Source organism: Notamacropus eugenii, chromosome 6 (genome assembly GCF_028372415.1).
Source record: "Notamacropus eugenii isolate mMacEug1 chromosome 6, mMacEug1.pri_v2, whole genome shotgun sequence".
Taxonomy (NCBI): Eukaryota; Metazoa; Chordata; class Mammalia; order Diprotodontia; family Macropodidae; genus Notamacropus; species Notamacropus eugenii.
In genome coordinates this window covers 337,554,610-337,689,008 of record NC_092877.1, presented here as the reverse complement: position 1 = coordinate 337,689,008, position 134,399 = coordinate 337,554,610, and the positions used below count along the sequence as shown (strand labels likewise).

Sequence of the window (134,399 nt, the reverse complement as noted above, 5' to 3'; positions counted from 1 at the left end):
ATTCTACTCAATATACCAGCAAATTTGGAAAACTCAACAGTCACCATTAGATTGGAAAAGATTATTTTATGTTCCCATCCTAAAGAAGGGCAATGCCAAGGGATGTCACATTACTGAACAATTGTGCTCATTTCACACACCAACAAGGTTATGCTTAAGATTTTGAAAGCTAAGCTTCAGCAATATGTGAACCAAGAATTAGAGTACAGGCTGGTTTTCAAAGAGACAGAGGAACTAGAGACCAAATTGCCAGCATTCGCTGGCAGAGAAAGCAAGAGAGTTCCAGAAAAGACTCTGCTTCTGCTTCATTGACTCCACTAAAGCCTTTGATTGTGTAGATCACAATGAAATGTGGTGAGTCCTCAAAGAGAGGAGAGTAACAGATCATCTTACTTGTCTTCATGGCAACTTACATAAGAAGCAGCAGTTAGAACTGAACATGAAACAACTGATTGGTTTAAGATTGGAAAAGGAGTACACAAGACTATATATTGTCACCTTATTTATTTAACTTATATGCAGAGTACATCATATGAAATGCCAGACTGAATGAATCAAAAGCAAGAATTAAGGTTGCTGGCAGAAATATCAGCAATCTCAAGTATGCAGAGGATACCTGTCAGATGGCAGAAGTGAAGAGAAATTAAGAAACCTCTTGATGAGGGTGAAAGATGAGAATTAAAAGCTTTTTTGAAGCTTAATATTAAAAAACACTAAGATCATGGAAATTAGTCTCATCACTTCCTGGCAAATAAAGGCAGAAAAAATAGAAGCAGTTTCAGCTCTTCTTAGGTTCAAAGTTTAATGCAATTGGTGACTATAGCCATGAAATTAAAAGATGCTTCCTCCTTGGAAGGAAAGCTATGGCAAATTTGGACAATATACTAAAATGTAGAGACATGAGCTTATGGATAAAGGTCTGTTGTAGTCAAAACTGTGGTTTTTCTAGTAGTAATGTATGGCTGTGAGAGTAGGACTCTAAGGAAAGTTGAGGACTGCAGAATCAACGCTTTAGCATTGTGGTTCCGAAGAACACTTTTGAGAATCCCTTGTACAACAAGGAGATCAAATCAGTCAACACTTAAATTCTTTCAGGCTGTTGACTGGAAGGTCAAATATTGAAGCTAAAGCTTAAATACTTTGGCCACATAATGAGAAGACAGGACTTATTGGAAAAGATCCTGATGTTGGGAAAGATTGAAGGCAAAAGGAGAAGGGAGTGCCAGAGGATGAGATAGTGTCACAGGAGCAATAAGCATGAACTTGGACAGACTTTAAGAGACAGTGGAGGATAGAAGGACCTCTTACCCATGGAGTCACAAAGAGTTGTTAATGACTGACTGACTAAACAACAACAGCAACACAGAAAATTCATAAGTTTGAACTTGGTTCAAGTAGATTCCTGAATTGTCTTTTTGATCTAACACCCATTTCTGCTCAGACAATTTGGACAGTTCCACAAAAGACTCTCTTGCAATCTGAATACTGCATGTGTAGAAAGAGACATGACTCCTAATTGACCCAAGACTCATATTTTGGAAGAGTTTGAGAAAGATAGGTGGATAAAGGCAAGCTAGGACTTTTTTTTTTGCACATTTAAAATTTTAGTTCCAAATTCTCTCCCTCTCTCCTGCCCCTCCCCCTCCCATTGAGAAGGCAAACAATGGAAAGATATCTTGTTCTAGAGCTGTCTTCGGAGGAAGATTTTTCTAGGTTGAGGCAGTCCACAGCCTTTGAGAAAGTCTGTAACTGTATCTATGCTAGAAGAGAAGACAGTGGCTCAGGATGGTGGACTGGGCCACACAAAGTATGGTGGAAAGCCTACTCTGAAAACTTTTCATCCTGTTGTAGTAGACAGAGTTGATTTAGGAGTCAGGTAGACTTGAGTTTGAGTCCTGCCTATGACGAATAAAAATTCATTGCATGTAGCACAAAGAATCATTCCATTCTGATTTCTAAGACTTTTTTACACCAAGTTCATATCTCTGATTGAATAATCAATCAAGGTGTGATCTCACTGGATAAAAGGTATATGGGGCAAATGGAGATGATTCAATCAACCTCCTACCCTTGAAATTGGACATCGATCTTAGGTCAAGGTGACATCAGACATCATCTACTATATTATGGGTCAAATTCCCTCATTTTATGGATGAGGGAACAAGGGCTTGAAAGGTGTAGTCAAAGTCACACACAGAATAAGAGCAAAGCTGGGATTTGAATTTGGATTCTAAGTTCAATGGGAAATTGCAATGCTTTTCCCACAACACTGCTATGTCAAATTCCTCTTGAAAAATTCTGCCTCCCCTGTGTGAGCTAAGGGAAAACCAAGCTCTTTTACACTAGACAACGAGAGTCAGGGAGAGTAGAGATTCTCTAGAGATCATTCAATGGTGATCAGGGCTGCCAACTCAATAAAGGGGGAACAAGTCATCAGTAAGATTTCAGATCTCTTCCTTTCTGGGTCATTCTCCAGATAGTCAAGAAGAAAATCATTCTTGGGAATGCATTTCTTACCCTGAATGATCAATGGCAATCTTTCAGCCACAGATAATACTTTAAAAATTTAAAAATTATAGGGAGTCACATTAAAGACTCACTTCTTGCATTTACATTATTTAACTTTTCCCCCCTTCTGGTCAACATGATGTTAAACAGCACCAGTTTCAGGAATCAATACCAGAAATGGTGTTGAAACCCACAAATGTGACAGAACTATAGAATGTATGGTTACAGTAACTGCACTTCTCAAACCTCAGTACTTTTCCTATACTTTCCTTTTTTCCCTATTCCCAGCCTCTTAAAATCCAATTTTACCTATTTTTTCTATTGTTATCCTAAGCCTTCATTGAAATCCTCAGCACACAAAATCGTAGATTTTTAGAAGCTGAAAGGACCTCAACATCCATCTAGTCCCACCTCTATCCATGCAGTATCTCTGCAGTTACATACCGGACAATTTGTGAGTCATCAAGCCTCTAGCTAACAATTTAAGCTTTTTGAGGCAGGTTTTTGGGGGGTGGAATGGAACATAGGATATGGGAGGGTGTTCAAGGTAAAGCTTTCTAATAATAAGTTGTATTAGTGCTTTTGTTTGCTGTGAGTACCTTGTGAATCTTTCTGTTATAATTTGTCTCTTTGGTTTGATGAATAAATCATTTGTAAAGCTTATTACTTCAATGGGAGAGGTATCCTTGGTGCACTCTAAGCTCCAATAATGGTTCATTTGGAGCACGTTAACGTGTCAGATGTTCTTAGCGTATTTCAGAAATTGTTTTACATTTTTTTTCTGGCTGAACCTCTCTTGACACCAGTGAACTTAGGGCTTGTGATTGAATGATAAGTGTGCAAAAAAGCAGCTTGAATGATAATGTCTCCATTTTGATGCCTACTTTCTGGACGGAGACCTTTTATGCTAAGTTCATGTGAGAGCACATTTTTATGACAAAATTATCACCTTCAAAAAGCTCACTGACTCAGGCAGGGCTGAGATCTGTCCTGTCGTAATGGATTCTGTGACAGGCAAATGCACAGTAGTTTCCAAAAAACTCCATTGAAGGATATTCTGACAGTCCCCTATACGCTGCTGAAATTTTCAAGACATTATTATGATTCATTATAGAAAAATGGTTAGACATCCTAATCATGAGATATAATACTATTAAAGAGAAGAAGAAAGACCAAAAATGTACTATTCTCTTTGACATACATTACCTAGGTTGTCTAGGTCACATGATGGGAGTTCATTTATCTCATGGTTTTTATACATTAAATCAAATGAGATTTGTAAAAAAAAAGCACTTAGCACAATTTCTGGTACATAGTAGGTGTTATATAAATTCTTATTTCCTTCCTCTTGCCTTGTATGTGAAATCTTTTCCTTTGAGAAAGGCATGTGCATGTCCATTTAGGATCTGAGGGGAGGGACCTCAGGATCCTTAAATGGGGCTCAAAATTTTCAGTGTGTTTGTTTGCTGAAGGAGAAACCATCATACTCCAGTCAGATCCCAGAGGCAGCACAGACCACATTAGCCCTTTCATGCTTCCTTCTAGGTCTTGTAAATCACTTAGGGTCTTTCATGACAAAACATATCAATGACATTCCTCATCTTCCTGTTCAGAGGTAATTTAGCTCCAACTGACCAATTCATGGTAAAGAAGTCCCAAGGGGGAAAAAAAGATGTATTGATAAGAATGCCAATGTATAGTGGAAGCTGTGTGTACTCCATCTTCAGCTGCACTAATGCTAATTTAGAGGAGTCATTTTACTTGATGGACAAGGAACCTTAGTAAAAGGAAAGCTAGGTAGATCAGTGGATAGAGTTCTGTGCTTGGAGTCAGGAAAACTCACCTTTGTGAGTTCAAATCTCAGACACTTACCAGCTATGGGACCCTTGCCCCTATTTGCTTCAGTTTCTTCATCTGTAAAATGAGTTGGAGAAGGAAATGTCAATCACTCCGGTATCTTTGCTAAGAAAAGCTCAAAAGGGGTGACGAAGAGTTGGACAGGATTTAAGCCACTAAACAACAACAAAAAACCCCTAGGAAATAATGTTCGAGAGTATTTTGGGACGCCATGATAAGGTACGATAGAGGCTCCTAATCTAATTACGGGGTGTGAAAGGGATACAAACCATGAATGAAACCCTCCCCATATCGAAAATTCCAGAAGGATATGTGAACTTCTGTCTTACCACCAATCTTATATCTTAGCTCTGCTCTGGTTCTGAGAAATGAAACTCCACAGTTTGGCTGCAGCCCAGGGGATTGATTGGGCTTACTCCTAGGAGCAGACAGTCAGGAGAGATTAGTATTGTTTTTGGGTACCCACGAGATCAAGGGAAGCTGGAGCTATTCCTATGACATTTGGAAGTTGTCCCTGTCTGGATATAATTTCTACTTAATGGGGGGACAGGAGGTCTGTTTGACGACCCTGCGCTCGCTTGATTTTCTTTCCTGTCTGTGTGCTATATCTGGGAGACTGAAAAAGAGAGGAGAAAAAATCCAAACCAAAAGAGGTTTCTGCTTTGGTAGGGACTGTACCATACCTGGGGATTGAATGGAATAGTTCTGTATATAACATGTAGTGAAGCCTTATTCCTCCTAGGCAGGACTCCAACTCAAGTCTTCCTAGCACCCAGGCCAGCTTTCTATTCACTACAACAGGATGAAAATTTTCCATAGCAGGCTGTCAACCCCAGCTCATGTGGCCCAAGCCCGAGACTCTGTCTTCTTTTCCAGCATAGGCACAGCTACACACTCTCTCAAAAGTCCCCACTGAGGTACAGAGAAAATGCTGATGGGTGGGAATTCAGCCCTTTTGTCTCAATCTGGAAAAATCCTCCTCTGAAGGCATCTACTAGAAAAGTTTCTATTTCACATTCCCTTAGCTATGCAGATAAAGAAGAATGAATATAAGCTCTTAGAGGGTACTTTTCTTCTTTGTATAGATGCCTGGAATATAATTTTCACTTAATAAATGCTTACTGAATTGAATGGTATGAACGTAAATGTTGGTACTTAATGAATGAGAGATTCTGGTCCACAGGCATTAAATTCATATATTCATCCATTTCTATGAGTGATCTATCACCTATGGGGAATCCAGATTTAAGAATGTTTGCGATGTTGGTCTGCTGCACATTTCTAAGGTAGCTGGTTCTCCGTAGGCCCTCTGGGAGGAGCTATTGATTCAGGAAAGTAAGGTGGGTGGTGGTGGGGGTGGGAGAGTGAGAGAGAAGGGTGGTTGATGGAGAGGCAAGCTCTGAATCCCCAGTGAACTCCCATACACTATAGAAACCCACAGGGTCTCCCAGACAATCAATATAATAATAGTTAGCACATATATAACATCTACTATGTGCCAGGAATTGTGCTAAGGACTTTAGAGGTGTCCTTTGATAATGACAACAGCTCTGAGAAGCGGGTGTTATCATGATCTTTGTTTTACAGTTGAGGAATCTGAAGCAAACAGATGTTAAGGGACTTGACCAAGGTCATATAGGTAATAAATGTCTGAGTTTGGATTTGAATTCAGGTGTTTTTGACCCCAGGGCCAGTGCACTGCCAAGATCACCAAGCATGTGAAATTGTGGGAAACTTATTTTTCTCTCAAGCTCATGGCTTTATCAGAGTGTCTGGCTTCAAACTTGTATTAAAACATGTATTAAACTTATATCAGACTTGTATTAAAATCTCCTTTGGTTTTAGGCCACGAAAATATATACCGAGGTTAAGAACTGGAAATCAAAGCGATGCTCATCAACTGGGGAGTGACTAAACAAATTGTGGTAAATGATTGCAATGGAATATAACTGTATTATAAGTTGTGATTTCAGAAAAACCTGGAACGACTTACATGAACTGATGCATAGTGAAGTAAACAGGACTAGGAGAATGTTCAACACAGATATTGTTTGATGAAAAACTGTGAACATCTTAGCTATTCTTAGCAATATAATGACCTAAGACAACTCCAAAGGACTAATGATGAAGCACACAATGGCCTCCAGAGATTTACTGAATACAGACTGAAGCGCACTATTTTTCACTTCCTTCCTTCCTTCCTTCCTTCCTTCCTTCCTTCCTTCCTTCCTTCCTTCCTTCCTCCCTCCCTCCCTCCCTCCCTCCCTCCCTCCCTCCCTTCCTTCCTTCCTTCCTTCCTTCCTTCCTTCCTTCCTTCCTTCCTTCCTTCCTTCCTTCCTTCCTTTCTTTCTTTTTTTCTTTTATTTCAGTCTTCTTGCACAAAATGATTAATATGGAAATTTTTTTTATGATTGTACATGTATAACCTATATTTGTTTGCTTAACATTTTGGGGAGAAGGGAAGGTATGGAGGGAGACAGAGACAGAATTTGAAACTTAAAACTTTAAATAAAAGTTTTAAAAATTGGAAAAAAATATACCAATTAAGCCATAACTTGAGAGTGAGAGTAAGGATAAGCTGGTGATGCCACACACTCTTAGATCCTCCTGACTCATCATCCCTGACCACTTCCTCCTAGTATGTGGATGCCTCTTTTGCTACTAGCCCCCTGCCTCTTTCTAAGCTGAGAACTGGCCCCTACCTACTTTCTCACCTCACTTGTGACTCCTCATAGACTCAGTCTTAATTTCTTATGACCCATTGATCTCATCCCATCCTAATTTTTACAACACCAGGCCCCTATTCAATCAACAATAAATAAGCATTTATTAAGTCTCTGCTATGTTCCAGGCAATGCGCTAAGGCTCAGAGATACAAAAAAGATAGTCCTGCCCTCAAAGAGCTCACAATCTAATGGGCAACAAAACATACAAACAGGTATATACAAAGTAAGCTATACACAGGATAAATAGGAAATAGTTACCCAAAGGAAAGTGCAGGAATTAAGAGATTGGGGAAGACTTCCTGTAGAAAGTGGGATTTTAGTTGGGTCTTAAAGGAAGTGAGCAAAGTCAGGAGTCAACCTTCAACTCAATCTCAGCTTAGGCCATGGAAAGATTCCTAGTGGCCTTATTCCTCCTGTCTCATAGGGCCAAGGGGAAGAAGAAATTAGCTTCATATTTATATTAGTGGCATAGAGTCAGATGGCTTGGGTTCAAATCCTGCCTCTGGCATTTATTACCTGTGTGACCTAAGCCCAAATTCCTCATCTGTCAAATGATGGGTTTGGACTAGAGAGACTCAGATTCATTCTGGTTTTAGATCTATGATCTTCTGAAATTATCTGTTAAAAAGAGTCATTTTACTATCGACTGGCAATCTATGTCTTTTGGTAAATAGGCTACTTTCCTAATATGAATTTTCAAAATTTGGAACAATGTCTTGACTAGATGTTTAACAGTGGGAAAATGCAAGTGGGGACAATGCTTTTTAGCAAATATTTATTATGGAATATATCACTATCATCATAATTAGTAATGGCATAGCCCTTTAACTTGAGAAAGTTCTTACGTCCATAAATGAACATTATAATAATGAGATTTATAGTACTGAAGATAACTCAGATTTTTTTTTATTTTGTAATGTTTAAAAATCACTGCCATACAATTGTGATTTTATCCCCCCCACCTACCCCCCACTCCCCCCTCCCTCCCCACGACTGCATACAATTCTGTATAGATTCTACATATACTTTCCTATTGAGTATATTTTCACTATAGTCATGCTATGTAGTCAGACTAAGATAAATGAAAGAAATCGTATAACAAATCAGAACATGATACACAAACACATACACATACACAAACATGATCTGCTACAATATGTGAGTGACTTCCATATTTCTCTCTCTGAGTGTGGCAGGCATTTTGCCTTGAGATCCTCCATTGGGATTTTTTTTTTTTTTTTTTTGGTAAGAAGTTCTTGTGTTATTACAAAAATCTAAGTCTACCAGAAAAAACTCTCACACACTGTGGTTGTTGCTGTGCATAAAGTTCTCCTGGTTCTGCTCCTTTCACTCAGCATCAGGTCATATAAGTCCTTCCAGGCCTCTCTGAAGTCTTCTTGTTCATCATTTCTTATGGCACAATAGTACTCCATCACATTCATATACCATAATTTATTCAGCCATTCCCCAATTGATGGACATCCCCTTGACTTCCAGTTTTTGGCAACTACATAGAGTGCTGCTATAAATATTTTTGTACATGTGGGACCCTTTCCCATTTTTATGATCTCTTGGGGATATAGTCCTAGTAGCGATATTGCTGGGTCAAAGGGTATGCACATTTTTGTAGCCCTTTGGGCATAGTTCCAAATTGCTCTCCAGAATGGTTGGATGCGCTCACAGCTCCACCAACAATGAATTAGTGTTCCAACTTTCCCACATCCTCTCCAGCATTTATCATTTTCTTGTTCTGTCATGTTTGCCAATCTTATAGGTGTGATGTGGTACCTCAGAGTTGTTTTGATTTGCATCTCTCTAACCAATAGTGATTTAGAGCATTTTTTCATATGATTATAAATAGCCTTAACCTCTTCCTCTGAAAATTGCCTGTTCATATCCTTTGACCATTTATCAATTGGGGAATGACTTGTATGATTATACATTTGGATCAGTTCTCTATATATTCTAGAAATGAGGCCTTTATCCCCGAGCTTAGCTGTAAAAATTCTTTCCCAATTTACTACATCCCTCCGGATTTTGGTTGCATTGGGTTTGGTTGTGCAAAAACTTCTCAGTTTAATGTAATCAAAGTTATCCATTTTGCATTTCATAATGCATTCTATCTCTCCTTTAGTAAAGAATTCTTCCCTTCTCCATAGATCTGATAAATACACTATTCCTTGCTTCTCCAGTTTATTCATGGTATCAATCTTTATACCTAAATCATGTACCCATTTGGACTTTATTCTTGTGTACGGTGTCAGGTATGGGTCTATGCCTAATTTCCGCCACACTGGATAACTCAGATTTTTTCATAAATGAAATGAAACCTTTTGACATTCTAATATGATACTTCAGATAATTACATTTAAAAATAAGAGACCAAGAAAACAGAACATCTTATCATGCCTTTTAGGAACAGAAGTCCATTAGGATAAGAAGTATTCTATTTAGTGTTTTTAAACAACCTTTCTAGTGCCCTAAAGTATGTCCATCTGGAAATTATGTTGAGGGCTAAAGACATATTTAATAATCTAAGCCAAATTAGGCGGTGACCTTCTGCTTCCTCCAGTGAATGTAGAAACAAGTGACAATATTCAATAAAGGGGATGAAAAATGAATCTGATTTTCAAAATTAAATAGATACTAAAAGGAGAGATATTTGCATAGATGATGCTTTTTTTTTTTTTTTTTGGTGGCAGGATGCTTTGGTCTTGTTTCCTTATGAAATATCTTTGAAATTTCAATTTGGGTTGTTTAATGGAAGTCAAATTGCATTTCAGAGTCTGGAGCACATGTCGCTAAACATTTAGTGAGTGCATTTTGTAGAAGGAACACAGCAGCCTGACCATTTCTTTGTTTCTCTCTCTCTGCCTTCTCTGTCTCTCTTCCCTTTCTTTCTGTCTCCCTCCCCTTTCTCTTTCTCTCTCTCTGTTTCTCTTTCTGTCCATCTCTATCTCTCTATTCCTCTCCCCCTCCATCTCTCTACCTTTTCCTCCCTTTCTCTGTCTCTGTCCTTCCCGCTTTTCTTTCTCTTCCCCCTCCATTTCTCACCCTATCTTTCTCTGTCTCTACCCCTCTCTTCCTACCTCTTTCTCTTTCTATCATTCTGTCTCTTTACTTCCCTCTCCCTCCCTTTTCTCTCCCCCTCTCTCTTTCTTCCCCATTCTCAGTCCCTCTGTCATTTCCTCTCTAACTTTTTTCTCTATCTCTCCTTCCCTTTCTGTCTGTCTCTCTTCCTCCTATCTCCCTCATGTTTCTCTTTGTCTCTCCTCCCCCTCACTCCTCATCTCTTCATCTGTCTCTCCTTCCCTCTCTGTCTCTCTACCCCTTGTCCTTGTCTGCCTTCTTCTCTTCTGTCTTTGTTTATCTTTTTTCTCTTTCTTTCTCTCTCTTTCATTCTTTCTCTTCTGTTTCTTCTTCCTTTCTCTTTCCCTTCTCTCTGTTTCTTATTCTTTTCCTCCCTCTTTGTTTTTATGTCTCTCTTACTTTCTCTCTCCCATCTCTGTTTCTATCTCTCTATCCCTCTTTCTCTTTGTCTCTCTCTCTTCTCTCTTTCCCTCTCTCTGTTTTGGTCTCTCTCTCTCCCTTTCTCTTTCCCTCTTTCTGTCTCTCTGTCTCTGTGTCAGTTGTCTCTCTGGTTCTCTGTCTCTATCTTTCTTTTCCTCTTCCTCCCTGTGTCTCCCTCTCTTTTCATCTCTGTCATTATATTTTTGTCTTTTCCTTCCTCTCTCTATCTCCCATCTCTCTTCCTCTCCTTTCTGTCTCACTCTCTTTTCTCATTCATCCCTTCCCCAATCTCTCTCACCCCTCTCCTTTCCTTATTTCTCTCCCTTTCATTCTCCTTCTTTCATTCTGTCTCTCTCTCCCTCTCTCCTTCCCTTTCTTTTTCTCCTCTCTCTATATCTTTCTTTCTTTCTGTATCTCTTCATCTCTCTGTCCATCTCTTTCCCTCCCTCTTTCTCTTCCTCATTTCCTCTCTCCTCCTCTCGCTTTATCACCCTCTCTTTCTCTATGACTCTAGCTCTTCCTCTCTCTGTCTGTCTCTTTCTCCTCCTCTTCTTTTTTCTGTCTCTTTCCTTTTCCTCTCTTCTTTTTTCTCTCTTTCTCTCCCTCTGTCTCCATCTCTCTCTGCCTCTCTCCTCTTTCTCTGTCTCTCTTTCTTGTAATTTTGATTTTATCCCTCTACTTTCCCAGTAAAATCTTGCACAGATGATTTCTTCTAGCTTCACATGATCAGAAAACACCCTGATGTAAACAATAACCCCCCTCCCCCTTCTTTTATGAGTTTCTAATTCTTGCAAGAACTACTTGTCCAGCAGGTACAACATACCTAGCAAATGTCTCTCATAATTCAAACCCAACATTCCTCCTCCATCTGCTTCCTTTCCTCTGTCCCCATTTACATGTGCCATCTCATTGAATAAATCCATCTTACCTAGCCAGAGTAGGATATTTTAGTTCTCAAAAGTGATGGATACCAAATGGCCAAACACTGAAGAAACTAATTAAGCTCCTTGCATCATCTCTCTGAAATAAAGTCGAGTCTTCACTTTCCTCCTCAAATAACTATGTGTGTTCATTTTAATCCATTATAAACACTTTGGGGTGATGACCATTTCTCCAGCTCAATTTGTATAGTGCTGACACAGCATCTTGCAAAGACAGAACTAAAGAAATGCTTTGGGCTAATGATACTTGAAGCATGATGTGAAAAAAAATTATTAGGAAAACAAATAGAATAAGTAAGTGAGTTTTTTGTCACATTAAGAAATAGGCAAAGAATTTTGCATTTGTTCACATTTAAGCATGAAAATTCTATACACAAAACTTTATGAACTTGCTATCATAGTCTGAACTACCTTCATGCATAATGCTGATTTGGGGTCAATGGCTCCATCTCCAGAAGGGAAGAATTTTTCCTCCAACTAAATGTTATTTGAGTCAATTTTTTTTTGGGGGGGGAGTGTTGCACAATATTCTATGCTAGATCATTAAATGACCAGAAGGCTTATTCTGAGATGTTTTCCCAATTCCTCCACTGATTCCTCCACTGGCAAGATAGTCAACTGGGGAGGGGGAAAGAAAGATGCAAATTCTTAGAACACACTGCAGGTAGTCTAGGTAGATCTGCTCCCCTTAGGCAGGTTAGGGGGAGCTGCTACCAGACTTAACAGTGACTTTGTGTTTTAGGATCATTTAAAATCCACAAAAATGACTCCCAGAGGGCTTAAAGCTCTAAACTCTGCAGAACACTGAGGGACAGTACCCCTAACCAACCTTTTCATCTCTCAAATCCTGATCAACCTTGGAGTGGTACTTGAGTGGCTGAGAAACTGCGGCATGCTGGAGGAAGATCTACCTGAAAATTCTAGGTTAAACCCATCGCGTAGAGGATTACTCTTATTTAAATTTAAATTTATTTATTTATTTCATTTTTAACATTCATTTTCACAGAATTTTTGGGCTCCAAATTTTCTCCCCCCTTGTCCCCTCCCCCCTCCTCAAAACACCAAGCATTCTAATTGCCCCCATCTTCACTCCGCTCTCTTCTCCATCATTCCTCTCTGCCCTTGTCTCCATCCTCTCCTCTGTTCTGTTGGGCCAAATAACTTTCTATACCCCTTTACCTGTATTTCTTATTTCCTAGCAGCAAGAACAGTACTTGACAGTTATTCCTAAAACTTTGAGTTCCAACTTCTTTTCCTCCCTCCCTCCCCTCCCCCTCCCTTTGGAAGGCAAGCAATTCAATATAGGCCAAATCTGTGTAGTTTTGCAAATGACTTCCATAATAGTCATGTTATATAAGACTAACTATATTTCCCTCCATCCTATCCTGCTTTCAATTACTTCTATTCTCTCTTTTGATCCTGTCCCTCCCTGTGAGTGTCGACCTCAAATTGTACCCTCCTCCCCATGCCCTCCTTTCCATCGTCCCCCCCACCCTATTTGTCCCCTTGTCCCCCACCTTCCTGTATTGTAAGATAGGTTTTCATACCAAAATGAGTGTGCATTTTATTCATTCCTTTAGTGGAATGTGATGAGAGTAAACTTCATGTTTTTCTCTCACCTCCCCTCTTTTTCCCCAAACTAAAAAAATCTTTTGCTTGCCTCTTTTATGAGAGATAATTTGCCCCATTCCATTTCTCCCTTTCTCCTCCCATATATTTCTCTCTCACTGCTTGATTTCATTTTTTTTAAGATATGATCCCATCCTATTCAATTCACTCTGCTCACTCTGTCTCTATGCGTGTGTGCGTGTGCATGTGTGTGTGTGTAATCCCACCAAGAACCCAGATACTGAATAGTTTCAAGAGTTACTAATATTGTCTTTCCATGTAGGGATGTAAACAGTTCAACTTTTATAAGTCCCTTATGACTTCTCTTTGCTGTTTACCTTTTCATGCTTCTCTTCATTCTTGTGTTTGAAAGTCAAATTTTCTTTTTAGCTCTGGTCTTTTCATCAAGAATGCTTGAAAGTCCTCTATTTCATTGAAAGACCAATTTTTCCCCTGAAGTATTGTACTCAGTTTTGCTGGTGATTCTTGGTTTTAGTCCTAATTCCTTTGACTTCTGGAATATCCTATTCCACACCCTTCGATCCCTTAATGTAGAAGCTGCTAGATCTTGTGTTATCCTGATTGTATTTCCACAGTACTTGAATTGTTTCTTTCTAGCTGCTTGCAATATTTTCTCCTTGACCTGGGAATTCTGGAATTTGGCCACAATATTCCTAGGAGTTTCTCTTTTTGGATCTTTTTCAGGTGGTGATCGGTGGATTCTTTCAACATTTATTTTGCCTTCTGGTTCTAGAATCTCAGGGCAGTTTTCCTTGATAATTTCTTGAAAGATGATGTCTAGGCTCTTTTTTTGATCATGGCTTTCAGGTAGGCCCATAAGTTTTAAATTGTCTCTCCTGGATCTATTTTCCAGGTCAGTTGTTTTTCCAATGAGATATTTCACATTCTCTTCCATTTTTTCATTCTTTTGGTTTTGTTTTGTGATTTCTTGGTTTCTCATAAAGTCATTAGCCTCCATCTGTTCCATTCTAATTTTGAAAGAACTATTTTCTTCAGTGAGCTTTTGAATCTCCATTTCCATTTGGCTAATTCTGCTTTTGAAAGCATTCTTCTCCTCCTTGGCTTCTTGAACCTCCTTTGCCAATTGAGTTAGCCTTTTTTTCAGGGTGTTATTTTCTTCAGCATTTTTTTGGGTCTCCTTTAGCAGGGTGCTGATTTGTTGTTCATACTTAGCTTGCAAGTCTTTTATTGCTCTTCCCAGTTTTTCCTCCACCTCTCTAACTTGATTTTGAAAATTTTTTGGGTTCCTTATGACCTTTTCCCAGAACTGATCCCATTGAGTGGGCTGGGATGTAGAAGCACTGACTTCCGTGTCTTCCCCTGATGGTGAGCACCGCTCTTCCTCATCAGAAGGGAGGGGAGGAGAAACCTGCTCACCAAGAAAGTAACCCTCTATAGTCTTGGTTTTTTTCCCTTTTCTGGGCATTTTCCCAGCCAGTGACTTGAGCTCTGAATATTCTCCTCACACCCACCTCGCCTCCTGATCCTCCCAGCCAGCGTTTGGGGTCTGAGACTCAAATGCTGCTCCCCAGCCTCAGGGCTTTGGGTGGGGGCAGGGCTGCTGTTCAGTGTGAGATTATGTTCAGGTGCTCAGGTGGGGGCAGGGCCGCCTCATGGGCTCAGTTCCCTCAGGGGGTTTATGCGGAGACCTTCAACAATGGATCCAGGCTCCTGCCTGCTTGGGGAGCCCTGGTCTGCTCCCGCCTCCGCTGTTGCCTCTGGAGGGGGCCTGAGAATGGGGGCACCCCACTCCCCTCTCGACCCACCAAAGAGACCTTCTCACCTACCCCCGTCACCTGTGGGTGGAGGGACCCGCTTGGCCGTTGGAGATCCCGTCCCTGAAGTCCGCTCGAATCTGTTCCTCTAGGTGCTGGGGCCAGTGCAGGGCTGGGCTGGGCTCCGCGTCCATAGCGCGACGGACCTTTTGCGAGAGGTTTGCAGGTCCCTCTGGAACAGAGATCTTATCCGCTCCACTGTTACGTGGCTTCTCCTGCTCCCGAATTTATTGGCGGCTCTTTGCTACAGATATTTCATGGGCTGTGGGTTCAGAGCTAGCGTATTTGTGTGTTTCTACTCCACCATCTTGGCTCCACCCCCTGAGGATTACTCTTAAAATAAACTTTTCTAGCCAGCTCTCCTCTGAGTCAGAGAAGGACTCATATCATATCCCAGAACTCACTGTATCTTGGCACATGGCAGCTCAGAGTTTTGGCAGGAAATCTTGGCAAAATATGGCAGACAGTAAATTCCATAAATTAATCAAAAATGTGTTGGGGAGAATTGGCTTGAGAATAAGAAAGAAGACTTTTCATCTTTCCATTAAAGATAACTTTATTTCCTTTGTTGCTATATAGAGATCTAAGCCACATTTACTTTGGTTAATTCAGCAAATATACATAGAAAAATTAAACTTATGAATATTTCAGGTAATTTTTAGAAAAAACCTTTTTTTAGTTTTCAACATTAACTTTTATAAGAGTTTTAGTTCCACAAGTAATTCTTAACAACCTGATACAATATGTAGTCAATTCTGAATTATGAATGGAAGCACAAATTAATAAGAAGCTTAAATGGTAGATATATATTTTAAAATTTTAGCATTATTTTTGGTAGGGGGGAAGAAAAGGATGTATGGGTATATTTGACGTTCTGAGAATTTCCAATGCGATAACGAAACTATGATGGGAAAATGTGTTTCTAGGTATTAAGAGCACTGAGAAAGAATGTGAGCTTTGTCACTAATTAGCTACATGACATGGCAATTGGTTTCATTTTTTTGGCTTCCATTTCCTCGTCAGTTATATGAAAAGGTTAGACTAAATGATCTTTAAGGTCATGGAAAACTCAAACAATCTCTGAATCTAAATTTTTTTGTGGAACCCACTCCATGCAGGGAAGAGATAGCAGGCACTCCTAGACTAGCATAAAGCAGTAACATCATCTATCTATCTATCTATCTATCTATCTATCTATCTATCTATCTATCTATCTATCTATCTATTTATCTATTTATCTATCTATCTATTATCTATCTACCTATCTATCTGTATATATGTATGTATATATGAAAATAAACACTATCAGAATCTAAATCATCTTTGCAGAATACTAAGGGACAGCCCTTTCTTTTTGACTACAGCTTTTTCTTTAGCAGGGAAAGGGATCAAAGGACCTTTGTTTTTCTTGATTCATCTCTGTACTATGTACTATGGCAAGCAAAAGCTAACTGGGTTAGTGAGAGAATGCATAAAGGAATTACTTGAATGGAGTTATTAAGACTTGAGGATGAGAATTCTTCAAGCAATGAAGATAATCCATCAGGAGCTAACTGGGAATACTATGGAAGTTACATATATCCATTAGAATGAAAGGGGAATTAATTGGGCTTATTATAGAATGGAAAAAATCTTTACAAAGGATTCTTGAGGATATACTTGGCAATAGATTTGATAGCCAACATGGTCTCTTTACAGGTTGCCTTTATCTGAGACTCTGGGAGGAGGAAACCAAATCTTCCTCTATCTCGGAGCTCGAAAGCAAATGAACGCATGATGCCCATGTCATAAGCCCAGTCTACAGATGAGCCTGAGGTTGGATCTGTAAAATATAAGCATTACATTAGAGGGGATTATTAATATTTTTTCCCAAAGAGGACATTTACTGGAGCAAAGTTAGATATTAAAAATATATATATAATATATTTGTGTGTATACACATATACACACATATGTATATCCATGTTTGTGTATATATATGTTATTCACTACATTAATGATGGAGAATGCTGGTATACCCCACATGTTATCTAAGCAATGTTATTAGTATATGATAACCAAACTCTACCTTACCATCCCCAAATACTGGAGTAATAGTAGCATTGATCAGGCAACTGAAGTGTTGAGGTATAATGGATGGTCTAACTAGATGCTTTGGATAGTCTCTGTAAGGTTATTTTGCCCAGTATCTTGTTTAGGCAGAACCAATTGGTAACAACAGGCAAGATATACTTTTAGTGCCTCAAGTAATACAAATAGGACAACCTTTTAGACATTCTTGATATGTGGCTTTGACTCCTTTCTACACAGTCATGTGTATACACAGACACACACACATGTGTTGACTGACATTGAAGAAACCATAATTTTTAAATATTTAATCTACACCAATATTAAAATAAATGCATATTCCCTGAGCCTATGTTAGACGGATAAGAAAGGGAAGTAGTTTATGAGTGTAGAAGTGAATGGGGATTGATATACACTAGGGGTTAAAAGCTGGTCAGTTTATAGGCAGCTAGGTGATGCCATAGTGCACAGAGTGCTGGACCTGGAGTCAGAAAGACTCATTTTCCTGAGTTCAAATCTGACCTCAGACACTTACTATCTATGTGACCCAGGGCAAGTCACTTAACCTTGTTTTCCTCAGTTTTCTCATCTGTAAAATGATCTGGAGAAGGAAATGGCAAATCACTTCAGTATCTCTCAAGAAAACCCCAAATGGGGTCATGAGGTATTGGACACAACTCAATGACAACAACAAAAACTGATCAAAATTGTTTGCCGGCATAAGGGGGTTAAGAGAAAATATAAAAGGGGAAGCCAGCAAGCATCGTTTGTCAGCTATGTGCCAGGCTCTGTGCTAAGTACATTGTTTTTGTTGTTTTTGAAGCAGTGGGGGTTAAGGGTCTCACCCATGTTCACATAGCTAGTTAAGTATCTGAGGTCATATTTGAACTCAGGTCCTTCTGATTCCAGATCCGATTCTCTATCCAGTGCTAAGTACTTTTTACAAATATTGCTTCATTTGGTCCTTACAACAACGCTAGGAGATAGATATCATTATTATCCCTATTTTATGGTTGAGGAAACTGAGGCAGACAGAAGTTAAGTGACTTGCCCAAGATCACACAGCTAGTAAATGTCTGAGGCTGAATTTGAACTAAGGATAAAACAAAACAAAACAAAACTGGTTAGAGATAATTTGTAGAGACCATTCACTTAGATCACAAAGATTTCATGGGATCATAGATTTTTGTGGATGAAGGATCTTTAAAGGCCATTTGACCCAGCTCCCTCATTTTATAGCTAGTAAAACTGAGGGATGAAGTGATTTGTCTGGGGTCTCCCAACCAGTAATTCAGGAGGAATTTAGACCCAGGTTCTTTGTTTCTGCATTCACCACTGTTGGTACTGGGGCACATTGCCTTCACTGGAGTCATTAAAACACACACACACACAACCCTGGGCATACCTAAGTCATAATATATGATGCTGGGCATTCCTGACTTCAGGTCCAGGACTCTACCCATTGAATCCACTAGCTGCCTGAGCAAGAATCATAGAGGGCTGAGAGGGTCTAGGTAGAGTACGATGTGCATAATGGGAAGCTGATGAGAAAGGATGAGAAGAGGGAGCAAATGAAGCAGTTTTAGAGGACACAGGGAAATATTTATTCAAGAATTATGGGATGTACATCAATGAAGTCATATATACCATTTATTAATGACCCAGAGCAAGTTACTTAACCTCATTTTCCTTGAATATGCACATACATATGGGGAGGGAGGGAGGGAGGCAGAGAGGGAGAGAGGGAGAGAGGGAGAGAGAGAGAGAGAGAGAGAGAGAGAGAGAGAGAGAGAGAGAGAGAATCTACTAAGATTAATTTAAGGTTAAGATCTGAGAGAAAATATCTTTATGGATAAAAGATCAAATGTATAAAATCAGTTAAACCAAGGAAGCATATAACCCCTCATCTCCCTTATGATCAATCCAATAATCTATTTATTTAACTGTGTTCCTTAGGAGCTTGGCTTCCAAAACACAATCCATCAAACTCCACAAATACCCTTTGAAGATAGGAACAGCCTTCAAAGAAAATCATTAAATAAACAAGGCCTGAGGCAAGGAAAAGAAGCTAAAGATTGAACTCCCAATAAATGTTTGGTGTTGAGGAGGATAAAAAAGTAAAGTGTCCGCACATACAAAGTCTGCTGATTTGTAGCCCCTTGATGGATATTATCTGATTTATAACAAGAATCATACGACTGGTGACTGAAAAGTCTTAGTGCTGTTCGACTCTTAAATGGATTAAAAATCCATTATGACTTTTAGGGTACTCTGCACTTCACTCCTTCAGGGAAGCTATGATGTACATTCCATAATTCTTGAATTTATATTTCCCTCTGTCTTTTGAAATTCTTCACTAACTCCCTCTGGCCATTCTTTCTCATCAGCTTTCCCACTTTGCAGATTGTACTCTACCTAGATACTCTTAGCCTCTATAATTCTCATTCAGGCAGCTGGTACATGCAGTAGGTAGAGCAGTGGACCTGGAATCAGAAAGACCTGAGTTCAAATGTAATCTCAGATATTAACTAGCTTTTTGACTCTGGGTAAGTCATTTGACCTTATTTTCCTCAACTATAAAATGAGGATAATAATAGCACCTATGTTGCAAGGCTGTGGTGAAGCTCAAATGAGATAATCTTTGTGAAAACACTTAGCACAGTGCTTAGCACATAGTAGGCTCTACATAATTGATTATTCTTCTCCCTCTTCCTTTCAGGTCCTACAAGTTTGACATAGACTGATAGTAGAGTAGCTGACATCTACATAGAACTTGAGGGTTAACTAAGTGCCTTACATGTTTCATTACATGTAATCACAACAGCCCTATAAAGTAGGGACCACTGATGAAATGATGGTCACAAAGGCTAAGTGACATATGTACAAATGCCTATGACTTCTGTCCTACGTCATTACTCATCCAGGCTATGGATGTTAAGATGGCTTGAGTAGTGGTGTGTGGGTGGGTATCTTTTTTGGAAAACCTTGGCCAGTTTCTTTCATGGTGGTCCCAGTTGGCCTTAACCACTAATTTCTAAAAACTGTTGGGATTTCCAAGGAATATAGAGAGCATCTTTATTCCACAAGGAATAACTTCCATTTTGTGAAATTTTCCATTTGGATTAATAGTACTAGATGGAGAAGATATACATTAATGGTAGGCAGTCATTTGTGGCAATTTTCCCCTAATAATGCAGTGGAGCTGAGAGTAATCTCTCACCTTTTATGATACACAGTGGCAATTGTTACATTTTTCCAAACCTTAATTTGCAAAGAAAAACCATGAAGGCTGAAAACAAGGGCAGACTAGAGAGGCAGCTACAGAAAATATGCATCGTTCCAGATAGAATAGGAGGAATGTAACCTGCAGCTTCTCCTTTATCTACCTATGTGTTTGCCTCCTCATCAACAAAGTCACACATTCTAGTGCTACTAAAGTCCATCAATTGATTGGCCTTTCATGGACGACAGCAGCACAGAAAGGATAGTGGAGGGGTCCTTAGAGGTTATCTGGTCCAACTCCTCATTTCCAGAAGAGGAAAAAAGATTGGTTAATCAATAAACATTTATTAAGCAAGAACTAAATATCAAACAATGGGCTAAAAACTAGGGATAGGGATACGAGAGGAAGAAAAGATAGTCCCTGCCCTCAAGGAACTCACAATTGAATGGGGAAGACAATACAGATACTTATCAATGATCAGTGAAGGACCAGGGAAGTTGTGACTTGCCCAGAGCCAAAAGGGCAAGCAGTGGATATGGAATGTGAACCTGGGTCTTATGATTTCCAAATGTGGCGCTCTTCCTATTACATTTGTAAATTTGTAATGAGAGAGTGCCTGCTTATTCTCAAACATTTGTAGAGAGTAGGACACCATTGATTGGGTACATTTTAAATTTAATGGTGTTCTTATTTAAGGATCTTTTTTTATTAGGAGCTATTACCAAATCAAAAAACTATTTGCCCAGTAATAACTTATTATTGTATTTATGCTTATTTGATTGGAAATCTACTTATTGCTTTTTAGAAACCTCTTTTTTGAGATTCTGAATCATCAGGGAGAGAAGTTAAATAGATAAATATAGGAGCATATTGAGAACAGATCTCCAGAAAAACCTAGTCTATTGATCTGATGGTTTTTAGTGCAATATATTTAAATCCTAGTTCCATCATTAAATAAATGTATAACCTTGGGAAAATCACTTTACTTCCCTGGCTTTTAGTGATTTTATTAATTTAAGTGTTCTTAACCTTTTTCTTTGGGAGGGCATATCATTCTCCTCACCCCAACGCTGACCATGGCATTCTGGTGAAGCTCATGAACTCCTTTTTAAATGCACTGAGTAAAATACATAAGATTACAAAGGAAACCAATTATATGAAGACAATCATAAAATAATTTTAAATTTTTTAAAAATTAAAATACTAAAATAATATTAAAAGAAATAATTTTAAAAATGAAAATAATTTTAAAAGTAACTTTTCCCATTCAGATTTATGGTCCCTCTTGAAATCTGTGGATTCTAGGTTAAGAACCCTTGGAATAGCTGCTCTTCAAGGTTCTTTATAACTCTAAATTTGATGATACCTTAAGTGACAATAAGACTATTAGTGATATATCTTTCATCGGCAAGGCATAAAACTTAGAAGAATGTTGGGCCTTTCATACCTGGCATCGTAGTGTGGTATCCCAGTAAGCCAAGGTTACACATTGAGTAGTGTCAACTTCATGAGCAAGACTTTATCTCTATATGAGATCTTCCTTTGGTCCACTTTACCTGTATCTGTGGGTTTAGTTTCACCCTGGGTCATGAGTCAGTTTGGGAGGGGAAATATAAAGACTCTTGAGTCCCTAACTCATATGGTATAATGCTTAGTAGAATAACTGGCACATGGTATGATCTTAATATGCTACTTGTCTGATTTATCAGGGTGTTATAATGGTTAGACTACTGGATTAGAGTTGGGGAGATCTGGGAGAAAACACAACTTCAGTTGTTGTTGTTCAACCTTCATTCACAAAGGAGTTCATAACATCAGGAAGGTGATGCCATGATAGCAAGTGAATTGGATTTAAGTGAGGGAAAGCTGTGTGAAGTCAATGGCCTCACCATCTCCCCCAGAGTCATCTGGATCCAGTGGCTAGACATAGATCAGGACAACTGGAGATGGCCCTCGGGATTGAGACCTGTTAAAGACCTTCACTACTTCCATTACTATCTATCTGAATAGCCCAGAGCATGTTATATAACCTTATGTTTTGCATCATCTCTAAGTCTCCTTCTCAAAATCTGGACCCTATGATACAAACCAGTGTATTTCCCAGTAGGGTCCCTGGGTCATTACCCTAGGTGGTTCTCTGGTTCCTCTAAGACTAAGGTTTCTTTTCATTCTCACTTATCTTCTCCTTGTACCCCACATATGTCTTTGTATTTGTAAAAATTAATTTTTTATGGCACTTTAAGGCTTGCAGATTGGTTTCCCTATGCTATATCATTTGATCTTCAAAAAACCCCTGTGAAGTAGGTGTTATTATTTCCACTCTACAAATGAGGAGACTGAAGCTGTGACAGGAAAAAATACTTAGGTTCACACAGCTAGCAAGTGTCTGAGGTAGGATCTGAATTTAGATCTTTCTGTCTTCCACTATTGACTTCCACTTCTGGGCATCCACTGTACCTCCTATCTACCAAGAATTTGCATTTCCAGGCAATAGTGTTCATAATGGAATCATGTTTTCTATGTTGACTCTCCTATAGAATGTAGGTTCCTTAAGGGCAGTGACTATTTAATTTTTGCTTTTGTATCCCCATATCCTAACAGTGCCTGGCATATAATAGGCACTTAATAGTGCTTAGTTAGAAAATAGGCACATAAGGCTTTGAACTTGGAGTCAGAAAAAATCTAACTTTATTGCCCTCTTTAAACACTTACTACAATATGACTCTGGGCAAGTCACTTTAATACTTTGTGCCTCAGTTTCCTCATCTGTAAAATGAAGGAATTGGACTAGGTGGCCTCTAAGGTCAACTTCTGGTTCTAAAAATCTGTATTCCTGTGGTTTCTGTTCTTCTTGGAGTTAATCTTGGATTATCAACTAGAGACAGAATTTCCTGTTTACATAGATACTGTAACACAAACATTGAAATACAACGATTTATGTCCACAGATGGGTAGAGACCGGACCTGTGATTTCATTGTTATAGGAAACTCCAACATGAGGAAACTATCTCTACCAATGTAGGTTGGCACCTAAGGCATGGAGAAGATAAGTGACTTGTCTAGGGTCACACAGTATGACAGGACTTGAATCCAGGCATTTCCGACCAAAAGACCAACTCTCTACCCACTATGCCATGCTACCTCTCACATGCCCACTTATTAACAAAACAAAATGACTCACAAATTGTTGTTGCAATGGGTCCATAGACATATTGTGTTTCATATCGAGTTGCTAAAGCTTCTGTGGCAATTCTGGAAATTTTATGCTGGAGGAAAAAGAAAAGAGAAAATGGAAGATTAAGTCTGTTTTTACTTAGCATCCAAACAGCTGATCAATTCAGTGAAAAAAACTCTTAACAGGTGATTTGACACAGTGGAGATTCACCTAGAATATTTTCCAATAGCACAATGCTAACACAACCAAAGTATCAAATGATTTCTATTTATTAATTTCACCCACATTAACTTCTCTCTTCTCCACCTCTCAGTCATGTCAGGAGGCAATGCAGAGAAGTATCTTATTTCATTTCTTCTTTTCAATAGTAATTTATAATGGGAGTAGAATGTTTCTTTTCTCCTCCTTTCTTTGTTGCAGCAAGTCATAATAGAGAGGAGAATATCGTCATCCTTCTTAGCAGCGGATGGCAATAAAGAATATTCCAGCTTCTTATTGGCCAACCAGTCTTCATAGAAACAAATGACAGGAAAGAGAGAAAGAGAGAATTGGGGTCTTCAGCATGCCTCTGAGATCTGTCCTTTCCCTTCTAACACTTTATTGTTACAAATCAAATTCTTATCTTCTGTCTATAATTGGATAAATTACATTTGTCCTGTAATCATAGGACAGAATCGTAGAACAGTTCTGGTGTTCCTATTTCCTAAGTTATTCACTGAAAAGTTGTACAATTCTTAGATTTTTCATATGCAAATCACTGAAATAAACTGTGTTCTCCAATATTCTCTAGTTTGTCTTACACACATAGCAGATGCTATTTCAGAATGCTGAATGAGACTTAACTCAGTAACTTAGAAGCTCTGAGCAGAATTATGCCCCACACAAGTGAGCTATCAGGGCAGACTTAACAACTACTTTTCTCAGAAGCAGACACGCCCTAGTCAAGGGAATAGTCAAGGGTCAGCTCCTTACATACAAATGTGAAGAATGAATACAAGGTAGTTTTAGGAGAGAGGGCATTAACAGTCCCCCCCTTAACCCCGTCCCTCCCTAGTCATTGAACCTTTCCTTGAACAAAGAACATTTAAGCAAAGCCAACTGACACAGCGTGACAATGTTTAACAATGTGCGCCATATTTCACATCTGTTGTTCCTTACCTCTCCAGAGAGCACTCAGACTGTGATTATTCACTACAGTTCATCAGAGTTCAACTCCTTTTTGTGTAGTTATCAATTATATTATTGTGACATTGTGAACATTGTTCTCTTGACCCCAATACCCTTTCTATTGTGCCATACTGCCTTAATCACATATGTTGGAGTTCCCAAATAGAGAAGATCAAGAAAGATTTCAAGAAGATGATTTGAGCTGAGTCTTGGAGGAAACCAAGTATGCCAAGAGGCAGAGGTGGGGAGGGAGTGCAATCCAAGGACGGGGGTACACCCAACGTAAAGGTGTTCCTTGTTCTCACCCAGTGCAGTCTTCCTTGCTTAATCTTTCTTACATCTTCAGAGCCTTCTGAACCCCAGAGATGCTGCTTTTCTCTAACTATGGGCCCAAAGTAGGTGGGATGAAGGAATTCTTTCTTCCTACCTTTTTGTCCCTCTTGTTTTCTTGTCAATCCTTCAACATCTGCTACTTTTTGCCATCTATCAAAGTGTCCTGTAGTTATGGAACTGATGTCATGGGTGCTTCTTTCACATTACTATTATGAACTAACACTACCACTGCTTCTCCCTCAGAGGAATGAGTTTCATCCTATTTGTAAATGCTTCAAGAGAGCAGCATCTGTGAGATGTGACTCATTACTGGAAAGGAGCAGTGCAGAATACTGTTACTCTCACCTTCAGGAGCTTTCTTAGGTTTTTTATGTATGACAGTATGTTTGTACATAGTCAACAGGACAAGTTACTGTATTTTCCCCCAGTCAATTACTGTACAAAGATCTCTGTAAGTGCTTTGATTTTGCCAAGAGTATTTTGGGTATGTGTATATGCACATCTTTTTTCCCACCAGTAGTCTCCTTTTGAATGAAGTTCCAGCTCTATTAGTTGGATAAATCTTTTTCATAATCATGGATTTAGAGCTGGAAGGAGTTTCAGTGACCATCAAAGACAATGTCCTTATTCTACAGATGAGGAAACTGAGGCCTAGAAAAGCTAAATGACTTTCTGAAGGTCACACAGCTAATAAGAATCAGAGGTAAGAATTGTATACAGGTCCTCTGACAGAGAAAAGGGTCTTTTCACATATGTTGCTATGAATTTAATATTGCCAATTTCCTTGACCAGAAGTGGTCTAGTGCATATAATAATGATAGCATTAATTGTAGACTGTACAATTTTAGCACCTACTGAACACCTAGCAACATGTGAGCTAGAACTGGTGGCTGGGGCTAGAATTATGCATCACTGTATTTTCACAATCTAACATGATAAATTGCCATACTATAAATTATGTGCCAGTCATGTCTGACTCTTCCTGACCCCATTTGGGGTTTATTTGGCAAAGATATTGGAGTGATTTGCCATTTCCTTCTCCAGCTCATTTTACAGATGAGGAAACTGAGGCAAACAGGGTGAAGTAACTTGCCCAGGGTCACAAAGCTAGCAAGTGTCTGAGGCCAGATTTGAACTCAGAAAAATGAGTCTTCCTGACTCCAGACCCAGAAATCTATCCACTGCACCACTTTTTGTTTTCAATCATGTCCAACTTTTTGTGGCCTCTTTTCAGGCTTTCTTAGCACAGATATTTCCTTCTTAATACAGTCATTTTCTTCTCCAGCTCATTTTATAGATAAAGAACTGAAGCAAACAGGGTTAAGTGACTTGTCCAGGGTCACACAGCTAGTAAGTATCTGAGGCCAAATTTGAACTCAGGTCCAGGCTCAGCACTCTATCTACCTGGCTGCCCAATACTACAAATACACACCTCAAAATATACCCAACAGTTCAACTAAATTGGGGATTTTCACATACTGAGTCATTGCCCACAACCAGCGATTTTGTCTATGCAAGGAGCTGTCAGCGTCTTAGAACTCCCTGTGCCCACATAGGTTAGCACCTTCTCCAAATCTTACATTCTTAGAGTTTCCCAGAGCTCAGGGTGGGGAAAGTCCTGGCCAAGGGTTACATAACTAGGACAGCTAGGAGGTAACATTGAACTCAGGACCTTCTGACTTTGTAGCTGGCTCTTTATCTACGATGCTCCACTGCCTTTTGTAAGAGCAGCGATTTTAATAGATGCTCATAACAAGTACTCATGTCTCCAAGCTGTGAGGAAGCAGAAGCTTTTAAAACACAGACACTGTGTAGAGGAGGCCAGAGAAGAGGGGGAAGAGAATGAGGTGATAGCATCCCAGATGTCCTGTCTACTCCAAGAATTGGAGGATGCTTGCAGGGAGTCTTCAAAGCATGAGCTTATGCCCTAATACTTTCATTTAACTGCAAAAAAGCAGCAGTCTTCTCCATTTATTTGCTATAGTCCTTGGAACATTAAATATAAAAGAATAATAGCCGGATAGTGAGTTATGTCAGGAATTTTTTAAAATGTCATTGAAAAATACGAGTTGAGTAAGATAATAATGAAAGAGAATGAGGGAACAACGGTGAGACAGTGTGTGATGTTGGGCAGAGGTATGAGACTCGAGGCCAGCAAACCTCCCGATGCTGCCTGAGTCTGATTGAGACGTAACTGGGAAATAGCTAACAAAATAAATAAACATAGGATAAAACACAGATAACTTTACTCATACTCTCATGTTTACAGATGTATTTACATTTGAAAACTAAGTTGATATATGGCTATTGGGGATCCTTTCATAGGGAATCCACTGGTGAAGTGCCCAGAGGGCTGGTCTTCAAGTTGGCTAGACCTGAATTTTGCTCTCAAGGGTGCCATTACTGTTTTTTTGCTGATGATTCTCAAATCTGCTTATCCAGCCCCAACCTTTCTGCTGACCTCTGATCTTGCATCTCCAGCTGCCTTTTAGACATCTTGAATTGGATGTCTTATTGACATCTGAAATTTACCATGTCCAAAACAGAATTCATTATCTTTTCTCCCAAATCCTTCCTCCTATATAGATGACTTAATGTACTCCTTGAAATCTTCCTGTCCACTTAGACTGATGTGCCAAGGAGACACTAACATCCCCTTAGAGTAGGCATGATTGGTTTAATCTCTCCTTTTTACGTGTGGGCAGAATTTGACCCCAGTTGTGATAGGATGGGACACATTAAGGGTTCACAAGGAGATTAGGTATACAGAACCCTGTGGACTTTATTTCTTATCCTAGAAAAGTATATATAAATTTATATGTATGTTCATGTATATTTTTCTTATATGGGTATATGTGTTTTTCTCTAGCACCTGTGAGTATTTCAATTTACTAAATGAGTTATTTTTCAAAAGTTTACTTTAATGGTATGTATATTTACATGTGGTATATATACATGTTTGCATATATGGTTATACATGTATGTATATGTGCAAATATGTACATGCACAGTTCATTTTTATAGGTTTGAGAACACACATTTATATGATACACACAGACACGTTTATGCACACACAATGCACAGTGTAACACAATATATGTGTGCACACATATATATGCTTGCATACTCATATCATCAAAGTAAACAAAAAATATCTCATTTAATAAATTCTTGAACTTTCATGTACAAGAATCACAGGTGTTAGAGAAAAACATTATACTAATATGATATCACATAATATATACAAATACAAATGTATATGTATATACATGTCACACAGATATGTGTATATGTTTCTCATATACACATGAGAAAATATATGTGTGTAAATTCTCACATTCACATATACAAGAATCAGGCTATTGAGAAACATATATACATGCATATGCATGTATATATACCTCTAGATATATATATATATATACACATGTTTCTCTAGAACCTGTTATTCTTATATATGTTAACATTAGAATGATCAAGTCAGCTATTTTTTAAAAAGTTGTCTACTATCATGTTATCTGTTTAAATAGAATGAAAAACCACCACCAATAGTATTTAGTTCAGGGAAGGTAATCCATCTTTAGCTAGGCATCTGAATAAAGATTTTCAGGGCTTTTTCTTTGAGAAGAGGTTATATATCATTTCAAGTTGACTGCAAGAATACAAAAGGACATTACTGATATTTGTGTATCACTTTGAAGTTTACAAAGTCCTTTCCTCAGAACACCCTTTGAAGGAGATAGTGTAGGAAATTTACTTCCAGTTTTCAGATCTGGGATTGAACTTTAACTCTGTGACTCTAGGTAAGTGTGAGGCAGCTATATAGCACAGTGGATGGAATCTGATGGGTCTGGAGTCAGGTGAAGGAAACCCTAGTTCAAATCTGGTCTCAGATACTTCCAAGCCATGTGACTCTGGACGAGTCACTTAAGCCTGTTTGCCTCAATTTCCTCATCTGTAAAATGAACCAGAGAAGGAAATAGCAAACCATTCCAGTATCTTTGCCAAGAAAACCCCAAATAGGGTCCTAAAGAATCAGACATGACTGAAATGATTGAATAACAGACACAACTGGTAAGTCTCCCCTTAGAGTCTCGTTTTGTTCATCTGTAGAATAAGGATGATATCACTCCTGATATTTACCTCGGTGTTGTGAATGTATGTGAAATGCTTTGTAAACTTTAATGTGCTCCATTAGGATTCATTACTATAAATCTAATTAAGTGTCAGCTTGGTTGCATTGGCTTCTACTCCATTCCACCTCAGAGAATGCTTGAATCTTTCTGTGTTATTTTATAGTAAGTATCTCTCTAGGTCACTTCACATTTAAATAAACCTTTGTCAGGTGGAAAATTAAAATAAGGTTCCTTCTTTTGTCATAAACATTAACTTCACTGTTGCTTTGTTTATGAAGCTTTGTTAATAAAGACTGGGTCAGAGGACATTGGTGTTAGAAGTGTGCATATTGGAGATATCATTTAAAAAAAAATAACCTACCAGTTCTTTATCATTCGGTACTGGGACTTTGGTGTAGCCATAGGGAAACATGAGCATCTGGGAGTAGGCATGGACAGACACATAGGCTTCAATTGAATAAATGTGTCTTTGAATGAAGTCAACCACAGCTTTAGTCTCTTTTTCAGACTCCGGTGCCGTTCCCTTATAGATTTCACTGCAAGGGTTGTTTGATCCAAGCAAAGCTGTAAAAAAAAGAAATAAAAAGGCTCAAAGGATGGGGGTCATTTGTAGTCTGTCCTCTATCAGCACAGTTTTCTTTCTATCATTCTGATCCTCTTACACCTTATTGCCCTCCATTTACTCTGTGATCCAGTGACTGCAGGTTTTGCTGGGCCTCACACACAACACACCATCTGACTGAACGTTTTCACCAGCTGTCCTCTCATTGCCTGGAATGCTCTTCCTCCTAGTTTCCCTGTTTCTCTGGCTTCTTTCAAGTCTCATTCAAAGTCCTGCCTTCTGTATGACATCTTTCCCAGTCTTCCTTAATTTTAGTGCTTTCCCTCTGAGACTTCCCCTATCCCCCTATCTATATCTTGTTTGTACACAGTTATTTTTCTGTTGTCTCTCTGGTAGACTGTGAGTTTCTAGAGAGCAGGAATGTTTTTTGTTTGTTTGTTTTGAGTTTGGCCTTTGTATCCTCAGTGACTGGGACATGATAGATGAATGCTATCTGACTGACTGACTACTAAATGCTTTTAACATTCGGTCTATCTAGGTCCTAACCTCTGCTCTCAGTTATCACTGGAGTCTAATTTTGTATAAATTAGAAGTCATCTAAATACATCAGATTGCAATCATCCTTCTTAGTGCAAAAAAAATCTTTTCTACATTTCAAATATCCTGGGAATTGTGTCCAGAAAAGGTACAAACTTCAGATATGATAGCCTTTCCTAATTAAAATTAACTCATATTAACTTCTTAACATGTCACTTACTTCCTTGTTTCCTTCAGAACATAACTCAAGGGTTACTTAATGCATGAAACCTTTCCAGACAACTCAAACTGCTTTCCTCTCAATATATCTTGCATATATTTTGTATGAGTTTCATATATGCTTTTATCTGCATATACTGCTGCTTCTGATGGAATGTAAACTTTTAGAAAATAAGATTGACTTATGTTTTTGTATATCCAGTGTCTGGCACATAGCATGTGCTTAATAAATGCCTCTTGACCAATGATTGAATTCTAGGTGTGCTAACTTTAATGCTTTTCTGATCAGCCAAACTTAAAAAAGATCTGTCAGTTATTCAAGCAGCTCTGGCTTACCATCATGGAGAATGGATGAGGTTAATTTCAGATGAAAAGAATTTAGCCAGGGTGATCAAGAAAAAAAAGTACTTGGAAATATTTATTTGAAATATATCATTTTGTGACTGGAAATGAGTAAGAAGCACACCAGGTGTATTTGGTTGGAGCCAATCTGAATTTCTAGTATATTGTGTTATTCAGTAAGAGTACTTATCTCTTTGGGGATGTTAGCAAGCTGGAGAGGGGCTGGTACATCACCTTTCCCAAGAGGGATGCTTGCAGGATCCATTAGACCTCTCCAACTTCTCTCCCGGAAAGGAAAAGGGAGCTGAGATCTCATACCAGATTACTGATATTCTGGAACATTCAGACAACTATTTATGCTCAATCTGGACACACATGAGATTTTTGTTTTATTTCTAAGAAATAAAAGGTAGACCACAAGAATACTTGATGTTTTATGTCACCCTTTAAGGTTTGCAAAACACTTCATAAACATTGCCTCATTTGATCCTCATGACAAGCCTCTTAAGGAAGTGCTATTATCATTTTACAGATAAGAAAATTGAGGCTCAGTGAGGTAACCTGATTTGCTCATGGTTATAAAGTTACTAAATGCTAAAAGATGAATTAGAACCAAGATCTCTCTTTGCTCTAAGCCCAGTGTTATCCAAAACACTATGGTACCAGTCCTAAATCAACTAAATAATCTTCACAATACTCCTCTAGAATAGAACTGATTTTCCTTTGTTTTATATAAAAGAATACAATAGTAAAACTGCTTTATTCTTTGTACCCTCATCACCAAATGGTCCTATGTTTTCTTCATTCTTGTGCCTCTGTCCTCCATATATGGAATAGCCTTCTCTAGTTGAGTCTGTTGATTTCCTTACCATTGCTTAAAGTCCAATTCATTGTCATTTCCTTCCTGGATTTTTAATTTCCAAATGCCCCTTGCCCAACCTCCAGTATCGGTGATGAGATTTTCTCTGGGTTTTGTCTTTGATACATCTAATACACTTATTATGTATATGTTTAATACAATTATCTGAGCTTGTGTCTCATTCCTCTCTTACACTGTAGACAGTAGACAAGGACAAAAAGTTCGTATTTCTGAACTCAGTACCTTTCCTCCTCTTCCCTGTTTACCTTTTTTGCCTCTCTTACCCCCTCTCCCATCCAATACTTAGCACAATGCTCTGTCATCAGGAAAGACAATACATTTTGACTTGAAAATAAGAATAGCGGCAGAACTAATTTCACTCTCTGCTCCTCAACATTGTCCTACAGTTTGTCTTGAAATTGTCTACTACTTACAATGCCATGAGGCGTTAAAATTCCTGTTGAGGTCGATTCCTATGCACCTGGGGTTGGAAGTCTTTGCTCTATTTTTCCTCCACATTCGGTCCTGTGGAATGAAACAATGGATGAACTTAAGTGATCAACCTGCAGTAGTGATTGGATGGTTCTGCCTTCTCTATGAAAGGATCAACAGGACGAATTGAAATCTGTCTGGTTACCAGGTGTTGTGTGGTTATCACAAAGAAAAAAACCCAACCTGATATGGCCTTAGAGGCAATCTATTACATGTGGGAGTATCTTATTAAGTGGATGCTTCATACTTAATTCTGAGTTTCTTTACAATTATTTCTCATTGCTTTACATGGCGATTGCCTTCCAGTTAATTTTTTAAAATACATTCTCCACTGTTACTTTTCATAGGGATGGATACAAATAATTCAGCTAGTTTGGAACTAATAAATATAATACATGACATTTTTTTTAAACTTTGACCATTAGCTTACAGTCATAATTTCATGGGCTCATGGGATCATGGGCTTAGATCTGACAGGGGCCTTTAGAGACCATTTAGTCTTAACCTCCTCATTTTGCAGACAAGAAAGTGAAAATCCAGAGAAATTCAGTAATTTACTCAAGGCCATACAGATTAAGATCTAGGATCTGAGCCCAACTCCTCAGATTCCAAATCCAACAGTTTCCATTCTATTCTACTGCCATGCTTTCTTCTTGCTCTGCTTCTGTAACATGTCTAAATGCCTAAATTATAACCTCTCCTCCCTTTTATTACTCCAAACCCTAGTCTCTGTCTAGGAAATGTAAATGTTTTCCACCTGGGCTATTTTATCTGATTCAAAGTCTTCTCTCTCATGTTCTGTTGGCTTCTTTACATGGAAAATTTCTTGAGCCAAATAATACCAAAGGATATGTTGATTGTTGGCCAGTGTCAGACCAAAAAGCACTCCCAGTGGTAGCCCAATACACACTCTGTGATCAAGTGACTGCCTTGTTGTTCCTCAAATAAGAAATCCTGTTTCTAGACTCTAGGAATTTTCCCTGACTGTCCACCATGCCTGAGACTCTGTCCTCATCTCTACTTTCTGGCTTCCTTCAAGTTCCAGTTAAAATCTCATCTTCTAAGAGAAGTTTTTTCCAATCCCCCTCAATTCTAACACCTTTCCTCTGTTGCTTATTTACGATTTATCCTGTGGGTCATTTGTTTGTTCAGAGTTGTTTGCATGTTGTCTCCCCCATTAGACTGTGCATGCCTTAGGATCAGGAACTGTATTTTAACTTTTTTTGTATCCCCAGTGGTTAGTACAGTGCTTGAGAGCACATAGTAGGTGCTTAATAAATGTTTATTGATTTTTTGTCTCATCTTTACATTTGTTACCCTCCAGTAGGCAGTTAACAAAAGCTTGCTGGTTGGTTGGAAAAATGCCATCATTTGTAGTATTTCATCATTAATAATAACCAAACTCTTTCCCCAATTGTGCATAATAATATATAGTCTAACTGTGTAATGGCACCTCTCTTAGTGGTATTTCAAATTTGTGTCTTTCCTCTCAAAAGAGAAAATTTGTTTCTAGCAAAGATATTGACTATTTGACTGTACAACAACTTGGCACCCCACTTTCCTTTCTACCTACTTTTCCCCTAAGTTGTTTCTCTATTATAATTAGGATAGCTAATATTTCTATGACACCTAGGTTTGCAAAGTGTTTAGTCTTCACAACAATGCTTTTAGGGAGGTGATACAGTTATTCCCATTTTACAGGTAAAGGAACCGAGTCTTAGGAAGATTTGTTGACTTGCTGAGGGTTGCCTAGTTAGTAAATTTCTCACATGGTATTTGAACCCAGGAGTGCCTTATTCGAGGTCCACATTTGGTGCTCCATCCACTATCCCATACTGCCTCTGAACCTTCCTCACTGAAATCTGAAGAACGTTTTTAGAAATGTATTCTGAATCAATTAACTTTAAAAATCTCAAATAATCATGACCTCAGTAACCTAGTATTTGACAAATCCAAAGACCCCAACCTCTTGTCTTAGAACTCATTATTTGACATAAACTTTTGGGAAAACTTGAAAACAACAAGGCACAAACGAGGTGTAGACAAACATCTCATGCCATATCCCAAGATGTAGTCAAAGTGGGTACATAATTTAGACAAAAGAGTGACACCATAAGCAAATTAGAAGAGCAAGAAATGGTCTACTTGTTAGGTCTATGGAGAAGGAAAAAATTCATGACCAAAGAAGAGAAAGGGAGCATTATGAAATGCAAAATATGTAATTTTGTTTATATTAAAAAGCTTTTGCACAAACAAAACCAAGCAGCCAAGATTAGAAGAAAAGCGAAGAACTGGGAAACAATTTTGACAGCAAGTATCTCTGATAAAGGCCTCATTTCTCAAATATATAGGAAACTGAGTCAAATTTATAAGATACAAGCTATTTTCCAATTGATAAATGGTAAAAAAGATATGAACAGGCTGTTTCCAGGTGAAGAGATAAAAGCTATCTATAGTCACATGAAGAAGTACTCTAAATAATTTTGATTAAAGAAATGCAAATCAAAACAATTCTGAGGTACCACCTCACATCTATCATATTGGTTAATATGACATAAAAAGAAAATGATAAATGTTGGAGAGAATGTGGGAAAATTAAGACACCAATGCACTGTTAGTGGAGTTGTGAACTGATCCAACCATTCTGAAGAGTAACTTTTAACTATTCCCAAAGGACAAACAAACTGTGCATCATCCTTTAATCCAGCAATACTACCACTAGGTCTGTATCCCAAAGAGATCATAAAAAAAGGAAAAGGACCTATATGTACAACAATATTTATAACATGCCTTTTTGTGGTGGCAAAATATTGGAAATTTAGGGCATGTCCAATTGGGGAATGACTGAACAAGTATATGGATGTAATGGATTGCTTTTGCATAAGAAATGATGAGCAGGCAGATTTCAGAAAAACCTGGAAAGACTCATATGAGCTAATGCAAAGTGAAATGAGTAGAACCAGGAAAACATTGTACATAGTATCAGCAACATTGTATCATGATCCACTATGAATGATTCAGCTCTTCTTAGCAACACAATCTTCCAAGACAAGTACAAAGGATACCTGATGGAAATACTATCCACATCCAGATAAAAAACTGCTACAGATCAAAGCACACTTTTTCCACTTTATTTTTTTCATGTTTTTTCTTTTGATCTGTTTTATCTTCACAATTGTAACTAATATGGAAATAGGTGTTACATAATTGCACATATATAACCAGTATCAAATTGCCTATCATTTTAGGAAGAGGGGAGGGGATGGAGGGGGAGAGAAGAATCTGAAATTCAAAAGCTTATACAAATGACATAAAATTGGGGGAGAATACTATTTAAAAACTGCCTAAGCATTTTTTGTTAACTCTTAACATGAGAAAATGATAGTACTAATTTTCTACATTTTCTATAGACAGTAGTCTATGTAGTTTTCTCTAGGTAGGCTACCATTATATTTTATCTGCATATTATATTAATCATTATGACAGCTCATTATTACAAATTCTGATCCACAGATCTCAGCTCATATTAGGGCTCTTAAAATGTAATAACTTCATTCAGAAAAACAAGCATAACTGATGTTAGTCTTGTTCCCTAATAATGATGATAGAAAGGTGTCCCATTTCGCAGTGCAACACAGACTCAATTAAAAATAATCACTAATATTTTCAATTCCCTTCCATGGGTACATCAATAAATGATACCTCCTGAGTTCCTACCTTGCATTGTCTCTCAAGGGTTTGTAATATATGGGATACATTGCCTGTGGTTTTTAAAAATATCTCTCTAAAGTACAATGTTTTTAAATTGAGGGTTTTAAATGTTTTTAAGCTCTTTGATCACTTACTCCCATGTTTGTTTTAGAATTGTTTTCCCATTGTTTGGCATTACTAGAATCAGGCAGTATGCATCCAGCCAGAAACATGCTTGCCCCTCAACCCGTAACTGACATTCCTCATGTACCATTCTTACTCCAGAGAGTGAGTTATGTTAACATAAAACCTAAATGAACTTAACAACTTGCTTTACTTAGTATATTCTTACTTATACTTAGTATGCTCGCATTGAATTGGAAACTTCCAAATAGATAGCTATCATACCTTTGTCCAACTCCAGATGTAGCCATCAACGTTGAACACAGGAAGGACATAAAAATTCAGCCTGTCCAAGAGCTTTGTCATAATTTTGTCTTTCCCGTAGGCTCTGGCTGCCTGTAGAGGAGGAAGAAAAAAAGAAATGTAGCACATCCTGACTAACCCAATTTTTAGCAGTTTTCAAATATATAAACTCTTTGAGGACAAACATAGTTTTTTATTTATTATATCCCCTAGCACCTGACATATAATAAGGTATTCAATAAATTCTCATTGAAAGAATGAGTTTCATTGAAGCTAAAATTTGGATTATTTTCATCTGAAATTCCACCCTGGACACAAACAAACATGCTGCAAAGATATCATAACATTCAGAACATTTTTTTACAAAGGTTGTTACATAGTCCTGTCTTGTAAAGTCTCATCGTCAGCAATATGAGATGTTATGAAATATCTGATGACCCAGGAAGAATGGAGATTGCGTAGGAGATTAACAAGTGTTATTAATGCTAAAATGGACTCCCATTTTATAAAATAATAAATTAAAAAAAATAACAGCAACAAATACCAATCCATATTTGTGAATGTAACAATGGGGAGAAATTGGATAGGGTCCCTAGCAGAACTACGGAGAATCATCCAAGGGACAGAAAATGGGGACCATCTGTGGAAAGGTTCAAGGATTTGGAGAGGGGTCAAGAAATTCTTCCATCCAACTGAAATTTTTCCAGTTCTCTGGAGTCAGCTCCAGCCCTCTGCTTCTATGTAGAATGGGAAGTTTGTTCTCACTCCTCTGACTTCCCACACAGGGACACATGCAAACGTGGCCATGGGCTTTGGTACTCTTTGATTTATGCTCTGTTATGGCCTGAAGCAGTGCATCTCACACTGGAAACAGTTCTTCTTGACCTCACATCACCCCAGGGACAAATATTTGTCCTGCACCCAGTGAATTTGCCCCTAAGCACCGTGGAGTTTGCATGCATATGGGATCAATGTGTAGTCAGAGTAATAGCTGGTAGAAATAGATGATGAAGAGATGATAATAGTCAGTGATACAATGGAAACAGCAGTGGGTAGAATAATAGGGGGTTCTATTAGTGATGAGGATTTACTGTGAAAAGATTCTTTAGAATTAGAATGAAAACTCAAGGGAGTATGGAAATTTCTGGGTCGAGGTACGTGAAATGTCTAAAGAGATCAGAGCTTTGTGCTCTCAGCTCTTTGGAAGGAAAGTGACATTTTTGTGGACAATGGTTTGCAAATTGGCAGTGTGTTCTATAGGGCACCATGTTATTATGGCACAAAGTTTCCTTCAGTTTTGTAAACTTCGAGTGTAAGAGAGAGAAGTTTAAAGTATTGTGTCAGTTTTTTCAAATTGAAAATGATGTCGGGTGAGTCTGATTATGTATCTCCTGTCAGTATCAAATCCAAACTGATCTGTTCAGGTGGCATTGCACTTATTTAAAAGGGGCAGATTGACTCAAAAAATGCTAGCAGAATGATGTTCAGAAGTGAGTTTTCAAGAGGTGCAATTTCACCAACCTGATAGACAAACCACTGGCAGAAGGCTGGAGAAATCCACTCCCGCGCATGAGCTCCGCAGTCCATGAAAATGACTCTTCTCTGTCCACTCTTTTTCCCAACCTGTTTTCAGATAAACTTGAGGCCTTATTTTGCATAAAGTTACATATTTAAATATATTTTCTACTTTTTAATTTAGGGATCTGTAACTTGCCCACTGCAGACCTCTCTTTGGTCTGGGTACAATCTTTCTTACTGTACATTTTTTAAAAAATTTAGAAATCTAGGTAATTAGAGAAACAACCCTTTTGACAAGAAAGACAAAAATTGATGAGTGATATAAGCTTTAAACAAACCATTGCCCTCACTGATACCCACTTAATAGTAGGGCCAAAGATTTAATAGGCTTAAGGGATAATTGTGGGGATGTACTGCTATGATTTTGTAGAGAATCATACAATACAGGTGAATGGCCATTAGTATGTATGCAGAATCCATCATTCACTCTTTATTTAAGGCATTCAGCTGGTGCAGTGAATAGAACACTGAATTAGAAATCAAGAAGACCTGAGTTTAAATCTTTCCTCAAACACTTACTAGCTGTGTGACCCTGAGCAAGTCACTTCAGTTTTAGTTTTCTATCAGCGAAATGGGAAAAACAGTAGCATAACAAAAATGGGAAAAATAATAGTGGGGATGTTGCGAGTGCCAGAAATCTTGTTTGTAAAGTACTTTTCCAACCATGGAACGTAGGCTACATACATGCATGCTATTATTATTAATTTGCATTCTTCATCTGCTATTCACTTTAGCTTTCAAAATATTTTTTCTACTATCAGAATTGCCAATGAGATCTCTGGTTGCTTCCTATAGTAATTCTTATTTTAGAATTTTTGTCAGAGAAATGATCATTGATTCTGCTATTTGCTTCTATTTTCCTCCCACCTACTTACCATATTTCTCTTTCCTATCTGCTATTTGTTAGTTGCCCAGTGTCCCTCCTTTCTCTACTGACATAATCTTGTCTGGAAAAGCTATGATAATAAACAATTCAAGATCTTGCTTTGGTTTGTATAATATCAAGCCTTCAATATAACACTTAATCAGACTCTGCCTCAGTTTCCATATCTGGAATGCAGGGTGAAGTAACAATCACCATTTCTTATCTCAAAATATATTAGTGGGTTAAAAATGCAAATGTGGAGGAATTAATATGAACTCTCAAAAAAGCATTTTTTTATTATCTTCCAATTAGCACATACTTTGTAACAAAACAGACACATTTATTTATCTAGAACTGTGATTTCCTCTATGTGGAAAGCTTAAGGTCAAGAAGCTATCACTGATGCACGTCAGCCATTCCTCTGCAATTTATAGTCTAAGAGAGTTAATAAGGAAGTTGAGTGAGCTAGCCAGTCTCACACTTTGTATGCATCAGAGCAGAACTTGAACCCATATCTGCCTGATTCCAAGGCTAGTCCTATGTCCACTGTACCAGTGGTTCTTAAATTTCATTGCCTCAGCACCTTTTTACACTCTTCAAACTTATTGAGGTAGGTCTCCAACGACCTTTTATTTCTATGGGTTATCTCTACTGATATATACTGTATTAGGAATTAAAACTGGTGATTAAAATTTTATTTATTAATTCATCTTGAAATAATAATAATAAATCCATTGCTAGTTAACATGTGATGTATTTTCAATGAAAAATAACTATTTTCCAAAATAAAAAAAAATTAGTGAGAAGAACAGTATTGTTTTACATATTTTTGAAGGTCATTTTAATTGTCTTATTTATCTGGCTTAATAGAGAAGACAGCTGGATTCTTCTAGGTGCTTCTTCATTTGGTGTTTTGGATGAAATAGCTGAAGAAAATCCACCCTTACACAGATATGTCATTGGAACAAGAAAGTTTCAGTAGGCAAACAATGTCGTAACTTTATTATGAAAATAGACTTGACCTCATGCTATCTTTGAAAGGGTCTTGGGCACCCAAAAGGGGGTTCAGACTACACTTTGAGAACCTTTTCTCTAACACTACAATACCTCTCTTAATTGTTGCTTCTCACATCACCTCCATTACCTCCGTCACCACCACCATCATCACCACCATCACCTCCATCACCACCACCACCACCATCACCTCCATCACCACCACCACCACCACCATCCACCTTCACCTTAAGAACAGTTTTTTTACCTTGAGAACATACATTGGATTATTTTCTCCAGTTTTTCCAATTTCAACACAAGAGATCAGCTCAGGAAACTTTTCTGTCATTAGATGAGCCCAAGCAGCAATCTAGAGAGCAGAACTCATTTGAGGTTATTGAAGTACTTTGAGGAAATTCAAAACTATGTAACAAAACAATGTGTATGTTTGTGTATGTGTAATGGTGTACTGAAAAGTTTGGTGATTTTCTTTACACATAGTAACTCTCTCCTGTACCTTGCTCCAGTCATTGTATTTTGAATAGCTGTGTCTGCCAGGAAAATCATCTTTCACATCAAACTGTTTTTCAATTTCTTCTTGCAGATCATAAATCAGGACTCTGTTTGACAGAAGGATGACAAAATACATACTTACTAGAGAAAGGAAAACAGTTATCTTTTATTTGCAGCAATTTTCTCTTCCTTTCCTTCTTACATCAGAATCTGACCACCTTTGCTCCCTTCTTAATATCTTCCCATTCTGTTTTTTAAGCCCCTGCTAACTCTTCTACTCTCACTACCTACGTAGATAATCATAGTCTCCCTCATGGGAGAGAACCTACAAATATTATCAGAACAGTACTCTCAAGTCCTCAGGGTAGAGGTCTGAAGCCAGGTCAGAGTCATCTGAACCAAATGGAGATGCTGCTTCTGAGTTTGCAAATGTAGCCCAGGATGGTACATTGGGGAATCCTGCTGGTGTCACAGAGAGGGATAATAAGTTCACTACTAGCTTTTCAAGACTGGTTTGCTCAAGATATTCAGGTCTAATGTTGACCTTTATCTACACCTTCTTATCCCATAGTATAGTTTCTAGGAATGCCCCACCAAAGGACAGCTACTGCATGGTCAGATTTAAATCCCTTTAGTCTCATTATTCTCTCTGGATTTTGTGGTCCCGCCAAATCTCAGTTCTTTTCCTATCTTTATCCTAATCTTTAATTTCCTATCTTTAATTTAAAGGTTTCTTATCTTTAATTCCATCAACATCCTCTTTCACCAATCCCAATTTCTCAGTCAACCTGTTGTCAAATTTCTTGGAGGAGCCAATTTATTTCTGTATTTGATTCTATTGCAGATTTATTGTGTTACAGTGGAAAGGGTGCTGGATTTCACACTGGAGGATCTGGGTTTAAATTCTAGTTCTGCTATTTCTGCATGATGTTGGCCAAGTAACTTAGCTTCTTTGAGTCTCAGTTTTCTCATCTGTGTAATGAGGGAGTTGGATTAAATGATCTTTAAGATCCCTGTCAACTCTAAAGTTTATGAGCCTATGAACTTGTGTAATTTCAGTATTTACAGACTTTCACTGGCTCCCTATTACTTCTAGCATCAAACACAAAATCTTCCACCTGATCTTTGTGGCCCACCATAATCTAGTTCTAAAGTATTTTTCCCACGTTTTTATCTTCCAGCCAAACTAAATTATTTGTTCCCCAAATAATTGGATATTCAGTATCTTGTATCTGAATTCTGTGTGTTTGTCTAAATCACAGTATGTAAGACATTATACCAGGAAAAACAGTCCATCCCAAACTGCTCACATCCTATATGGAGGTTCTTAATATGGACTCTTGGGACCCTTTGCATTTTGGGTGATTTGTAAATTTGGATCTTTATTTCACTAGATTGTAGATGAAATGTAGCATTTTCTTCCATGATGACTATGGGCAAAAAAGCATTGTTGTGAGAAGGGGTCCAGAGGCTGCCTGGGGAGCCACAGTGCAAAAAATTGTTTCTGGACCAGAGGGTGAAGCCAAGATGGCAGAGTGGAGGCAACCCAGTTTAACTCTCTCAACATTTCCCTCCAAAGAATTTTAAAATAACACTCAAATCATATTTTGGAGTGTCAGAGCCAACAAAAAGTCAGAGTGAAACATTTTTTCGGCCCAAGAAAACTTTGGAGGTCAGCAGGAGAAGTTCATGACAAAGGGTGGAAACCTGGCTAGAGTCCAGCAAGAGCAGCACAGCAGCAACAGCTGCAGGAGGTCTCAGCCCAGAGATTATAAAGGGGTCAGATAACTGGTCAGAAAGAGATTCCGGGTGACCATTTGCTGGCACTGGTCACAACTGACACTGATTTTCAACTGTATTGCCCATGTGAAGTTTTGGTTTGCAGTTCCACAGATGAGAGGAGCATTGAGGGTCTGTTACAAGAAAACAGGGGCCCTGGTAACAATTCTAAGACAAAAAGAGAATTAGGAAATCATTCTAAGGCAAAGAAGGCCTGTGACTGAAGGGGATTAAGGGCCCTTTCCGGTTAAAGATCAGAGCACATAGTAGGAAAGCACAGACCCCAGAAAACTCATAGACCCCAGAACTAGCTCTGAAAACAGCAACATGAAAATCCTGAAGCTTGGATTAGTATCTCTTTACTCCCAGGTAAACAGAAATCAATTTTAATGTAAAGTTCGGAGTCCAGAAATGGGATGGGAAAATAAATGAACAAACAACAACAAAATAACCTGACCATAAAAAGCTATTATGGTGTCAGGGAAGGCCAAGATTAAACTCAGAAGAAGACAGCAATGTAAAAACAGCTACAAGGAAAGCCTCAAAAAAATGTGAATTGGACCCAAGTCCAACAAGAATTCCTAGAGGAGTTAAAGAAAGACATGAGTGACGGAGGGGAAAAAACTAGGAAAAGAAATGAGATTGGATAGTAAGTGAGGGATAGAGCTGAGATGGCAGAGTAAAGGTAGGAACTCACCTGAACTCTCAAGTTCCCCTCCAAATACTTTGAAATAATGCCTCAAAACAATTTTCTAGTGACAGAAACAATAAAAGGGTGGGTTGACACAATGTCCTAGGTAAGAAAACTTAAAAGGTCAGCAAGGAAAGTTTGTCTGACTGGGGTGAGAGTGAAGTGCAGTCCAGAGCTGTCCATGCCCTGGAAATCCAACAGCAGGCCATGGGGATGACTTAATCAGCAGTGACGACTTCTGGAGCTTTTAGTCCACCGATAGTAAAGGAGTCAGACGATAGTTCAGAAGGACAATGCAGGAGACCCTTTACTGACAGTAGGTGCAGGACTGTTGCATTGCCCATTAGTAGTTCCAGTTCATGGTCCCAGTGAGGAGGAGGAGGGTGAGGAGGAACACTAGCAGGTACAGTGACCCTGGTCATAGTTCCAGGGTGGAGAAGAGTTCTTGTGGTCACTTGCAGACCGGAATGCAGAGCAGGAGAGCAGTTACCACACATGGAAGAACTGAAAATGTACAGTCCACCAGAACTATCTCTGAAAATAGCAGCATGAAAAAAACCTGAAGCTTAGGACATTGTCCCTTCCACCCTGGGAGAAGAACCCAACTTTAACATAAAGTTCAAAGTAGAAAAATGGAAAAAAATGAACAAACATAAAAACAAAATAGCTTGATCATAGAAAATTACAATTGTGATAGCAAAGGTCAAAACACAAACTCAAAAGAAGATAGCAATGTCGAAACAGCTGCAACTAAAACCTCAAAGAAAAATATGAATTGGTCTCTGCCCTCCCTCTCCAGATATTCCTGGATGAGCTCAAAAAGGAATTTAAAAATCAAATAAAAGAAGTAGAGGAAAAACTAGAAAAATAAAGTTATAAAAATAAGAGCCATTCCATACTTGGTAAATGTCAAAGGATATAAACAAAGTTTTCAGAAGAAGAAATCAAAGCAATCCATTGTCATATGAAAATATCCTCTAAATCACCATTTATTACAGAAAAGCTAATTAAAACAACTCTTAGGTTCCACCCCACATCTATCAGAATGAGAAATGCTAGAGGGTATGAGGGAAAGGTAGGTATATGAATGAACTGCTCATGGAGCAGTGCATTGGTACATTCTGGAGAACAATTTGGGATTAGGCCCAAAGGGCTATCAATTGTGAATATCTTTTGACCCAACAATATCCCAACTGAGTGTGTACCCCAAGAAAATCAAAGAACATGGGAAAGGACCTGTCTATTAATAATATATAGCAGTTCTTTCTGTGGTGGCAAAGAATTGGAAATTGAGGGAATGTTGAGTAATTGAGGGGATCAACTGAACAAGTTGTGGCATATGATTGTGATGGAACACTATTGTCCTATAAGAAAAGATGAAGGGGATGGCTACAGAAAAATCTGCAAAGAATTACATGAATTTCTGTAAAGTGAAGTGAGCAGAAGCAGAAGATTGTATACAGTAACGACAATATTGTACTATAATCCACTGTGAAAGAATTGGCTACTCTGATCAAGTCAAGTGAATGATCCAAATCAATTCCAAAGGATTCATGATGAAAAAATAATATTCACCTCCAGAGAGAGAACTGCTGAACTCTGAGCACAAATGAAAATATAGTTTTTTCATTTTATTTTCCTTTCTTTCTTTGAAATGCGGCTAATATGGAAATATGTTTTGCATGACTTCACATGCATATTTGATATACCATGTTGTTTGACTTCGTGGTGGGCAGGTTTTTTTCACTCAAAAAGAAATGTTAAAGATAAATAATAAAAATCAAAAATATAAAAAAAGCTTTTGGACCATTGGCAGCCTCTCTCTCATCTGTCTGTCTGTCTGTCTCTGTCTCTCTCTCTGTCTCTCTCTGTCTCTCTCTGTCTCTCTGTCTCTCTGTCTCTCTCTCCCTCTCTCTCCCTCTCTCTCTCTCCCTCTCTCTCTCTCTCTCTCTCTCTCTCTCTCTCTCTCTCTCTCTCTCTCTCTCTCTCTCTCCCTCTCTCCCTCCCCCCCCTCTCACTCACTCTCTCTTTCTCTCTGTGTCTCTCTCTCTCTCTCTCTGTCTCTCTCTCTCTCTGTCTGTCTCTCTGTCTCTCTCTGTCTCTCTCTCTGTCTCTCTATCTCTTTCTGTCTGTCTCTCTGTCTCTGTCTCTGTCTCTCTCTGTCTCTCTCTCGGACACCTTGATAGAGTGGGTAGGGAATATTACACCTGGTTCCAAAAAGACCTAGATTATACGTGCCTCTCACACTTACTAGTGGAACCTCTGTGAGCATCAGGCAACTCCCTAAGACTTATCTACTAACTCACAGAAGGGTTGTAATCTGTACATGTGAAGGGAACTCCCATATTGATAAGAAAAATCCATCTCTTGAGGTATGTACCCATCTTTCTGCATATGGGAAGGCAATAAGCATTTATTAAGCACCAACTGTGTGCCAGTCATCTTGCTAAGCACTTTACAAATATTATCTCATTTGATTCTCTCAGCTGCCCTCTGAGGTAGTACTATGGGTATATATTTGTGATGGGTTAAAGTGTCTAGAAATTGAAATGAAATTATAAAGTAATTTTTCATTGAATTCAAGGTATCTAATCTAGTTAATTTAAGTTAAAAACTAATAGATTTTTTTGAGGGGTAAGGCAAGGAGGTAAGGGTGGGCATATGAATTCTCCAGGATGTTGCTTCTATTCCACATTTCACTCTGCCAGGCAGGGTGGAAACCTGCATACCTGACTCGTTCTTTATAAAAAAAAAGACCTGCACTCTTAGCTGATGTCTAATGTGTGTGTGTTCATCCTTCGTTGCTGAAGAAGACACTGCCGTCAGAGAAATGATGACATGACTTGCACTTGACTTTGTTTTGAGTTAGGGAGGGCTGTGCAGGTCACCAGCCTCACTTCTCCTCCAGAGCCATCTAAATCCAGTGACCAGATATTCATCAGGATGACTGGAGATGACCCAGGATGAGGCAATTGGGGTTAAGTGACTTGCCCAAGGTCACATAGCTAGTGAGTGTCAGGTGTCTGAGGTGAGATTTGAACTCAGGTCCTCCTGACTCCTGCACTGATGCTCTATCTACTGCACCACCTAGCTGCCCTTGATGTCTGATGAGTTATCACAAGATCACTAATCTGGAAAGATACCCAGGCTATATAGTTCAGCTTCTTCACATAAACTGAGATCCAGAGGTTAAGTGACTTGTGCAAGGTCACACTGGGAGTAAATTGAAGAGCTAGGATTCAAACTCAGGTCCCCCGACTCAAAGCTCTGTCCTCTTGGCACCACACGAGCTGAGGACCAGACGATAACTAGAATAACATCTCAGGACGATGGTCTTCTGATGGCAATGATATTCTTCCTTCTGTAGTACTGTGGAAATTCTGAGCAGTATTGTGGCACTGTAAGTTTGTGTGTAACTGGGAAGGACCTCAAAGGATGTATTTCAACCCTTTCATTTTGCAAATAAGAAACTAGAACTCCCTCCCCTGTCCATTTGAGACTTGACCATTTCACAGGAGTAGTGAGTTTCACTGTCTGATTCCAGATCCAGTGTTCAGGAATCATCAGCATGGTCAACATTTATATAGCACTTACTATGTGCCAGGCACTTACTAAGGCTGCAAATATTATCTCATTTTATCCTCACAACAACCCTGGGAGGTAGATGCTATTATTGTCCCCTTTTACAGATAAGGAAACTGAGGCAGACACATTAAGTGATTTGCTCAGGGTTACACAGTTAATAAGTGTTTAAGATCATATTTGAACTCAGATCTTCCAGATTTCAGGTCTGAAATTCTAATCATAGTGCCATCTTATTGACCATGGGTCATGCATATGGTTGGAAAAAAATTGAATTTGTCTCTCTGTCATAAGGTCAATATTAATATTTTTATGATATTTTGGTTCTTACTATGATAGGTAGGTGTATGTAGGAAGCTAGATAGCATTGTGGATGGAGAGTTGGACCTGGAGTCAGAAAAGCCTCAGCACAAACCTGCTGGGACAGTACCTTGTGACCCTGGGCAAGTCACTTCACCTCAGTTTCCTCATCTGCAAAATAAGGATAATAAATGCCTACTACTCTACAAGGTTCCTGGAAAGATCAATTTAGATACCTTAATATTATCTATTATTGACCTTTCCCACATAGGCTCATCAGTCAATTCAATGGACATTTATTAAGCACCTACTGAGTACAAGGCTCCATGTTAGAAGATGGTTCTCCTCAAAGCTCTTAATAAGGTTTCCCTGAATTGTCCTCTTTTTGTTTTATTACTATTAAGGATAGCTATTTTCTCATTACCTTTCATTAATGAATCCCTAATCTATTTACTAATTTTAGCTGATGCTCCAAGGAAAGAGAGGTTAAGTGGATATTCAGAAATCCAAAGAAAGTAAGAAAAGAAATTAAAGAAAAGTATTAAACTCCTGCCCCTAAACTCAGTTTTCTGGTTCTTTCTCATGGGAGTAAATGTCCACTTCCTGCCTCAGGTTTTTAATGAGGAAGGGGGTGAAATTCACGTGTGCCCACTTACTTGTGTTTTCTGGTCCTTGTTTTTAACTTTGTAACAATGTCATCGGAAGAAGAACATATTCCATTTTAAAAAAGAGAAAGCTCTCTTTGTAATTTAATTTTCAGGAAATGGAGAAATAGAACAGGATAAGCAGATGCTTTGTAACTAAATCGTGCGTTTGCCCTAATGAGGGATGTCCAATTAAATAATTGTGTAGAATATGTCCTTTAATATGTTTCTATAGAGCCAGGTGCTCATGTCCACCCAGATGTTTCTGTTCTCATTTAGGCACAGAATCCTAAGTTACATCTACTTAACAGGAGTTTTCAATATGCAAATGTAGTTATGCATACAGTAAAGCACATAGGGACAAGATTTCAGAATCATCCTTTCAAGCAAGAGCTATCATTTTGCACATTTACATTTCAGGAAAAAGAAAAAAACAGGATCACAAATTCAGAACTGTGAGGGACCCTCAGAGTTCATCCAATCCAGTGCCCTCATTTTTCAGATGAAGAAATTGAGATCCAGGGAAGTCATCCCTTGTTTAAGATTGAAGAGGTAATAAGTATCAGGGGTGGGATTTGAATCCTGTTCCTCTGCCTCCAAAAGCCAATGTTCTTTCCACTTTACCAGTCTGCCTCATCTAAAAAACATGCACCACCAAATTTTGGTCATTTTAAAGAAAACTTGCCCCAAGGTGTCTCATTAAGTGAGCTGTTATTTTTTGTAAGACCTGAGCATCCTGTGTCTAAATTTGCAGGAAGGCATGGACAGGAAGGGTCAACGTGGACAGGTATCAGGTTGAGCTGGTGAAGCGAGTCATGCACTGGATCTTTATTCAGGAAAACCTGAGTTCAAATCCAGCCTTACACATTTACTGGTTGTGTGACTCTGGGCAAATCACTTAGCTTTTGTCTGTCTTATCTGTAAAATGGGGATAATAATACTAGTACCTACCTCCCAGAGCTATTACAAGGAAAGATATATATATATATCTTTAAGTGCTTTGCAAACTTCATGGAATGACATAAGAATACTATTACTATTATTTTTGTTAATATGTATCATTGTGTAGACTACCACTATTAATGAGATTGAAGACCCATTGGACTTAATGGAATATTTAATACTTAGATTCTGAGTGGAGATAGCAAAGAAAGATAGTTCAGTATGAATTAAAATAAAAAGCTTTACCCAAGTTTCCTGCTTGTACATTTGAATAACTATTGTGCTTAAAAACCTAGCCAAGTCCTCAGAAAGAAAAGGAAGCCCTGAGATGAATTTCCCAGTGAAACTGTCAGGGTTGACAATCTGACTAACCAAGACTCCAAGGCCCACCATGTTGTTCATCATTGATAATTCAGGACAGAAGCCCTTTTCCTTGACCAGTCTAATCCGTCTAAGTAACTTTGTTTCACTTGAATTGGATGAATTTTTAGTAGGCAACATTGCATTGAACAACTCTAGGTAGTGGTAAGATAATGACAAAGCAAAACTGAGCCACACAGGTAAAATTTACCCCAATGTCACATAGATAATAATAGATAATAAATCAGTGGGCAAAAGCTTTGAACCAGGTTCTCTGATGCTAAATCCAGCATTCTTTCCACTGCGCCAACCTCTCCAGTATGTACTTGCTTCTTTTTGTTACCTACTAGTCATTGGTCCATATATTAGAGATCTTGGGTCATTCTTCCTTAATATCATTTAAAATTCATTTGTTATTGTTGCAATACAGTTAATTCAATCAGCTTATTAGAAGATGAGAGCTATCCCTTAGGAACTAAGGGAAAATAGTATGTTAGTTTGGCAGTTTATTATCAAGCTTTGGCTTAACAAAAAAGATTTCTCTTAAGATGGCTAATTGGCCAATGTATGCTCTTATATAGTTTTAGACTATCTGATCAATCCAAGAAGTTAAGTAAAACTTACTCATGTTGCAATTTATTTTTCTCCAAAACAGACTGGATATGTTGGAACTGATCTTCTCCAACACGGAAGTCCACCTCCATTTTAGGTACTACATCATGAGCAGAACTAGGATGCCAGAAGTCGAGCTGCAGAAAAGGAAAACCCACTTTGTCATAATATACTATTAAAAATGGGAGTTTTAACCTTTGGGGAAGAAACACTTCATTATGACCACTTGAGGGCCTTGAGTCAACGAGTGGAGGACAAGGGAATGTGTTGATTTTAGCCATCATTCAGATCAGTATGGATGGATTGCCGTACCGTTAGTTTGGCAATTGATATGAATTACAAAAATAGATGAAACATATGACTTAGCCTTTTCTGTTTTGGGAAACTTCCAGGGGAGGAGCCATTTGAAATTCCAAATAGGTCTGTATTACCTACCTCTTAGGGTTTCTGTAAGATTCCAGTGAGACAGTGCATGTAGGGGGTTTTCAGGATTTTAAAGTGCTTTATAAATTTGGAGTAGACCTCTAATTTTGCTAATGTAGAAGTTTCCTTCATCTGTCGGAGATGAGCAGTGACTCTGTAATGTGTAATCTTCAGGGTATATGTGAGGCGCTGAGAGGGTGACTGAGTTGTCTGTTGTCACACAGCTAGTACATGTCTTTCTGACTCCAAAGCTCCACTACCCTATGCTGCTATTCTGTTACATAAATGTCACTTATGATGGTGATAATGTGGCTGCTTTTGTTGTCATTATTATCATTTACTGGTTTTCTACAGGAAAATAAGGGGACTGGAGGTCATGCCACATGAAATTTACTCAAAGGAACGGATGTGGATGAAATGAAAAACAGACACTTACTAGCTGTGACCATTTTTAGGAAGATGGTTAGGCCAGCCATGTCTTCATTCCTCTCTAGGCTACCTTCCTGACTCTCTTGGACTTTCTCTACAATGTCCCAGCCCACTGGGTACCTCCTTTCTCCATATTCCCTCTTTAGCTTCCTTTAATGCATTGTTTTCCCCCATTAGAATGTAAGGTCCTTGAGGACAGGGACTATCTTTCTTTCTGTTCATATTTGTGTTTCCAGTGCTTAGCCTAGTGCCTGGATCATAATAAACACTTAATAGATGCTTTCTTGATTTGACTCGATCCTGAGCAAGTCACAGTAGCTGTTTGCCTCAGTTTCCCTATCTATAAAATGGGGATAATAATAGAACTTACATCTCTGTAGGATAAAATGAAGCATTTGTAAAAGTGCTTTGCCAACCTTAGAGTGTTATATAAATGTTTGTTGTTGTTGTTGTTGTACAAGTCTTGGAGGAGTGGGAGCAGGTGTGGTTAAGGAAATCTCTGAAAAGCAGTCCTATTGCCTGTAATTGTCATTCCAGAACGGACGCTCATAAAATATAGATTGTACCATGTCACCCTCAGAGCAAAAATTCGTTAATGGACTCTTATTTTCTCTTGCAATGCAGAATCCTTAGGACTTCATAATCTAGCATCCATCTAGCTTTCCAGTTTTATTTCACATTTTCCTCAGTCCAGTTCAGTCCAGTCAAACAGGCTGATTAGTCATTCTCAGTACAGGTGATTCCATCTTCTCCCACCCTCAATCTGCCCAGGTGGTCCTTCCTGAGTGGAATGTGTTCTTTTCTAACTTCCCTCTGATATTCTCCATCCGCTCCTTCAAAACATGACTCATAGAGCATGGTGAACAGCTAGGTGGTACAGTGGATAGAGCACCAGTGCAGGAGTCAGGAGGACCTCAGTTCAAATCTCACCTCAGACACTTGTAACTCACTTGCTGTGTGACTGTGGGCAAGTCACTTAACCCCAATTGCCTCATCCTGGGTCATCTCCAGTCATCCTGATGAATATCTGATCACCGGATTCAGATAGCTCTGGAGAAGTGAGGCTGGTGACCTGCACAGTTTTCCCTCACTCAAAACAAAGTTAAGTGCAAGTCATGTCATTATTTCTCTGATGGTATGGTCTTCTTTGGCAAGGAAGGACGAATACACATAGAGCATGACTCCTGCAAAGACTTTTCTTGATCCATCTCCCACCCTAGGTACTAACCCTTTCTCTCATTTGAAATGTAAATAATGTCGGTATTGATTTATTCATATCCGTGAAGACAACAGTGTGCAAAGGTAAAAGTACTGAGTCATAGGATCTGAGTCGAAATCTCAACTCTAGGGCTTACTGCCTGTGTCACCCTGGGCTAGTCGTTTTCCTCCTCTTGAGCTCAGTTCCCTCACCAGGAAAGTGAAAGGATGGGATGCAGAAGACCACTAATGTTCCTTTCAGTTCCATAGCTATACTTCAGTGTTGTATTCCATCCAGGAGATTGTCAGCTTCCTTAGGGCCAGGACTGGACTGACTCTTTTGGTTTCTGAGTTTATAACCCCAGTGTCTGCCACAATCACCCCTAATAACTGAATTCCTCCGGGTTCTAAAAGTGAGACTGTCTCAGAATCTCTTTTTAAAATGCAGATGCCCTTTGGGGGAGGTTTATCACATCTTAAATTCCCAGCAATCCAGTCATGACTTAATCATTAGTTAACTCTTTATCTGGGATTGACAGCTAGGCTGGAGAAAGAATGGGTCAGAGACTGGGAAGAGTGGGGAGATAAAACAGCCAGGGAGGATCCAGAAAGGAGGAAAGGATGCTGACAAAGGAAGAGGGAGATCACGGAAAGTGACTTTTGTCTATTTCATAATTCTACCTCCTATCTGACTGAGGTAATAACTGTTTAGATAAATGAATAACCATGATAATATTGGACAGAGAGCTAGCACTTGATTTCATTAGCATAGGGAATTTTCTGTATCAATGCAGACTTAACCTGGAATACTCTGAAAGGTTAATTGACTTGTTCAGGATCACACAGCCAGTATGTGTCAAACTGGCTTGAGTTGCAATATTCCATGCTTGAAGACCAGCTCCCTTAAGGCCACCAAGCCATGCAGTCTCTGACTTGTCAGGGAGCTTTAAAATTGACTCTGATTCAATCCCCATCACAACCCTGGTGGGGGGGCAGTACTGCAGGTATTATTATCCCCATTTTACACATGAGTAAACTGAGGCTTAGGGGATGTTAAATGACTCCCCAGATGGTCATACAGTTAATAAAATAGATGTATTTGCCTGAATCATCCTGTTTATTCCTTTCCTATGACTGTGGGAAACCATCCCCAGCTATACTAAAACAACAGTTTGACTCCTGGAAAAAGAAAACATTTAGAGCAAAGAAATTAAAGTTTAAAAAAAGAGTCTCTATAAAAAGTCTTACCAGATTAGTGTCAGCCAAGTCCTTTAGGATGCTCACTTGTTTTTCATCCTGGGGCCTCACCCTCAATACCTTCTCCCTTTTAAGAACATAAAGGTAAGTGATGAGCCCCCATCGAGTCATTGCTTGTCATATTGAGCAGGGGATGATGAGCCCAGGGCCTGGAAAATTTACCTGTCAAAACGGCGTACGGTTGGGATGGCAAGAGCCGAGACAATCAACACCAGAGGTAGCATGAACTTCATGGTTCTTCTTTGCCCTTTGGAAATGCCATCTGGGACTTTTATGTCTCTTCTAATCTCAGAGCAGCAACTGACTTCCTCTTCTCTGAAATCCTAGGGGTCGCTGACATTTTGCGCCTTGCTAATCATTTATTTAATCTTACTGAGAACTGTGAGGGCAACAAAAGATGGGGACTGAGAAGGAGAATTTAACTCTCCTATGGGATGTCTGTTCATTAATAATTCTAAGGCCTTTGAGTATGAGCAGCAGAAAGTGGAATGGATGGAGGAATTGTGTAATTTAGGGACTGACATGGCTTTGAGAGCCTCCTTGAAGAGTGCTTGCTAATATCCTTCATTTTTTTTCAGATCAGAGATATGCTGGTAAACATTTAACAACTGGCTCTGTGGAAAACACCAAAAAACCCCCCTGACCTTCTTTTAAGTTAAATCTGCTTTACTAACATTTTCTCCATCACTTTTTCAAACACTGACCATCGACAACAACAATAGCAAATCAAGTCCTGATTTGTAGCATTTCTGATTTCTGAGGTATAAGGGCTCACATTGAGAATTTAACATCCAGCTCTTTGTCAGAACCAGCTCCAGCTCACCATTGCCATGCTCTAGTTTTGCAACTAGATTGCGAATTCTTACAATTCCTTATTATCATTTGTGTCCCTATATGATAATAGTGACAGTACTGAGGTAGCGCACTTTGAGGTTTACAGAGCACTTTACATATATTACCTCATTTGATCCTCACAACAACCCTGTATGGCAGATGCTACTATTACCCCATTTTTGTAGGAGAGGAAACTGAGGCTGATAAAAGTCTCTCTCTTATGTACATATATACATATATGTATATAGTGTGCATACGTAAATATGTCTATATCTATATCTTTTTGCCAAGATATCTCTATATATCTATATATACACATACATACATAATTTAACAGACCGACTTAATGGACTATCCATGTTGTTGCATGCCACTGTCTGACAATAGAAAATAGATAATAGCTCTTCCTGCCCTCACTATATATGTTTTGAGTGTAGTATGCCCTTTGGGGCTACCATTTCCGATTCTCTCTCATTGGTTGAGTGGGAATGGGGGCACAATTATTCTAGGTACAAGTACACTGTGTGGGCTCACAACCCCCCACATTTGTATTTACTTTTAGTAGTCAGCCAGTAGATGCAATAGCTTTAAAGGGGGAAAAGGGAGGGAGACAAGCATTTGTTAAATGCATACTATGTGCAGGTTGCTTTACAAAGATTTCATTTGATCCTGACAGCAACTTTGTGAGGTAGGTACTATTATTATCTCTATTTCATATATGAGGAAACTGAGGCAGACAGAAGTTAAATAACTTGTCCAGGGTTGTACAGATAGTGCTTGAAGCAGGATTTGAACTCTAGTAGTCCTGACTCCCAGCTCAACATGCTATACACTACAGCACCTATCTACCTCTAAAAAACAAAAAACAATCTATTTCCTCCATAAACCTAGGTTTTGTTCTATCATAACTACATACAGCATCATTGAGAACCACAGGCACATACTTAGGACACTCATGGAGCCAAGGCAATTCACACTTATAGCCCTGATATCCATTTCTTTCTTGTGCTGTCTTCATGTAAGACCCCTTGTGTAGATCACTACTCCCTTGGGCCCTTTTCTCTCCACAGATCAGCTCTGGCCAGCCAGGGATGGCTCTTTTCTGGGCCCACCAAAGTTGTGCTCCCCCGAGTCATCTTCTGGACCTGTTCTTTGCTGGGTGTGCTGTGACTCTTGTTGGGTGAGGAGCTCTGCTACAAGACAACATGGCCAGTGGGAGAGGATGGGAAATTAATATTTCCCTTTGCCCACTTCCCATCCCTCAAACAAGAAATGATTCACCCTCAAGGGCTGAGTTCTTATCTATAATTGGCTCTCCTCTCTGTTGTCAGATACCCAGTCCTTAGTGCTCTTGCCTCAGCTTACTTCCTAGAGAGTGTCTCACTTTTTTTAAGGTTATCCAGGTTAAGTGACTTGCTCAGAGTCACACATTTAGTATGTTTCTGGGGCTGGATTTGAACTCACATCCTCCTGACTCCAAGGCTGGTGCTTTATCCATTATGCAACCTAGCTGCATCTGTGTCTCACTTTTTAAATGCCACCAGGAATGTAACTGATCCTTGGTCAACCAATGGTCCAAAACCCTCTATTCATATCAATTTTGCTAAGACAGCTTCTTCCAAGTTGGCAGACTAGATGTGTTTTGGCACTCCATTTAAGACCAAAGCACCTTTTTGTGCCTATTATCTTCTATGAGTTCATCTCCTAGACTGAGAGGAAATCAGTTGATCAAAACTGTCCCCTCAAACTCCTCCCTTTCTCCCCATTGAATTTTAGTGGGCCTATAGTATTCTGGAGTTTAATGCAATCAGCATTCAATAACTAACAAAATCATTCAGAAACAGGATCTTCCCAGGTATAAGGAATTTCTCTTTTATTTGGACTCTGCATAAAGCATTTTCTATGATACAGATCCACAGATTTGGAGAACAAACAGTTCCTTTCTGTCTCTGTCTCTGTCTCTCTGTTTCTGTCTGTCTGTCTGTCAGTTTTATTTGCTGTTGTAAGTCAGAGGATCAATCAGTACAATCTTTTTGGAAATCAATTGGGAATGATGCAAAGAAATATCCTTTGATCCAGAAACCCCATTACTGCACTTATGTTTTATGGAGGTCGTGGGTAAGAAGAAAGTCTCCACATGCACCAATATGGCTATAGCAGTACTTTTTGTGAGTGCAAAGACTGGAAGCCAAGTAGATGAATATCCACTGGGGAGTCACTAAACAAACTGTGCCTGAATGTAATGGAATATTGATATACTGGAAGAGATAATGTGCATGATGAATACAGAGAAGCATGGAAGATTGACATGAACCAATTCAGAGTGAAGTGCGCAGAACCAAGAAAACCTAACATACACGATGTCTACAACAACGTAGATGGAAAGAACACTGCTTCCCCTACACTACATTATGGAGTTATAAAGAACAAATAAGACTTGAAAGGAGAGATGTGAGAAGGCTCTCAGACTCTGCTGTTTGTAGAGCCAGGGTCCACAAGTGTTGAATACTGCCCATGTTTTCAGAATTTTTTGGTGTATTGATTGATTATGCTGATTTTTTCCTTTTAAAAATCTTTACAAAAATGCTATGTGTTCCATGAAGTGACTCTCTAAGAGGGGGAGAACAAAAATGTTAATAAAAACTTATTTCAAAAGAGAAGTCAGAAGATGGTTGAGCCAAGTTATCTGTGGTTGAATCTATCAAGGAATCTTAGATAATCCTAACACGTTCTTGAGAGATCTTTTGTTGGAGAGTTTATGATGTTGTATGTCACTTTACTGAATTAAATATTTTTATAAAAACATTGATCTATATACAATTGATATAGTTTTAAATGCACATGTTGACATGTATCTGTGTGAAGCTGCTTGGAAATTGAGAATTATAGAGAACACATTTAAAAAAAATTATTGAGTTTATGTAGTGTTCTTTTTTATCCCATAGAAATTACCTGACACTTACCCTTCCACCCTCATTGAGCTGACCCCTGTAACAAGAAAAAAATAGAGAAAAATTGCTGATAAAATGAACATGCGTGACAGCCTGTGCAACACGGTACATGCAGAGGAAGGAGATGTGCTTCCTAGTTTCTTCTCTGGGCTCTGTTGTTGACTCTTGGGACTTCTTTTCTCAGAAGTCTCCTCATTCTGGAAGATTTCTCTCACTCCAGTGGCTTCTCTGGCTTCAGCTGAGGAAGTGGCCAGCCCAGTCTCATGTTTCCTCCACTTCTCTTCCAGCTCAGCTGCTGACTCTCTGGACTTCTTCTTCCTGACCTCTCTCCTTCTCATCTCCCTTTTACAATGTGAACTCCTTGAGGTCAGGGTCTGGCTTTCTTTCTGTTTATATCTGCATTCGCTGTTTCCGCACTGGGAACAAGATTGGTTATTGTAATTGATAAGTGAGAGCACCTTTTAAAGCTTTTTCTGCTTACATTATTTTAGTCATAGTTAGATAGTTCTCTTGGAATTGCTTTTTTAAAAAAATTATTATTAATGTAACAGTAATAACACAAATATTTCAATTTATAAAGAATATAAATGGGATTGTATAGGAAACTGCGAACTTCTGTTATGTATAGCTTTCTTTTTAAAAGGGCACATATTACATTTAGGAAGGTAGCCGAAAATTACTGTTTCCCTTTCTGAACCTTTTATTTTTAATCTTTTATTACTTCCTTCCTTTCTCTTTTTCTCCTTCCTTTCTTTCCTCCTTACTTTTCTTCATTCTTAACTTCCTTTCTTCTCTCTTTCCCTCCTTCTTTCCATCTCTATTTCCTAACTCACCCATTTCACAAATAAAAAAGTCTTCTTTTGTAAAAATAAAAAAAAAAAGCATGGCCAAATAAAGGGGGCAGCTAGGTGGTGAAGTGGATAGAGTTCTGTTCTTGAGGTCAGGAGACTCATCTTCCTGAGTTCAAATCTGGCTTCAGGTACCCAGTGCATTCTGGGTCATCTTCAGTCATCCTGATGAATATCTGGTCACTGGATTCAGATGGCTCTGGAGGGGAAGTGAGGCTGGTGACCTGCACAGCTCTCCCTCACTCAAAACAAAGTCAAGTGCAAGTCACGTCATCATTTCTCTGATGTCATGGTCTTCTTTGGCAATGAGGGATGGACACAGATGTGTGATCCTTTGCAAGTCACTTAATTCTGTTTGCCTCAGTTTCTTCATCTGTAAAATAAGCTGAAGAAGGAAATGGCAAACCACTCCAGTATCTTTGCCAAGAGAACCCCAAATGGGTCACACTATTGAAAAGACTGAACAAGAAATCAAGTAAATCAAATAAGTACAATGGCCATTTCTAAAAATGGATGCCTCATTTTCTATCTCTGGTCTATTGCCTCTCTGCCAAGAAGAAAGCAAGTTTTATTGACAGTCTTTGGAAGTCATGATTGGCAACCACACTGATTAGCATTTTGAAGTCTTTCAGAGTTGTTTTCCTTTACATTATTGTCGACATTATGCAAAATGTTTTTCTGGTTATATTCATTGCACTCTGCATAAGTCATTAGAAGTCAACCTAAATTTCTCTGAATTTTCCATATTTCTTATTTTTATAGTTTAATAATATTCCATTACAGTCACATACAACAGTAAGCCACTGCCCAACTGGTGGTCAGTCATTTTGCTTCCTTTTTTCTACAAGATTTTAAATATTTTTGCTCATATAGGTCCTTCTGTCTTTGACCTCTTTGATGTATACGCCTAGTAGTGTTATCACTGGTTCAAAAGATATGTATAATTTAGTGACTTTTGGTGTATAGCTTCAAATTGCTTTTCACAATGGTTGGAGCAATTCTCATTTCTACCAACAGTGTATTAGTTTGCTTATCCTTTCATGGTTCTTTCGACAATTATCATTTTTATCTTCTCTCATCTCTGCTAAAGATAAGTTGTGAAATTTGCACGTAAAATCTGAAACCTTAGAGTTAAAATTTTAAAAATCTCACATTATTAGTGATTTGCAGTATTCTTTCACCTAGTTATTTGCTTTCAATTCTTCTTTTGGAAATTGCCAATTCTACTTAGCTATTGGGGAATTGCTTTTTTTTTTTTTGGTATCAGTTCATCTTATAGCCTGAATAGCAGACCTTTAGCAGAGATAATTGCTGCAAATATCTTCTGTTAACTTCTTTTCCAACTTTAATTGCTTTGGTTTTGCTTGTGCAAATGAAAAATTTCCATTCCATTTTCCATGATCACCTCTATCATTTCCCTAGCCATAGTTGGTTTAAACTTTTTATGGATATCTTTTGTTTTTATATCACTCCATTTCCTTTTTCTAAAAAAAGATCAATTTTTTAATTAAAAGAAATCTATTTTCTCTCCCACTTCTCATTCCATTGGGAAAAAGAAAAGAGAAAGCAAATTCCTTGCAACAAATAAGCACAATTAAGCAAAATAAGTTCCCTTATTGACCACACTCAGAAATATGTCTCATCCTGTATCCCCTCTCTATCAGTAGGTGAAGAGCTAGCCTCCATATTAGTCCTCTGAAATCACCAATGGTCATTGCATTGATCTTAATTCTGACAGATTTCAAAGTCGTTTGTCTTTTCAGTGTCATTATGATAAAAATTGTTCATCTTTCTTTCTTCATCAGTTCAGATGTCTTTGGAATTATTCATTTTTATAATATTATTGTTATAGTATAAATTGTTCTTGCATTTCTACTCACTTCTTTTTGCATCAGATTATATGTCTTTTCATGTCCCTTTGAGATAAATTATAACTATATTTCTTACAGCAATATATTTTCCATCATATTCATATACCACAATTCTTTGCAACCATTCCTCAATTGATGGACATTTAGGGTATTTTTTTGCCACCACATAAAGAGCTGCTATCACTATTTTTGTATGTATAGGACATTTCTTTTGTCTCTTGGGTATAGACTGAATAGTTCTATGTTGAGATCCAAGAGTATGCACTGCTAGTAACTCTTTTGTCTATAATTCCAAATGATTTCCAGAATAGTTCTATCCTTTGAGTTCCACCAACAATCCTGTTTTCCCACAAATCCTCCGATATTTATCAGTTTTAGCTTTGATCGTCTTTACCAATTTAATGGTTATCATATGAAAGCTTTGAGTTTACTTTAATTTGTATCTCTCTAATTATTAGTAATTTGGAGAATTTTTTCATATGGCTATAAATAGCTTGAGTTTCTTCTCTTGAGAACTGTCTCCTCATATCCTTAAAATGTTTATTAGTTAGGGAATGACTCTTATTCTTATAAACTTGAATCAGTACCACATATTTTAGAAATGAGATCTTTGTCAGAGAAAATTATTGCAAAATTTTCCCCAGTAAAACGTTTTCTTTTGAATCTTGTCTTTATTGAATTTCTTTGTACAAAACATTTTAAATTTTAAATAATAACATATGTATACAATAATTTTATATGATCAAACCTTGTTTAGTCATGAACTTTTCTTCTATTCATACATCTGATAGGTTAATTTTGCCCAAGTTTCTTAAAGTTGTAAATCTTCTTTCCTTGTCTTATAAGTTTTGTGATGTGACCTTATATATTTAATTCAAATATCATTGGCTTACTTTTCTCTTTATCAATTCCTATGAGTCTTCTCACATTACCCTGGATTCCTCATATTTGTCTTTTCTTATGGAACAATAATTTGTAGTTTCTTCAACCCTTCCACTATTGATTGTCATTTACATTGTTTCCAGGTTTTTGCTACCACAAATAGCATTTGTGTTGACATCTATGGGATCTTTTTTCTGTCTTTGTCCTCTTTGGTCAGGCAATCTGTCAACAATCATTTATTAAGTGCTACTGTATACGAAGGGGTGTGCTGAGAGCTGGGGATAGAAAGAAAGACAAAAACATGGTCACTCCCTCTGGAGCTCACATTGCCATGGGGCAGACATTGTGCAAAATATTGTACTTACAAGGTAGATACACAATAGATGGGACATAGGAAAACATTAGCGGTAGATGGAGAGGAGGGGTTGGGACCAGGAAAGGCTTCCTGTAGAAAGTGTTATTTGATTTCAGTCAAAGGAAGACAAGGAAGCAGGCAGTATAAGTAAGGAGGAAGAACATTCCAGCATGGTTAGATACTCAGTAATAGGATAACTTGGCCACCGACTTTAGAGACTTTTCTCAATTCTAGCAACAGCATATAAGCTGCATGTCCTTCTATAGTTCCTTTAGCATGATACATCTACATACATGTATTGCACCTGTAAACATACCCTAACTGAAAGGGTGGGTCACCCAGAGAAGGCTCTTTCAGGTTTAAAGTCCTCTGTATCTGTTAAGATTATAATTTATGAACCCCTGTTGAGTATTTCCCTTTAATAGTTAGAGAATATAATTAGTTCAAAACAAAATGCTACAGTATAAAAAATGGCAAAATATCGTTTATCTCACAAACCTGAGGCATGCTCTCACACAGACGTGTCTGCAATCAGTGGGAAGAGTGGACACACATGATGAACACATATGAGGGACAGACAGACACAAAAGGAACAAGTATGATCATGGTGAACGCATATGGAGCAAATCATGCATCCATCATAGCCCTGATGTTTTCTAGTGATTTCATCAGGTAGTTTCTGGGAAGAGGGGCAGGTGGAGAGAATTCTTCCTACTTATTTTTCTCTGATATGTAATGTCCACTGAGCTATACTTCTTGGACATGGTTCTACTGAAAACCGCAAAGCATTCCCCATTGGGAATCTTGTCTCTCCTTCTAGCAGCTATGGCTTTAACTGAAATTCTTGGTCATTACTTCCTCACGGAAAGATTTGGATTTGCCATGCTTTGAGAGTTCAGTGTCAGAAACTTTTGTAATTTTCTTTTAGAAATGCAACTGGACCATCCTGCAAAACCCTTCTTTAGGGAAAAAACAAATGAAATGAAAACAACTTTCTTGACTTTTTCCCTTATGGAGTGACCTGTCATATCATTTTCAGAGTTATGGCTTAGAAGCATCCCATCTCTGACAAGAAATTCTTTGCCCTGGACACTAAGCTTTTAAGAACTAATAGCCAAAATGCTCTTATCTAAGCCCAAGGGGCCAGGTAATATGTGGTTTTTTCCATCAACCTGTTCTCATTCCTGGCCTCTTCTATATAGATACGGTCAGCCAAAACTGAAAGGGGATTTGAGCTCACCCGTAAATGTACATTGTTAGAATAAATTTATTAAGCCAGATTTTTCTGTAATGCTTGTAGGGATATGCTCTTTCCTGTCTGTAAGAGCTTAGAATAATGCCTCAAATTGCTCTTCTGTACCTTCGAGATAGGGCTCTTACTGTGGAGGGAAAGATTTGCTTTCAGCAAACCTCCTTATAAGCATTAAATACAACCAATTGTGCCAGAGGGTGTCTTAATACAGGTTAAGTAAGACTTGTGATCCCAAGGTACAGGGTAGGGAAGCCTGGAGTACAAGAAGAGATTTTAGACACCATTTTAGGATCTAATCTGTAAAAATATGTGGAATTTCATAAAAGAAATAAACCAATTTTTGCTTACTGATTAAAAAAGCAATATTGTTATGTAAAATCTTTGAATGCTTTATATAATCATAATATTCCATGTCTTTGAGGCTAGTTTAGTGTCAAGTGCATGCGGAAAGAGAGTTGACCCTTAATACCTGTGTGACCCTGGGTAAGTCACATTTAAACTACTTGGGGCCTTTGTCACTCTGCAAGGCTAGATGACTACGGAGTGCCCTGTTCCACCTCAATAAACCTGTGACTCTAGTATAGATGTGTGAGATCTATGACTGCTCTGACTTTAATCAGACATCACTGAGATCTGTGATTGCTACTGTGAATTTGGACCACTCCTTCCTCCTGGACCATCTCTTCTGCTGAAGTTTTCCTGACATAGCTAAAAGGGCCAAGGTTTTCCAGTGCATCCTGGGCTATCTCCAGTCATCCTGATGAATATCTAGTCACTGCATTCAGATGGCTCTGGAGGAGAAGTGAGGCTGGTGACCTGCACAGCCCTCCCTCACTCAAAACAAAGTCAAGTGCAGGTCATGTCATCATTTCTCTGATGGCATGGTCTTCTTCGGCAATGAAGGATGAACACAATCCTGACACAGCTACTTCCTGATTCTCCTTCCACCTGTCCAGCCATTCCTCGACAGTCTCCTCCATTGGATCATCCTCCATGGCTCACATGCTTCTCTACCCAACACAATTTAGTAGTTTTCTATTGCCTTTAGGGTAAAATATAAGCTCTTCTGTTTGGCTTGTAAAGAACTTCACTATTTGCAGCTTGGTGGCAACAGTGGATAGAGGAGCTGAGTCTGGAGTAGAAAATCTGAGTTTAAATTTTGTCTCAGGCACTTATAATCCATGTGACCCTGAGCACATTTAACCTTTCTCTGCCTCAGCTCCTCATCTATAAATGGAAATAATAATAATAGTACCTACTGCTCAGGGTTGTTGTTAGGATCAAATGAGTTAACATCGGTAAAGTTCTTAATATAGTACCTGGCACATAGGAGGTGCTTAACAAAAGCTTATTTACTTCTCTTCTCCCCTTTCCATAATCAATGGTCCAGAAATCTGGATTTCTCACATATGGAATTTTAATTCCCTCTCTATGCCTTTGCAGTGACCAACCCCCACACTTGGAATGCACTTCTTTCTCAATTCTGCCTCTGAGAATCCACAATTTTCTTCAAAATACGGGTCAAGCACTGCTTTCTATGTGAAACCTTTCCTGGCTCCCCAAATGCTGCCTGTGCTCTCTCCCCTGATTTCCTCCTAAGTGTTTAGCTGAGCCAGAGAAAGAAATGGCAAACCATTCTGTATCTTTGCCAAGAAAACACCAAATGGGGTCATGAAAAGTCAGCCATGATTGGAATGACTGAACAAAAACAACACAGCTTTTATTTATTTTGTATTTCCTCATATGTGAGCATGCTGTCTTTCTTAAGAGTGTGTAAGTTAGTAAGTTCCAGAAGCTGGATTTGCATCTATGTCCTGATTCCAACTCCCCCTGCTTATGTGGTCTATTTCATATTTATTTAAATATGCAGAATATGCTCATGTAGGATAGCAGGCTCCATTCTCTTCTGAGGAAATTTTTACTGGCATTAACCTTTCCTTCCATGTCCATTGAATACAAAAACTAGTCTTGGGGGTGTATCCCAAACTTCATAAACACATCTTTTGTTCACAGTTCTCCTTGTTTCTTAGGGAATATACACTGTATTTTATGCTATAATGATCCCCTCAGCTGGCAGTGCTCTCTCCCTGTCATTACTTCATATTTACTTTGTATGTATTTCACATTTATTTTTCTCTTGCCATGTTGGATCCCTCTAGTTGAATGGAAATCCCTTGATGCAAGGACAATCCCTTCTTGTCTATGTTTTCAAATATCCAGCACAGTTAATTGTCCATAGGAGGAATTAACAAATGCTTGTTGAATGAAGGAATGAAGAAACAAATACACCAGAATATGGAGACTACTTTCTGCCCAACACTGGCTGCTTCAGACACTCCAAAGTTTGTAAATTCTCCATAGCGGCAAACCCCAAAGTGAAAACATGATTTTCTCATTTGTCCATTCAAATTGCCAGAGAAGCAGACAAACAATTGGTTTTAAAATTAGGAATGATTTTTATTTTCATTGACATTAAGACATGACTGAACTTATGATGTGGTTTAAAGCTAAGGTCAAGATTCCAAAAGCATTCATTCAAGATATTAAAAATAGAAGTTCATGAGAGTAAGAAATGAGAATTGGCATCTAAGAGTAAGGTTTTCTTGGATCTGTGGAGACTGCTAAATTAGTATAGATGCTCCAGGACATAGTTGGAGAGATACTTGATGGCCAGCAAAGTCTCTTCACAGGTTGCTTTAATCTGAGATTCAGGGAGCAGGAAGCCATATCTTCCTGTGTCTCGGAGTTCGAAGGTGAAAGAGTATTTGATACCCTGGTCATAGGCCCAGTCATCAGAGCCTCCAGCTGCAAGATCTGAAACATGAGAAGAAATAGATCCAGAATGATTGAATGAATCAACCAATAAACACTTATTAAGCTTGCTAAGTACTGCATTAGATGCTGGGTATACAAAGAAGGAAGCAACCCCTTCTTAAAAAAGCTTATATTCTGGGGAAGGTGAAAACAAGTTGATATGTAAATAGAAACAAAAATATTAAGTGAATGAATGGAAAAATACATAAAGTAATTAAATCTGATTGAATCCTGAAGAATATGTTGCTTAGGTTGCATCTTAAGAGAAGAAAGGAGCTCAGTGCAGGGTAGATAAAGGAGTGCTTTTCAGCCCGTGCAAGGACACAGAGATGGATGATGGCGTGTCGTTTCTGAGGAACAGAGAGGAGGCCAGTTTGGTTGCAGAACAGTCTGGGAGAGAGAATATCAGCCTAAAAGCTGATGGGGCCAGATCCTGAAGGGCTCTAAAAGTTAAACGGAGGAGGGAATATTTTATCCTACAAGTAGCAGGAAGCCACTCGAATAGTTTGAATACGGAGTCACCTGGTTAAATTTGGCCTTAAGGAAAATTATGTTGGCAGTAGTATAGAGGTTTGGTTGGAATAAGGAGAGGAATGAGGTGAAGAGATCGTTTAGGCAAGAGGTGATGGGAATGTGAACTAAGGTGGCCCCTGTGAGCACAGAGAACGTGTCAGAGAAGACAGATATTGTGGAGGTGATAACAGCAACATTTGGCAACAGACTGGCCATGCGGGGTGAAGGAGAGTCGAGGATGACAATGTTGAGATTATGAATTTGGGAGACTAGAAGAATAGTGGTGCCTTTGATAAAAATAGAGAAGTGTGAAAGAATGGTATGCTTGGGGTGGGGTGTGTGTGGGGGGAAGATAATACATTTTCTTATAGATATGGTGAGTTTGAGATATCGCTCAGATTTCTAGTTGAAAATATCTTATAAACAAATGGACTGAATTCTCTCTCTCTCTCTCTCTCTCTCTCTCTCTCTCTCTCTCTCTCTCTCTCTCCCCCTCTCCCCCTCCCCTCTCTCTTTCCCTCTCTTTCTCCCCCCCTCTCCCCCCTCTCTTTCTCTCTCTCTCTCCCTCCCTCTCTCTCCCTCCTCTGTCTCTCTCTTCCTCCTTCTCTCTCCCCCCTCTCTTTCTTTCTCTCTCTTTCTTTCTTTCTCTCTCTCTCCCTCCCTCTCTCCCTCCCTCTCTCTCTCCCTCTCCCTCTCTGTCTCTCTCTCTCTCTTTCTCTCTCCCTCCCTCTCTCTCTTCCTCCCCTTCTCTGTCTCTCTCTCTGTCTCTGTCTCTCTTTCTCTCTCCCTCTCTCCCTCTCTGCCTCTCTCTCTTCCTCTCTCTGTCTCTGTCTCTCCCTCTCCCCCCCTCTCCGTCTCTCTCTGTCTCTCTTCCTCTCTCTCTTTCTCTCTCCCTCTCTCCCTCTCCCCCCTTTCTTTCTCTCTCTCTCCCCCTCCCCCATCTGTCTCTCTCTGTCTCTGTATCTGTCTTTCTTTCTCTCCCCCCCCTCTTTCTCTCTCCCTCCCCCTCTCTGTCTCTCTCTGTCTATCCCTCTATACTATCTTTCTTGGTAATTTCATCAGCTGCTATGGGTTTAATGATCATCCTGGTGCAGATTGCTCCCAAATTATACACATGCACACACACAGTATGTCTCTACATATATCTGTGTATATACGTACATTTATATGCAGATAACTCAAGAGATTTTATACATATATACATGTGTGTTATATATATTTATATACACATGTATAGATCCATACATATCTATGTGTGTGTATATATATATCTATATCTATCTATAAACCATATATATGTGCATATATATATATTTATAGGGGGAGAGAGAGAGAGAGAGAGGGAGAGAGAGAGACACGGCATCCTAAAAATGCTTGTGCAGGTTAAACTTTAATGATTCAAAACTGTGTTAACAGTTCTGGAGCATGATGTCTTGTGTGCGTGTAATCTGCATAGAAATGATAGTTAAACCCATGGCAGCTGAGGTTACCAAGAGACACTTGAACAGAGGGATAAATGAGAAAAAGTTAGGACAGAACTTTGGTGAATACTCAGTCAAGGGTGAGATTGGGATGGTGAGCTGACAAAGGAGACTGAGAAGGAGCAGTCATGAAGGTAGGAAGAGGAGAATAAGGCTGAGGAATGCAATAGATAGGTAAGGAAGGTTGAGGGCTGAGAAAAGAAGAGATCCCTGGTAACATTAGAGAGCAGTTTCTGTTGAGTGATGAAATCAGATACCAGATTGTGAAGGGTTAAGGAGAAAACAGGAAAAGAGAACCTGAAAGCAACATATCTAGAAAGGAATTATTCTAAAAAGAGAAGGAGAAATATATGAAGACAGCTAGAGGGAATAGGAGGGCCTGGTGAAGGCTTTTCAAGGACAGAGGAGACTTGGTCATATCTGAAGGCAGTAGGGAAGGAACCAGTACAGGTTTAATATTTGAGTGAGGGGGGACAAATGAGTAAGTGGAAGATAAAAATTCATCTTTAACCAATAGATTTTCACTTGCTATATTAAATTCACAAGAGATATCATTCTCTTTTGGAGACCCAGCTTCCAGACTTGCCTCCGATACAACCTAGATGTATGACCATGGATGAGCCATGTAAACTCTTGGTGTCCCAGGTAATATTCTAAGACTGTAATTACAAATGAGTTCCATATTATGACTGAGCTCTACACTGTGAAATCACAGGTTAAAACAAAGAAGCAAACAAACCAAAAACCGAATATTAAATCCACCAGGATTTACCTTGCTAATTATAAGAGATCAAATGCATAAAACAACATGGGACAGAGATGCCAGTTTTTCTAGTTCTCTGTATTCCTGTGATAGTGTTGGTAACATTAAAAAAATGGGGAGTATGGGTATGGGCATTTTGAGGGTTTATGGGGTCAAAGATATAGAGTTAGAGGGATTTTTAAGGTTATCTTTTTCAACCCCCTCCTTTTACAGAGGCCCATGTTGTTATGTGACTTACCCAAGGCCATACAGACCATGCGTGCAAACATATATGGTCTATACATACAGATACATAGACTACATTTAAAATCTTTCTACATAAAAACAGTATATTAATATACACTCTATATTTTGTATAGAAGATGTTATAATCATTTACAAGCATTTAAAAAAACATTTTCTGGGGTTTTCTTCTTTAGGAAGCACAGAATTTTAAACAATAATTGTGGTGTACAAATTGTCACCAAATTCTAGAGGAACTCAGAGGAGTAATTGCTTCATGGTAAAAGCCAATTCTTTTAGGGGTTCCCTGGATGGGGGGATTAAACTTGTCTCTTAGTAGTTAAAATTATGTGTATAGAAAATTAAAGCCATTGTTAAAAAAAGAATCAGAATATGTACACACTAACTATGTATTTCATGTAAGCTCACTGGTCCTATGATTAAAAGAAATCTAAAGTAAATCAGGCAGCAAGCAGTTCAGAATATAAATGGAAATTGAAAATATGATATGCAGATCATGTCTGTGTTCACATTCAGAAGATATCTAATCTCCATTGTGTTCATTTTTGTCTGAGAGAAGAGTAAGTAAATTATCTAGCCCTAGCATATGGCTCTGTGGTTTGAAAGGGGCTGCCACCCCCCTGCACCACCCACATCCTTTTTGAAACAGAAATCTGATTACAATTCCATATTTTAGAAAAAAAAACATTCACAGTTGAGCTAAAGTCACATGCTACACATTTTGGAAGAGAGGGTTAAGTTGTCAGCCAGAAAGAGCTGTGAGCATGCTTCATTTACTCTGACTAGCATTTGCTGGTGGGTACAGGGGTAAACTAGGCACTCACAGATGGTTGTGGCTCCTGGACCGTAGGTATACTGTGTTTTGTGCAATGTTGCCAGTTCTTTGACCATCGCCTTGGCCAGGGTATTCTGTGAGGAGAATCAAAATGAAAGAAAATTCAGATGCTGAAATGGTACCATTCATATTTCTGATTCCCAAGTTTTTCAGGTAGTCTTTAAGTATCCCAGGGACCTGATACGATTCCATCCCATTGAGGGAGGTAGATGGAAGGAATGATATCACCTTCATCTTAAAGATAGTAAAACTGAGGCTCAGAATTTTGGTGACTGGTTTAAGTTAATCCTAAATTGATTTGGGTGCTTGGTGAGGATCTATCTTATTAATTATTAGTATTCTTTCCCTTTGTGGATACTTGGGCAAGTCTTGCTTATATAAGCCCTAGAATTATTTGGATTTTTAAAAATTTTTATTAGGCTTGAAAATATGAGGCTGTAGAAATCAACATTCCCTAAAGATTTTGCTTATTGATGATCAAAGTTCAATATATTAAGAAATTGTTTATGCCCTTAGGCTTAATTTGGCATGCTTTACTGTCCTGTAGAATTGGTCAGAGGGGAGAGCCAGTGGCTTCTCCATGGCTATGAGTTTTCCACATTCAAGATGCTCCATCTATCAGCTCTGTACATTTTCTCTGGCCATCTCCCCTCCTCAGAACATTCTCCTTCCTCAACTTCACCTACTGACTTCTTTGGCTTCCTTAAAGTCCCAATAAAAACCCCATCTTTTGCAGAAATCCTTTCCCAATGCCTCTTAATTCTAATACCTTCTGCCTTGCAATTATTTCCTCTTTACCCTGTAGAGCCTGCTTTGTTTAATGCTGCTTCCCTTATTGGATTGTATGCTCCTTGAGGTCAAGAACTGTGTTTCACCTCTTTTTGCGTCCCAGCGCTTAGCACAGAACAGGCATTTAATACATGTTTATTGAATAATTCAACTCCAGAAAAAGAATAACAGCTACAACTGGGCATGGCTCTTAAAGACTTTCTCAATGCAGTCTAGCTACCTTAGAACCTCATTATACATCATTCCCCTTCCTGCACCCTACAGTCCAGTCAAACCAGCCTTCTTACCGTTTCTCATGCATCATACACCATTTCCCATCTCTGTGCCTTTGAACTGGCTGTCCCTCATGCCTGGAATGCCCTTATCTCTCACTTCCACCCCTTAGAATCCCTTATTTCTTTCAAAACTCAGTTTTAGTGCCACCTTCTAAATGACATCTTTCCTGATTTCTTCCTGCTCGCCTCTAGCCCCCAGAATGCTTCCAATGAAATGAGTTTGCATGTATTTAATATATTCCTATACATGTCCATGTCAATCTGTCCCCTTCCCCTCCTTAGAATGTAAACTCTTTGAGCAAGGTGCTATTTCCCTTGGATCTCTAATCTTTGTATTACCAGCTCCTCAAATGGTGTCTGGCACCTAGTTAGGGCTTAATAAATACTTGTTGATATATTGAATGGGAGGAAAAATGAAGCTGAGGTTTAGCACCTGAAGTTATATGAAACTTAGTGAGGTGGTGTGGAAACTTTAATTGGAAAAGACTTGGTAGCCAAGGTGATCTTCAGGACCAGCCTAGAAATACTGGATCCTAGTTGGAGGTCTACGTACAGCTCAGTGGGTCAATTCCTTCATTTTACAGATAAGGAAACTTAGAATGCCAGAAAGGGCAATCAACCTGACCAATGTCACACAGGTTGTGAGTTGCACAACTAAAATGGCACTCAGGTCTTTGACTCCCAGGCCAATGCTCTCTTAACCAGATCATGTGACCAATAGCACCATTATCCAGGGGCTCTAGGATATAGCTCAGAAAATCTTGAGTCTGGAAGACTAGAGACTGACTATACACTCTAATTCTAAATGTAGGTCATTTGAAGTTAGGTATAAAATGTTAAGAATTTAATTGTATTTTGTTGTTTTAGAAGCAGCATTATACTTTAATAAGACCCAGAACTCTTTGGATTTCTAGTTTCAATCCCAAAGATGATTTCCCCAAGAGAAGCAATACATTAAAATGTTCTCTTACTGCCACTGACACACTGCATATTTGAATGAATCATTCAAGCAGTAGAGCCTGAATGGGTCTTCTGGGAAATACAGATTGGAAAAACTGATTGTTTACTGCTGTGGAATTAACTACAATTCATTCTGCTTATAAAACCAGCAACATTTCCTAGTGCAGGAACATCATTGCTACTTTTACATATGCTGGGGATAGGCAGGGGAAGTTAGAGATAGTAAAAAAAAAAAAAAGAAATAATATAATTTAGAAAAGAGTAGTAATTTCTCTGATTCTGTATTCTGAACTCAAAACCAGCTGAATGAGATGAAGGTCTGTGCAAAGCCAGTAAACGGTTTTGGCAGTTCTAGTAAGGAAAGATTTACTGTTTTACTAAACAAGCTACAAATTTGAGGGCTTGAAAAGAATTGGGAAATCAGACACATGACTCTTAGACAAAGCTCTTGAAGTGACTCATCCCAAGCTCTAGAGTGAACTCACTGGTCACTTAAACTTTTTATACTTTGGTTTCTCTAATTCCCAGCTGGAGAAAGGTACTTTCTCCAGTCTTATAGGGTTAATGGAATCAATTGTGATTATTTTCTCCAAAATAGGGTTCATAAGAGGGGGAAGGGGAATGAGCATTTATACAGTAATCACTATGCCCAGACACTTTTCCAAATATAAACTCATTGGATCTTCACAACAATTCTTGGATGTAGATTCTATTATTATCTCCCCTTTTTAGATAAGGAAACTGAGGCAAACAGAGGTGAAGCAAATTGTCCAGAGGTTGGTTGTTGTTTAGTCGTTTTTCAGTCATGTCCAACTCTTCATGATTTCATTTGGCAAAGATACTGGAGTGACTTACCATTTCCTTCTCCAGCTCATTTGACAGATGCGGAAACTTAGGCAAATAGGGTTAAGTGATTTGCTCAGGGTTACATAGCTATTGAGTGTTGGGGGCTGGATTTGAACTCAGGTCTTCCTGACTCCAGACCCAGTGCCAACATCTGCTTCATGAAATGTTAACTATGTAAGTAATATTTATTATTATGAATTAATACTTTTAGGAGGAAAAGGAGGAGGAAGGAGAGAAATAGAAGTTACATTAGCAGAAATATCCTGGACAGATTATATAGTGTAGTGGAAAGAAACCATGATTTGAAATGTGGAAGATCTATATTTCTGACACCCCTTGATTTGGTGGTCCCAGACAGCTGTTTTTGTCTCTTCCTCCACACCCTAGGCAACTCTCAGAAACTATATGTTTCAGAGTAATTGCTGATCTGCACTGATAGAAAGTGCCCCTCTCTAGGAGTTGCCCCCCAAAATCATTATTATTTTATCTAAATTCAACCAGACCACTGGACTTTTGGTTTTCTCATCATTCATTATTTTATATTCCAGGCACTTAATGAAATTAGGATACTCTACAACTACTAACTAATCCTCAAAATACTTTAGAAAAATAACTTCTTAGATGGAGGGACAGTGTGGAATAGTGGAAAGGATTGTAGATTTGGAGTGAAGAGTCTTTGGATTCAAATCCTAGCTCTGGAACCTCCGAGACAGCTAGATCACACAGTGGTAGGGTGCTAGACTTGGAGTCAGGAAGAGCTGAGTTCAAATCTGGTCTCAGACATTTATTATCCATGTTACCTTGGGCAAGTCACTTCACCATTGTTTATCTCAGTTTCCCCAGTTGTAAAATGGGGATAACAACAGTTCCTATCTTGCAAGGTTGTTGTGAGGATCAAAGGATATAATATTTGTAAAGCTCTTAGCATAGTGCCTGGTATCTAGTAGGTGTTAGATAAATGTTTGTCCCCTCTACTCACTAAGTATGTGATCTTTGGTCAGTCACTCTTTAGGCCTCAGTTTCCTTATCTGTAATTTGAAGGGGATTGGATTATCTGACTTTTGATGTCTCTTCTACCTCTGAATCTATAATCCTATGTGTGAAACACTGGTGAGGTAGGAAGGATTCTTTGTTTGGTAATTGATGGTCTAAATCCCACTGGTCTATGGTTTTCTCCTACTTGTCATTCATCAAAAGAAGGTCTCACTTATTTTTCTGTGAAGTTAAGCCTCTGATCCTACACATGAACTTCCAATCCTTTCCAGCCACTTTTCCTGAGTCTTTTCTTCTGTTCTTTTCTTTCTTTTAAGCTCCTAAACCTTGAATTATATTTTTGGTTTGTTCTTAGGAATACCTTTCTTTTCTGAGCTGCTTCTGAAACTACTAAAAATTGTGCATTCTCAGATTTGATTTAAGATCATTGCACTCTTTACTTGGCCACACATATGGAAGGCTTAGTTGTTAACAGAGCAGTTTTTAATTTGATCTCATCTATAGATATTTTACTTATCAGATATATCCACTCCAAAGAGTTGCTTATGATCTTTTATTTCCCTTTATCATTTTCAATCATAATTACAGTTACAGTCATAAGAAATCAGCTATCTTTTCTCAGTTGGGCACTTCTTAAACTATGTCTGAGGTCACAAAATGGTAACCAATTGTTTCCTAGGTATCTTTTCTTATGTATATTTTATCTCTAGGTATCTTTTTGAAATAGCTTCTTCTTTTGATGACAACTAAACTGAGACAGACATTGACTGGATTTGGATTTGGATTTGGACTGGCCAATGTGTTACTGACAGTACCACTGCTACCATTGGACTTACAAAGGAAACCTCATGACTTTAGCTTAAGCATCTCGTTTTTAAAAAAATCATGTCATCCCTCGTTGCAATGCCTCGGTTTAGAAGAAAGCTGTCAAAGCAGTTCGAGTGTGTGGGTAGGGCCAAATTGGAGAAGGAAATGACAAACAACTCCAGTATCTTTGCCAGGAAAACCTCAATAAGGTATCAAGAAAAGTCAGATGTGACTGAAAATGAAAAACAACAAAAAGGCCAAATTGGTTTTAAAAAGACTACAGGATGCTCTGATGTCTAAATGGAGATGGGGACCACCTTGAGTTTAGTATAGTGGATGAAGTAGTGGGGTCTTTGGTGGATGGTTTGCATGGTGGCTGAGATGCCCCATTATGATTCAGGATCATAAAAGAAGACTGCTGGGAATGGAATCAGGTGCCCTGTGTTTGAATTCTGCCCTTGCTATTAATTACCCACGTAACATTGCTCGAATCATTTAAGCTTTCAACCTCAGCATTTTAATCTTTAAAATGATGGTAGTAGATTAGATGATCATGAAGGTCCCTTCCAGCTATAAATCTATGCTCTTAAGATCTTATGATTTAGAGTTGGAACTGAACCCCTGAGACTAACTAGTCCATCTGATACCCTCATTTTATAGATGAGGAAACTGAGGCCTGAAGAGTTTACATACCTAAGGCAAGGGTACTCATGTGTAACAGGGCCAGGATCTGAATCCTACACCTTTGATTAGACATTCAGTGCCCTTTCCACATCATCACCTGCTTTCCATGTTGGTTTCTGGTCTGTGCTTTCCTATCTGCAAGATCAAGCAAACGGGCCTCCAAGACAGGTCCTTTAGGAATGGTGTGTGTCACAATTAGCCAAACTGTGACACTTCAATCTTTATGCAGCTGATACATCTTGGTTTGTCCTTTGGAGGAGATCAAAGCACTTCATCAATATTAGCTTCTTCGTAGACGCAACTTGTCTAAGGGTCTCTGTTTCAGGGACCTAGTGTGTGAGGGGTACATACCCAACAGAGGATCTAACTTTCTGCCAATTACAATAATAAGAGCTGTCTCACACTAACAGTATTCAAGTGGAGTCTGGACATTGCTTAGTAGGAGTGTTATATCTGTAATTTCCCTTCCTTCTGAATCTATTCCATGAGGATGGATGGCTAAATGAGTTGCAGGAAAGCCTCACACAGCTACTGATGGTGTAGGGAGTAGGATGCATTTTTGACAGTGCCTAGCCTCATATTCCCTTCTCCTTTCACAAAGCTATGATGCCATTTGTGGAAAGTTTCCTATTCTTGGCTTAAGAGATTTACCAGAGCAAGTTTTATCCTGTAGTGAAGGATTAAAGCAAATAAAATGTAAATCAGGCCAGAGGCAAGCTACATACAGGTCAGGGACACTATGGGTGTTGCTCTAAAACACACTATACTTATTCTTACCTCTCAACTTTTGCTCACGTTGTGCTACCTTCTTGGCTTGCCCTCCTCAGTTCTTTCTTCATATATAAATAAGTGCCTCTTGAGTCTCTATATTTCCCCATTCAAACCTCATTCCTTTTTTTAATAATCTGGTTCTAAAAAGATATATTGGGAGCTGAAAGATTTGCAAATGTCACATGCTTGTTCACAACTCAGAATTTTATGTTTCTGTTGTCCATTGAAAAGCAATTATTAAGCACCTTCCATGTGCCAAGCACTATACTAGGTGATGGGTGTTGCCCATCATCAGAAGAAAAAATAATTTGGCCTATATTCCTCCTCATCCTCAGAATGCCTAGGTGATAGGGTATAGGATTATAAATTTAGAGCTGGAAGGAGCTAGTAGCTTCATTTTAAGGATCATTGAAGACCAGATAGGTTAAACTCTTTGTCCATAATGATATATAAAATGGCAGATCCTTTGACTTCCAGTCAATTACGCTTTCTATTCCAATGTGCTACTGCTGCCCCTGGCTTACAAACTGTAATGCTCCTCACCTCTATCATTTAAGACTTATGATGATGGGGCCTTTTACTTGCATCTACATCTGAGGCCTCAGCTTTCATGCTCTCTGATCAGTCACTATGGCAGAGACTGGCTCTTATAAAATTCTCCAAATGCACAGAAGGGTTTGTTATGAATTTGGAAAAGGAGAATCCCTTGAAACCAATAGCACATAGCTAAAATAAGCCAAAGCCTAGTCAAAGTGAAAGCTTTGATGTCAAATGAACCTGATATATTTAACTTAAGAAGGCATCAAGCTCTGAAAATTCATTTGTTTGATACTATTTTAAATCAGTCAATAAACTTATATTAAACATCTACTACGTGCTAATCACTGGGCTAAGTAGGTGCTGGACTGGCAGGGGATTTGTTAAACAGTGGGTGTAGGTTATCCTTTTCTCCCCCAGTAGTTTTAGTGTCCTGGACACAGATAAACTATAGATCCAAATGGCAAACTTTACCACGTGGTGGGATGTAATTGATTGGTATTTACAGAGACATGACTCTTCTCTCAGAGACCTTGTAAAGGAATCAGATACTTTGGGTCATTCAGAAGGCACAGCTAAGTAGACCCTAATGGTAAATGGGGATTTTTCTTCTTTCTTTATATCCCCAGTGCCTAGTATAGTTTCAGACACAGTGGAAACTTGGTAAATGCAGGTTGATTCATTGACTGAGTGCCTAATGGCATCTATTTGCTTGATATGGCTCCAGAGGGCAAATAGAGACAACAATAGCTATGGCTAATGGGCTTGGGGCTGTGAGGTCAAGGACACTGGAAAACCCTATTTCATCAGCTGGCCTGCCATTATGCCTGAAATTCCACCATTAGAGCAAAAGCATATGGAAGTTAGAACTAGTTATAGGTTCATTCATTAAGTCCAGTAGTTTCAGAATCACACTATCATAGATTTAGAACTTGAAGGCACTTTAGAGACCATCTAGTCTAACCTAATTTTACAGATCAGGAAAATAGAGTCTAGGACTGGTGTTAGTCTTTTTTGTGATATAAAACTCTTTGGCATTATGATGAAGCTTATGAACCCACTTCCTGTAATGATGTTTTTAAATACAAAAATTAAAATACAAAAGAGTAAACTGACAAAAAAATAAAAGAATCCAACTCAGCCTTCAGAATGGAGTGCTAATGGTTAGCCATCATTATGGGTGTTTACATAAAATAATGCAAAATGAAAGATTATCGCTAACTGCAGCTTCCTTTTCTCTCTCCAGGAACCTTCTTCATGTGATAAGAAATGACTAATTCAGAGAGAAAATAAAGAAAATTTGACTTCTGCAGTTCTGGTTGGAAAAAAGAAGCGCCTAAGACCTTATGAAACCAAGCCAAGGTCTGAACACAAGAAACTCGAGAAAACAAACATGTTTCTGAGAAAAAAGGGCAGTCAAAGGGTTCAAGCTTTTATTAGGAAGCTAGAGAGTAAATGAGGGAAAAGAATGAGGGAAGAACTTGGCTCTAGAGAGCAGAAACTGCCAGTCTTTAAAGGCCCTGTGTGAGAATGCTTCCCCCGATTTAAAACAACTTTTCCTTCTTGGCTGATGGGCATACATTTTTTTGAAGCTATGTAAAACTCAGGACGGGGGGAGGGGGTAGAAGAAGGGTGTCAGCTGCAGCTATGTACATACAATGCATTTACTCTGGTGAACAGCCAGGTTCCTTCCAAAAAAAACCATTTAAAAGTGCTGGGTAATCGAGATGAGCTAGTCCTCCTGTATTTGAGGATTGTAGAATGTCTCTGGCTATTTATAAACAAAAATACTCTGGATTCTGTGAAAGCCCCAAATACCTTTCACCAAGAATATTTTGGAGTATTCTTATCCTTATTTTAAGTAAAACAGATAAAAAGCACAAGCATATAACTGTAGTTCGTTTCAGGAAAAATCAAATGAAAATGAATGGAAGAATACATTGCATTTCATTCTTCTGTTAGATAATGTTGAATCCTTCATACCTCTGCCTAATTAATCTTCTGAAACATCACTTTCATTGTATCACCCCCCTGGTTAAGAATTTCTAATAGGCTCAAAACATTCATCGAATTGTCTAGCTCACCTTTCCAATGGGACCTTATCTCTTACTAATCCCCAAAATGAACTTTTGAGTCTGGCTGGCAACTTTTGTTCCCCTATGATCTTTTCTCACTCTTTTCTTTCTTTCTTTTAACCTGGACTCCTCCAACATAGACGTCTTCTTTTCTATTCTAAGACTCCTTTCCATCATGTACTCTGCATTTACTTAGTATGCATTTTATGTCTATCTATCATCTATCTGTCTGTCTATCTATCTATCCATCTATCATCTATCTATCTATCTGTCTATCTATCTATCTATCTATCTATCTATCTATCTATCTATCTATAGTCTATCTATCTATCCATCTATCCATCTCTCTCTCTATCTATCCATCCATCCACCCATCTACCCATCCATCCATCCATCCACCCATCCATCCATCCATCCATCTATCTTCTATCTCTCTCTCTCTCTCTCTATCTATACATCCATCCATCCGTCTGTCCGTCCGTCCATCCATCCATCCATCCATCCATCCATCCATCCATCCATCCATCCATCTATCTGTCTATCCATCCATCCATCCATCCATCCATCCATCCATCCATCCATCCATCCATCCATCCATCCATCCATCTATCTGTCTATCCATCCATCCATCCATCCATCCATCCATCCATCCATCCATCCATCCATCCATCCATCTATCTATCTATCTATCTATCTATCTATCTATCTATCTATCTATCTATCTGTTAGTCTATAGATAGATAGCCTCTCCACTGGAGTATTAACTCTTTAATGGTAATACTTTTTCCTCCTTCCTTTGTTATCTCTATCTACAGTGCTTGGCACATAGAAATGTCTAAATCAATGCTTGTTTATAAATGCATTTTTACCTCTGCATTCTTATTCATGCTGTCCTCCCTGCCAGAAATGCCCTTCCCCTGACTTTCTGTTTGTCTAAATGCTATCCATCCTTTAGGTCCATTTCCCCTATGAAATCTTCTCTGATTACTTTAGCCCATATTATCTATCTCTTTTCTAAATTGTTGGCTCATAGTCTGAATCTGTTTATGTATTGTTTTCCATTAGTAGAAAAGAAGGGCAGGGGCTATTGGTCAGTTTATCCTCCTGTCTCTAGTCTCTTATACATAGTTGGCACTTAATAACTGAATTGATTTATGATGGCCTCATACAAATACTTTCCTCTCCCTCGTCCTCCAAAGCCAATCAATTGCTAAATATTATCTCTTCTACCTCCACAAGATCTCTGGCATCCAAATTCTGAGGCTCCCTTAGGCCTCTAGGATAAAATACAAACTCATCTTTTTGGCATTTAAGGCCCTTAAGAAATTTGCTCTGACCCAAATAAGTCTTCAGACCTATTTCACATTAATCTCCCTGATGTACTCTATGTTCCAGCCAAACTGGCTGCTCCCCAAACATAACAGTCTATCTCTGACCTCAGTACCTTTGAATAGGCTCTTCTGTGACTAGAGGGCTCTTTCTCTTCACTTACACTTTTCAGAATCCCTACCACCTTTTGATGCTCAGCTTAAGTATCAACTCTTCTACATGAGAGTTTTCTTGTTCTCCCCTTTTGTTATGAATTCCTGCTTTCCAAAATAAATTTGTATTTACTTTGTTTCTATTTTGTGCTTACTTACATATTTTACTTATTCTATTTTGTGTCCACTTGTCTATTTATTGTATGTTTCTCCTGGGTAGAGGAGAACGTAAGCTCCCTGAGGGTAGGAACTTTTTTTTATTCATTTATTTATCTAGCTATCTATTAATTCATGTGTTTATCATGTATGTATCTATATCTATCTATCTATCCATCCATCCATCCATCTATCTATCTATCTATCTATCTATCTATCTATCTATCTATCTATCTATCTATCTATCTATCTATGTATCTATGTGTGTCTTTTTATCCTCCAGGACCTAGTATAATGCTTGGCACATAGCCATAAATACTTAATTGAATTATACATCTTTAGAAAATACTCATTGAAGATAGATCCAAGATTGCGGAGTATAGGTAACAACCCAGATGAACTCTCCTAATAGTCTCCTCTAAATAACTTTAAAATAACTCCTAAAATAAAATTTTGGAGTGGCAGAGCCAACAAAAGGTTAGAGTGAGACTTTTTGTAGCCTAAGTTATCTTAGAAGGGAGGTTGGCAGGAGATCCAAAACAAACTCAGGAGAGCAAAGGGTCTGGTCACAATTCCAGGTCAAAAGGAGTGCTAGCACTTGTGGCTGCAGTGGACTAGGGGCCCTCCTGGGTAAAGATGAGAGCACAGACCAGGAGACAAGTGACCATACCTCTTCCTATATCACACTATCTTGAAGCACCAAATACTTGCAGACCTCCAGAACTAACTCTGAAAACAGTAGCATGAAAAAGCTTGAAACTTGAGACAGTGCCTCCTCACTCCCACTTGAGCAGAGTCCAACTATAACATAAAATTCAAAGTCAAGAAATAGAATGGAAAAATGAGCAAATAAAAACAAAAAAAGAACTTGACCATAAAAAGTTATCACACTGGCAAGGAAGACCAATACATAAATTCAGAAAAAGACAACAATGTATAAAAAAAGCTATAAACAAAGCCTCAAAGAAAAGTGCAAATTGGTTCTAAGTCTACCAAGAATTCCTGGAGGAACTAACAAAGGAGTTGAGTGGTAGTGGAAAAAATTGGGAAAAAAATGAGACTGATCTAAGAAAATTATGAAAAGAGAACTAACAACCTGGTAAAAAGAAACAAAATAAACCTAAAGGAAATAGCACCTTAAAAGCCAAAATTTTCCTAATGGAAAAAGAAGCACAAAAATTCACTGAAGAAAATAATTCCTTAAAAATTAGAACTGGGTAAGTGGAGTCTCATGACTCTCTGAGACATCAAGAAATAATAAAACGAAGTCAAAATAATGAAAAAATAGAAGAAAATGTGAAGGACCTCATCAGAAAAAACAACTGACCTGGAAAATAGATTGAAGAGTGATCATTTAGAATTATTGGACTACCTAAATTTTGTTATTCCTCTTTTTGTTGTTGTTGCAGCTAGGTGGCACAGTATATAGAGTGGCAGGCCAGGAGTCAGTAAGATGTATCTTCATGAGTTGAAATGTGACCTCACACATATATTAGCTGTATGACCCTGGTCAAGTCACTTAATCCTGGTTGCCTCAGTAATTTGTTTATAAAATGAGTTGGAGAAGGAAATGGCAAACCACTCCAGTATCTTTCCCAAGAGAACCCCATAAAGGGTCATAAAGAGTTGAACATGACTGAAATTACTGAACAACAACAGGTATCATATTTTAAGAAATTATAAAGGAAAACTGCCCTAATACTTTAGATACAGAAGGTAAAATAGAAATTGAAAGAATCCACCAATCACCTCCTGAAAGAAATCCCCAAGTGAAAAATTCTCAGGAATATTATAACCAAATTCCAGACCTCTCAGATCAAGGAGAAAATATTGCAAATAACCAGAAAGAAACAAATAAGATATAATGGAGCCACAGTCTGGATCATGCAAGATTTGGCAACCTCAACATTAAAGGAGCACAGGGTTTGGCATATGATATTCCAGAAGGCAAAGGAGCTAGTATTGCAACTAAGAATAACCTAGCCATCAAAACTGAGTAGAATCCTTTGAGGGGGATGGATATTTAGAAAAACAGAGGACTTTCAAGAATTCCTGGTGAAAGGATTGGAATTGAATAGAAAATTTGACATTCAAACACAAGACTCAAGTAAAGCACAGAAAGGTAAACATCAAAGAATAATCACAATAGATTTAAACTGTTTATATCACTGCATGGGAAGATGATATATTTAACTCCTAAGAACTTTATCATAACTAGGGCAGTTAGAAAGAGTCTCTATAGAATGAAGGCATGATTGTGAATTGATGGGATGATCCCCTCTCCCCCAAATGAGGGGGTTAGAAAGGATGCAGTGGGAGAAAGGGGAAAGGAAAAATAGAATGAGGCAAATTTGCTCACATAAAAGAGAATCACAAGGAAGAATTTTATAGTTGAGGAAGAAATGAAGTGTGGCAGGCAATGCTTGAACTTCACTTTCATCTGAATGGGTTCAAAGAGGGAAGCATATGTTTATACACTCTACTGAGTATAGAAATTTACCTTATCCAACAGAGAAATAAGAAGGGAAAGTGATAAGAGATATGGGGGTGGGGATTATAAAAAGGAAAGAGGATTAAGTTCAGTGCAAAATAGTGGTCAGAAGCAAAACCAACTTTTAAAGAGAGGCAGGATATAGAGAGAGGAAAAACAGAACAAAATAGGATAGAGGGAAATACATACTTAGTAATCATAACTGTGAATGTGAATGGGATGAGCTCACCCATAAAACGTAATTGGATAGCAGAATGATTTAGAAACCAGACTCCAACAATATGTTGTTTATAAGACATACTCTTGAAACAGAAAGACACATACAAAGTTAAAATAAATGTCTGGAGTAGAATTCAATATGCTTCAGCTGAAATAAAAAAAAGGCAAGAGTAGCAAACATGATCTCTGACAAAGTAAAAGCAAAAATAGATCTAATTAAAAGAGACAATATGGAAATCACATTTTGCTAAAAGATGCCATAAACGATGAAGTGACATCAAAAAAATTTATAGCAAGCTTCTCTGATAAAGGCCTCTCATAAAGGGAACTGAGTCAAATTTATAAAAATAAAAGCTATTTTCCTATTGATAGCCAAAGGATATGAACAGGCAGTTTTCAGAAGAAGAAATCAAAGATATTTATAGTCATATGAAAGAATTTTCTAAATCATTATTGATTAGAGAAATGAAAATTAAGCAACTCTGAAGCATCACCTCATACCTATGAGAAATGACAAATGCTGGAGAGGATGAAGAAAAATAGGTACACTAATAAATTGTTGGTGGGGTTATGAATTTGTCCAACCATTCTGAAGAACAATTTGGAACTATGCCCAAAGAGATATAAAACTGTGCATACCTTTTGACTCAGCAATATCACTACTAGGTCTGAACCCCAAAAATATCAAAGAAAAAGAAAAAAAGGACCTACAAGTTAAAAACAATTTTTAGCAACTCTTTGGCAAAGAATTGGAAAATGAAGAGATGCTCATCAGTTAGGGAATGGCTGAACAAGTTGTGGAATATAACTGTGATGGAATACTATTGTGCTATAACAAATAACTGGGGATGATTTTAGGAAAAAAATTATGGCAAGACCTATATGAACTGATGCAAAGAGAAATGAGAAGAACCCGGAAATCATTGTACACAGAAACAGCCATGTTGTAATGAAGATCAAATGTCAAATAACTTGATTACTCTGATCAATACGATGACCTAAGACAATTCCAAATGACTCAAGATAAAAACCTTTCCACATCTGGAGAATGAACTGATGAACTCTGAGTGCAAATTGAAGTATATTTTTCTTGCTTTCGTTATTATTTTTGTGAATATGGCTAATGTGGAAAAATGCTTTGCATGATTCCACATGTATAATCAATTGATATCATTTTGCTTTCCTTCTCAGTTGGTGGGTGAGGGATGGGCAAGAGGAAAAAAATTTAGAACTCAAAATTTAAAAAGAAATGAATGTTAAAAATAAATAATACATTTAAAAAAAGAAAATTCTTGTTGGATTGAATTAAATTATTGTTCTCCAATATTTCCTTATGTACAAATGCTGTCCCCCTAACAAGATTTTAAGCTCTTCTCAAGGATAAGGATTATATCTTATTTTATATACTCCATAGTGTCTAGCATCATTCTAGACACATGAGATCTAATCAGTAAATATTTGCTAGTTCCTTGTTAACTTATTGAACTCTGACAGTTGGAGAATTTCAGTGGGGCTGGAATAATGGCCCTTGGAATTGAAAAGTGTCTTCAAATGTCACAGAAGTGAAGGACCATTTCTTTGCCCTGCCCCAGGCATTCCGTACTGGTCATTTTCAAGATTTTTTGAGATCAGAGCTCTGAGAGAGTTCCTGAAGTTCTAACAGATTCCCTGGACCTGACTTACAAACACTGTTTTGTTAGGTGTAGTGGACCAGGCAAAGGAATTGAGAAGGCAGCTGTAGGAAGGAAACAGTATGGAGCAAGGTCCACCCACTTGTGTCTTATTCCCATCCATGAGTACAGAGAGGAAGCATGGAATGAACCAAAAGTTCACTTGGAAAAGGTGAAGACCTAGCTAAGACAAAGCTAGGTGAAGACCTAGCTGTGAGCCCTACTTCTTACACTGCTGGATACACGACCCCAACAAATTCATGGAACCTCTCTAATCCCCAGACTTTTCTACTAAGCTACAAATGCATGTTGCCTTGATTGGAATGATGATGATGATGATGATGATGATGATGATGATGATGATGATGATGATGATGATGATGGTACCTCTTATTTATAGGGCATTTAAAGTTTACAAAGTGCTTTAACCCAACTTGACATCAAGTGTGGTACCATATAAACTAGAATTTTAATCCAGAGGATTAAATATAATGAAGTAACAGAAGCTTAGCTTCCAAGCTCAGATGAGCCATTAATTAGTAGTGACCTTGAACAAGTCATTTAGCATTTTGATTTGTCATGAACAAAATGTAAATATAAAATGAGGGATCAAATTAGGTGACTTCCAAGGTCCTTTCCAGCTCTAATATTCTCTAATCCTAATAGTGAGATAATGAGATGAAGCCGAGTATATTTTGGTGTAAGCCAGTGGTATCACACTCAAATAAAAACTGAGGTCACTAATCATAATTATCCCTGCAGGTCATAAATTGATTAATTTAGAAAACCACGTAATAACATTATGTATGCTCTATTGTATTTTACATATTTTGTTAAATATTTCTTAATTATGTTTTAATGTGTCTTGGCAGCCTTCAGGAACATTGTGCCCCATAGGGTGCCCACTGGACACTTCTTGTGTAAGCCGATTGAGTATAGGGGCTTTGACTTTCTTTCACACAAAACTCCCAAATACCTGCAATGTTCTTTTTTGAAAGTACTGAACTCTTGTCTTCTGCTTCAACAAGTTGTATTTTTCTCCCCACCTCTATTTCCATCTATTCTGGTAATTTCATCATCTCTTTTCTACTTTGGTTAGGCTCAAGATGACAGAATTGAACTCTAAAGCTGTGAACTTAGTGGTCAGCTCTTTTATCTTAAAACATAGAGCAGATTGATTAAAAAAAACCCAGGAAAAATAGTTACAACACAACAAAAATGACAAATACTCAGAATACTAGAAACATAGTCAGTGTTCTGTCATTGCTTTAGGATTGGTGATTGGTTGATTAGTTTTTCATCTAATCGTAGGTTATCTTCTGTCTCTTGTACATCACTGTCATAGCCAGGTACACCCATCAGAAGAATGTTTTTGCCTAACTTGTACACAAAGGGAATGTGGTAATGGAAACCTGGTTTCACAGTTTAGAAAAGGGATGTGTCCAGGATTGGGAATGGGGCCAGAAATCACATGATCAAGCTCTCTTCTGGGCTAGATTCTTCTAGTTTGGCTTCCCTTGTACTATTTAAATGGTTGAGAACAATTATGTGCAACAGCTGCAGGAGCCCTGACTCTTGGGAGAAGGAAAGACTATATTTACTTCTCATCACTCAAGGGTTTGCTTGAACCTTCCAGGTTTGAAAGAAATGTTTCCCATTATGTTTACTTAGTCCACTTGCATTAAAGAGGTTTTAAAATCTCCCCAATATTCCTTCTTTCTTTTATCCTCTCTCAGTATTTTGGATTAGATTCTCCATCTCTACCTCGAACTACCTTTGGAGGAAGTGACTACTCTATCTGGGGATGGTTGCTGCTCATTATTTTGATTTTATTGATTTTAAGTGAAAAAGCCATCTGTAAAAGAAGGTATTTATAGCCCATGTGCTCCTATAATGTATTCACATTACTTTAGGTACAAAAGGATTATTTGACTAAAACCATCTGACCTCTAAATCTTGGGTCTTTTCTTGGACCAAATTCCTGCAGGAAATAGGGAATATAATGCATGAGATGCTGAAGATGGAATCTATTTTCAGGATTCTTTTTTACTGAGAACACTTTTGAGACTTTAGAGTAGTCCAGGATACTAGGTGGTCAGTGTACAGAGCCATTTGGCTGATAATATAACCTCAGTTCTGAAAGGTCTTAAATGTATACTGCCAGAAGTAATAAAGCCTATTGGATCTTCAGGAGACAATAGAATATGTTGGCAGGAAGGAATGGAAGAAATCTCAGAGGAATGTTTTGAGATAAGGCTTCCCTCATTAGTATTAATATTAGTTTGTGTACATAGTAAGTTGTCCCTTAAAAAACTAGATGTGTTAATTAGTTTTGAAAAGTAGTTTTTCATTTTGGTATCTTACTCATTGACACCTTTAGGTATATAATTGGTTTAACTTTATATTTTTCTTTAAAAAATAAAATAGCTTGAGATCTATGCTATTTCATGGCTTAAATAGATTTATGTTTTATAAAACTAGCCAACTCATCCCAATCTTTTTTCTTTTTTTTCTATAGTATGCAACCCAACTCAATACCACTCAATCCAAACTCAGCCAGATCAAATCAAATCAAATGAAGCCAAACCAACAAACATGTCTAAGTGCCTACTGTGTGCAAGGAATTGGGAAAATGAAGACAAAACTAAATTTAAATAAAACAGTTCCTGCTACCACAGAGCTCACATATTCCTGGGGAGAAGATACAATATGTCAATGGATGAACAGTGTGAAAATGGGCTCCCTTGATACAGCAGAATTTGAAACTCTTCACTTGGTACCATGATAGTTGAGATAACGAGAAAGTTAAAATATCGATGAATTCCTAAGAACATTCCACTGAGAATCAGGGCAACTAGGTTTTAGCCTCGTCTAGTCTAGTCTGGATATGTTCCTAACTGTGATGTAATCTGGGAAAAATCAATTTCCCCTCTTCTAGCCTTATTTTGGTCACCTTTGTAATGAGAGGATCAGTTATTGAGGTCTCTTTCAGCTCTAATTTTTGTGAACTATGTAGATCTTTATGGGATGCAGTCTAAAAACTCTAGGATCATGGGATTTAGATGAGGAAGGAACATTAGTGATTACTTGGCCCAACACTTTCATTTTGAAATTCAGGAAACTGAGGCCCAGAGAATTGTGTGACTGTCCCACAACAGTATAAATAATAAGTTGCAGAGCTAGGATTCTGACTCAGATTCATTGCCTCCAAATCCAGGGTTCTTTCCATTCTACTACATGGTTTCTTTTCTATGAGAAGCTTAAAAATGCATTAAAAAAATCCATGTAAATTTTGATATATAGGTGGAAAAACAATTATAGATTAGGAAAAACAATTCCAAGGAAGAATTAGACTTTTTCTTTTTGGTCTCAGAGGGCAGAACTAAGGGCATTGAGTGGAAGTTGAAAGAAGCAAATTGAGGTTGGATGAAAAATAGAACTTCCAAACAATTAAAGCTAGTTAAATATGGTTTGGTTAGCCTTTAGTGCTGCTGGTTTTCCCCTCGTTGGGGACCTTTAGGCAAAGGCAGGATAACAACTGGCACTGAGGATATTGTAGAAAGCATGCTTGGTCAGGTATGGGATTGGACTATCGAGCCTACCAAATCTGAGATTCTGTGATCCTATGTCTTCCCCTAATCTAGAAAAATTGCATATCTCTATTATTTTTCTTTTCAAACAATATTCGCAGTGTTACATGATTTATTTAGTAAAAACATAAAACAAATTGCCCCAATACAAAAGAAATTACTCCATCTTTTACAGTGGCTAGGTTTAAGTACTGACTATTCCTAAGTATTAGTCATATGAGTAAGTCAGGATATATATGTCATCCTTTAAATGATATAATATTTTGTCTTGGATAAATGAATGGAAACCTCACGCTGTTACTCTGTGGAACAAGAGTTTCTATGATTGCAAGCCAAATGTTTCCTTAATTTCTAATTTTTTCATTCTTCCTGAATTGGAACTATTTTATCTTTATCTGTTATTTGTGTACTGCCTTGGGGTATTTCTTATATTAATGCATTAAATTGTTATTTATCTCTTGTAGTGATTTCATTGGTATTGGGAACTCCCAGATGAGGAAATTCCCTCTACTAATGTGAGTTGGCAGTCTTTTCTCTATAACTCACAGTCTTAGAGAATTGCTTAGAACATTGAGAAGTTAAATGACTTGCCCACGGTCATATAGACATTATAGTACCCAGGGTCCTACAGCTAGTATAATAGCTACCATTTAGAGTTATAGAATGTTTATATATAGAATTTATAGAATGCTTAAGTATCTGAGGTGACATTAGAACTTAGTTCTTTCTGACTTTAGGTCCATCACTCTTTCCCATACCATCGAACTGTCTGGTTGAATTAGAACTTCATGGCTCCAAAGCCTGATATGTCTACTATCATGTATTCATTTTCAGTCATATCTGACCCCACCATCACCCCATCAGGGGTTTTCTGGTCAAACATACTGGAGTGGTTTGTTTTTTTCTTCTCCAGCTCATTTTTCACAGATAAGGAAATGGAGGCAAACAGGGTTAAGTGATCTGCTCAGGGTCACACAGCTAGTAAGTGTCTGAGGTTGGACTTGAACTCATGCAGGTGAGTCTTCCTGACTCCATGAACTATGGCACTACTTAGCTGCCAAATCTGAGCTGACCTCTATTAAACTCTACCTTTGTCTACTTTAGTTCCTTTGAAAGGTTAGGTTCCATCATACAATAGATTCATGATAAAATTATGAATGTGAGTGTGATGAAAGAGCTTTGTTGTTTATCCCTAAAGCCTCCATAATTGAATCATGTGAGTCAACTCTTCATTGAAGCAAAAGGTAGTACAGCCACTGGCATTCTGAAATTTAATTAATAAACCACATGACATTCTGACCTATGCAACAAATTCACATCTCCCTTTGCCAGTTTTTTTAGGTCACTCAAAGTTCCTTGAAAGTAGGTAACAACTTTCAGAAATTATTCCTTTAGATACTTTTCTTTTAAGCACTGAACAAAAGACCCGATAATGAATTGATAGATTTGATGGACATGACATATTTCTTCTCTTTGGCATTTAAAAATGAGCAACAGTTGTCTACTTACCAACTCAACATGGTTCTTTGTGAGGGAATAACTTTTGGAGTAAGGGAACAGCAACATCTGGGAATAGGAGTGAATTGTCACATAAGCCTTGATAGAACCAAGGTTTTGGCGGATGAATTTCACCAGGGCTTTGGTTTCTTTTTCAGACTCGACAGTAGATCCACAGTATGTTTCTGAACAGGGACTGGTAGAGGCTCCAGTTTCTGTAAAAGCATGCATGATAATTAATGGCTGATAGCTCATGATTGAAGTACCCAATGGAGTATATTATGTCTTCAAGCTAGAAAGTCAAAAGCTAGAGTTAAAAGGGAGTATTAAAAATTTTCCTCCAGCAAGTAAAGCGTGGCAGCCATGGAGTCATGGAGACCTGGATCCAAACCTTGCCTTTCACTCAAATGGGCTGTATCACTCTGGGAGGATCACTTAATCACTCAGTGCCACAAATAACTCCCTAAAACGATAAAGTTCCGAATGGATGTCAATCTTCAATGATAGAAGGAGTTTCCCCACTGATGAACTCATAAATCTTCACTCCTCTCCCCCAAACTAAAACAGTGTGTAAAGCAGCAGTATCAAATTCAAATAGTAAACTACACGTGAGGGTTCTTGTGGGTCACCTATTGATTTAGAAAAACACTTGTTAACATTAACTATGTTCTATTGTACTTTATTAAACTTCTCAATTAAATTTTTATCTGGTTCAACAGCATGAAGGAATACTGTGGGCTGCATGTGGGCTATATATTTGATATCTCTGGTGTAAGGGATTTATAAAAGCCTATATAGGACTTCTCACAATGCGATTGGAGAAGGGTTGGTATGTTAATGGTACAATGCCAAAAATCACAATTCTTCACTCTTCTCCCTCCCTTTCAGAATGTGTAAGGTATGCATAAATCCTACAGAGTTTTTTTTTACTGAGATTTGGGGTGGCATATTTTCCAGTTAACATGGCAATGCATAGACCATTAGATCCAATGCTCTTTTGCCTATGATATTCTTCTCGACAAAATTAGTATCTGTTAATCAAAATTTTGGTAATAAGACTCTCTAAACTTAGCTAGACTGGTCCTTGGATGACAAAAAAAGACAACTAAAAAACAAAAAAAACAGTTTATGGCCTTAACCATACAATAAGTAGCAGGTTTATGGGTTGATATTCTCATATTAAACCTATGTCAGTGAACACTAAGAGCAACCCACCACCTTTCTGCCTGCTATTTGACTCATTACATTATTAATTCTTGTCTTATATCCTAACGCAATTGAGGGGTAAATTCTGCTTTTTCCTTATAATTACTAAAATAACTCCAATTAGCTCTGAGCCCCCACCTAGTTTGTTAAGTATTTTTTATGAAGTAAATCACAAAAAAACCCTCTTTTCCCATCGGGTTCTGCTTATCTCTTACTCTCTCATGATATTTGAAACAGACTCAATAATGACAGTGAAACTGCCAGTTGCTTTAGTCTTCTTGACAGTTAAACTGTAACTCTGCAAAATTCATTTCTTTTTAAATATAGAGTAACAGTATTCATAGTCCCTGTGGGAGAGGCAATTAAAGCTGGTGTTATACATACTTGAAGTCTTTTGACTTTGGTAGGATAGAGTTAGAATATAGCCTTTGAAAAGCCAGAGTAACCTTCACACTGTGGTAAAGTAGCACATAGGACTTGGAAGAGGGGTAATATAAGAAAATTTTTATATGTTGGCATCCTGCTAACATCACTATGTTATCTTTTTCTTTTTTGCAGAAGTACTGACTATTAGTTATTGTCAGTATTCCACCAAAATTAAAAAGCTGAAAGTTAAGTATTTATAATCTCCCATAATAGCATGTAAAATTTCTTTTTCTTTAACGATAACTTAAAGCATTTTGAATGCTATGCTTTTGGGTAGAAAAATACAATTGTCAAAAAGATATTTACCACACCATGCAGCATCAAAATTTCTGTTGGGATCAGTACCAACGCAACTAGTGCCTGAATTGGTGGACCGGGTCTTCCTCCACATTCGACTCTGAAAGAAGGACACAGTAATGTCATTTTTTTTTTTTAAAAAAAGGGTCTTATTTCACTTTCATCAAATGAATCTCTAGGCAAGAAGTGGGTATATGTACCTTGGTCCATGTGTAGACATATCCATCAATGTTGAAAACAGGTAGGATATAAAAGTCCAATTTATCAAGAATATTAGTCATCTTGGTCTCGGTTCCATAGGTACGAACAGCCTGAAGAATAATTGCAGTGCATCACTTGGATGGAAATCATTGTGCATAAAACTCATACAATATGTTTTAAATGAACAGAATATCTTTGCCTTTGGTTAACCCAAAGGCATTATAGCACTGACATTTAAGAGATTAAAAAATTATCTAATCATCATTAAAAATGACAATTTCTGTGTCACCTGAGTTTCAAAGTTATTCCTGCTTATCTCATAGAAATTTCATATTTTTTTATCTTAGTCTTTTTTTTCTCTTAGAGGAAGCGATTAGATTTGTACTACTTGGCCCTAGAGGGTAGAACTGGGAGCAGTGGATGAAGTGGAAGAGAAATAGATTTCTACTTGACCTAAAGGAAAGCTTCCAAATAATTTAAGCTCTCTCAACATTGAATTTGGCAGGCTTGGGAGGTGGAGGATTTCTTTAATTAGAGATCTTTAGTGATGGATGGCCACTTGGGTTTGTTGTAGAGAGGATTCTTATTTAGTTATGGGCTGGATATCATGATGTCCAATGCTCCTTCAATTCTGAAGTTTTGTGTTTCTATTTTAAAGGTGAGTCAAAATCTGTCAAAATATGAGAGATTTTGGAAAAAAAGGTATGTTGTCACCTTCACCAGTAAAGTCATTTTCTCCCAGAATAAGGCATATTCCTTTACCAACCTAATCAAAGAAAATATTGATTAAGGAATGAATTCCTTATTGAGGGGTGCTAGCTATTCTTTATTATATATCCCATAGCTTCATTTAGCTTTTATGGCAAATAGACCTACAGAGTTCATATTCCTATAGACTATGCCTGGAAAATGGATATCTAGACACATAGTAGGGATGGGCTATTCTCCACCACCTCAAGTAAGTTCTCACTGGTTGTCAGTGAAGAGGGAAATATCATGGTACCATGGACAGAATGCTGAATGTAGAGTCAGATGACCCGAGTTTGAATCTCATCTCAATTGGCCAATGTGCATTAAGTGCTTACCATGTGGCAGCTACTGTCCTGAACTCTGAGATTAGAAAGGGCAACTAGATAGAGTTGCTGCCTTGAAGGAGCTTACATTCAAATAGGGGTGGGGAGATAAAATATACCCAAATCAATACTATACAAGTAGATACAAGGGAACTTTAGAAGGGAATGAGCTAATATGTAGAAGGAACAAGAAAGGTGTCCTTTAGTAGGTGGCATTTAGGGATTCTAAGAAGCAAAGGTAAAAAGGGAGAGATTTCTATACATGGAGATAGTCAGTCTAAAGGTATTGAGATAGAATATGTGAGAAACAGGAAGTAGACTTACTGGTGAAAGGGGGTAATGTGTGAGACATTTGAAAAGGTCAGTTGTGAAAGGATTTAAATGCCAGAGATCATAGAGGAAAAAGGAAGCCATTGGAGTTTAATAAGTAAGGGGTTGGGAGTGACCCAGCCAGATCTGCGCTTTAGGAAAAAATGACTTTGGCAGCTGTTTATAGAATGTTTTGGAGTAGGGAGAGTCTTAAGGTAGGGAGACAAATTATGAGTCTATTATGCTAGTTCGGAGAAGTTTTAGAATATTACGAAATTAGGACAATAGTAATGTGAGAAGCTAATATGGGATGTGTCTCAGAGATGTATAGAGAAAGGAGTTACAAGATTTGATCACTATTAAGGAGAGTGAAGGAGAGAGAGGATTCAAGTGTGACCTTCAGGTTTCATGGATGAGTGGAAGAATGGTGGTGCCCTTGGTAGCAACAGCGAAATTTAGAAGAGGAACCGGTTTAAGGGGAAATATAAGTTCTGTTTTAGACATGTTGAATTTGAGATAATTACAGGACATCTAATTCCAAAGGTTCAATAGGTAGTTGTGGTGTGGCACTGGAGCTCAGAGGAGAGAGAAGGTATGGAGATAGAGATCTGGGAATTATCTATGTTCAATGGGAGTTGATGAGATGCAACTCACAAGTCATCTAACCCATAACGACTGATGAACTAACCAAGTGAGTGAATACATAGAGAAAAAATGACTAAAATCTTTGAGAGCCTAATTAGTGGGTGTGACACAGATGAAGAGACTGAAAAGGAGTGATCAGGCCAGTAAAAGCAGAACTAAGAGAGAGCGAAGCCATGAAAACCAAGAAGCGAGAAGAGCTGTGTGACCTTGAACAAGCATTTTTTTTTTTTACTTTCAGAGCCTCGGTTTCCTCATCTATAACATGAAAAGATTGAACCCGATGACCTCTAAGAAACCTTATAGTTCTAGATCTATGATTCAATGATCCTAAGAGAATTCATGAGGGTGTGGGGGAGATTTTCTTAATTCCAATCACCATTATAGCGAATACCTCTTTGTTTACTCTATTTTTTCTACTATTAAAAAAGTAACTATATGCCCTGGATCATAAGTTCTTAGTGGTCCTACCATACTGGAATGGCTTTGAGTACAGTTTCTGTGGTAGACTGTACATTTGTTGCCCAAGGACCAGGATAACTAAGATCAGAGAGGCTCATTCCTATGTTGGCTTCAGAGTGATAGATTTTTAGTTATAGCAACTCTTAAAAGACCATCTAACTATAGACAGGTCCTAATATTCTTTAGATAAGAGAGTACCCACTCCCACAAAATCATAATCCCTAGAAGTACTAAACTGACAAAGTGTTAAGATCAATGAAATAATTCCTTATATTTATATATGTTTGTAGTTTTCAAAGTGGTTTTACATATACTCTTTCATTATTAAGGGTGACAGTTAGAATCATTTGAAAATCATTATGAAACCTGGCCTATTCCAAAACCCATGTTAACTATTTTCCAGGGGGCTAGTCTCTTCCTACAATTTTCCTGTTCATTTTCCCATTTTTTCATCTTCCATCAGAATTTTGGGAAGGAAGTCAGAATAAAGAGAGTGGAAATCAGCACTGTTCAATATTTGCTGTAAGACCTTACCTTGTGAAGGTCTGATGGGGGCAGGTTTAAATCACTTACTAACATGAGATATTGGGATTATTAAAATGATCATTCTTTCTCATTACTGAGAGAAAATCACAAATTGAACTGAACATATAAGAATTTTAAAAAAATAGCATTTCCTTTTTTCCACATCAACAGTTAACTCTACTGACTTACCTCTCTCACAAACCACTGGCAAAATGCAGGGGAAATCCATTCTCTAGCATGGAAACCGCAGTCCATAAAGATGGCAGGCTTGTTTGAGCCTGCTTTTCCAACCTATTGCAAACAGAAAAAGAAGGAAATAATAACTCATCTGCCATACAGTGGCAAGCATTCTATCACCAGACTGAGCTTGAGAACTCAACAGGTGAAACTTGACAGCAGCAAGAGATATATTCCATGATTAAATTAAAACACGACATGAGCACAGAATGTTCTTGCCTCTAGACAATCACAATTCTGAAACTGAAGGTTTACATGGCTGTTTATTATTTTTATTAAGGTTGTCAAGCTCATATTTTCAGAGGACACTTGATTACCCTTGTTTCGTTCACTTGATGGCTATTTTCAGATATTATTAAATGATTTGATTGAGATAACTGTAAAAGCAATTGTGATTGCTTTGACCTTTGCCACAAAGGCATTTTTCTGCACCCTGTGCTCCTTGATCCTAGTAAATTTATTTGTTTTTCAGATTTAAATGATAAGAATGGATTTGCAGAAGACACAAACAAATTGTTGGCACATTTTGTAATGTTGTCTGATAGACTGAAGTTTATGGATCTCTTCAGCAAATGGGGTTTGCAGACAACAGATGGGAGAGAACAATTTCATCAAGGTAGCTGATCATTTACATTGCTTACAGGAATGTGGTTAAATTTATAGGTCAGAATTTCCCCTGTTTTATTGCATTTTTCCTTTTGAGTAAATCAAAATAATGATTTAAAAAAATCCACAAATGATAAAAGTAGCCAAGGAATCTGTTTGATTCCCCAGGGGGTAGTAAAGAAGGATGGTGTAGAAGGTGGGAACAGGAAGAGTTATGACATAATTCTTGGGATAAGCGAGGCAATGAACCAGATGTTAATAGATTAGAATTCAATGCTTTCCAACACTTCAGGAAGTCTGGGTCATTGTTAAAAATTATTACCTTGAGAAGGTACATAGAACGCCCTTCAAATGTGGTTCCAATCACACTTCGAGACACAAGGTTTGGATTCTCTGCAGCAATTTGTTCAGTCCAAGCCTCGATCTGAAAAGCAGGACCATGGAGGACAATGACAGAGTTGATCCACTTCCAGAATAATTCACAAATTTGGCATGAGCAGTTGTTACAATTCATACCTTTTCCCAGCTGTTGTACTTTTCATAACTGTGTCCACTGGCACGAACGAGGCTATCAAACTGACCCGTAACTAATTTGTTCAGGTCAGAAATTAAGACCCTGCAACAAAGAAGTGTGGAATCTAACATGAAAATGGGTGTATTCCTTCCCATTGACAAGCATAGTGGCTCACACGAAGTTAAAGGTCATTGTCATCCCTTTATAAGACTACAATAGGTCTGTGTCCTTGGGCCACTGTTCTTCTGCCATTTATTCATTCTGATTCCATATCTGATTCCTTTCTTTTTGACATAGTCAAAGAGTAAATTCTGACCATAAAGAAAGTACACAGTATGGGCTCACCTTAGACTCAGGCCTCATAGACCTGGATCTCCTAATCCCATGTATTCAGGGATTGGTTTTTTAGGGTGGACTTTAAATTCCTTTTCACCTGAGCTTGCTTCTATAACCTATGCCCTATGTACTATAAAAAAACACCATCAGCTACCATTATTGACACAGAAACATGTCAATCAAACATGTGTTTATGCTCTGAGTCTGATATCTTAAAGATTAAAAAAAGGACATTTTACTAGTCTATAGGTTCATCTTTTTAAAAAAAATTCTAGCCTTGTAATTTTTTAAATATATGAAATCTAAAATCTCTATATCATAGCTTATTTTTTTAAAGGCATAGGACCAACAACACAGTAGTTTCAAATCTACTCAGCTCATTTTTATCTCCTGAAATTTCTTTGTTCTCTTTTATATGTTAAAAAAATTTTAAAAATTGATGCTCTTTTCTTTCCTTTTTTGGCATTAATGTCACTAGTTTCTCTCTTTGCCCCAGTTATTTTCCCCATACACAAAAAACCCTATTTATTTAAAAAAAGCATAATTAAGCAAAAATAAATCCATACATTGGCCATACCAGACCCATGATTCCTTCATTTTAGAAGGAGTTCCCGTATAAGGACAGTCCTTTACCAATGTAGATGGGCTGCTGTTTTGCCCATCTCTAGCTGCTTTAAAGTATTGAGAGCACATTTAAGGTTAGAATTGAACCTGGGTCTCACAGGCAGTATCAATCAGAGATGGTCCTTAAACCTGACTCCTGCTCTGAGGCAAAACCTAGCCCCTTACAGTCTTTGTTCTACAATCTGGCTACAATACATTCCGTCTCCGAATCTCATGCCTTTGCAATGGCCTGGCCTCATGCCTGGAAGATTCTTTCTCTTTACTCCTGCCTCCTGTCTTCCTTTAATGCTCACCTTCTGCAGGAGGCTTTTCTCAGTTACCCTTTCCTTTCTCTTCAAGCGCGTTTCCTCTGAGGTTATCTCCCATTTACACTGTATTTATCTTGCACATTCATAGTTATTTGCATATTGCCTGTACCATTAGAGTATGAGCTCCTTGAGGGCAAAAATTATATATATTTTTTTGCCTTTGTTAGTATTCTCAGAACATAGCCCAGTGTGTAGCTCACAGTATGCACATAATTATTGATTGGCTGATGAATGAACTGTTTTATATTAGGTGCTCAATGAATGTGTGTTCTTTCCGTTCCCACCTCCACTAATTTGGTTTTTTTTCTCTGTGTGTGTGTGTGTGTGTGTGTGTGTGTGTGTGCGTGTGTGTCCCTAGCACATACCATAGTGCCTGGCACATTATGAATACTTAATCCATGTTTGTTGACTCAGTTTTGATAATAATAACAGAGGTCTCAGGATCACAGGATTTGGAATGAAAAGGGACCATAGACACGGTCCCTTTCTTGTAGACACATTGTAGGTTAAAGAATCGTTCAGACGAGTTTTCCAGTTCACAGGCACCTGACTGGAGGAGAAACATTGTTTCCTCTGGTTACTTGTATGAGAAGATATTTAACAAAGGGACAGGTCCATGTGAGGGCTTTGTCCTTGATCAGCACAATGTGCAGACTACAGAGAGAGACCAGTTTGAAGAGCATGGCCAGGACATATTGTTAACCCTGGAAATGGTTTCATCTGACATGGCAGAAATTATGGCAACACATCAAATGCCAGGATCTGATCTGTATGTCCCAAGGACGTGTTGATGAAGTATGTCAGGGGTATCCTCTGAACCTGGAGGCCCCCACTTTCCGTCTGTGAACTTTTAGCTCTGAAGGTTGGAAAACAGCTAATAGTAGAAAGCTCAGAGAAGTAGCTATGTAGAGCATGTGAGTACTATAAATAATGTCCCATTTCAAGCAACATACAAATTGGAATGGTTGGACGTGAAGTCAGAACAGAGGAAGAACTAGTAGAAAAGAACACAGGACAGAGAATAAGGAAATGTAGATTTTTTTATCCTGTTCTGTCATTAAATGCCTTTGTGACCTTGGGCAACTTAGTGATTTCTCTAGGCCTCTGTTTCCTCACCTGTAAAAATTAATGAGATCGAAGGGCCCATCTAGCTTTAACATTCCACAATTCTGTTCAGATATCTAGTCTCCCCAATGACTTAAGTAAATAGATCCCAGGTGGCAAAAAAATTGATCAGAGTCAAGGCAACTCTTAGCTTTGCAAATTTTGGAAAGCTGAGGAAGTGACTAAAAATTAGGAAAAACTCTGGTCCGTGTGGTGAAATGTATTTTAGACTAGGGGCATCCATGTTTAGCTTTGATTTTGGAAAAAAAATTCTATAAAAAGTGTCACCTCAAAATTAATATGCAAACCACATACACACATATGCATATATGAAAGTGGGAGAGAGACAAGAGAAAGAGAGGCAGAGAGAAAAGAGAGGAGAGAGAGAAAGAGGAGAGAGACAGAGAGAAGAAAGAGGGAAAGAGGAGAGAGAGGAGAAGAGAAGAGAAGGTAAGAGAAATGTGGGGAATGAAAGAGAAGGGGGAAAGAGAGGGAGAAGAAGAGAAAGAAGAAAAGGAAGAGGAAGAGACAGAGGGAGGAGAATTAGGAGAGGGAGAGGGAGAAAATGAAAGGAGAGGTTTGGGGTATCAGCCACTATGTTTTTATAAAGAGCAATCCTTGCCCAAATTTGCAAGCTCCTTTATTCTAGTGACATGCCTGGTAGATTGAAAGGAACAGATGTACAAGTGGCAATAGACCATAGACGTTAGTGTGATGGGCTTGACAACAGAAAGACTTGTGTTTAACATTTAATCTTTAACACGAACACCTTTAACATTCACTGTTTTGTCACTTTATGATCCTGGACATGTCACTTTTGAATTTCAGTTTTCTCATCTGTAGAACTGCAAGTGGCTATAGGTCATACCCAAAGAAGGATAATGGCCTTGCAAAGGTTTCCTGCTCCCACAATATCTGCTCCATTGTGCCATCCAGTTTTTTGTTCATTGTAGAAAACTTAGGAGGTCAAAATAATGACCATTTCTTCTGGATGATGAAACAGAGGGTATGCTAATTAAGTACAGGATACTGCCCGGTGGTAAGAGACTCACTAGACGTTTGGAATGTGTTTTAAACGTCAAGCCCACTTTTGCTTCCTCCTAGTTGGAAATAACCTTCTCAGCCTTGCAGAGTATATTCTTTTAGGTCTTTAGACACTCGAGCCTCATTCTTTGGCATTGTAGTGTCTTGTGACATTTCTCTCTGTTAGACTGTAAGGACTTGGAGGGCATCTAAATGCCGTATAACCCCCAGCATGTAGCACCCTGACCTATTTACAGTAGTTATAAAATTGACATTGTCTGAGGACCAAGGAGTGACCTCAGAAGAGCTTTCTTAGCTTAAATGATTATTTGATGTTATTAGGTTTACTGTAGAGCATTAGTTCTTCTCTATTATAAAATACTGCTGAGTAACAAGCCTTTATCTTAGTAGATTAAAACAGTGTCTCAGAATAAGAACCTCCTTCCAGGTCCAGTGTAAAGGAGCTTGTGTTCTCTGTTTTCTTCTTTTTATATGCTCTTTTTGTAGTGGCCACCAAGCTGTTGTTTATTACTTTTTTCTTTTTTCAAGGTAAGCCAGTTAGAATGGGAAACCCAATGAGCTGGGGGATGTAACCTTGAGGTTGAAGGAGAGGTGACTCTTTCATTTCTTTTACTGGAGTCTGTTATTTGGTCCGGTTCAAAGGACAGTTTGTACATAGGCAATCTTAGTAGACTAATAGCTCACATTCATATAGCATTTTGAGCAGGGGTTCTTAAGCTAGGTGTCCATGAACTTGTTTTAAAATAAATTTGGATAACCATGTTTCAATATATTTGGTAGCATGCATAATTCTATGTATTTTATTTTCTGAATTTAATGACATTATTCCGAGGAGTTCATAGGTTTCACCAGACTGCCCAAGTGGTCCAAGATACACACAAAAAGATTAAGGATCACTTTTTTAAGTTTTCAAATGGTGCACTACCTTTATTTGAGCCTCCCAACTCTCAGAGGTAGATCTTGTTATTATTCCCATTTTACTGAGGAAAAAACCCGAGCCTGATATGCACATCACACAGCAAGTAAATTTTTTTCTCTTCAGAGAAGAGAAAAATCCAAGTCCAAATCCAGGACTCTGTCTACCATGTTGCCCCTCAGAACCTTGGGGTTCGAATACCTTCCTGTGTGAATAGAGATCGTCATAAAAAGAGTTTGCTCCTCCCTTGAGATCACTACCTAACAAGTGAGGAAGGCTCTCATTCATGTCTGGGAGAAAAAAAAAAACAGGATTATTTCAGAGGAAAACGTGAATAACCAACTCTTTTACTCCATTGTAAGGTGGTAATGAAGTCTCCTTCCCTATGCAAAAGTGAAGCAGTTTAGGAGAAGTTGGTTTAGTGGAGGCTCAACCTCTCACATTCCTAATTTATCCAACGTATTTCCATGCAACTCTTGAGTGTCTGCTACGTGTCAGGTGCTACACTGGACACTAGAGACACAAAGACAAAAATGAAAGCCCCAACTCTGAAGAAACTTACACTTGTGTTATTATTATTTACATGTTAACATATGAATATATATTATTTATTCTTATTTTATCTTCACCTAAGCAATGAAAAGAATGTAAAAATATGCTTTCAAAAAAGATAAGTAGCAATTGTGCTAGAGATTTAAGAATCTGGCCCACAGGCTTTAGGGTAATCTGGTACTTTTAAAGGAAGCAGATATGCACATATCAGCAATATCAAACTCAGTCTCTCAGAGGTTGCTTTCCATCAGCTCTGCATATATCTTTTGCCTATGGTATCCTCCATTAGCATGTGAGTTCCTTGAAGCAAGGACAGGACTTTTGCCTTTCTTTTAACCTCCAATTCTTGACACAGTTTCTGATATACTGTAAGCACTTAATAAATGCTTCTTGAACGATGCCATTAAAAAATTGGTCACTCTGTCATAAAACCTAAGGTGGTGAGTTGTAGTCTGAGAATGTAGGACAGATCTGGCTTTGAATTTGGCCTCTAATAGTTAGTGATTATTTGGCCACAGACACTTAGGCCATCTAAACCTGTTTCTCATCTGTAATAATAAGCTAGCATCCATATAATGCTCTAAGGTTTCGAAACACTTTATAAATCGTATCATCCTGGAAGATAGGTGCTATTATTATTTCATTTTAAGAGAGAAAGAGAAATGAGTTGCCTAGGATTATATCACTAGTAAATGTATGAGATTGGATCTGAACTTGGGTCTTCCTGACTCCAGGTCCAGCACTCTATCCACAGCACCACGTAACTGCCTCTCCAAAATGGGTTTCATAGCTTCACCAGCTTCATAGGATTATTGTGGGACTCAAAAAAAATATTGCTTATAAAAGCACTTTGTAAGCCTTACCATCTGGTCTAAAATGGTCGGTTATTATTACTTGCATGAATTGGCTGCTAGTATGTAGGCACACAAACATAAATTCTTGGGGACAAAGAATCGTCAAGGTGCTAATTTAGTATTGCCATGTGGGGCTATCATGGAATGCACAGGGGCTCCTTAGAATACTTGCAGACATATTGCAGGCCTGCTTCTTGGGGATTTTCAAGGGACTTAATTATTATTTAATACTTAGAATGCCATGTACAGAAAATCTGCTAAGCATGAGCACATGGAAATTGAACTTAGCAAGGTCTTCCCTCTTGGGGATCTCACTGAGTTGGAGGAGAGATAACACACTGACAACCTCCCATGAAAGGTTGCCACTAAAAGATGGTGATGTGCCTAGCTCATAAAGGGAGATTGATGTGAGAATACAGCCACTTGGTCCTCTTACTATCTGAGTAATAAAAATAGAACTAGGCCATGAGCCAGGCTGCTGAAATTATCCTGTGGTCATTAATTTTCTTCTGTTTTCCTTAAACAATTAAACAATTCACCAACAGAACTGTTAGATTTTAAATGAGGGCATCAAGGCCCAAAAGTTTAGCTTCATGGTCCATAAGTGTGGATCAGGGGTTCTTGACTTGGGTGCAAGGGATCCAGGGAAAAACATTAGGTGGTCTGTGAACTTGAGTGGAAAAAAAAAGATTACTTCTTCACTTTCCTTAACCTCTAACTAGAATTTAGCATTTCCTTCAATTATTTAAAAGTCATATTCTGAGATGGGGCCTATGACCCTCCCCAAATAGCCAGGGGGTGACTGAGGTCAAGGCTAAGGTTAAGGTTAATAACTCTCAATGCAGATGGTCAACATCAGATTATATGACATTTTCAACACAGTCAAATTTTTTGGTTTTAAAAAAGACTTAAAATGTCCTTTTAAATACTTTCCTCAGGCAGAAGCAGAAACCTAAGCTGTGAGAGACATAGCACTAGAGTTAAACTATTATAGTTTCAATTGTATCCCTTAAAATATGTGTTTGGAATAATTGTTCTATAATCAAATATATCTGCAGAATACTTTACAATATAGTTATAATATCATTAAAGAGATGTGAAAAGGGAGCAATTCTAATATTTCACAGAAGCAGAAATACTATTAGACTTAATTTCCATTGGTCACATCTAGGTAGGAGTGTACTGTTAAATGTTTAGCAACTGTCTTTTCACACAAAAAATGGATGCATGACACACTTTTAAGTTTAATGTGCCTAATTTTTCTCCTCTTTCCTAAGTCTAGACAATGAACAAAACAGTAAATTAAGCCACAATTTGTAGCACTGTTGATTTCCAAGGCATAAAGTGCTCACACTGAAAATTGAACAGTTGACTCTTCTGAGCTGACACAAGCTGCCTCCAGCACACCCCTGTGTCCAGGAAAGCAACCTTATGGAAATGGGACCTGGCAAGCACTTCTGCAGGTGCTGTGTCCAGTGCCTCCTCAACTGCCCCACCACTAAGAGATCTAGAAAAGGAAGTTCTTACCACTAGAATCCTTGGAATTGTTAAATAGTGGATATGGTTTTAATTATTGAAATGACCCTAAAGAAGATACAGTACCATTTGATTTGTTGTTGTAGCCTAAGACTCAGTGGTCTTTAGGGTATTTGCACCTGAAATTTCCTATATGTGTTGCCTTCCTTCATTAGAATGTGAGTTCTGTGAGAGATGGGATTGTATTCAATTTTGTATTTGTGTCCCAAATACTTAGTACAATGATTGGCACATAGTATGTGCTTAATAAATACTTTTCAATTGACTAATTACTATAAATCAATGAATAAGAGAGAAAATAATATCTCTTCCTAATTTATGTCTGACCATATTACTCCCTCAGTCAATAATCTTCCATGACTCCTTATTCCTTTAAAATGAAGTACCAATCCTCAATCTGTTTTTTAAAACTCTCTGGGATATAACTCCAACCTTCCTTTCCAGTTGTATTTCACATTCCTGTCTTTCATGCATTCTATATTCAAGACAAACTGGATGACCAGCCCTTCTCAGGTCTTCCCCTTTGTTACCTCCCTTCTCAGTCTCCATGTATTTGTGAATTCCTTTAGGACAAAAGGCTAGATCATTTCCCAATTTGCACCCCCAGTGCCTTGAACAAAGTAGGTAAATTATAAAAGTCTGACAAATTGAAATGAAATTTCTTCATGAGATATTGGTGTATGGTGAAGTTTTTTCAATATATTATAAAGACAGACATCAATAGTATTTTTGCTTCAGGATGATGGGGATGCTTGTCACAGTCTGAAGGCAGAAAAGAATGCTTGTGGTGGCTCATAGACCACAGCACAGATCAGGAGAATAGTAAATACCTCTCCTTACATCATACCACCTTGGAAGAGCTAAAAACTTACAGTTCCCTAGAAATATCTCTGAAAATAGCTGCACAAAATCCCTGAAGCTTGGAACAATGTGCCCTCCAGCCTGGAAGCAGAGTAAAAATGAGAAAACAACAGAAAAAAACTGAACATAGAAAATTACTATGGTAACAAGGAAGATCAAAACTCACATACTTAATAGATAACAACAAGGTCAAAGCTCCAACATTGAAAGTCTCCTAAAAAATATGAATTGATCTCAGGTCATGGAAGAGCTCAAAAAAGATTTTGAAAATCAAGTACGAGAGATAGAATGAAAATTGGGGAGATAAATGAGAATAATGCAAGAAAATCATGAAAAAAGAGCTAACAGTTTGGTAAAGGGGACACAAAAGATACTGAAGGAAATAATACCTTAAAAAACAGACTTGGCCAAATGGTAAAAGAGGTACAAAAAAGCCAGTGAAGAGAAGAATGCCTTGAAAAACAGAATTGGCAAATTGGAAAAAGAGGTAGAAAAATTCACTGAAGAAAAAGACTCCTTAAAAAGTAGACTTGGACAAATGGAAAAGGAGGTCCAAAAGCTCACTGAATAAAATAATTCCTTAACAATTAAAATTTTGCAGATAGAAGCTAATGAATTCATGAGGAATCAAGAAACAATAAAACTAAACTAAAAGAATAAAAAAATAGAAGACAATGATAACTCACTCATTGGAAAAACAACTGACCTAGAGAATAGATCGAGGAGAGATAATTAAAAATTACTGGACTACCTGAAATACATGGTAAAAAAAGATTCTAGACACTATCTTTCAAGAAATTATCATGGAAAACTACCATGATATTCTAGAATCAGAGGATAAAATAGAAATTGAAATAATCCACTGATCACCTCCTGAGAGAAATCCCAAAATGAAAACATCAGAGATGTTCCCAGGTCAAGAAGAGAACATTGTAAGCAGCTAGAAAGAAACAATGCAAGTATCATGGAGCCACAGTCAGGATAACACAAGATTTAGCAGTTTCTACATTAAAGGATTGGATGGCTTGGAATATGATATTTCAGAGGACAAACGAGTTAGAATTACAACCAAGAATCACCTACCCAGAAAAACTGAGTATTATCTTTCAGAAGAAAAATGGATGTTCAATGAAATAGAAGACTATGATGAAAAGATGAGAGCTGAATAGAAAATCTGACTTTCAAATACAAGACTCAAGAGAAGCATGAAAAGGTAAACAGGAAAGAGTAATCATAAGGGACTTAATAAGGTTAAACTGTTTATATTCCTACATGGGAAGATGCTACTTGTAACTCATAAAAACTTTCTCATTTTTAGGGCAGTTATGAGTATATATAGACAGAGGGCATAAATGTGAATTGACTATGAAGGGATGATATATCTTAAAAAATTAAGAGGAGAGAAAGATGAATACACTGGAAGAAAGGGATAGGGAGGAGTAGACTGGGGGAAACTATCTCATATAAAAGAGGCAACAAAAAAACTTTAATAGTGGAGAAGATAATGGTGGAGGTGGGGGGAGTGAGTGAACCTTATTCTCAGAGTTGGCTCAAAGAAGGGATAACATACACACTAGATTGGGTATATAAATCTATCTTACCCTACAGGAAAGTAGGAGAGGGAGGGGATGAGAGAAGGAGAGGAGGTGTTAGAAGGGAGGACAGATTGGGGGAAGGGTAGTCAGAAGCAAAACACTTTTGAGGAGAGAGGGTGAAAGGAGAAAGAGAGCAGAATAAACAAGGGAATAACATGGAAGGAAATACATTTAGCTATCATAGCTGTGAAAAAAAAATTATGCAAGTTTCTTTTATAAAGGTATAATTTCTCAAATACATAGAGAACTGACTCAAATTTATAAAAAAAATAGGAACCATTCCCCAATTGATGAATGATCAAGACATATGACAGTTTTCAGATGAAGTCATCAAAGCTATCTATAGCCATATGAGAAAATTATGTAAATCACTATTCATTGGAAAAATGCAGTTTGAAACAACTCTGAGGTACTACCTCATACTTATTAGATTGGCTGATAGGAAAGAAAGAGAAAATGACAAAAGTTGGAGGAAACATGGAAAAAATGAGACATTAATGCACTAATGATGGAGTTGTGAACTGATTCAACCATTCTTTAGAGCAATTTGGAACTTTGTTCAAAAGGCTAAAAACCCAGCATTCCCTTTGACCTGGCAGTGCTACTACTGGTTCTGTATCCTAAAAGAGATAAAAAACAAAAAGGAAAAAGACATGTATGTACAAAATATTTATAGCAACTCTTTTCTTGGGTCATCGAACAGGAAGTTGAGGGAATGCCCATTAATTAGGGGATGGTTGAATAAATTGTTATATGTGATTGTGAAGGAATACTACTGTGCTATAAGAAATGATGAGTAGGATGCTCTCAGAAAAATCTGGAAACTCATAAGCTGACGCTAAGTGAAATGTACTGTGTACAAAGTAACAGCAATATTGTTAAGATGATCAGCTGTGAATGACAACTATTTTCAAAACTATTACGACTTAAGACAACTCTGAAGGACTTACGATGAAAAATCCTATCCATCCCCAGAGAAGGAACTGATGGTGTCTGCATACAGATTGAAGTATACTTTTTTACTTGCTTTATTTTTCTTGAAGTTTTTTTGGGGTCTGTGTTTTCTTTCACGATATAACTAATATGGAAATATTTTGCATGACTGCACATACACAACCTATATTGAATTGCTTGCTTTCTCATTTGGGGAACCGAAGAGGGGGGAAGGGAGAGAATTTGCAACTCAAAGTTTTAAAAATGAATGTTAAAAATTGTTTTTACAAGTAATTGGAGAAAAATACTAATTTTTTTTTCAAAAAGAATAATCAGATAGAAATTGGCAACTGTGCAGTAAAATGGACTGCACACTGACCCTACAAGAGAGGACCTGGGTTCAATTTCCATTTCTGTCATTGGTTAGTTGTATGACCATGGGCAAGTCAGTTAAAATTCCTGGACCTTGGTTTCTTTGTTTGCAGAATGAGGAAGGGTGTGTGAGCAAGGCACTAGCAGCTAGAGAGGGTGGTCAGGGGCTTCCTAAAGAGGGTGGCTCTTAAGCACATATAAAGGTGAATAAAGCAAAGAGTCTGCCTTTATGGAATTGATAGTTAAGTACCAAGACTATGTATGTGAACCCATTTAAATATATATATGTATACATATATATATTGTGTGTGTATATACATGTATATACACATATATATATGACTTTAGAATATAATTAAAAATTTATTCATTTTGAAAAATGAACTCACTCATGAGTTAGTCCATTCTCTTCCAGGAAATGTTCAACCTCGGCAACTTGGTCAGCTTTAACACGGAAGTCAGTCTTGCTTTCTGGTCTTATTTGTGAGACTGAATCTGGTTTCCAGAAATCAACCTGAAAAAAGGGTCAAAATATAGAAAATGTATTGAAGATGCCAAATATGTGGCTAGAATCATTCTAATCTGTGATGATCAATCCTATGATTGGTGATACAATAGTTGTCCTTCATTCTCAGAAAGGACTAAGATGACATCACTATGCTAAAGTCAAGTTTCAGTGTGTCTAAGTGGGGCTGATCAGACCAATATGAACTTGCAATGCTCTATCACAGATCAAGCAAAAATAGTCTGTGTGAACATTTGGGTGGTGATACAGTGAACAGTGTCCCAAGGCTACCGAATAAAAGTAAATACAATTGAAATCCCATTTCTAAAATGAAGGAACTAATAGTCTTCCCATTTTCTGCATTCATTGGACACTGTTAAGTTCTGGGTACCTTAGGATTTTCTAGGTAGGAAATTGAAGCTGGAGCCTTCCAGACATGTTATCTCTCTCATTCAAATATGATCTCTTTGATAGAAGAGACTGTCTTACTTTTCTTTGGAATGCCTGGTGCTTAGTGCAGTAAGCATATAGTGAATGCTTAATAAATGTTTCATTCATTCATTCATTCATTCATACATTCATTCATTCATTCATATGAATTCATTCATGCTTTTAAAGGGACATTGAAAAATTGGAGCACATACAAAGAAAGGACAGAGAACAGAAGGAAGATTTTTGGGAACCAGGTCATGAGGAACTGTCTATTAGACAGTTAAATGGATATCATGAAGATACCTAAAATGCATTATGTCCAAAATTGAACTCATTTTCCCAAGTCCACCCCCTTCTAGTTTTTCCTCTTACTACTAAGGGCACCACCGTCTTTCCAGTCTCCCAGGCTGGCAAACCTAGACGTCATGCTTGATCCCTCCCTGTTGATTACCCCCCAATATGTTGCTGAGACCTGTTGATATCACTTTTGCCACATTTCTTGAGTATGCCCCCTCTTTCCTTTGATACTGCCATCATCTTGGTGCAGGCCTTTATGTCTTCATGCCTGAACTACTGTAATAATCTACTACTTGGATCTTCTCTCCCCAAGTCTCTCCCTACTCCCGTACATCTTCCATTCAGCTGCCAAAGTAAATTCTCCTAAAGCTCAAGTATGACAATGTCATCCCTTTCCTTCCCATCTCTGTCCCTATTCAATAAATACTAGTGGCTCCCTATTAACTCCAGGATCCGGTACAAACTCCTCTGTTTGGTACTTGAAGTCCTTCATAACTTAGCCCTCTCCACACTCCACCTTTCCAGTCTTCTTACACCTTGCATGCCATCATGGACTTTCTAATCCAGGAAGACTGGCCTCCTTACCAGTTCCTCGATCAAAGCACTCCAGGCATTTTCACCGCTGGTTCCCTTTGTCTTGGAATATGCTTCTTTCTCATCCCTTCTTTGGCTTCTCTAGCATCCTTCAAGTTCCAGCTACAATCCCACCTTCTATAGGAAGCTTTCCTCAATCCCTCTTAATTCTAATACCTTTCTTCTGCTATTTGTTTCTTGTTTGTGTTGTACACAGCTTGTTTGAATATAGTTGTTGGCTAGTTTTCTTTCCAATTAGATTGTGACCTACCAGAGAGCAGGAATTGTCTGCCATTTTTGGTATTCCTAGTGTTTAGCACAGTGTCTGGAACATACTAGGTGCTAAATTTAGCTGGCTGACTAACGTTTAATCTTCAGAAGAAAAGACTGAAGGGAGATGAACATAAGATTATAGATTTAGTACTAGAAAGTAACACAAAGAAACTTTAATCCAGCCCCCTCATTTTACAGATGAGGAAACTGAGACCCAGAGAAGTTAAGTTACTTCCCCAGGATGAGACCGGGCTCTGAATATTTGGAAGAACTATCACATGAAAGGAATATTCAATTTATTCTATATAGTTGGACAGGGCAGAGCTACGACTAATGGATGGAAAGAAAAGGAAGACAATTTTAGTTCTTTGTAAGGAAGGACTCTCCTATAATTAGAGTTTTTCAAAAATATATTTGGTTCTATTGAATAGTGAAGTCCTTATTTTTGGAAGCGTGCAAGCAGAGGTTGGGTGACCATTGGTCAGGAATCTTGCAGAGAAGATCCAAGCTTAAATGAGACATGAGAATTAATGAGTTCTAGGGTCCCTTCCAAATCTAGGTTTCCATCATTTTAATGTAACCATTACTTTACTCTAACTTGTATTGAGTCAGATTAATCAATCAATGGATCAATCAAAAACCATTTATAAGGTACTTATCATGTGCTTGGCATTGTGGTGGGCACCAGCGATACAAATGCAAAAGACACATTTATTGCCCCAGATGAATTTGTATTCCATGGGAGATTAATTCTGTAATGTAACAGAAGATGATGCATATGTCAGCAAGTAGACAAAGCCCTTGAATTGGTAGCAGGACAACTTGAATTAAAATCCTGCTTCAGGCATTAGTTGTGTGACCCTGGGAAAGTCATTTAATCTTATTTAACCTCAGTTTCCTGATCTGTAAAATGGAGACAATAGCAGAATGTACCTCACAAGATTAGTGTGGGAACTGAATGAGATAATGTCTGTAAAGTCATTTGTAAATCTTAAAAGACTGTATAAACCTTAGCTATCACTATTTTAAGGCTGTATCAAGCCCCCATGACCCAGGCATGATGTGCACATATCAGGAGCAAAGTTCTAGTATTAAATTACCTCAAAGGTAGAAAAGAAACATTTTTTTTCACTCTTAAACCACATTGAAATATTGCTGGAATATTTTGATTTGAGTACTCATCAGAAAGGGGCACAGCGCCAGCCCTTTGGGGGCTTGTATTGTACCACCTTCTGTTCTCTGATGGCCCCATGATACCATCAATATAATTAAAAATGTCAGTTTCCATTCTATGGAAGATGCTTTCAAAAAAAACTAGCACAGAAATTTGGGCAAGAGCAAAGCCAAAGGCAAGTATTGAAAACATCCTCCCTGACGTTGTTGCTTTGTCTCCTTTTCTGTCTTTCAGAGCGGGCCCAGACCAAGGCCACAAAATTTCATATAGTTTGCTTTGGGATGAAAGAAACTCAGAGACAAGTGATGACACGTGGCACATGAAGCTCAAGATGAAGCTGGCCAAAAGCCCAGGTTGCTTTCCAGGTTACTTTGAAACAGATCATTTTACTCCTTTGAGAGGAAAGTCGGTTATTTTGCATTAAAAATCTCCCATGATTGTCACCAATTCTGAAGCAGGTGGACAGCCTCTGTCAACTGTTTTAAAGTTTACTGAAAATCTGTTTTATTCTGGCAACTAATGAGAGACTTCATGGATTAGTAGAGAAAGGGCTGGCCTTTGGAGTCAAGAAAACCCAGACTGCCTCTGCTGCACAGGCTGTCTGATCATAGGCAGCCATATGATCTCTCCAGGTCCCAGGCTTATCTCTAAGACTCCAAGTTAAAGACAGTTCTTGGTCTGCAACAGGTGAAGGGAATGTCCATTTGAAGGATGAAATCACAGGTCAGGACCAGATCCTTTCCTAATTTAATAATGGTAACTGATGAAGTGACTATGTCACCAGGAAAATCATGTAAGTCTTGTAAACAAGTCTGAAGACAGACTATTTCTAAAGTCTTCATTACCCGTTCCAAAGCATGTGACCAATAATGTTTCATTTTCATTTTTTTCTAGGTAGGACTCACAGGGTAAATTTAAAATGTGAAAGTAAGAATGACAAAACCCCAACAGTTGCACCTTTTTTTGTCCATTTACCTCCACTTTGTCAGTCAAAACATGCATCAGGTGGACCTGCTTCTCATCCTGGATGCTTACTCGGAACACCTTCTCCCTGGGAGGTGAGATAGAGAAGGAAATAGAAACAGAAAGGAGAGAATTTCAAATGGGAAACGCCTGTAAATTGGACAAAGAAAGGAAGAAGGATCTATTCGTGGCAGATATTCCAGGCTTACCCCTCAAAGTGTTCACCAGAATGGTGAGCTGAGGCCAGGGCCACGCTAAGGAGAACCAGAAAGGCCAACATGATGTTCCAACCAACACTGATGAATGGGTCTCACCTGCTTTTATATCCAGTCCATTGCTTCCTTCCTTACCTTGGCAGGAGATTGGCACACTGGAATCATGATTAATGGACTTGCTGGCCTTGCTGCAGCAGGAAACTGTGCAGTCCGGCTGGATATCTCTCTCAACACCTGTGGTCATAGAACAAATAGTCTCAGGTTCAACTCAGATATTTTATTAGGGGCCCAGGACTTAAATGTTTTAGAGTTAAAAATCAATAAATTTAAAAACAAGTTTCAGTCCTGCCAATATCCTTAAACCTTATTTAAAATACAAAATAAATTGGGATCCCAGACCAGCAGAGAACTCTCCAAATTCTGCTGTCTTTTCATGAGGATAGTGCTATCCCATGTAAAACAAAATGAACTATAGTGGAACGAGATGTAATTTTTCAGAAATGAATTAATAAGGTACAATAAGGTTTTCTGTTATGATCTCCATGGATAAAATCTAGAGTTGAGTGCATTTTTCAGTTTTATCATTTAATATAGCTTTTGATTCCTGTCATTATGAATTTCCCACTGCTATCCTCATTGAACGTTTCACTGTGACAAGGAGATGGCCCAAAGTTTTCTATGGCTGTGCCAGCATGATGGACCTCTGGAGTAGAACCTACAAGGCTGGAAAAGTTTCAGGTAAGAGCTCTGTGGCGGACCAGATGTCTATAGACCAAGGTCCATCCTGTCTAAGATCAGAGAAACTCATCAGGTGTTGGATGCTGGCAAATGATTTGTTTTTTGTCAACTGCAGCAACTCTTAAAGACCAATGACTGTTTCAGATGACTGAGATTTGAAGCATTGGAGGGACTATTGATAAAATCAGAGATCCTTGAAGTACTCAAATGAATTATCATCAAGGATGCTGCTTTATAGGATTGCATTTGAAATGCAGAGATGGAAAGATCTTGAGTTGCAAGGGACAGTACTTTATGAACATGTTTTTCTGAAACTTATAATTCATCAAGTGGAAAGAAAAAGACAATTCTCCCCCTTGTGCCTAGGAGGACAACAGCAATGCATCTTTTTTGATGCAAATCTACCTAATTCCTCCTTTGCCCTCCCCAGAGTCGCTCTTTGAGTCTTCCCTAAAGAAGAATGCCTTTCTACAGCATTGGTCATCCTCACTCCTCCAAGTTCATCCTCAACACTTAGCTTCCTAGTAAGGGACTGTCTTCTGTCTAATTTATCCACTAATAAGTGGATAAAATACAGTCGATATATTGATGCCCAAAGAGCTGTTCACTTAGCAGCCTTACTTAGCAATCTCTCTGAGATTCAGTAGAGTGATATCTGGATTCCTGCTCAGGTGGGAGGTTTAGGTACTACAGAAGCCAGCATAGAATTAAGCAGACTTGTTCTCTTTGTTTCAGACTAAGACTACTAAGACTTGCACAGACAGTAGAGATTTATCAGGATAAAATGTACTGGAGTTATAATATATATATTACATTTCAATTATGTTTGATTTCTGGGAGCTAGTTTTATTATGGTAGAAGTACTACTTGGTAGAATTGGTGCTAAGTATTGGCTTCATTTCTTTTTTTGATGGGAGACCTTCAATAATTCTATCTTGTATGTTTGCTTTCTAGTCCATGGAAACAGGGGTCAAATAGCTATTTATCAGGAAATATTATACACTTTGTTAATGAAGTCAAAGTTCAGGATTTCATTTTTGATGGCTAACCTTAGCCAGCCATTTTCCAATATTCTGATTGTTCAAGGAGATCCAGTGAGAAAATATGAATAGTAACTAACATTTATAAAGTACTTTGATATTTACAAAATGCTTTAGCTGTTATCTCGTTTTTTTCCTCTCACAATAACCTTTTGGTAATGTTATTCCCATTCTATAGATGAGAAAGGAAAGGCAAGCAGAGGTTAAGTGACTTGCTCAAGGTCCCACAATTAGTTTCTGAGGTATGATTTCTAAGTGGCTAGGCATATATTATATGGGCTTCTAGGTGTTGCAGTGGATAGAGCACTGGGCCTCTAGTCAGCAAGACCTTAATCTGAATCCAACCTCAGACACCATCTATGTAACCCTGGGCAAGTCATTGTAATGCCAATGCAATACTCACAGCATCCTCTATGAATATATATGTGTATTTACAGGGTAAATCCACAAAATATAAACTCTCTTCCTCAAAGATGAAATCAAAATATTTATTCAGATACCAGAAAGTCAATTCTATCATAGTGATAACAAAGTTTGTCCACATTACCAGTAAAGGGAACACAGCTATCTCCATGCCTTCCCTGTGTCAGGCCTCCCCATAAATAAGCTCCCTTAGGCAAAATCACTCCCTCTCTCACTCATACTAGCTGCTGTGCTCTACTCTTCCTGCTCTCTCTCTCTCTCAGCTCCACCTCACTCTTTCTTCCTGCTCCACCCATTTGGCAAGCTCCTCCCACCACTGGCTCCTTGTGACTCAAGCTGTGGACTGGACCAGAGCTCAAAGCAGGTCATATGGTCCAATTAAGAGGCAGGGAAGATCTTCAAATTCCCTTACCATTACAGTTACTGAACCCTATTTGCCTCAGTTTCCTCACCTGTGAAATGAGCTGGAGAAAGAAATGGCAAACAACTCCACTGTCTTTGCCAGGAAAACCCCAGATGGGGCCAGAGATGACTGAAAGGATTGAATAACAGCAAATGCTACATTCCTAGAAGAATAGGAAGGATCCCTCCGTGACTTGCTATCCTTTTCTGCTTTGCCACGAGAGTGGATCTATTATCAAAATAGGCTGCTGGCCATAGTAGGGTAATTCTTTCAATCTGAGTATTCTGTATCTAGACCAGACCTCATTTTACATAACACCTAGATACATGTCCTTCCCCATCATGTTGCTATGCTATGCGCTCTACTCTTCCATATGTGTAGTCCTTCCTCCTTTTTTGACTTGGGCACACTAATTAAATCAGCAGTGCTATTATTTCTTAAAGGGGTGTATCTGTTGAGTGTCTTATCAATCAGCTCATCATCTCTTTGCCTCCTCCAACCAAATCCCTTTTGACTGATCATTCCTCCTATGTATTTTCTGTCTCCCATTATTAGATTGCATCATTAGTAAGCTGCTTCAGGGCTGCCTCATTTTCATATTTGGAAAACTATTCCCATGTCTGATGTATGTAGTCAGTACTTAAGAAATGCTTTTTCATTCATTCATTCATTTAGTCTTTGACCCTCTTAAGACATATAACTAGTCATACAATTGCTAGGTCCAAGGGTATGAACTGTTTAGTGGTTTTTCTTGCATAACTGAATTGTTTTTCATAATGGTTGAATCATTTCACAAACTGCACCAACCATGTTCCTATCCATCTATAGCTTCCATAATATAAACTACTTCTAACTTGAAGCATCTTTACCAGTCTAAGGTGTAAAGATGTGAACCATCAGATTTTAATTTGCATTCTTTTTTATTATTAGTGATTTGGAATATTTTTCATTTAGTTATTGATAGTTTCAATTTCTTCCCTTAAAAGCTATTTGTCCATATTTTATACACTTATTTATTGGAAAATGACTCAGTCATATTTTTGAGTCCATTTCCTATAGATATTGGATATCAGCTTTTTGTTTTCCTTTTCAGGATGAAAATGTTCTATTCAGTTCAGTTGAAGAGATGTGTTTCTAAGTGGTGAGCCATCTTTCAGAGTAATTTGACTTTGGTCATGTTTATACCATGACACCTAAACTGGGCATTCTGTCTGCTCAATTAAATCATCAGTGGTAGAGCTGCAAGAAACCTTAGCAGGAATTTAGCTGGCACTCCCCTTTCTTCCCCCCTCCCCATTTATTTTACTTTATTGAACCAGTTTCTTGACTGAAGCAGAATAAGCTAGATACTTTTGAATGATTGCCCAGCACTCCGACATTCCTCTTCAGCAAAACAAGTCTGGTAAATTTCATCAAGATGCACCTACATTGTGTTACGGTGAACATCTCTAACAGATTTGGATGCTCTTTCCTTCTTTTTATGGGCGCAAGAAGGGAGGGTATGAAACATATTCCTGGCTGGCAACTTCTTTTCACATTTAAGGATTTCAGTATGCTTCTTAACATCTTCATCTTCATTAGCGGTGATAGCCTACATATCTCCGGGAATGGTAAGAATGCTGCTCGTTACTGGATTGAGAGATATTATTTCTGATAGCCAAGAGATAAACATGACTACTCTTTCTCATAAATCTTAACTTCTGACTCAACAATTTTAGGTCCTTTATTGAAACCAGAAAAGCATCTTTAATCATGCAAATATTTGGAAACTGCAAGTGTATATCTACTTGGAACTTGCAAGATAATTATAACAAGCAAGGTATGATTGATTAACTTGAGAAGGATGGGTTAGCTAAAAGGCATTTGGTTCTTTTTCTGTCCTTATAGTAACAGTCCTCAACAGGCATGAAGGAAACATCGATAGTCCCATAAAACAGGACAAAAAAGAATGAAGACAATGTTGGAATCATGCCAAGTAAATCTAAATGCACATTCCAAGTTTGTTTCAGTTATTTTTTGTAGATTGGTTTTTATCTTTTCCTTCTTCCTTCCTTCTTCTTTCCTTCCTTCCATTCTTCCTTCCTTTCCTCCCTCCCTTCCCTCCTTCATTACCTTTTCTTTCTTCCTTCCCCTTCCTTCCCTCCTTCTTTTCCCTCGCTACTTTCTATCCTTTATTCCTTCTTTCTCTTCTTCTTTCCCCTCACTTTCCTTCCTTCTTTCCATTTTTGATATTTATTTTTATATTCCCTAAATTTCTCACTGTATTTTCCCAACTGCAGTTACTACACATAACAAAGGATATTTTTAAAAGAGAAAGAGGAAGAAGAAAAACAAGCAAAGCTGATAAATGCATCAAAAAAACTGAAAACATATGCAATGTTCCCAATTCACAGACTTCCCACCTCTGCCAAAGGAGTTGGGAAAGGGGTCCTCTCCTATCTCTTCTTTGGGGCCATGCTTGATCTTTGTACCATGTTCTTCTAATCTTTCATTGTTCAGTTATTTTTTTCAAATTGTGTCCAACTCTCCATGACTCTATTTGGAGTTTTCTTGGCAAAGACACTGAAGTGGTTTGCCATTTCCTTCTCTAGCTCATTTTGCAGATGAGGAAGCTGAGGCAAACATGGTGAAGTGACTTGCCCAGGGTCACACAGCTAGATTTGAACTCTCAAAAATGAGTCTTCCTGACTCCAGACCCTGACACCTATACACTGCACTTCCAATTTAAGAATTTTTTTTAAAATCCCTTTTGAAATGAGATACATTAGGGGTAGTAGAAAAAGTGCTGGGCTCAGAGCCATGAAGACCAGGGTCCAGTTACCTGCTTTTGCGATTTTCTTGCTCTCTGAGGGAAGGTTTCTCCAGCTACTGTACCTTAGGTAACTCCTTGGGTTACTAGTTACTACTAGTTACTAGCTACTACTAGTCATAGATGGGTTACTTTGTTCCTAGAAAGAATTTCCACAGTGGAACTTCCCTAAATGATGAAATTCTTGTGCATATTTTGAAGTGTTAAATAAATAAATCAGTATTTATATCAGTATAAATCCACATAATTGTTATACTTATAGCAAACATCTAGGTCACAAAGAAGTATCAGCCTCAGCTATAAGTTTGCTGGTGTTTGGAGAAGTGTATGGATAGCAAAGTGAAGCTTGTCCTCATTATTTGGACTGCTTCTGCTCTGGTCAGAAGAGAGGTGATGCTTGTGATGGAGACCATCTGGCACATGTGTCCTCCTGTCTCTCTTCCAGGGAGCCTTAACTGCTTTGGCTTGAGGCAGAGAGTGCAATAAGGGGGCTAGTGCCTCTAAAAATGACAGTTTAGGTGAAAGGGATGAGGGCCTGACTCAGGGTGGTAACTATGTGAGTAGTGAGGAAAAAGTAGATGTGAATGATGTGATAGTAGAAGACAAGATGCGATCATTGATTAGATATTCCAGGTGTGGCATAGGAGGATAAGGGATTCAGGACAATGCTGAGGTTGTCAACTTGGGAGGATGGAAGAATATTGAGGACATCAGAAACTACCTTGCCAACCTTTGCTCGACAACTTCTGGGAAAATGGAACCACTACTTCCCATGGCAGCTCATCCAACTTCCAAGTAGATATCATTTTCAGAAAAATTCCCCTTTCATATAACCTCAACTTATCATTTGTCAGATTCTGCTATTTTCTCTCTTTTTCCTCTTTGGAGTCAAGCAGAACAAATATAAATTTCTCCACATGAACGATCCTTTAGATTATTGAAGATGGCTGCCATATTTACTCCAAGTCTTTGCTTCTCCAGGCTAGATAACTCCAGCTCCTTTAATAAATTCTTATACAGAATGGATGCTTTTGTCAACCTGGTTCCCCTCTTCTGGACACTGTACAGTTTATCAGTAAATTTGAACTCAGAACCAAACCCAGTACTCAAGGCTACAATGGACTTATCATCTCCTTCCTCCTGGATGCTATGCTTAAGGCTGATTTAGCCTTATGGGCTATCAGGTGACCTTGTTAATTTCTTCTGAACTTGTAGTCTACTAAAGCCTCCAGATGAACTGCTGTCTGGTTTCATTTCTGTCATTTATTGTTATAAATCTGAATTTTGGAACCCACATGTAAGATTTTGCATGCACTCCTATTAAATTCCGTGTTCTATCTGGGCAAGTTCTTTGTGTGCCCCAATTCTGTCATTCAGTGTGCTAGTTGTCTTTACTAACTTTGATTCCTTTGGCAAATTTGAAAAGTATGCCATCCTCATGCCTAGATCCAAGAATTCCAGTCTGTTGCTAATTATGCAGCACCTTAGAAGGCCACTTATTATAAACACCATATGTCTTAATGATTAGATCTTTGCAGATAATGCCTTTGAGAAGTAGATATGAAGTCTAACAGGGTAGAATGAAAACAACACTGAATTTGGAGTCACAGGAACTGGGTTGAGACCTCAGATTGGTTACTGATGTGACCTTTGAGAAATGATTTCACTTTTTTCAGCCTCAGTTTTCTCACCTGTAAAATAAAACAGTTTCAACTAGATGATCTCTAAGGTCTCTTCCACTCTAAATCCTAGGATCTTCAACTGCACTGAGTCAGATTCCAGAGTTCTCAAATGTTTATTCCCCATTTACCTCGATGTTTTGTTTTCCCCCAGTGCAAGGAGGTTCAAACTTCTCTTGCAATTAATGACCTAATTTAGCAGCGCTGCATGTTGCTACCCCACACTAATCTGGCTTGGAGGCAAGTCGGCTATGCAGGATGACAGCAGGAATTATTCCGACAGCTGCCAGGAACATGAATGCAGGACTTTAGAAGTTTCCATGTTCCAAGTACGAGATCTACATGACTAGCCCGTTACATGGACTAATGCACCAGCAAAGATATTAGCATGGGATGATGAAGTTCAGGCCCCACTATGAATAAATCATCACAAGAAATAATTAAACAAAAGACAGATGTCATCATTTTCCCATGAAACACCAGAAAACAAATCAGGAATAGAGAATGCTAGTTTTGAACCTTGAGAATTCTTGAAAGAAATTTCGTTTGTGTTTTTTTAAATACCATGACAAACACCTACTCCCAGTCTCTCTCCAGTCCTCACTCATGCCCACCTCAAACCCAATCCTCACAGACTTGCATCTATTAAATCCTTAGTCCCAAACTTCATGCCAACACTGGGGCACAATGGTCCTGGTCATTGATGGCTCAGATTCTATGGAAAGCAAGTGCCTGCCATGTAATCTGGGGATGAGCTGCCTTTTGCATGGGAGGATTGATGGCCAGGTGTCCAATGTGCTGATGAAGTGCTCCAAGCCTGGTTTTGTGTTTTCAAACAGCAGTACGCAAACATTCTGCAGATCTGCATTCCAAAGTGGCAACACAAGGATAAATCAAATAGCAAATTAAATTTAGGTGGGCCATCTGCTGTCTTGATTTTATGAATATCAGCCCAGAGGACATCGACTGGGCATGAATGTGTGCACCATTGACTTTTATCGTAGACATCTACTACCGGAGCTGGACAAATGACTCCTCCATGCTGTCTGTCTTCTTGGGAAGGGTAGAATTTAGTGAAGGAGAATTCGTTGTTGTTGTTTGTTAGTTCTTTTAAAAAAATAAAAATAAAATGCAACAGAAGAAAAACCAGCATGTACTTATTTCTCCAATGGCAGCAGCCCAGCATGGTTTAGTTGCTCATCAACAAGGGGTAAATTGTTTAATGCATAATTGTAAGTAGAACTGTAAAAAGCCATATAGGCCTCCCCAATTTTATTTTCTTCTTCTGGCAAAAGATCATTACCTCTCCCAGGGCCCCTAATGGTGAAGCCTATTAAAGCTTTACCATTTGCGAGAAAGTGCTTGGCTTCATTTGGCAGTATGACTCCTGTACAAAGTCTTGTCTTGGAAGTAGAGCCTTTAAGGAATCATGCTTCACCCCAATTTTGGATCTTTTTGGGTCTTTAAGACACAAAACAAACCTCTTGGGGTCCTTTTCTTCCAGTAAGTTGAGACGTCTCATGAGCTCACTGAAATGATACTATATTTTGGTGCTACCGTTTGGAGATGCCTTTTTCTCCTTCTCCTCCTTTTCCTCCTCCTCCTCTTCCTCCTCTTACCCTGTAGCTGCATAGTAAACCTCTTTACTGAGTTGATGTTGCTCAGTATCAGTGGTTGCCAAGGTCAGTGATAACTGCTTTTTACTGACTAGAGCTTTTTAGCTAGCACCATAAAATGAGTTCCCCATTTCTGAGGATAATAAAAGTCTGAATGTTATGTGCAGTCAACAGATGGGACATAGGGTCATTTTGGCAGTGGACAGTTGAAATCTGCTCTTCAGTTGTTTGCAGAAGGTACCCACAAAAGTCAACAAAAAGTAATTTTCACACACAATTTAGTTCAGAGAGAAGTGTGAGGAGAATGATTGGTCTAAGTCCAAAGCATGTAAGGTTAACAGCAGTTGGGAAGTTCTGTTGGATGGTAAATTGGGAGGGAGTATCAAATTGATTAAAAAAAGTTTGGGACTTGAGGAGAGTTCAATTACAGGGATTGGTTTGGTCTCAGAGGCAAAGTGAAGTGAATAACTGAGGCAGGGGCTATAATGTATTCTGGCAAAAGTCCTGTTTTTTAAAGGAAAAAAAACTATTATTGTGACCAGAATTCTCTTGGAAACATCTTGATAATTCTCCGGGTTTCTAGCTTGCTTTGGTTATGTAGACAACACATTCAGCTCATTGTTAGACTTGTGCTATTGAACCATCATGATGGAGATTGGCCATTTGGAACCCTAGATTACTCCTGATTTGGTTTGGGACTAATATAGTTTGCAATACCTACAGACTCTGACTTTCAGTATTAATTGAAAAATGCAAACCATATGGAAAGACCTTTGAATTTGTAGTCAAAATTAATACCATTTAACACTTGTGTGACCATGGTCAAGTCATTTCTTCTTTGGGACTTGGATTCTTAGTGCATAAAGTGTGGACCTTGGTCTTGATGACTGCTGAGGTTCCTTCCAGCTACGATACCATGTGGGTGGTTGTGGTGGACAGCATATCTACCCTTTGTCTATAGCAGAGGTGGGGGAGGAGAGTAATTATCTTTGTGCTGAATCACCCCCAGTAATTATAAACTCCTTGAGCTCCGGTTGGGTTACTATCTTAAGGGCCTAGCATAGTTACTGCTCAAACATACTGGTATTTATTAAGTGTTTGTGGAATCAGACTTTGGATTACATAATAACAATGGTATATATATATGCATATAAATACATATAGTAATTAAAGAGTTTTGAGGCATTTTATTTACATGACCAATTCTTATTATTGTAAGAGCCCTGTAAGGTAGATTTTACTGTTGGTGGTGATGGTGGTGGTGGTGGCAGCTAGTTAGGGAAGTAGAACATTGGGCCTGGAATCAGGAAGACCTAAGCTCAAATCTGGACTCAGACACTTACTAATTCTATGACCCTGGGCAAGTCACTTATCTTGTTTGTGTTTTTGTCTCAGTTTTTCCATCCATGAAATGGGGATAATAATAGCACCTACCTCCCAGGACTGTTATGAAGATCGAATGAGATAATATCTGTAAAGCTCTTATGATAGCACCTGGTGTGTAGTAGATATTATATAAATTTTTATTCCTTCCCTCCATATTCTTTGTTTTTCACCTGGGTCCATTATTTCTTTGGATTAATGAACTTTTAAGAAAAGAATTTCCTCTTCTAATGCAAACCAGTAATTTCTCTGCCACAGTTTTCCAGAGCGTTAGAGGAAGTTACTGATGTTTCCAGGATCCCACAGTTAATATGTGGCAGAGGTGGGACTCCTGATAATTCTGAAATCAGCTCTCCACCCACCGTGCTACACTGTAATGAGAAAGACAACATCTGTCTTGTGGAAAGAGTTCTGAACCTACCTTGCCCTCTGCCAGTTAATAGCTGTTTGATCTTAGGCAAGTAACTTAATCTCTCCAGGCAACAGGTTTCTCAGATGTAAACTGGAGATGATTTTGTCTGCCCTGCCCAAGTTTAGTGAGTTATTATGACTCTTAAATTAAGTGATACATGTAAAAGTAATGGGGCCACTGTAAGGTACTTGCGTCTTTAACATACTATGAAAAATGTAAAATATCATTATGAACATTCTGAAACATCAGGAGAAAGACATACAGAAGTGTGTGTAGAAACCATTTGAAATGTGGTCGTTTTACATGCTTAGGATGAGAAGCAGTGTGGGTAGGGCACAGAGGACCAACTTTGAAGGCAGGTTGACTCAGGGTCAAGTCTTGGAACATACTGTGTGACCCTGTGCAGACCAAATGATGTCTCTGTGCCTGAGGAAAATTGCTGTCTATCAATTACAGATCATTTACCAATCTTCTTTATTGGAGGGACTTTCAGTGCTGGGCATTCCCTACTCCACTGAAATGACAGGTTCAGGTTAAGAACAAGTAAACGAACAAAGAGAATACTTGTATAATGAATTGTTACAGGGCGCATTTTATTGCATAAATATTGGTTGCTGTCATTTTTCTTTGGATGTATCTGGCTTCTCTAGATGAAGTCAGAGAGGGCAGAAACTATAACTTTCAGTACATTCTGGATGTATGATGAGTACCAGATCATATCACATTAGTGGAGTTGTTATATGTTGTGGGAGAGCACACTCTTTATCCAAGAAGAGGTGAGAGTTTATTTAATTGAACAGGCTTCTGATTGGACTATGGATGTGTCTGGTGTGGAGGCTGCGGTCATAGGGTTTAGGTTAACAGTCTTGGACTTGGAGTCAGGAAGACTTGAATTCTGACCTGGCTCCAGATACTTCCTAGTTGTGGTCACTTAACTTCCTTCTGCCTCACTTTTGTCATCTGTAAAATGGGGATAATAACAGCCCTTAACTCCCAGGGTTGTTGTGAGGATCAGATGAGCTGTGATATATGTTTGCCAACCTCAAAATGCTATATAAATGCTACATTCTATTGAGGGATTCATCTTGAAAACAGTTAAGTAGATACAAGATAATCTGAGGAAGGAGAAAACACTAGAAGCTAGCAAGATTAGGGAAAATGTCTCAGAGGTGCAATACCTGATTAAGCGACTTGCCCACAGTCACACAGCTCAGGGTCGTACAGTGTTTGAGACTGGATTTGAACTGAGGCAAACAGGATTAAGTGACTTGCCCAGGGTCACATAGCGAGTAAGCACCTGAGGCTGTATTTGAACTCAGGTCTTCTTGATTCTAGGCCTGGCACTCTATCCACTGTGCCATGTAGGTACCCTGCAGGGTGCATATTGACTTAGAAAGCCACATATTTCTATTCGCTCTATTTATTGTAGTTTACCTCTTTTGTTAACTGTTTCCCAAATACATTTTAATTTGGTTCATGTCACACTTGGGAGCATTGCTGGTGGCCTGAGACCAGTGTATTTGGAGCCTCTGTCTTAAACAGCAGTTGAAGACTATACACTTCAGAGAAGGCACAGATACACATTGTTAGATGCAGTTTATTTATCTCCAGGTTTCTAATCCCAGTCAAACCTCAGGTTCAGTCTCTAATCTCAATCCCTAATATGAATACAAAGCAGATGTGAATGTATGGGAAAGACTGGGAGTTGGGAGTATAGTCTCCTATACCAATGAGCTCACAGGCCTAGTCTCTTTATATTTGTCCTGAAATTACAGTAGGGGAAGTGAAGGGAAGAAGCATTTCTATGGCTCTATGCTAAGCACTTTGCAAATGTCATTTCATTTGATTTTCACAACAAACCTGCCAGGGAGAAGCTATTAATATCCCTATTTTATAGTTGAGGAAACGGAAGCAAACAGAAGTCAGGTGACTTGCCTAGGGTCACGCAGCTAGTAAATGTCTGAAGAAGGATTGAATTTAGGTCTTCCTCCCTCTAGGCCTAGTGCTCTATTCACTATGCCCCTAGCTGCTCAGAATTACAGAACTGATATGAATGCACAGAGAAGGGGGGGAGACTATTAGTTATCTTTAAGTGTTTGAATTTTGTTGAAGAGGGATTTTGACTTGCTTGCTTAGCCCAGAAGGAAAAACAAAGACAAATGGTTGGAAGTTGTAGAGGAAGATTTTTGGTGTGATGTTAGAAGTGACCTGTCTGAAAGTAGATGATCTATGTTAGGAGGTGATGCGATCTTCTCTGGAGTTTTTCAAGCAGAAACTACATGATCACTTGTGGATGTTCTGAGTAGGAATCATGTTCAGGTTCTTTTCAATTTTGAGATCCTCTGATTTTAAACTATACAGGGGTGTATAAATAGAAATTGTTATCACCAAATAAGTTGACGCTCAAAGTCAAGATGTCAAGAGACAAACCTATAAACAAAAACTTCTTAATCAAAGCTATAACCTGAAAGCAAAGAACAGTCTTTGTGATGGGGAGAATCATGGAATTTTGGAACTGGAAGAATTCATCCAAGTTCAAGTATCCTTTTATTATAGATGAGGCCACGCCATTTTAACTGACTTACTCAAGTAGATGGTACTTGGAAATAGAAATGATGAACAGGACAAAGCCAAGGAGAGAGCCGTGTAGCCCAACGTTAGAGAATGCCCTTCAGACTGGCAGCAGTCCATTAACCTTCAGTCCATACATAGTGGTTGCTCAATTACCCACATATCTACATAACTCTGCTGTTATCCAGTGCACATTTCTCTACCTCATCCACAAAGACTTGGCCAAATGTCTTACTGAAAAAAACAGATAAGCTATTATCATTATCTGCCATTGGAGTAACCTTATCAAAGAAGGAAATGAAGTTCATTTGCCCTGACAAATTTTTTTGGCTGAATTCATGCTCTCTGCTGGTGATCACTGCTTCCCTCTTAAATTATCTTGAGCCATATACTGAATACTCCATTACTGAAGATTTATAAAGTCCTTAGTATGGTACATGGTACATAGGTGGTTAATAAATGCTTCTCTTCTTCCTTCCTGCCTTCTTCCTCCCTCCCTCTCTTCCTTCCTTCCTTCCTTCCTTCCTTCCTTCCTTCCGTCCTTCCTTCCTTCCTTCCTTCCTTCCTTCCTTCCTTCCTTCCTTCCTTCCTTCCTTCCTTCCTTCCTTTCCTCCTTCCTTCCTTCCCTTATTCCTTCCTAACATCACAGAAGAGCAGTGTTTACATTACTGGCCTAAGGTTTCCAGAATCTATCTTCTCCTCTTTAGAATATAAATATAGTCTCCATTTCTAGATCCCCATTGCTTCTTCTGTTAGATACTTTTTTCCCAGATCATAGGGCTTTGCAAATTGTTGTGCATGCTTTTTCAGTCCTTCCTTCAAACTGCCCCTTGCCCCCATACCATGGAATGTAACCCATCTGGGAAAACCTCAAAATTCAAGGGGGTCTCAGAATCCAATTTAGTGGAATCCATATTTGAATGAGGATTCTCTCTACAATATGCCCAAGGGTTATCCACTCTGTGTTTGGAGATCTTCAGTGAAAGGGAACCCACTATTTCCCAAGACAGTTCATTCTACCTTCAGATACTTCTAATTGTTAGAAAGTCTTTTTTGTATCAAACCTAAATTTACCTCTTTGGTGGGGGCTGGAGCTTCAGGAGAGGGCTGATCAGAGTGCTTCTGACTCATTGATTTTCCCCCACCTTGATGCTGAAATTATAGAAGATAAGGGATAGATAGCAGAAACCACAAGATGGGAAAATTTTAAATGAAATGTAAAATTTCTCTTTTAATATCTGTGAACCTCAGTTTCCTCATCTGTAAAATAATAGAGTTCAACTCTTTAGCCCCTAATATCCCTTCCATCTTGAAATCTATGATCTTATAATCCTATAAGATGTGAAAGAAGTTCCCTGATCAAATCTAAAGAAATTAGAAGTCAGCTAACCACTGACTGAGATGCACCTGGTGGCCCTTCAAAAATCAAAATATATTCTCTAATCAGTAGTCAAGGCTGTTACTTCTAGAATCAAAGATAAGAACCAGGTAGAGAGGAAGAACCTAGCTCTTCAAAGAGGTTCTTTACTTTTTCCCTTATACCTCTACCCAAGAGTTGTGTGTGTGCATGTGTGTGTGTGATTTGTCCAGTGGGAGATGCTTCACTCAGCAGAGAGTGGGCCCACATAGTGGAAGTCTGGACCAGGAGATAATGTTGAGTATTGTGTCCTCTGTGAGTTGAGAAGAAAGCCAGGGGGCTCAGCCAGGTGAGTGGCTCATCAGGAAGATACTATAACATAAAGGATATTGGGGTCCTGCAGTGGTGGCCTTGGTCACATGGATCCCTTCCCTAAGTGTTTGCTTCTTTACTAGTATACTCTAAGTGTGTGCTCACTCTTTCTACCCGGGGCTGTTTGGAGTTGTGGCAGAATATACCCAAGCATTTTGGGAAGACGTTTTCATTAATAATGTTCTTACAATGCCATCTCAATGAATGCTTCTGTTTTGAGCTCATTGTGTCTACTGGTTCTTAAAGTTAAGCATATTAGCAGGGTCCTGCAAGCTATATAACTTTAGGAATGGTGACCCATTGAGTACCTTGAACCTGGAGATGGTTACCCCTCACCCACCTATCATCTGCAATTGTGAGTTGGGGGTAGATCCCATAGGGATAATTCACAACTTCTAATCTTTTCTTATAGTTTCACCTTCCCAGGCCAAGGAGAACAAGTCTTCATGCCTAGGAAATCTTCAAATACTTGAAAACAGCTAACACATCTCTTTTCCTCAAGATTTCTCTTGTCCACATTAAATACCCCACAGTTCCTTCAATCAATTCTCAAATGATGAGAACTCAAGACCTTTTATCATTCTGGTTGCCCTCCTCTGAATGCCCTTGATTAAAAAAAATCAATGTCCTTCCCCAAATGCAGTGTAGAGGAATGAACGATATTTCAGATGATGTCTAGAGCAGCGCAGACTATTACCACACAATCACATTCCTAATTTTGAACACTGTACCTCTAAGTACACTTAAGAACACATTAACTTCAACCCATCTCAAGAGTGAAGTTAACAAAATCTCCTAGACTTTTCTTTTTCTTCCAGACAACGCTCTGCCTCGCCACATATCTTTCCCATTCTGCATTTGTTAATAGTAACTTCTGGAGTTTTTATTTAGCCCATTAAATGCAGAATTGATCAAATGTTATAATGTTTTTCAAATCTACCCTTTTTAATCTGAAGATTACAGAAGGAAAAGAAGAGATAACTTCTCTGTGTTCTTAAAAAGAAGAAAAGGTAATGAGAGGTAAATACAGTATTGGTAAAACATAGATTTAACTTTTTACTTCTGACTCACATCTGAATCATGATTCTGGGTAAGTCACTTGATTTCTTTGTGCCCGAGGCAAATTCTGAAACTAAAAATTGCAGAAGAATTGCCAATCTGTCTGCATTAGTAGAGGGAGTTTCCTCACCAACAGTTCTCTAGAACAAGAAAACAATTAGTGCACAATAATTAACATTATTCCATCTGGACAGTTAAGCTAATGGGACCACAGTGCCCTTATTCTTCTTACTCTGAATCTAGCTTTAAAAAAATCCCTTTGATATAAGCCTGTTGCTCTCTGAACCAAGCCAGCACCTACTAGCCCTCTTTTATGTGTAGTTTCTTTTTAATTCGATACCTTGCTTTATGGCTTTTTTTTTCTGCCACCATCCTTTTCTTAGTTGTGGGTGATGCTCACCAAGTTCTCTTATATATAAGAAGAAAGCAGTTTCCAATTTCTCCCTTACCCTGATACATCCAGAAGAAGTTTCCAGAGGAACATTGTTTGTTTTCACATCCATCTCCTGGATTCTTTGACCTCCTTCAAGACTCACCTGTTTTCTGGTTTTTCTCTGGTCCCCTCCAGCTGTTTTCACATCTGATATCACATTCAATCTCCTCTGTACATCTCATATTTACTTAGTTTTTTACATCTTGTCCCCTCCATTAGAATGTGAGCTCCCTGAGAGAAGGGAATATGTCTTTTTTATTGTTTTCTGCCTCTTAGCACTTAACACAATGCTGGACAGTAGTTACTGTGTGACCCTAGACAAGTCCCTTAACCTCTGTTTACCTCAATTTCCTCAACTATATAATGGGGATAATAACAGCACCTGCCTTTCAGGGTTGCTGTGAGGATAAAATATTTCTAAAGCACTCAACACAGTGCCTGGCACAGAGTGGGCACTCTATTGACTTATTGACTTCTTTCCTTCAATTATTGAGTGCTTAAAACAATCTAAATTCAATTAAATAAAACTTTAGATATTTTTGTTTATTTCATTAAACATTTCCCAATTACACGTAAAAATTTTTAATATTAATTTTTAAAAATTTTGAGTTCCAAATTCTCTCCCTCCTTCCTGCTCCTTCACCACCCACTAAGAAAGTGATATGATATAAGAATGTGATATTGATCATGAAGGTGAAGTCATGCAAAACGTATTTCCATATTAGCCATGTTGTAAAAGAAAACACACAAAAAGTAAGAAAAATGTAGAAAGTAAAAACTGTGCTTCAGTCAACACTCAGGGTTCATTAGCTCTTTCTGGATGTGGATAGCATTTTTCATGGTAAGTCACTTGGGAATATCACAGATCATCGTGCTGAGCATAGCAGCTAAATCTTTCACAGTTGATTTTCATTACAATGTTGCTGTTACTGTGTACAATGTTCTCCTGGTTCTGTTCCCCTCGCTTTGCATAAGATCACATAAATCTCCCAGGTTTTTCTGCTCATCATTTCTTTTAACACAATAGTACTCCATCACAATTATTGCTACAACTTGTTCAGCCATTCCCCAACTGATGAGCATCCCCTCCATTTCCAATTCTTTGCCACCACAAAAAGAGCTGCTGAAATATTTTTGGACAAATCAGTCCTTTCTCTTTTCTTTTATCTCACTGGGATACAGATCTTGTAGTGATATTTCTAGATCAAAGGGTATGCATCATTTTATAACTCTTTAGGATTAGCTCCAAATTGTTCTCCAGAATGGGTGGATCAGTTCCCAACTTCACACAGAATTAGTGTCCCAATTTGTCCACATCCCCTCTAGGATTTGTTGTTTTCCTTTTATGTAATGTTAGCCAATCTGATAGGTGTGAGATGGCAGCTCAGAGTTGTTTTAATTTTCTTTTCTCTAAATTAGTAGCGATTTAGAACATTTTTTCATGTGACTATTGAAAGATTTTATTTCTTCTTCTGAAAAATGCCTGTTCATATCCATTGACCATTTATGAATTGGGGAATGGCTTTTATTTTTATAAATTTAATTCAGTTCCCTATATATTTGAGAAATGATGCCTTCATCAGAGAAATTTGCTATGAAATTTCCCCTCAATTTTTTTCTAATTTTGTCTGCATTAGTTTTGTTTGTGCAAAAGCTTTTTAATTTCATGTAATCAAAATTATCCATATTATTTTCCAAGATGCTTTCTATCTCTTGTTTGGTTTTAAACTCTTCCCTTGTCTATAGATTTGACAGATACTTTTTTCCATGCTCTCTAATTTACTTATATAACCCTTTATGTCCAAATCATTTGTCCATTTTGAACTTATCTTGTCATATGCTGTGAGATGTTGATTTATACCTAGTTTTCTGCCAAACTACTTTCTAGTTTTCCCAACAATTTTTGTGAAATAGTGAGTTCTTACTCCCAAAAGCTTGGGTCTTTGGGTTAATCAAATATTAGATTATTGTAGTAATTTACTGTTGTGTACCTAATCTATTCCATTGACCTACCACTCTAACTTTTTTAGCTAATTCCAGATTGTTTTCATGATTACTGCTTTGTTATATAGTGTGGAGCCTGGTACTTCCAGGAGGCCATCCTTCAGATGTTTTATCATTGATTCCCTTGATAGTCTTGTCTTTTGTCCTTCCAGATGATTTTTTATAATTTTTCTAGCTCCATAAAATAATTATTTAACAGTTTTGTATGGCACTGAATGGCTAAATTAATTTGGGTAGTACTGTCATTTTAATTATACTCTCTGAGCCTACCCATGAGCAATTAATGTTTCTACAATTGTTTAGCTATTTCTTTTTCTGTGTGAAAAGATGTTTTGTAATTGTGTTCATGTATTCCTTGAGTTTGTTTTGGCAGGTAGACACCCAAGTATTTCATATAGTCTGCAGTTATTTTAAATGGAATTTCTCTTTCTATCTTTTCCTGATTTTATTGGTAGTATGTAGAGATATTAATGATTTATGTGGGCTTAAGTTAATTACAGGAGGAAATAGTAAAAATATACTAGCGGGGGACCTTGACTTTCTCCTCTCAAAACTAGATAAATCTAACCATAAAAAAAATAAGAAAGAAGTTAAGGAGGTTAAAAAAAGAAAAGTTAGATATGATAGACTTCTGGAGAAAATTGAATGGGAATAGAAAAGAATATACCTTTTCCTCAGCTTTACATGACACCTTTAAAAAAATTGACCATGTAGTAGTGCATAAAAACCTCACAAACAAATGCATGAAGGCATATTAAATGCACTCTTTTTAGATCATAATGCAATAGAAATTACATTCAATAAAGGGTTATGGAAACATTAAAAATTAGTTGGAAACTAAATAATCTAATCCTAAAGAATGAGTGGGTCAAAGAATAAATTATAGAAACAATAATTTCATTAAAGAGAGTGACAATGAGACAATATATCAAAATTTGTGGGAGGCAGTCAAAGCACTGCTTAGGGGAAAAATATATATCAAAAGCATAAATCTATAAAAAGGAAAAAAGAGTAGATCAATGAATTGAGCACAAAACTAAAAAAAACTAGAGAAACAAAGTTTTACAAACAAAACTTAAAAATTGTTTTTACATGTAACTGGGGAAAATAAATTACTAAATTTAAAAGAAGTGAAAAAAATAGAGAAAGAGCAAGTTAAAAATCCCTAATTAACCCCCCAAATGAAAACCCTAAAAATCCAAGGGAGGATTAATAACATTGAAAACAAAAAAAAGCATTTTTAATTTCCAGTCTGTTTCTTGACTGAATTTGTGTTAAAAGTGGGTTCTGTTCCTCACTTGGGGAGGAGAGGAGCACAGTTCCAAGCTTCAAGCTTTTTGGCACTACTGATTTTAAGAGCTAGTTTTTAAGTTTTTGGAAGTTTTCAGTGCTTCCAAAGTGATGAGATCTGGGGAGAGGTGTGGTCACTGCTCTCCTGGTCTACACTGTGTTCCTTACCCAGGCAGGCCCCCTGATCCCTTGGGATTGCAATCAACACTATTCCTCAGGGTCCCTACTCCCTTGAGGTCAGAAGAGATATTGTTCCTCAGGGACCTTCCTCCCTCTTGACCAAAAATACCCCTCTCTGCCCTTGAACTGACCCAGAAGAGAGTATAGGAATGGGGTTGTGAAACAGCATCTGCTCCTGTGTCCAGTGCTACCACAGGCATCCTCTGTAATCTCTTTCTGACCAATTGCCAGGTCTTATTACTGCCTCTGACTTGAGAACCCTGGAAGCTGCTGCTGCTTATGTCTCCACCATCACGTCCCACCACCAGTATTTCATCCACATGGGCTCTGAGTCAGACTCCACTCCCATCTTCACATTTCCTCAATTGTCTTGGACTGGAAGAATGTCTTACTCTAACTTTTTATTGGCTCTCACAATCCAGAATCTGATTCAAGCCAATATTTTAGGAATGTTGGGAGATCTCAGCTCAGAGCTTCCTCTACTTCACCATCTGGCTACATCTTCAGAAGTCCTTAAATATTTTTTAAAGTGAAAATTTACCAAAACAAAAATAAATTACAAATTTTAAACTGAAAGCTAATCTTGGATTTTCATTTAAATATGGATGGAAATAGCCCTAAATTTTTTTCAACTCACCTTCCTTCGTTCCTTCGTTCCTTCGTTCCTTCGTTCCTTCGTTCCTTCCTTCCTTCCTTCCTTCCTTCCTTCCTTCCTTCCTTCCTTCCTTCCCTCCTTTCCCCTCCCCTTTGACTGGGGAATTCATTGGTAACTAAGCTCCCTGGTAGGGAAACTCCCTTTACCAATGTAGATCTTCACCTATTCTTCAATTTATAGTCTTAGAGATTTATCCAGAACACTCAGTAGTTAGGTGACTTGCTCAAGGTCACACAACCAGCTTGCAGTAAAGATGGGACTTTCTGACTCCCAGCTTGGCTGTGTCACCTCACCACTGTTGAATGACTCCTCCTTTCATGGAATTCTTCCTAAGTTTTAGAAACCACTATAGTCACTGAATCCTAGTGTAAGCTCCCAGAATGCTAGGCTGAGGTAAGTTTTGTTGGATGAGTGCAGCTCTCAACCAGTCTAGGACTCAGCAGATAAATCTGAGGGCATATAGGCTAAATGAGTTAAGGTTTAGAGGCAGAATGTGAACACAAATCTTTCTGACTCCGTCAAACACTGTAACCATTATGCCTTGCTTGTTGCCTCTAAAATAAAAACTTCAATGTATATGTCAATGTTTAAAAAAAAAACAAAATCTATACAGATTTGCTGTAAATACTATGTTGAGGGAGACTTTGCCTTATTAAATAATCATTAGTTTACTTAATTGTCTAGGTTGTCTAAGTTTTCCATCCTTCTTAGAAACCATCTTCTAATTTTATCTCTGAATACGGGGTCCTTAGGATACAAAAGTGCTTTTCTTTCTAGATCACTGTAGCCACCACATAGAATGAAAGTAGGAGAGTCTTAGATAGGACCTTCAGCCCACAGATGAAAAATGATGACCTTTGCATCAAGCCCAGCAAGAGGTCATTCAATCTCCCTGTGAGCTCCTCCAAGAAGAAGGACTCCACTTGTCCCACTTTGGTTTGAAAGTATTTTTTGCTAGATCTTCATTCAGGTTATATCCAAGGTTCTGTCCTGGGCTTTCTCTTTTTCCATCTCTATTGTCTCAATAGGTGATCTCATCAGCTCCCTTGGGTTCAATTTTCATCTCTCTGCTGATGATTTCCAGATCTATTTCCAGGCTCTAATCTGTATCCTGAGATTTGGTCCCAGAAGACCAACTGCCTTTTGGACACTTTGAACTGAATCTTCCTCAGGCATCTCAAACCCAACAGGTTCAAAACAGATCTCATTTAGCTTTCTCCTCAAACCCTCCCATCTTCTGAGCATCTCTAAGATAGTTGAGGGACCCCCAATTCTTTCAATAACCAAGGTCTTGAAACCCCAGTCATTCTTAAGTCACTTCTCTCACTCACCCCAATTCCTCATCAGTCGCTAAATCTTGTAGCTTCTTTCTCTATTGCATCTCTCTCATTTGTTTTCTTTTGTCCACTCACAGAGCTGCCACTGCCACAGTTCAGGCTCTCATCATCTCTCTCCTGTGCTGTGATAATAGCCTTCTAATTATTCTCCTTGCCATAAAACTCTCCCCACTCCAATTCATGTTCCCCTCAGCTGTCAATGCTATTTTCATACCCTCTTGCTTAATAAAATGCAGTGTCTATTACCTCCAGGAACAACTATAAAGTCCTTTTATGGCATTTAAAGTTCTTCACACACCTGGCTCCTTCTTATATTTCCAAACTTCTTTTTTTCTTCTCCCCTCTTCCTCCTCCATGCATTTTACAATCTAGCCACATTGTCCCACTCAATGTTTTTCACCCATGATGTTCTGTCTCCTGTTTCCATGCCTTTGTACTGGTTGGATCAGAATTCTGGTAGCTATTGTCCACCAACCTCCAGGTCACTCCCTTTTCTTCTTCAGGGAGGTCAGTGCCTAGCTCACAGTCTTTTTCTTTTCCTCTATTTCTGCTCACAGACTGGGGCATTACAACATACATGTTGATATTCCCTCAAACATCCTTATCTCCTGATTCTTCATTTTAATTATTTCCATGATTTGCTCCTCCATCCTACCACAGCTCTACACAGATGCTTATAACCCTAGATTACCCACAACTTTTCCATACCCATATTCATGGACTCTTAAATTCCTTTATCAGATCATAATTTGCTGCCATTTTATCTTTCCCTCTGCCTTGCAAACCCAAGCCCTTTTTTGTCCTCACCATGACCTGCCCTCAGTTCTTTACCCAAGGTCATCCCCCCCATACTTGCTATACTCTCTCCTCTTCTCCATCCTGATGCCTTGGTAAATCAGTTCAACTTGACCCTGTCCTGTTCTCTGGAGTTCCTTGCCCTGGATCTTTTTTTTTTCATTTTTTAAAAATTATTTTTAATGGTTTACAATTGCTGCCATAAAATTAAGATTTTATTCCCCCCACATCTACCCCCCACTACCTCCCTTCCCCCCCATGACTGCATACAATTCTGTATAGGTTCCACATATACTTTCCTATCGAGTACATTTTCACTATAGTCATGTTATGTAGTCGAACTAAAATAAATGGAAGAAATCATATAACAAATCAAAACATGATACACAAAAACACTCATACACACAAACATGATCTGCTACATTCTGCAAATGACTTCCATGTTTCTTTCTCTGAGTGTGGAAGGCATTTTGCCTTAGAAATCCACCATTGGGATTTTTTTTTAGTAAGTTCTTGCATTATTACGAAATTCCAAGTCGACCAGAAAAAACTCTCACACACTGTGGTTGTTGCTGTGCACAAAGTTCTCCTGGTTCTGCTCCTTTCACTCAGCATCAGATCATATAAATCCTTCCAGGCCTCTCTGAAGTCTTCTTGTTCATCATTTCTTATCTTGCCCTGCATCTTGTAGAACATCTTACCCTGTTAAAGCCCAGCATTAGATCATTCTCATCATCTGGTGCCTTTATGTCTACTCAAGTGCTGCTGAATGAATATGGAGAAAATCAAGAAATCATGCTGTGTCCATTACAAATTTATGTTATACAATCTCACCTGAGCTCTCACTGCACCAAGGCAATTTTTCTATGCCTTCCTAATCAATTTGCTATTCCAGTCACCATGGCAGCTTTTCCAAACCTTTTCCCTCCTCAGCTTCTTCCTAGCTCCTCCTGTCCCCACTCTCTCAGCTGAAAAATTTCCATTATATTGCACTGGAAAAACTGAGGTATCATCCTCTCCCCCTCACTTTGTATCCTTCAGATGTCTCCTGTCACTTTCTCCTTCACCCCTCAATCACATGAGGAGGTGGCCTTACTCCTTGGTATGGCAATCCTTTCTACATGCACAAGGGACTCTATTCCATCCTGCCTTCTCCAGAAGATTGCTTTCTGTAGCATACCTCACTAATCTTCCATCTCTCCTTGTCTACTGGCTGCTTCCTTACTGCCTATAAACATGCCTGTATCTCCCCCATCCTCAAAAAACTTGTTCCATTCATCTGTACTATCATCCTATATCTTTCCTCTCTTTCATGGATAAACACCTTCAAAAGGCTGTCCACAATATCTGCTTCCACTCTCTTCCTAACTTTCTGCAGTCTGGGTTCTGATCTTATCATTTAACTGAAGCTGCCCTTTCTAAAGTTATCAAGTACAGCAGGAGGCTTGAAGTAGGAGAGTTGCTCTTTGTCCCAGAAGTTCTCCACATCCTATTTGGGAAATTGGACTGATAGAAGAAGGTAAGAAGATAACTTGTACTGGTGCAGATGAAAGTGGTTGCTTTGGGGTGAATGGTCTAGCCCTGACTCTTGTAGCCTTTCCTCAGGGGATTCACTGAGCTAAGCAGATGTCCTTCCTAAAATGTGGTATCTAGAATTGAATTTGGCCTCCCTGGAGCCATTGGTGGTTTTGGACCTTTCAAGTTTATCTTTATCCCTAGTTTCCTGGAAGAAGAAGGCATTTTTCCACATGGGCCAAAGAGTCATTCCATGGGGGTAATTAGCACTGACCTCACAGTTACATCCTTTACCCTTCCTGGAAGTCTTGATACTTTCTGCTCCTTGGAAGATCTATCTCACCCTATTTTTTGTCCTGATAAGTTGAACTGAATCAAATTCAATAGCCTATTAAGGCTAATTTTATGACTTGGAGGAAACTTCATTTCTTCAGTGTAAGTTCCAGCCTCTGAGTCAAGTTGTTTGCTCTGACGACCAGTGCCTTTTTAAAGCCTTGCTTTCCATTTTTCGTACAGGTCACTTAACTCCTGGCTCCCT

The 134,399-nt window shown here is 38.3% G+C and overlaps 2 protein-coding genes and 1 long non-coding RNA gene across 3 annotated transcripts; 1 reads left to right on the top strand and 2 right to left on the bottom strand.

Annotated features, from left to right (window-relative positions):
* Positions 1-16,573: 16,573 nt before the first annotated feature.
* On the bottom strand, positions 16,574-52,630 carry CPA3 (carboxypeptidase A3). Its single transcript, XM_072618248.1, has 11 exons — positions 52,505-52,630; positions 52,334-52,409; positions 49,049-49,173; positions 40,131-40,233; positions 39,882-39,983; positions 37,699-37,800; positions 36,160-36,270; positions 32,004-32,094; positions 29,412-29,614; positions 23,421-23,505; positions 16,574-16,768 (listed from the first exon to the last, which is right to left on the bottom strand). The coding sequence occupies exons 1-11, from the start codon at positions 52,573-52,575 to the stop codon at positions 16,581-16,583; spliced, it is 1,257 nt and encodes a 418-aa protein (XP_072474349.1). The 5' UTR covers positions 52,576-52,630; the 3' UTR covers positions 16,574-16,580.
* LOC140510005 (uncharacterized) lies at positions 16,574-87,844 on the top strand. Its single transcript, XR_011969037.1, has 4 exons — positions 16,574-16,761; positions 75,893-76,008; positions 84,475-84,605; positions 85,257-87,844. It is a non-coding gene; the product is annotated as an uncharacterized lncRNA (long non-coding RNA).
* Positions 63,770-109,983, bottom strand: CPB1 (carboxypeptidase B1). The gene is made up of 11 exons (XM_072618249.1): positions 109,785-109,983; positions 109,588-109,663; positions 105,748-105,872; positions 94,326-94,425; positions 94,132-94,233; positions 93,156-93,257; positions 89,955-90,065; positions 89,764-89,854; positions 87,838-88,040; positions 67,974-68,058; positions 63,770-64,149 (listed from the first exon to the last, which is right to left on the bottom strand). The coding sequence occupies exons 1-11, from the start codon at positions 109,853-109,855 to the stop codon at positions 63,962-63,964; spliced, it is 1,254 nt and encodes a 417-aa protein (XP_072474350.1). The 5' UTR covers positions 109,856-109,983; the 3' UTR covers positions 63,770-63,961.
* Positions 109,984-134,399: the final 24,416 nt, after the last annotated feature.

Excerpts from the sequence above, each read along its gene's own strand:
- CPA3 (XM_072618248.1), bottom strand. The coding sequence starts at position 52,575 with ATGAAGTTCATGCTACCTCTGGTGTTGATTGTCTCGGCTCTTGCCATC. Across the intron at positions 40,234-49,048 it reads AAAAATAAATTGCAACATGA|AGTCCTGATTTATGATCTGC; the intron begins GTAAGTTTTACT and ends TCTGTCAAACAG. Across the intron at positions 29,615-32,003 it reads TTTTAACGCCTCATGGCATT|CTTTGCTTGGATCAAACAAC; the intron begins GTAAGTAGTAGA and ends TTTTTTTTACAG.
- CPB1 (XM_072618249.1), bottom strand. The coding sequence starts at position 109,855 with ATGTTGGCCTTTCTGGTTCTCCTTAGCGTGGCCCTGGCCTCAGCTCAC. Across the intron at positions 68,059-87,837 it reads CAAAGAACCATGTTGAGTTG|AATACCCTGGCCAAGGCGAT; the intron begins GTAAGTAGACAA and ends TTCTCCTCACAG. Across the intron at positions 64,150-67,973 it reads TCCAGGAGCCACAACCATCT|ATCTTGCAGCTGGAGGCTCT; the intron begins GTGAGTGCCTAG and ends CTCATGTTTCAG.